The sequence below is a fragment of the Bufo gargarizans genome, chromosome 9, assembly GCF_014858855.1.
Source record: "Bufo gargarizans isolate SCDJY-AF-19 chromosome 9, ASM1485885v1, whole genome shotgun sequence".
NCBI classification, from domain to species: Eukaryota; Metazoa; Chordata; class Amphibia; order Anura; family Bufonidae; genus Bufo; species Bufo gargarizans.
In genome coordinates, this window is record NC_058088.1 from 17193823 (window position 1) to 17322188 (window position 128366).

At 47.4% G+C, this 128366-nt stretch overlaps 1 protein-coding gene across 1 annotated transcript; it reads left to right on the top strand.

The window, feature by feature from the left end:
- The first annotated feature begins 42136 nt into the window (after positions 1–42136).
- PRRC2A (proline rich coiled-coil 2A) lies at positions 42137–93511 on the top strand. The gene is made up of 32 exons (XM_044305223.1): positions 42137–42289; positions 47006–47143; positions 48302–48479; positions 48654–48753; positions 49834–49906; positions 50229–50372; positions 50462–50646; positions 51910–51989; positions 52842–52981; positions 67320–67404; positions 68862–69084; positions 70015–70297; positions 70379–70608; positions 72507–72807; positions 73015–73216; positions 73320–75251; positions 76369–76580; positions 76671–76774; positions 77432–77543; positions 79027–79112; positions 79193–79354; positions 79433–79555; positions 79653–79727; positions 79819–79942; positions 80594–80634; positions 80754–80821; positions 80912–81140; positions 89493–89588; positions 90093–90251; positions 90594–90679; positions 90759–90816; positions 93143–93511. Exons 2-32 carry the CDS (start codon positions 47032–47034, stop codon positions 93251–93253), a joined length of 6114 nt encoding a protein of 2037 aa, XP_044161158.1. The 5' UTR covers positions 42137–42289; positions 47006–47031; the 3' UTR covers positions 93254–93511.
- The last annotated feature ends 34855 nt before the right edge of the window (positions 93512–128366 follow it).

Here is a 128366-nt window from a genome sequence, read left to right on the forward strand (position 1 = left end):
TTGATAAATCCCCCCATGTATGTCGTTAAGTACTTATAACAGGACCCGTATTGTTCCCAGTCCCTTTATCTGCATATAATTCCACTTGAGCAGCAGTTTGTGCTCCAGAGCTGCTCCTCCTACTAAAAACACAGGAAGTTGTGACCACAGTCAGCCATTTTTAAGGTTTACAGAGCACCTTTCTACTAAGAAACACAGACCCTTCTTTTGTCATTCTCGGGTACGCTACACCCATAGTTTCTACCAAAATCACCCAGCTTGTACATACCTCCCGACAGTCCAGGGTTCGTGGGATTGCGCTGCAAAATGGGCCACAAATGGGTGTGTCTTATAGAAGTATACATAAAAGTGGGCGTTCCCTGGACGTTTTATGAGCAGGAAATGGGTGGGACCTCAGTGTCCCGCAAATTGGGGTAAAAATGTTTGGCGCCATGCAGCATGGACAGTAAAATATTCATAGACTAGACGTGACCCCATTTCTAGTTTTGCTATGGGGCCCCATGGTTACTTGTCACACCCATTTCCCTTCCGCCCCACCCCCATAATGCTCTGCAATCTCGGATACTCATATAGTCACAGAGCAGGGGCATAACTATGATTCATGGGGCCCCATAGCGAAATAAAATGGACGCCCCCACCTGCTAGTGTAAGAAAATGAAAACAGCAAAAATTAAAGGTATGTATACCATATATCAGAAAACCCAGATTATAGCAAAAAGACACCATATGGTTATTCCCCATAAAAAGGAACCTCCACAAGCTCTGGACCCCATAGCAAGTGCTATGGCTACAGTTACACCTATGTCACAGAGTCACCCCGGCTTCATAGACATGCACAGGCTCTGCTTTCTCCTAATCTGTCTATGTAGTAAAACCCCACTGTAAAGGGGTTCTCCATTTTGAACAATTTCTTTTTGTTAGAAGAGTCCCCGTCCCCAGAGCAGGGGCGTAACTACCATAGCGGCAGACCATGCCACTGCTATGGGGCCCAGGGCAAGAGGGGGCTTAGTTGGGATTATCTCCTCTTCTTCTGGAGGTAAAACTTGGTCCGAATTTCACCCTCTAAAGCAGGGGTGGGAAAACTGCGGCTCTCCAGCTGTTGTAAAACTACAAATCCCAGGCTGATAGCTGTAGGCAAACTGGGCATACTGGGAGTTGTAGTTTTACAACAGCTGGATTGCCGCAGTTTGCCCATCCCTGCTCTAATGGAACAACTTTTAGCAAATGAGGCCGTGGAAAATGGCCCAAGGGTCATTGAAAAGGGTTTAGGCAGAAACCCATCTGTCCTGTGTGGGGGGCCTGGTTTGATCCTTGCTATCGGGCCCTTACTTCTCTATGTATGCCACTGCCCCAGAGATAAGCTGATCAAAAGGTGCTCTGCTGCTGGGACCCTTAGCTGTAATCTGTGGGGGGTGGAGTTTGGCAGTAAAGGCTCAATTCCCCTGCAGCGCCTCCACAGGGCAAAAGGAGCATTACACAGCACTGATATCAATGTTTTGTTTGTGTAATGGATGGGTGGTGGGGTCTCCACATTGGCTAAATAGGGTCCTGGACAGGGAGGGGTTCAATATAGGGTTTGAAAACTAAACACCTGCTTTAGTTATCATAGCGTGAATCAGTTATAATTCACGGCCTAGTTGTTGGTTTGTGGTCATTGCACCACTTGTACGTCCCTTGTTGTTGCCTTCCTGTTTTTCAGGTCTCTACTCATTTTTCACACCTTTGCAGAGCAGTAGTCCGAGGGCAGGACCACAAGCACCGTCTGCAGCAGCGCTGCCTCACACCACAGACCAGCCCTGTGCTCTGTGGAGGTGACGCGCAGTGCATTGCTATCGAGTAAGTGTCATTTCTTCAAGGGTCACTGAGCTTTCACAAAACTTTTGACACATCATAGAAACATATCAAAGGTGTTGTTCAGTAAGAGTCTAAATGCTGAGCCCCCACCCCCCCTCATTGATAGTTAGATCGAGGAGAGAGGAACGCTTACAGATTAGGAGATGGACTCGATAGAAAGTCTACGGGTCGGTCTTGATTCTGTCTTCTGCAGCGAGGAGAGAGAGAGCACGACACGTGAGCGCTTCTTTATCCTCGCTCTATCGATCCACAGGGGTCTCAGCGCTCAGACCCCCACCGATCAAAGCCTTTGATATGTCTCTATGACATATCAAAAGTTTTGTAAAAGCTCAGTGACCCTTCAAGTCCTTCAAAAGAATGAATCAAAAATGAACCGCCATCTTGATTGAAGATCCCGCTCGAAATCATGTCCCGTCCTCGCGGGCCACACGAGATTTTGTGCTAGATCTTCAAACAAGATGGCTGCGGCCGGCTCTTAGTGATGCCCAGTGACACATTTGAAGCTGTTGCCCTCAGGAGCTTCTACATCGCGCAGGGGCAGGCAGTCTGCGGTACTGCGCCTGCGTGAGATTTCACATAGCGGAGGAGGGCGGTAGCAAAGAGTTCGGGTGTGGGCAGTTACTTATGCTGGAAGAGGCGTGCTTGGGCTCTAAAGGAAGGCGGGATGGGCACTGTACGGGGGAGTTCCTGGGCTCTAGATTAAGATAATAACGCCCCTCTGGGCACCTTGGACACTCATTTGCATAACATATAAAGTTGCTTTTATCGCTAATGAAACCATGAAACTTAAAATGAAGACTACAGCTGGAAATAAGGTATTTTATTGTACATGGCAGTAGTAACACCTTAATATGCTCAAACCAGGTGACAGATTCCCTTTAAAGGAACAATCTGTCATTATTGTGTATATATAATCCAGCGATATTCTAGCAGTGTAATTTTTACACCTGTCAAAAGTTTGCTCTCCTGTGTAGACGGCAGGTCAGTCTCTCCTGTGTAGGTGACTTTCTGTGAACTACAGGATTACCTCATCACCTCTCAAACTCCACCTAGCAGTGCTCAGACACTTCTCAACTCCACGCTCCCTGAGCCTATCTGTATCATGTCTGCCCCATCTAAAAGACCAGGAGAGCAGTGATATAGTAGGTGAGTTCATACAGTGATCAGTTGTACCAGTTCTCTATACTGTCTGTGAGTGCCATGTGCAGAATCTCCGGTGTATCCTACAAAATGCTGTTTCACACTGCTCTCCCTGCCTCCTGCTTGTAAGAGCTGACAGGGAGAAACTTATCAAACTTATCAAAAGCAGGAGGCAGGGGATGCAGGATGAATCTGCAAGCTGCATCACATAGGATACACTGAGACACTGCAGTGTAAGTTAGGGGTCAGCAGTTCTATGTCAATGATCTTTAATTTGCTTCCCTTAGATACGACAAGTGCAGTGCTGATCAAATTCATTGTGATAAGAAAGACAGAAGCATGGAAATGTAGGCTGAATAACAGGATACAAAGTGGCCAAAAAGTCATGCGTACCCCCAAAAGGGCACCAATGAAAACCTCAAAAAAGAAGCCCTCATGCCGCTCTTTTGGCTAAAAATTAAAACATTATGGGTCTTTGAATGCAGTGACGCAAAAGCATTTTTTGCAAAAGTAATAATACCTAACAAAAACTATACAAAAAATATAAAAAAATATATATATACACAAGCCCCTGGTACTGGACCCCTAGAGAAAGGGCCAACAATAAAGAGGGCCCCAGAGCTCAAAAATCTAAACATGCTCTTCATTATGGTGCCCAGTTTTGCCACCAGGAGCCTTCTGTCTCCCCTTCTCATGACCCTTGAGCTACTTCCCTACTTCCCTGATCGCTGGAGGGATTTCTTGCAACCCAGAAGCAAATAATAAGAAATAACTAATCTTTACTGGGCTGCATCTCTTCAGGGGCCCCATAGCAGCTGCATTTTTTAGCAATATACCTCTTGTTACAGACCGAAGTCTTGATGTATATTATTGTACTGGTCACAGATTTAGCATAAACAGGAAACCCTTGATCACTTCCCTCCTGCCACGACCTATGTGGTCACTAAGCTGACCGTTACTGGCCACATGAGGGTAACAGATTTCAGCTTCTCTATAGGTCACCGAGCTATGCTGCCACTGATTCCACGCAGTGGTCACATTTCTGTGTCAGCAGAGACCAGTGAATATTGAGATTGATGGGAAACCCAGAATGAGTTGGGGCAGGGTCAACAAAGGAAGGTGAGTTTTACTTTTATTATTATTTAGTTTTTAATTTATTATTTTATTATGTATTTATTTTATTTTATTTATAATTTTTTTTATTTTACTATTTATTATTTTATGATGCATGTATTATGTTAATAATAATAATAATAATAAAATAAATACTATTATTATTATTATTATTATTATTATTATTTTGTTAGTTAGAGTTAGAGCATTTTTAATTTTTTTTCTCATCAGTGCTGTCTCTAGGGTTGTCTTCTCCCAGACAAGTTGACGTATTCATGTTATTATTTTATTTTTATTTTTTGGGGGAGAAGGTGGGATGAACAATAAAAAAAAGCAATTTAGGCATTGCTTTTTTTTCTTTTATGATGTTCACCTCCTGCCATCACCTAGGTGGTCACCATGCTGTCTGTTACTGGCCACATGGTGGTAAGGGGACCAAATTTCAGGTCACCAAGCTATGCTGCCACTGATTGGACGCTGCGGTCAAGTATTGAGATTGGGATGGGGGACCTATGAAGTGCTGGGACAGGATCAACAAAGAATTAGGGTTTAATTATTATTAGATAATTACTATTTAATTTATTATATTTATTTTAATTATTTTACTTATAATTATTTATTTTATGTATTTATATATTTAATTTATTATGTTATTATATGTCTTTCTTATTTCATCATTCATTTACTATTTTATTATTTATTTATTGTATTATTATTTTATTTATTTTTATTATTATTATTATTATTATTATGTTGGGTTTTTCACAGAGCGATAACCTTTTCAGATTTTTCTATCATCAGAGCCGCCATCATCATGGTTATTATTTTTTTTATTTTTTTGAGGAGGTGGGATGAACAACGAAAAAAATTGTAATTCAGGCATTCCTGTTTTTTTTATTTAAAATTTTTGTTTTTTTATACCATTCACCCAGCAGGATCATGGCTTTTGTAAACCAGATACCACCTTTTAAAGGGATTGTATAGGATTTGAAAAAACATGGCTGCTTACTTCATTTGGACTGTGCAGTCACTTTAGCTAAGTGGAAATACCAGACCCGACCCACGGTCAAATGTGGCGCTGTGTTCTAAGAAAGCGGCCATGTTTTCTTTAATCCTGTACATCATCTTCTAATTCTGCTGAGCACGTTAGACGACAGCATGCTGCCTATCTTGGATTTGTCAGGTCTGATACAGAGCAGATTGCTGTGGAATGTCGTCTATCAGATTAGGTTTGGCTGACGTTCAATCTGATGTTGCAGCATTTTTGTGACCTCTTGCCATTTGGTAAATGCAGGTTTACGTAAAAGACAAGGCCGGGCAGGTTCATGTCAGACGGCTGTAGATTAGACAGGTAGGAAACTGATTGTGGGCAGAAAAGGCAGGATCACTATCTTCATGTAAAGGCTGTTTTCCATGACATGTTGTGAAATTGTAAGGAATATGTTTGCGGGGAACTATTCATAGCACATATATCATAGACAGGCCCCTAACGAGAGGAGACCAGGGTCACGTTGCTCCTGGACCCCTTCCAGAAGTGAACTGTAAAACTGGACGGAGCTTCTGAGCTGCACCAGTCCAGCCCAGTGGCTCCTCTGCCACAAGAACAGGAGGTAGAACCCTGCTTTAAATTACACCTCTCACCGCAAACAAGCTATGGAAATACCAACCCAAGGTCACGCTGCTCCCCAAGGGAGGGCGGTCAGGAAGGTGGATCGAGCCTCTTTTGGGTCCGTTTTTGCCGACACCAATACTGCTCATGGACATTAGATGGTTGCAATATCAAGTCAGTTTTTCAAAAGAAGAGGTAAGGATGCTCTTACACAGGCCGCTGCTGGGCAAAGAATAAGCGCCGAGCGATATCCTTTTAAAGGGCCCAATGCAAAGTGAAGTCAAAGTGAGACAAACGATCGTTATTTTAATCATTCATCCCCCGTTTATGTTGCAAATTGTCATCGGCTCGTTCCCTGTTTACTGCTGACAAATTAGGATTTTGGGTGCCACATGTTCGTCAGGTGAAAGACGACATACCTTCCATGTGCTAATTATTGGGAATGTACAGCAGAGTAGGATTGTTTTCCCCATGACAAGCCCATACTGGAGCCGTCTAATGCCATCCCTCCCACTTGTAATCCTGTATGGCAGGTTTATGGAGACATCTCTCAAATATCTGATGCCCCCAACTAAGAGCTGAAAACGAGATCCATAATCATACCCCCCCCCCCCCCAACTTCTTGGACGGTCAAAGAGGGACACTTATGGTCCATTGCAAGAAAGTCCATCTGCCCTGTATATTTATACACTTCAATAGTTTTCTTAGAGCACAACAGTGCAAAAATTATCGGAATATAGACGTTTCTAAAATCCAAATTGCATCAAATAATAAAAAAAATATACAAGGTGGGGTTTCATAAAAAGAAAGAAAGAAAGATAAAACTTCTATTTAAAACATCTCCAAGGGCAGGATGACAATGGAACATTTCTTTATCAAAGGTCCCCCCTTGGACAACTTTTGTTAGGTACAAACCCCACCCCACCAGACCGGAGACACTTTTGGAGACGCTCTCACCCAGTCTTCTATCCATCACACTGATCAGACTTACTCAGATCCTTTCACTTTCCTGTTTTTCCGGCTTCAGATAAATCAACCTGAAGAACTGACTCTTCACCTGCTGCCTAATATTTCCTTGACATGAATGATTATCTCATTGTCGTGAGATAATCAGTTATTCTCATCACCTGCCGCTGGATTGAATGTAGTCTACCAAAAATATTGGAGCTGATTATTATGACTTGTAATTTACTATGATTACGAGGTGTGTATAGAGCTACCTGGAGATGACCACAGTAATGACCAGCGACCATGAAGTCTCTCATGATCCTTTACCCTTCCCGATCCTGCCCATGGCTTAGGTTATTCGATTTCATTCATCTTCTTTGACCATTTTCTTGGTTTCAATATTTCTATATATATATTTTTTTTTTACTATAATTATTTGTACCTAGATATCATTTATAATTTCTCACTAGATTGAGGCTGCCCTATCAGGCTGAAATGCGGGGTCACTTTGCCTAGTCATTTTCCTAAAATGAGTTTCAGCATGACCTGAGTGCTGGAGTCCTCGCAATGCAAGAGTCCTCAAATTCATGGGATCCCGACTCCTCCTGACGCTTACTGGCAGCTTTCTCCCTATGCACAGTATAGGGAAAAAGCTGTCAATCATCTATGGGAGGGCAGTGGCAGCTGAAGGTCAAGAACATTGGGACTCTATCACTTGCTCAACAGGAATTTTTAGAAAATCACTGGGCAAAAAAAAGGAACTGACCCTGCATTTCAATCAGGCTCTCTTTCATCAGTTTTGTTTGCTGCCCTCAGATAGGGCAACATCTGTCATCGTTTTTTGTTTTTGTTTTTTGCTGCACTCAGATAGGGAGGTATAAAACTGATTCCACTTAACCAAAAATGCTCAACAGCTGTCCCCAAGACACATATTTTTTGAAATTTTAAAAATTGGGAGAAACAATAACTTCAAACCTTGAAGAAAGAAGATCCAGATCACCGCAACGCTGTAGTGAAACATCTCATCAACACTATAGAGAAAAAGACAATAAAAAACAGTAAACAGTAAAGTAAAAACAGTCACATTTTTGGGAAATGGCAAATTAAAAATGTCGAAATTTTCGTCACAACATGTGCCCCCTTAACATTTATATCAGATTTCTATAAAACCATGGAACCCCTTAATCTCCTATCATCTGACACATATAGTGGAGTTTGTTAATCTCTCTCTCACTGCACTTAATTCTTAAAAAAAAAAATTGGGGGAAAAATGTATGAATTAATAAAAAAACTGATTTCAAAATATTTGTCATTCATTTGAATGTGACCTAAGAAATGCAATATGTATATATATACTTGATGCCACTTATGTTTTTTTTCAACCGTATCAACTATGTAATCAACTATGTAATATATATCAGGCTGAGAATGTCAACATATAGACTTTGCATTATTTTATATATTTTAGAAAAATGTTGTATTATTTAGTTTTATTTTATTATTTTCTTTCCAACGGTGCAACTTGATATTTCTATTCCAATTTTTTATGGGCAGGTATTTTTATGTGCCCCAGTAGTAGAAATAAAAGATGGTAAGTGTTAACTCTTCTAACATAGAGATGAAAGAAAAAGAACTTAAAATACCCGATGCCCCTCACCCTATTACATATCTTAGAGGAAGGAGGAGCCCCTCTAGAGGTTATAATGTCCTATTAAAATCGGTAGGATCTGCTAAAGCTATGCATATGGCCAATTTCGCATGGGATTAATAGGATTGTAGTAGAACCCGAGAAGTCCAGTTGTTGCGGGTCTAATACAGAAACAAAAATGCGGTCAGCCTATGCGCAATTTTATTATAATTTTACAACTTTTTGTAGATTTTTTTTTATAAACTCCAGTCAAGGCAACAGTAATAAGGATCCTTAAGGCAAAAGATATACTAATATATAAAAAATACAGAATTACATTAATAATTATATACATATATATTCACATACCGGTACATCCCTACTCATTTCCTAATATTACCTTGGACGTCTTTGTATTGGCCTCAGTCTCCAATAGTCTTGTGCACCTCATGTACATGGAGCGTCCGGCGCTGAGGGCTTCCACTTGTTGACAGAGGATCCCTCTTCTATTCATTGCTCTGAGTGTTCTGGCCGTAATCTTCTCAGATTCGTGTCACCACATCCTTCCTATTGATGCAATAGTCTTCACTCTGGGCCATTCTGTGTTTTTTGCTTAAAATCTACTCACAAAGAATAATTTTGTAACATTTTAGTAAAAAAAACTAAAAAAAACTTGATTATTCTATTATTTTATTTAATCATTTGGTAATAATGATTGTATATTTTACCATTGTTAAAAAATTAGTTGTACAGTCACATTTTAATTTTTTTGCGTTTGTTATACTTTCACACATTTGTAGATTTGTGCTACATTAGTTTCACTGGGTTACTTTTTGTGTTTTGTGTTGTATTTCAACAAATTATGTTCATTAATTTTTTTTATTGCTTTATTTCACTATATTGTGTATATTTTATGTGTTAGGGTACTTTCACACTTGCGGCAGGACGGATCCGACAGGCTGTTCACCATGTCGGATCCGTCCTGCGGCTATTTCGCCGTGCCCGCGGACCGCCGCTCCGTCCCCATTGACTATAATGGGGACGGGGGCGGAGCTCCGGCGCAGCACGGCGCTGCACGGAGAAAGGCCGCCGGACTAAAATTACTGCATGTCAGGCTTTTTAGTCCGGCGGCTTTCTCCGTGCAGCGCCGTGCTGCGCCGGAGCTCCGCCCCCGTCCCCATTGTAGTCAATAGGGACGGAGCGGCGGTCCGCGGGCACGGCGAAATAGCCGCAGGACGGATCCGACATGGTGAACAGCCTGTCGGATCCGTCCTGCCGCTAGTGTGAAACTAGCCTTACATTGCTGGTGTTGTGATCAGCAGCGATTCTCCTGCTGTTTCGTCTTCTCCTGTCTATTAGTTTGTTTGGGGCTGTTGCTATGCGTCCGTCTCAGCAGATCCAATAGTATGGGTCAACTGACGTCTCTGCTGCAGCTTGGATCATTTGGAGAGAAGTTCCTCACAGGTTAACCTAAATTTAAAGGGAGCCTGTCACAAGGAAATGCAGTGCAATAGGTAGGCAGCATGATATAGAGCAGGAGAAGCTGAGCAGAGTTTGCACTACATTTTGGGATGACAGGTTCTCCTTAAAGGGGTATTCCCATCTCAGACAATGGGGGCATATCACTAGGAGGCTGTGGCTGGAGGACCCCAGATTTCCCGGGGTCCGTCCACCACCAAGCGCTGCTCCCATAGAAGTGAATGAGAGCGTACCGCACATGTGCGGCCCAGGCTCCCATTCATTTCTATGGGGCCGACGGAAATAGCTGAGCCAGTGCTCGGCTATTTTCGGCAGCCCTATAGAAATGAATGGAGTGCGGCTGCGCATGCGCAGTGTGCCCTTCTTCACTTGCGGGGCCCCGTTCTCGATTTAGGTGCGGGTCTCAGCGGTGGGACCCACACCTATCAGACAATGGGGGCATATCCTAGCGATATGCCCCCATTGTCTGCGATGGGACAACCCCTTTAATTGTTCCTGACTTCTGCAGTGTGCTGCTGGTTATAGCGTAAACTCTGTACATTTAAATCCAGTAATCCCTTTGTATTTCTAGTATCCTGTTCCTTACCTAGTTGACCTATTGTCAGTATAGGTTTGCTCTTGTGGGCATTCTAGTCCAGTCCTTGCTTCTGAGTCTTCTAGTACATTATGTTGCTGTCTTTCTCATTGTTTAAATATGTCTTGACTTTGCTTCTAGCTTAGCTCTGGTCAGTCTAGGTGTCTTGTCTCTGGGTCACAGTACACTCCTTCGGGTCATTATTGTAGATGACAGTTTTCAATATGGATATATTTATGGAGTTAGGGCCAGTATTGAGGAATAAATCCAGAAAGAGATTCAGGAGGAGGTAGGGTCAGTTGTCTGTTTATTCATCTTTGTTTATCATCATCCATCTGCTCCATTACCTGACTCGCTGTCATGGAACCATGAACCAGACGTACAACAAGAGATGAGTGGAAATAAGAAGGCTTTATTGAAAATAAAGCTGTAAGGCAAAAGTCCAAACGGATGGCTAAACCGAAGCAGGGTCTTGCGAAACCAGAGATCAGGAACCAGAAGGGTAGTCAGATGAAGCCAGGATCAGGAACCAACAGGGTAGTCAGACGAAGCCAGGATCAGGAATCAGCAGGGTAGTCAGACGAAGCCAGGATCAGGAACCAGAAGCAGCAGCAGTCTTAGAAGCATGTGAGCACAGGAGGACCAAGCAGGGAACTGAAGCCTACAGACCTCCTATATATATGAGCTAGGCATCCAGCTCCTCCCAGTGGGAAGGAGGAGCCGCAGGGTGGGAGGCTACAAGAAACCCAGAAACCAAGATGGCCGCCAGCACATGTCAAACGAAGGAGAACAGCAAGGAGGTAAGACCATGACAGTACCTCCCCCTCAAGGGCCCCTCCTCCGCGGAGTAAGGAACGGTTTCTGAGGGAAGCGTGCGTGGAAGGCTCGGAGCAAGGCAGGAGCATGGACATCTGTGGAGGGAACCCAGGAACGCTCCTCTGGACCATAACCACGCCAATGGACCAAAAACTGCACCCGGCCGCGGACCAGGCGTGAGTCCAGGATATTGCTCACCTCATACTCCTCACGATTGCCCTCCTGGACCGGACGAGGCCGAGGAATCGAGGAAGTGAAACGATTACACACCAGTGGCTTCAAGAGGGAGACATGAAACACGTTGGAGATCCGCATGCCAGGAGGAAGCGCAAGGGCATAGGCTACCGGGTTTACCCTGCGAAGCACTCGGAAGGGACCAACAAAGCGAGGCGCCAGCTTGGGAGTGGGCACTCGAAGGTTGAGGTTGCAGGTGGACAACCATACGCGGTCTCCGACCTGGTAGGAGGGAGCGGGCGCTCGTCTGCGATCAGCCTGGAGTCTCTGGCGCTGCGCAGAGACCTCAAGGGACCTCTGGATCTGTACCCAAGAAGCACGTAGGACGGAAAGGTGATCCTCCACAGCCGGAATATCCTGGGGAGAGAATACCTCCGGTAACACGGCAGGTTGGAACCCATAATTGGCCATGAAGGGAGACGTCCCAGAGGAAGAGTTCACCGCCGTGTTCCTGGCAAACTCAGCCCAAGGCAGGAGGTCAACCCAATTGTCTTGGTGATCGGAGACATAGCAACGAAGGAATTGCTCCAAGGCCTGATTGGATCATTCTGCGGCCCCATTGGACTGAGGGTGGTAGGCCGATGAGAAAGAGAGATGAATCCCCAACTGGGAGCAAAAGGCGCGCCAGAACCTGGACACAAACTGACTCCCCCGATCCGACACAATCTCCTTGGGCAAACCGTGCAACCGGAAGACCTCCCTGGCAAAAATCGAGGCCAACTCTTGTGCAGAGGGTAACTTCTTGAGAGGTACACAGTGGCACATTTTGGAAAACCGATCCACTATCATGAGAATGACCGTATGGCCTCGGGATGCAGGGAGGTCCACAATGAAATCCATCCCCAGGTGTGACCATGGACGCTCCCCGGTGGCTATGGGTTGCAAAAGGCCCAACGGAAGGTGCCGAGGGGACTTACTCTGGGCACAAACGGAGCATGCCGCTACATATGCGGCGATGTCGGAACGTAGAGAAGGCCACCAGAACAGACGTGAAACAGCCCAGGACAGCTGATTCTTTCCAGGATGCCCCGCGGCCTTGGAGTTATGGTAGGTTCGCAACAACCGAGTGCGCAACTCCTCAGGCACAAAACACCTGCCGTTGGGTCTCCCAGAGGGAGCACCAGATTGAGCCACCAAAATCTGCTCACCCAGGGGAGAGGTCAGGCTGGTGCGAATGGCGGCCAGGATCTGATTCGGAGGTATGACCGAAGTCGGAATCGACTCCTCCCCGGACAGCTCGGAGTACTGCCGTGATAAGGCATCCGCTCTGATGTTCTTGGAACCGGGTAGGTAGGAGACCACGTAATTAAAACGTGACAAGAACAGAGCCCATCTGGCCTGACGTGGTGTCAATCTCTTGGCCTCAGAGAGGTAGGTCAGATTCTTGTGGTCCGTCAGGATGAGAACCGGAACCACCGAGCCCTCGAGCAAGTGCCTCCATTCTTTAAGGGCCTGCACGATGGCCAATAACTCCCTGTCACCAATCTGATAGTTGCACTCCGCGGAAGACAGTTTCCGGGAGTAAAACCCACAAGGAAGCAGAGGACCCTCTGGTGTTCTACGCTGAGACAGGAGGGCGCCTACTCCCGTCTCAGACGCGTCCACCTCGAGGACAAACGGCAACCCAGGGTTGGGATGCGACAGAATCGGAGCCGACACAAAGGCAGACTTTAGAGCCTCAAAAGCTCGGATGGCCTCGGGCGGCCAGACCTTGGGATTACTGCCCTTCCTGGTCAGATCCGTGAGAGGCTTGGCTAGCATGGAAAAGTCCCTGATGAACTTCCGATAATAATTGGCGAAGCCCAAAAAGCGCTGCAGGGCACGAAGACCACTGGGCTGGGGCCACTGTAAGACAGCCGAAACCTTCTCAGGATCCATGGAGAACCCCTCAGCGGAAATGATGTAACCTAAGAAGGTTACCTGGGATCGGTGAAATTCGCATTTCTCAAGCTTACCGAACAGCTTGTTCTCTCGTAACCGTTGCAACACTCGTCTGACATCCAGAATGTGGGCCTCCATGGATTCAGAATATACCAAGATGTCATCCAAATAGACCACCACACACTGCTGCAACAGGTCACGGAAAACATCGTTGATGAATTCCTGGAAGACTGCGGGCGCATTGCACAACCCAAAGGGCATAACCAAGGATTCATAATGACCGGTCCTGGTGTTAAACGCGGTCTTCCACTCATCGCCCGCCTTGATCCTTACCAGGTTATATGCCGCCCTCAGGTCGAGTTTGGTAAAGACCGTGGCCCCTTTGAGGCGATCGAACAGCTCGGAAATCAAGGGTATCGGGTAAGCGTTCTTGATCGTGATGCGATTGAGACCCCTGTAATCGATGCAAGGCCTCAACTCACCGCCCCTTCTTTTTCACAAAGAAAAATCCAGCCCCTGCCGGGGACGAGGATTTGCGAATGTGTCCGCGTGAAAGCGCCTCCCTCACGTACTCCTCCATGGCCTCATTCTCCGCTACCGACAGTGGATAGACTTTGCCACGAGGAGGAACGGCACCAGATTGTAACTCTATGGCACAATCGTATGGGCGGTGCGGAGGTAGGGCAACCGCACGCACCTTATCGAATACATCCCGGTACTCCTCGTATTCAGGAGGCAACAGAGAATCCGAGGAAGTACACAGCAACTTGACAGGCCCATGGATGCAACTAGCCCCACACTGCGGTGACCACGAGAGGATCTCGGCCGATCTCCAATCGAAAGTCGGATTATGCTTCTGGAGCCAGGGGTACCCCAAGACCACCGAGTAGTGTGGAGACGAAATAACCTGGAGACAGACCGACTCTCTGTGAACGGCACCAATGGCCATCCCTACTGGAAGGGTCTCATGAGTCACGTGTGGCGGCAGAAGGGGTCTGCCGTCTATCGCCTCAAGAGCCAGTGGGGAACCTCGAGGCTGCAGAGGAATGGAATTGGCGGCAGCGAACACACTATCAATGAACAAACCACCAGCACCAGAGTCCACCAACGCCTGGGTCGTCACCGAGCCCCCGACCCAGGAGAGGACAACAGTAATCAGTGGTTTGTCAACACGGGAAACCGGGGACGAGGAGACTCCACCCAAGATCTGCCCCCGACAGGATCTCAGGTGCGAGCGTTTCCCGGACGGTTTGGGCATGCCAACCGAAAATGCCCACCGAGACCACAGTACATGCATCGGCCCTCGCGTCTCCGGAGTACCCTCTCCCCCTCGGACAGGCGAGCAAACCCCAGCTGCATGGGTTCACCCCCAGACAAGTCATCCCCAGGAGGCGTGGGAGGAGAGGGAGGCACGGGTGGGACAGCAAACGTAGGCGCCAATCTGTTAGAAGGCCTCCGCAGGCTCTCCTGAAAGGAAGGTCTCTCCCTGAGTCTGGTGTCAATCAAAATCAGGAAAGAAATAAGAGACTCGAGCTCCACAGGTAGGTCCTTAGCTGCAACCTCATCCTTCAAGGCATCCGAGAGACCATGAGAGAAAGCAGCGACCAGAGCCTCATTATTCCAGCCCACCTCTGCTGCCAGGGTACGAAACTCAATGGCGTATTCAGCTACGGATCGTGAACCCTGTCTGATGGACATAAGGAGCTTCGCAGCAGAGGCAGCACGAGCCGGCACATCGAATACCCTCCGAAGAGAAGCAACAAAACCGGAAAACTCGGCAACCACCGGATTGTTGTTCTCCCATAAAGGGCTGGCCCAGGCCAAGGCCTTGTCCGAGAGCAGCGAGATCAAGAAGCCCACCTTTGATCTCTCAGTAGGAAAGGCATGTGGCAGCAACTCGAAGTAAATGCCCACCTGGTTAAGGAAACCTCGGCACTGAGTTGGCTCTCCCCCAAAGCGCTGTGGAAGGGGGGCAGAACCGGTCATACCCCGAAACACCGCAGGCGCAGCAACAGGTGTCGGGGTAGACTCTGGCGCAACAACCGGAGTGGCAGTAGGAGCGGGCCCAGGAGCGACAACCGACCCATCGGCAACGGAAGCTAAATGAGCCGTGCGTTCAAGCAGGGTTTGCAACGCCACAGCGAACCGACCCAACAGGTGATCCTGCTGATCAAGTCTGGCAACCAGTGTAGGTAGCGAGGATGGCCCTGTACCGTCAGAATTCATGGCTTGGTCCTAATGTCATGGAACCATGAACCAGACGTACAACAAGAGATGAGTGGAAATAAGAAGGCTTTATTGAAAATAAAGCTGTAAGGCAAAAGTCCAAACGGATGGCTAAACCGAAGCAGGGTCTTGCGAAACCAGAGATCAGGAACCAGAAGGGTAGTCAGATGAAGCCAGGATCAGGAACCAACAGGGTAGTCAGACGAAGCCAGGATCAGGAATCAGCAGGGTAGTCAGACGAAGCCAGGATCAGGAACCAGAAGCAGCAGCAGTCTTAGAAGCATGTGAGCACAGGAGGACCAAGCAGGGAACTGAAGCCACAGACCTCCTATATATATGAGCTAGGCATCCAGCTCCTCCCAGTGGGAAGGAGGAGCCGCAGGGTGGGAGGCTACAAGAAACCCAGAAACCAAGATGGCCGCCAGCACATGTCAAACGAAGGAGAACAGCAAGGAGGTAAGACCATGACACTCGCATCATCATTATTTTTTCTGCTTCTTTACCTGACTGTCATTATCATCATCAGACTCTCATCATCTGTCTACTTTATTACCTGACATTATCTGTCTACTTAATTACCTAACTGTGATCATCATCTTGTCTGCTTCATTACCTGACTGCCATCATCTGTCTGCTTCATTACCTGACATTATATGTCTACTTCATTACCTAACTGTGATCATCATCTGTATGCTTCATTACCTGACTCTCATCATCTGTCTGCTTCTTTACCTGACTTTCATTATCATCATCAGACTCTCATCATCTGTCCACTTCATTACCTGACATCATCTGTCTACTTCATTACCTGACATCATCTGTCTGCTTCATTACCTGGCTCTCATTACCTTTTTGCTTCATTACCTGACTCTCATCATCTGTCTGCTTCATTACCTGACTCTCATCATCTGCCTGCTTCATTACCTGACATCATCTGTCTGCTTCATTACCTGACTCTCATCATCTGCTTCATTACCTGACTGCCATCATGTCTGCTTCATTACCTGACTCTCATCATCTGTCTGCTTCTTTACCTGACTGTCATTATCATCATCAGACTCTCATCATCTGTCTACTTCATTACCTGACATCATCTGTCTGCTTCATTACCTGACTGCCATCATTTGTCTGCTTCATTACCTGACTGCCATAATCTGTCTGCTTCATTACCTGACTGCCATAATCTGTCTGCTTCATTACCTGACATCATCTGTCTGCTTCATTACCTGACTCTCATAATGTCTGCTTCATTACCTGGCTCTCATTACCTTCTTGCTTCATTACCTGACTCTCATCATCTGTCTGCTTCATTACCTGACATCATCTGTCTGCTTCATTACCTGACTCTCATCATCTGTCTGCTTCATTACCTGACATCATCTGTCTGCTTCATTACCTGACTCTCATCATCTGTCTGCTTCATTACCTGACTGCCATAATCTGTATGCTTCATTACCTGACATCATCTGTCTGCTTCACTACCTGACTCTCATCATCTGTCTGCTTCATTACATGACTCTCATCATCTGCTTCATTACATGACTCTCATTATCTGTCTGCTTCATTACCTGACTGTGATCATCTGTCTGCTTCATTACATGACTCACATCATCTGTCTGCTTCATTACATGACTCTCATCATCTGTCTGCTTCATTACATGACTCTCATTATTATCTGTCTGCTTCATTACATGACTCTCATCATCTGTCTGCTTCTTTACCTGGCTCTCATCATCTGTCTGCTTCATTACCTGACTCTCATCATCTGCCTGCTTCATTAACTGACTGCCATCATCATCCATCTGCTTCATTACCTGGCTCTCATTACCTTCTTGCTTCATTACCTGACTGCCATCATCTGTCTGCTTTATTACCTGACCCTCATCATCTGTCTGCTTCATTACCTGACTCTCATTATCTGTCTGCTTCATTACCTGACTTTCATCATCTGTCTGCTTCATTACCTGACTTTCATCATCTGTCAGCTTCATTACCTGACCCTCATCATCTGTTTGCTTCATTACCTGACTCTCATCATCTGTCTGCTTCATTACATGACTCTCATGATCTGTCTGCTTCATTACCTGACCCTCATCATCTGTTTGCTTCATTACCTGACCCTCATCATCTGCCTGCTTCATTACCTGACCCTCATCATCTGTTTGCTTCATTACCTGACTCTCATCATCTGTCTGCTTCATTACATGACTCTCATGATCTGTCTGCTTCATTACCTGACCCTCATCATCTGTGTGCTTCATTACCTGACCCTCATCATCTGTCTGCTTCATTACCTGACTCACCATCTGTCTGCTTCATTACCTGACTCTCATCATCTGTCTGCTTCATTACCTGACCCTCATCATCTGTCTGCTTCATTACCTGACTCACCATCTGTCTGCTTCATTACCTGACCCTCATCATGTCTGCTTCATTACCTGACTTCTATCATCATCCATCTGCTTCATTACCTGACCCTCATCATCTGTCTGCTTTATTACTTGACTCTCATCATCTGTCTGTGTCATTACCTGACTGCCATCATTCTTTTAAGCTGTCATTTATTTACCATCAGTATATAGCTCCTACCATCACAACTACTGTAGGTCCTCAGGGTATCTGAATACAAGGAGATGCTTTTAACACCTGGTAAAATCAACTATTATAAGTGAAGTCTAGATCTGACTTGTATTCCAGACAGTTTCTGTTCAGGTGTTTGTTTGTTTGTTTTATTGTTTTGTTTGTCTTTTTTGCACAACTTTATTTGTAATGTGTTTTTGCTATTTAGTTTTGAAACATATATTATCATGGGAGCACTGATAGTCCATGCTGTGTTTTGACAAAAGCACAACTAACACACTGGGGGAGATTTACTACCCATAGTGCACTAGAATTCTGGTGCAATTTGTGCCACCAAATGGCGTACATTCCTTACACCGCATATATTAACTGTTTAAACACTTTTTGTGACTTGCATGACATCAGATACAGCAAAGAATTCAAAGATGTGGCTTCACATGGCTTAGATAAAGCCAACAAATAAGTGGGGTAAAGTTGGACAAAACTATCTAAAGATGCCCCAGACTTATCACCTACAATCAGCCACTGTGATAAATCCGCACAGCGTAAGGATCAGTTCACACGGTTGATTTTTATTTATTTTTTTACTCGTTTTAAGAACGTAAAATGCCTCCAAAAATGCCTATGAACAGGCTATGTGTAAAAAGAATCAGCGCTGATTTTCCCATTCAAATTAATGGGAATCAGGAAAAAAATGCACCATTTGCGATGTGCACATACACACGTTTTTTCCCAAAACACTTGCGGCAAAAGGACCATAGAATTTAATAAAGTTTTGAATAAGTTTTAATTAAAAGTGGAGTGTAGTTTTATTTAATTTTTTTTGAATTTGCAATTCAAATTTGCTGCTCGTGCTGCTGCTTCTCCCCCTGAACTATACTGGCAGAAGAAGAGTTGTCTGGTCTCCTGCTGTGTGCCCTTTCTGCTATCCCTGGACACATTTGGTGCCCTATCTACTACTTCTTATGGTTGGCATGGAAACCAAGCTGTGGAGTCTAAAAAAAAAAAAAGCATCAAAAATCTGCCTGAAAAACGACAATAAGGTGCGCAACAAAAAGTGTACAACTACACTGCACAGATTTCTGCACCAAATCCACGCCACAAACCTTGCAGATTTGAAGCTGTTTTGCAACAGATCTCATCCTTGCATTGAAATGGGTGAAATTTGCACAAAACAACCGCACAAACTGACATTCTAATTAAAAAATTCACATGGCAAGCCGATTTCAGCACAGAATGAAAAAGCAAACTGTACATGAGATCTGTCTAATGTCATGCGCTTTACTGGTACCGTATTACGATGCATTTTTTCCACCTAACAAATTATGCATAATCCACAAAATGTGCAGGCAGCACTATTTGCCGGGAACAATTTATTTTAAAGAAATGTATAGCAATAATTGTTAAAGGGAACCTGTCACCGGGATTTTGTGTATAGAGCTGAGGACAAGGGCTGCTAGATGGCCGCTAGCACATCCGCAATACCCAGTCCCCATAGCTCTGTGTGCTTTGATTGTGTAAAAAAAACAACGATTTGATACATATGCAAATTAACCTGAGATGAGTCCTGTCCCTGACTCATCTCACATACAGGACTCATCTCAGGTTAATTTGCATATGTATCAAATCAATGTTTTTACACAATAAAAGCACACAGAGCTATGGGGACTGGGTATTGCGGATGTGCTAGCGGCCATCTAGCAACCCATGTCCTCAGCTCTATACCCAGGGCTCGAGTCCTGCGGGAACGCGTGGGAGCAGCGTTCCTGCACTTTTTTCATAGCAGGAACACCGTTCCCTTTCAGGGCAAATGGACCAGGAAGCGGTGAAGGCTTTGTACTAACCGCTTCCTGGTCCTCTGTAGGTAACGCTCTTGAAGTTAAAATATACCATCGGATCGGAGAAAACTCAGATCCGATGGTATATTTTCAATCCGAGGCGTTCCCATGGTGATGGGGACGCCCGGACGCTGCATTATTTGTTGGTAGACTTGCGCCCTCCCCCCGCCCTTCCCAGTATAAAAATTATTGGTGGGCAGTGCGCCCTCCCCCCGCCCTTCCCAGTATTAAAAATCATTGGTGAGAAGTGCGCCCCCCAGCCCCCCCCCATCATTGGTGGCAGCGGCAGTTCCGATTGAGTCCTGGCTGCCATGGTCAGTTACTCTGCAGCATACTTACATGCGCTGTGGCCACCCGGTTGCTCCTTCTTCTTGTAACTCACAGGTCTGTGCAGCTCTAAGCATAAGCAATGCGCCGCACAGACTGTGAGTTTTAAGAAGAAGGAGCACCGGGTGGCCACAGTGCATGTATATATGCTGCAGAGTAACTGATCATGGCAGCCAGGACTTCAGCAGCATCCTGGCTGCCATGGTAACCGATCGGAGCCCCAGCATTGCACTGCTGGGACTCCGATCGGAACTGCCGCTGCCACCAATGATGGGGGGGCGGGGGCGCACTGCCCACCAATGATTTTTAATACTGGGAAGGGTGGGTGGAGGGCACACTTCCCACCAATAATTACCGGGGAGGGGGGGAGGGCACACTGCCCACCAATTATTTTTTTAATACTGGGGAGGGGAAGGGGGAGGGCGCACTGCCCACCAATGATTTTAATACCGGGAAGGGGGGACACACCGCCCACCAATGATTTTAATACCTGGGGGGGGTAGGGCACCCTGCCCACCAATGATTTTTTAATACTGGGGAAGGGAAGGGGGAGGACGCACTGCCCACCAATGATTTTAATACCGGGGAGGGGGAGAGGGCGCACTGCCCACCAATGATTTTAATACCGGGGAGGGCACACTAGGGGCTGATGGAAAGGCCCTGGGGGCTGATGGAGAGGCACTGGGGGTTGGTGAGATGCACTGGGGGCCGATGGAGAGCCACTGGGGGGTGGTGAGAGGCACTGGGGGCTGGTGAGAAGCTACTGGGGGCTGCTATGAAGCTACTGGGGGCTGCTATGAGGCTACTGGGGGCTGCTATAAGGCTACTGGGGGCTGCTATAAGGCTACTGGGGGCTGCTATGAGGCATGGGGCTCTTCTCTGAGGTCTGATTTGGGGTCATTCATATTGGGGTCTGAGCTGGGGTGTTATCTGAGGTCTTATTGAGGTCTTATTAACATTGGGGATCTTATTGGGGCTGTTAGCTGAGGTCTGATTAACATTGGTGGTCTGACCTGAGGTATAATGAAAAATATTTTTTTCCCGGAGCAGCTTGGAGACAAAAGGTCTCACAGTCTCCCACACTCCTTCTGCCCGGCCAAGCCTGTCAGCACCCCTGAGGCCAAGCCACCCAGCACCCCTGAGGCCAAAGCCTGTCAGCACCCCTGAGGCCAAGCCTGTCAGCACCCCTGAGGCCAAGCCTGTCAGCACCCCTGAGGCCAAGCCAGCCAGCACCCCTGAGGCCAAGCCAGCCAGCACCCCTGAGGCCAAGCCTGCCAGCAACCCTGAGTCTTCAGAACTGTAAGTAAATTATATATAAGGGGAGCTTATAATATGAAAGAGACAAATTATGTCTGAACAGACATACAGTTGCAAGAAAAAGTATGTGAACCCCTTGGAATGATATGGATTTCTGCACAAATTGGTCATAAAATGTGATCTGATCTTCATCTAAGTCACAACAATAGACAATCACAGTCTGCTCAAACTAATAACACACAAAGAATTACATGTTACCATGTTTTATTGAACACACCATGTAAACATTCACAGTGCAGGTGGAAAAGGTATGTGAACCCTTGGATTTAATAACTGGTTGAACCCAGGGGTCAAGTCCTGGGAAAAAAAGTGTGGGAACTCACCCAAGATCCACTGCAACCCCCCCCCCCCCTCCAAAAAAAAAAAAAAAGCACAGAAAATCTAGCACGCTGTAATTTGTGTAGCTGCGGACTGAGCCAAATATACACATTGTGATCAAAACACAATATCATAGTGCCATCCTCTCCCCCTGTCCCCTAATGTGCCAGTATCAAGTTCCTCTCTCCTACCCCCTTCATGTGCCAGTATCATGGCGCCAATAGCCCGCCTCCCCCGTGGCAGTAAAGTAACAGGCCGGTATTAAAAAAAAAAAAAAAAAAAACACTTTTAGAAAAGTTTGTCATAACCCCTACACATCAGAGGCAAGGCATATGCCCTCACAGCTATGAAAGCTGTCTAGCTAATAACTTAAAAAAAAATATATAAGACTTCTACTGTAGGTAACTTTGCCCACTGTGTATGGATGTAGCAGAGCTGGGTGTGTTGGGGCAGCTGTCATGTGTATGGTTGTACACTAGGTATCAGTACACTAGGTATCAGTAGGAGTCTTAAAAAAAAAAACACTTTTAGAAAAGTTTGTCCTGGGATTCGAACTCATGACCTCTACACATCAGAGGAAAGGCATTTACCCCCACAGCCATGAAAGCTGTGTAGGTAGTTGCTTAGAAAAAATAAAAATAAGACTTCTACTTATACCTAGTGTACTGATACCTAGTGTTCAACCATACACATGACAGCTGCCCCAACACACCCAGCTCTGCTACATCCATACACAGTGGGCAGCTGTCATGTGTATGGTTGTACACTAGGTATCAGTACACTAGGTATAAGTAGAAGTCTTATTTTTTTTTTTTTTTTAAGCAAGTACCTAGACAGCATTCATGGCTGTGAGGGTAAATGCCTTGCCTCTGATGTGTAGAGGTCGTGAGTTCGAATCCCAGGGACAAACTTTTCTTAAAGACATTCTAAATGATCTCAGCTGACTGAACATACTCGCAGCGTATTAGGCCGACAGAAGAAGTGAAGGAGATGATGTCAGTAGGGGGCGGGGCGCCATGAGAGGAGTCACAGACAGCAGCAGCACCGCACAGACAGCTGTGAAGCCGCTTAGCCTGCCCTGCACAGTGCGCTTCACCCCCTGATTTCAGCCGCATTCTCCTGACTTGAGGCTTGAAAGGGAACGGCGTTCCTGCCATGAAAAAAGTGCAGGAACGCCGTTCCCACGCGTTCCCCCTCCACTCGACCCCTGGTTGAACCTCCTTTGGCAGCAATAACTTCAACCAAACGTTCCCTGTAGTTGCAGATCAGACGTGCACAACGGTCAGGAGTAATTCTTGACCATTCCTCTTTACAGAACTGTTTCAGTTCAGCAATATTCTTGGGATGTCTGGTGTGAATCGCTTTCTTGAGGTCATGCCACAGCATCTCAATCGGGTTGAGGTCAGGACTCTGACTGGGCCACTCCAGAAGGCGTATTTTCTTCTGTTTAAGCCATTCTGTTGTTGATTTGCTTTGGATTGTTGTCCTGTTGCAACACCCATCTTCTGTTGAGCTTCAGCTGGTGAACAGATGGCCTTAAGTTCTCCTGCAAAATGTCTTGATAAACTTGGGAATTCATTTTTCCTTCGATGATAGCAATCCGTCCAGGCCCTGACGCAGCAGAGCAGCCCCAAACCATGATGCCTCCACCACCATACTGCACAGTTGGGATGAGGTTTTGATGGTGTGTTGTGCCTCTTTTTCTCCACACATAGTGTTGTGTGTTTCTTCCAAACAACTCAACTTTGGTTTCATCTGTCCACAGAATATTTTGCCAGTACTGCTGTGGAACATCCAGGTGCTCTTGTGCAAACTGTATACATGTAGCAATGTTTTTTTTGGACAGCAGTGGCTTCCTCTGTGGTATCCTCCCATGAAATCCATTCTTGTTTAGTGTTTTACGTATCGTAGATTCGCTAACAGGGATGTTAGCATATGCCAGAAACTTCTGTAAGTCTTTAGCTGACACTCTAGGATTCTTCACCTCATTGAGCAGTCTGCGCTGTGCTCTTGCAGTCATCTTTACAGGATGGCCACTCCTAGGGAGAGTAGCAGCAGTGCTGAACTTTCTCCATTTATAGACAATTTGTCTTACCGTGGACTGATGAACAGCAAGTATTTTGGAGATACTTTTATAACCCTTTCCAGCTTTATGCAAGTCAACAGTTCTTAATCGTAGGTCTTCTGAGAGCTCTTTTGTGCGAGGCATCATTTACATCAGGCGATGCTTCTTGTGAAAAGCAAACCCAGAACTGGTGTGTGTTTTTTATAGGGCAGCTGTAACCAACACCTCCAATCTCATCTCATTGATTGGACTCCAGTTGGCTGACACCTCACTCCAATTAGCTCTTGGAGATGTCATTAGTCTAGGGGTTCAGATACTTTTTCCACCTGCACTGTGAATGTTTACATGGTGTGTTCAATGAAAACATGGTCACATTTAATTATTTGTGTGTTATTAGTTTAAGCAAACTGTGATTGTCACATTTTATGACCAATTTGTGCGGAAATCCATAAAATTCCAAAGGGTTCACATACTTTTTCTTGCAACTGTATAGCGCAAATTCCAGTTTTTGTTTACGTTTTATGTTGCACTGAATTTTTTAGCGAAATATATATATATATAATTTTTTTGGGGGGGAGGGGGGGAGGGGTGGCAGTGGATCTTGTGTAAGTTACCACACTTTTTTTCCCAGGACTTGACCCCTGTCTATACAGGGGGGCACTATCTGCATTGTGCTAGTATTTAGAGGGGGACTATTTCTGTAGTATAGTAATTGTGTTACAAGTTAAAATTAGTTTTTGTGCGGAGGCGCTGAGGTTTTTTGGAAATAAAGGACGTTTTTCCTGGTCCTTTCTCAGCAAACCAGACAGGGACTTTCTTGAGCTAACTGCAAATGTCTGTATATAACATCTGATCGATACTTTTGCTGTAAATAGAAATGTGTCGATAACTGTCACTGCAGGCGAGAAGGTATAAAAGGTATGTATTGTGTCTTACATGTCAGACTTCATTTTGATGACACCTTCATCTATGATGTGTCTTTGCTGCAAGTAAAATGAACTTTCTCAAATTCAGATGACCCTTATTCTGGCTTTATAGAAGAGAAATTTCCGTAACAAGCACACTGAGCACAGTATTGGGGGTGGCAGGATGATGGAAAAGTAGGAAACTAAGATGTCTGTGTGGCAATATTCTGTATGTGAATAATGGAGATATATCGCACTTCCTTTTTTGGAATTGACACAAAGAGAGCATATCATTAATTTATCTTGGTTTAGGCTACTTTCACACTAGTGTTAATATTTTCCGGTATTGAGATCCATCAAAAGGTCTCAATACCGGAAAAAAACACTTCTGTTTTGTCCCTATTCATTGTCAATAGGGACAACACGTAACTGAACAGAACGGAATGCTCCAAAATACATTCCGTTCTGTTCTCATACCGAAGAGCAAACCGCTTCCTGGGATGCGGAGCAAGACAGATCCATCATGGACCACAATGCAAGTCAATGGGGACGGATCAGTTTTCTCTGACACAATAGAAAACGGATCCGTCCTGGTACACAATGCAAGTCAATGGGGACGGATCCGTTTTCCTCTGACACAATAGAAATGGCATCCGTCCCCATTGACTTTCAATGGGCTTCATGACGGATCCGTCTTGGCTATGTTACAGATAGTACAACCGGATCCGTTCATGACGGATGCAGATGGTTGTATTATCAGTAACGGAAGCGTTTTTGCTGAACCTGGGCTGATACAGCAAAAAAAAATCCCTAGTGTGAAAGTAGCCTTAGATATTTACAGTTACGTTCGGCACTTTCCAGTGTAAAGGGGAAATTTTGTTACATATAGATACTTGCACATCTTTTGAATGATTTTATGGGAAATTTGGGGCAGAAGTTTAAAATTTCACAATTATATAAATTGCTTCTGGAAGGACTATTTAACGGTACACGTTCCCCTGAAAAAAGGTTTGGCAATCTGTTTCAAGGATTCGGCCAGTGGATTGGGGGGAAAATAATGATTAATTTAAAGTTTTTAATCATGTTTTGGTTCAATTTAATATTATACATAGATTATATGTTACACCAGCGTGGCTCAATAAATGTGGGTTGAGAATTACGTCTAACTGTCCACGGTGCGAATGCACTTGGGGCCGACTATTTACACATGTTTTGGTTCTGTACACAACTAACAGAATATTTGGAGGCAATAGCTAAACTTATTGCCCAGAAACTGAAAACTGTGATTCCATATATGGTGGAATATTGGATTCTGGGGGATATTGTCTAAATAATTTGTGATACGTTTAAGAGATTCCTTTTGATTAAAATACTCTTCTTGGCAAGACTCTTAATTACTCAAAATACTCCTAGTGTCTATACATGGTTAAAATTGGTCAATAAGACTAAGAAATATGAAAGAATATTATATAGACAAAGAAACCTTGAGGAGAAATGTAATAGGATATGGGGGATTTGGAAGTCTTAAAGGGATATTATCATCTTAATGATCACTGTTAAATCTGTTAATGATTTAACAGTGATCATTTTTCTAAATATATTTAATTAACAAATCCCCACCGATTAGAAAAAAATAAACCTATACTTACCTGACTGTTGTCTTCCGTCTCCTCTGGTTACGGTCACCGCTCTTCACAGGAATCGCGGTGGCCGTGCGTGCGCAGACGTCTTCTTTTCTTCTCCAGGCCGGCCGCGCGCTGTACTGAACGCGCACGTCGAGTCCGCGCATGCGCCCTGGTGACTTCTTCCTGGCAAGTATACTATACTGGCCAGGAAGAAGTCACCAGGGCGCATGCGCGGACTCGGCGTGCGCGTTCAGTACAGCGCGCGGCCCGGCCGGGAGAAGACATCAGTGAAGATGGAGCCCGTCCCCTGCCGAAACCAGGAAGTGGAAGGCGCGCCGGGAGCAGGTAAGTATAAACCTGCGTCTTGAGAAAACCCCTTTAAGTCTTCATGCCCTCACCCCACTGTTATCCTCTTTTTCGTCTTGGTTGACGGAGAGGATAGGAGACTCAACGCAAGGAAGGGGGGAAATTCTGGGGTAAAAATGAGAAATGTAATAATGTTGATGATTAAGTAGTATTGAAAATAATCTTGTATGTTTCTTTTTTGGTGAATAAACAAATTTAAAAAAATAAAAAAAGATGTCGGTGTGGCAAACTTTGCAGAGAAAAGAGAAGGCTGAAAGAAGTCATCATGGCGGTCTGGTTCGAATGGAGAAGAAAAGGAAAGAGAATATCTACATCAGAGGGGACATCAATAAGTGTAACAGGTGTGTAGTGTTGTATTCTCTTGTATGTTTGGTCGCACAAAACGTAATTTAAAAATTAATAGTCATCCATCATGGGTTTTAATGTGGTGTCTGTCATTTTGACAGGTAGATTTGCGCTGCACTAGTCTTTCTAGTGCTGACAGAGGTTTAGTACAGAGCCTGTGATCGTGGCATGAGAATAGCCTTACTTTCCTAAACAGGCATCACTGTTCAATTCCTTGGAGGAACTCAGATTGAAGTTCTTGTCACTAGAGAGTACTTGGCATGAAAAGGTTGAGAACCACAGATCTATATCACACTCCGCTGTCCACATAAATAATATAAAAATGTTAACTCACCTTTGAACACCATTTTAAAGTCTACATAAAAAGGTTAATCCCTGTGTACTGTGGGGACTCGCTCTGGTCGACAGGTTTAGTGGACGCAGTATAGAGGCAACAACAAGTTCTTCGGATCAAACAGTTCAGTGTTTTATTCACACTTTAGGCAAGTGACAAAACAAGCGGTCATAATCAAACCAAAAGTCACCTTGTGGTGTTCGTGGTAATTCACACCATGCGGCAATTCTGCCTCAAAGAGTCCTTGCCTATAACAGCACCAATCTGTTTTCAAACCACAAACAGGTAGCAACCCTTCATCCAGACACAAGGCTCCCAGATCCCAACACAGAGACCTGGCTTCTGAGCCCAGCTGCCTATTTAAGGACAGCCTGGTGCTGCCAAAACCCAGAGCGGCATTTGAAATCCGGTCCGGTATTTCACCTCACCTGGCTGTAAATCAGCCCAGCTGCATATGCTGGGAGGAAAATACCTGTTTTCCCAGACAAAACCTCTCACTGTGTCACAGTACATACATTACTTGTCCATAGTTACATGTTGTATTATACTCCAGAGCTGCACTCACTATTCTTCTGGTGCAGTCACTGTGTACATACATTACTTGTCCTGTATGATCCTGAGTTACATCCTGTATTATACTCCAGAGCTGCACTCACTATTCTGCTGGTGCAGTCACTGTTTACATACATTACATTACTTATCCTGTACTGATCCTGAGTTACATCCTGTATTTTACTCCAGAGCTGCACTCACTATTCTGCTGGTGCAGTCACTGTGTACACACATTACATTACTTATTCTGTACTGATCCTGAGTTACATCCTGTATTATACTCCAGAGCTGCACTCACTATTCAGCTGGTGGAGTCACTGTGTACATACATTACTTATCCTGTACTAATCCTGAGTTAAATCCTATATTATACTCCAGAGCTGCACTCACTATTCTGCTGGTGCAGTCACTGTTTACATACATTAGATTACTTATCCTGTACTGATCCTGAGTTACATCCTGTATTATACTCCAGAGCTGCACTCACTATTCTGCTGGTGCCGTCACTGTGTACATACATTACTTATCCTGTATGATCCTGAGTTACATCCTGTATTATACTCCAGAGCTGCACTCACTATTCTGCTGGTGCAGTCACTGTTTACATACATTACATTACTTATCCTGTACTGATCCTGAGTTACATCCTGTATTTTACTCAAGAGCTGCACTCACTATTCTGCTGGTGCAGTCACTGTGTACACACATTACATTACTTATTCTGTACTGATCCTGAGTTACATCCTGTATTATACTCCAGAGCTGCACTCATTATTCAGCTGGTGGAGTCACTGTGTACATACATTACTTATCCTGTATGATCCTGAGTTACATCCTGTATTATACTCTAGAGCTGCACTCACTATCCTGCTGGTGGAGTTACTGTGCACATACATTACTTATCCTGTACTGATCCTGAGTTACATCCTGTATTTTACCCCAGAGCTGCACTCACTATTCTGCTGGTGCAGTCACTGTGTACACACATTACTTATCCTGTACTGATCCTGAGTTACATCCAGTATTATACTCCAGAGCTGCACTCACTATTCTGCTGGTGGAGTCACTGTGTACATACATTACTTATCCTGTGCTGATCCTGAGTTACATCCTGTATTATACTCCAGAGCTGCACTCACTATTCAGCTGGTGGAGTCACTGTGTACATACATTACTTATCCTGTACTGATCCTGAGTTACATCCTGTATTATACTCCAGAGCTGCACTCACTATTCTGCTGGTGGAGTCACTGTGTACACACATTACTTATCCTGTACTGATCCTGAGTTACATCCAGTATTATACTCCAGAGCTTCACTCACTATTTTGCTGGTGGAGTCACTGTGTACATACATTACATTACTTATCCTGTATGATCCTGAGTTACATCCTGTATTATACTCCAGAGCTGCACTCACTATTCTGCTGGTGCAGTCACTGTGTACATACATTACTCATCCTGTATTTTACCTCCGCCTCTGTGGATATGCAGGGAATTTTGAGCTCAACCCTTATGTTACACACAGCGTCCAAGAAGCTGACCGAGATATTAGCATTCTGTCAGTTTGTGTTTCTTTTTCGTGGTGACCTTTTTGCAGAAGTGCAGCCCTGGTCACGATTCAATTGGCTCTTCAGAAACTGTCAGCATCAACTGCGCTTCCTGAAGGGGTTAATAGACAGGGTCATGGACTGTGTTCCATATAAAAACTGGAGCCAGCGCTGTCTCTCTGCTGCCACCTGGTGGTACAGAGGGGAAGAGCACAGCATACAAAGCTGGGGCTGCTCATTTCTTTTCCTCTCAAGGTCAAACCAAGCAAAATCTTAAATACTCCTGAATGATGAACACGTTCCCTGCGGGCGGTGGTTTTCATGGACACAGGGAATAACTTTGGACGAAAGAATAATTTTTGAAGAAAGAAGGACAGTCAGTGGTCGGTGATTTCTCCTCCGCTCTCATAAAACAGCAGGTCAGAAAACAGGGGGTGCCCCCCCCCCCCCAGAAAAAGCATAACCTTGGGCTAACCTGCAATACCAGACACAGCCTAAGGATAAAGGTGGCGCCGTTCCTATTTTCTTATCTCACTGTGCTCCTTCAAGGAGGCCCTGATCCCTCTCTCTCCTGGCGTTTATGATTTTAGTATACAACTGTATTCCCACAATTCTGCAGCGTTTAGAACTATGTGCTGTGACATTCTTTTGTTACTCCTACTTGAAATGTATTAATAAATTGTCACCTAGGTGTCACCGTGACACTGTCCAATCAATGCTGTCATTTGTAGAACGTACAGGAACACACCCTTTATGACAACTGGAATGTTAAAACCCAGTTGTCAATTTAGTAAGTTATTTCTAGGTGGAATAACTGAGGAACGGCACAGGTTAATCAACAATTTACGTGTACCCGTCGTCAGGTCTTTAAAGCTGGCGCTCGCTCACAGGCCGAACGACGTCATAGCCAGCGGGTGCTTGATGTTTTACACGACAGACATCCACCAGCAGAGTCCATGATCGGAGAGTTTCCAATCGCAGACTCAGATGTCGTGGCCAATGGCGATCACAGCTTCTGAGTAGTGCGCTCTCTGTTCATGCCTATGAGACTCCCAAAAATGGCCAAGAGCACTCACTCGGCTATTTGGGAAATTCCCATAAAAATGAATGGAGAGCATGCAGCGCGGGGGCCTGTTTTAGAGATAGGTGTGGGTCTCAGAGGTGGGACTCACACCCTTCTGACATTGATGGCATATCCTAGTCATATGCCATCAACATCCCAGATGAGACAACCCTTTTAAGTTCCTATAAAGCTCAGCTTCAGGCAGAAACTGTGATTTTATCATAGACTAGCTGATGACCCAGCGTTGCGCGGGTATTCATTTATTGCAATTTTATAATAAATAACAGTGACTTTCACAATGGCCGCCCCTTTAACGGTGACCGCCCCTTTAACAGTGACCACCCCTTTAACAGGGACTTTCACAATGGTGGCCACTTTAATGGTGACCGCCCCTTCAACAATGACCTCTACAGTGACCGCCTCTTTAACAGTGACTTTCACAGTGGCCACCCCTTTCACATTGACCGCCCCTTTAACAGTGACCACCCCTTTAACAGTGACCTCCACTTTAACAGTGACTTCCACAGTGACCGCCCCTTTAAGGCTCCATTCACACGTCTGCAATTCTGTTCCGCATTTTGCGGAACGGAATTGTAGACCCATTCAATTCTATGGGGCTGCACTATGTGCTGCCCGAATCCGCAATTGCGGACAAGATTAGGCATTTTTTATTAAGTGCCGGCGATGTGCGGTCCGCAAAATGCAGAACCCACATTGCCGGTGTCCGTGTTTTGCGGATCCATGGATCCGCAAAACACACACGGATGTGTGAATAGAGCCTAACAGTGACTTTCACCGTGACCACCCCTTTAACAGTGACTTTCACAGTGACCGCCCCTTTAACCTGTTACGGACACAAGGCATACAGGTACGCCCTGATGTCCTGATACTTAAGGACCCCTGGATCTCACAGGCCGGAAGCTCTATGAGTAATACTCACAGTATTACTCATACAGCCAATGCATTCCAATACAGAAGTATTGGAATGCATTGTAAAAGGGATTAGACCCCCAAAAGTTGAAGTCCCAAAGTGGGACAAAAAATTTAGTAAAAAAAAAAGTTGAAAAAAATAAAGTTTTCCCCTAAAAATAAAGTTAAAAAAATTGGTAAGAAATAGGGAAGAAAAAAAGAAGTAGACAGTAACGCCGCGTCCATATCGACCCGCTCTATAAACATATCACATGAACTAACCCCTCAGATGAACACTGTAAAAAATTAAAAATTAAGACTGTGCTAAATAAACCATTTTTTGGTCACCTTACATCACAAAAAGTACAACAATAAGCGATCAAAAAGGCGTATGCCCACCAAAATAGTACCAATCTAACCGTCACCTCATCCCGCAAAAAATGAGCCCCTACCTAAGACAATCGCCCAAAAAATAAAAAAACTATGGCTCAGAATATGGAGACACTAAAACATAATTTTGTTTGTTTTAAAAAAGCTGTTATTCTGTAAAACTTAAGTAAATAAAAAAAAGTAGACATATTAGGTATCGCCGCGTCCGTATTGACCAGCTCTATAAAAATATCACATTACCTAACCCCTCAGGTGAACACCGTAAAAAAAAGGTGCTACATCACAAAAAGTCTAATAGCAAGCAATCAAAAAGTCATATGCACCCCAAAATAGTGCCGATCAAACCATCATCTCATCCCGCAAAAAATGAGACCCTACCTAAGCTAATCGCCCAAAAACTGAAAAAACTATGGCTCTCAGACTATGGAGACACTAAAACATGATATTTTTTTTATTTCAAAAATGATATTATTGTGTAAAACTTACATTAAAAAAAGTATACATATTAGGTATCACCGTGTAATGCAAGGCACCAACAAACAGACCAGTGATGAAAGCAAAAAGGTGTTTATTCACCAGAAACATAAACGTCCAGGACACTTGCTGGTAACAAGGAATAATAACAAAAAAACAGGCAAGGAGATTCCAGGAATAGTCCCAACCAGTGCTGAATGATGCTGTGCACTTGGCAGTCGAGTCACTCCAGATCTTGGGTCCGCTGTAAAGGACAAAGTTCCTGGCAGTCTTTAGTCACTAGGAGTTGTGACCTATACCTGGTTGAGGGAAAATAACAGTGGGCACTGATCACCCTGAGAGACCTCCTTTTAAATGCCTGCTGACCAATCCCAGGGTGCCAAGTGTCCACTACCATAGGTGAACAAATTGCCCTGCACCTGAGGACAAGGCCTAAGGCAATCACAAGTTGATTAACCCATGGCTGGCTCCCTAATCCACTTTGCTCTTGCGAGTCAGTATAATATGCGCCACTGGTCGACGAAGTGCATAAGAAGCGCGTACTCGCGACCGTGTATCCCTTTGCGAACCTGCCCTCGTGCGTACGCACGGACGCATGATTGACTCAGCGCGAGTATGCGAGCGCGTGGACCCAGATGCGGAAACGGAAGTCGCAGGAGACACCGGAGACAACCCTGGCCGCGGCGTCTTGTCACTCGCCTGGCCACTCTGTCCCCGGGACTCCGACGGTCCTCCCCTCCGATGTCCACGTGAACGCATCTCCGCACTGGCTCGCAAAGGGGTCAGCGCTGGTGCATCAGAGACACGCATAACCTGTCCCGCAACTCCACGAGGACCCCTCTTGGTTCCCCTGGAGTGCAAAGCAGGTGAGGATCTTACACACCGCATCCGTAATAACCTGCTCTATAAAAATATCACATGACCTAACCCCTCAGATGAACAGTGTAAGAAAAAAACGGTATAAAAAAGCAATTTTTTGTAACCTTGCATCACAAAAAGTGTAATAGCAATCGATCAAAAAGTCATACGCACCCCAAAATAGTGCCAATCAAACCGTCATCTCATCCAGCAAAAATCATACCCTACTCAAGATATTCGCCCAAAAACTGAAAAAACTATGGCTCTCAGAATATGGAGACACTAAAACATGATTTTTTTTGTTTCAAAAATGAAATCATTTTGTAAAACTTACATAAATAAAAAAAAGTATACATATTATATATCGCCGAGTCCGTATCAACCGACTCACATGACCTAACCCCTCAGATGTACACCGTAAAAAAAAAAAAAAAAAAAGGTGTAAAAAAAGCCATATGCACCCCAAAATAGTGCCAATCAAACCGTCATCTCATCCCGCAAAAAATGAGACACTACCTAAGATAATCTCCCAAAAACTGAAAAAATTATGGCTCTCAAACTATGTAGACACATATCATTGTGAAAATCATTGTGAAATCATTGTGTAAAACTTACATAACTAAAAAAATTGTATACATATTAGGTATCGCCGTGTCCGTGACAACCTGTTCTATAAAAATACCACATGATCTAACCTGTCAGATGAATGTTGTAAATCCCCCCCCCCCAAAAAAAAAAGATTGTGCCAAAACAGCTATTTCTTGTTCCCTTGCCTCACAAAAAGTGTAATATAGAGCAATCAAAAATCATATGTACCCTAAACTAGTACCAACAAAACTTCCACCCTATCCCGTAGTTTCTAAAATGGGGTCACTTTTTTGGAGTTTCTACTCTAGGGGTGCATCAGGGGGGCTTCAAATGGGACATGGTGTCAAAAAACCAGTCCAGCTAAATCTGCCTTCCAAAAACCGTATGGCATTCCTTTTCTTCTGCGCCCTGCCGTGTGCCCGTACAGTGGTTTACGAGCACATATGGGGTGTTTCTGTAAACTACAGAATCAGGGCCATAAATATGGAGTTTTGTTTAGCTGTTAATATATAAATCACAGGAAAAAAAATGCACCAAACGGATATGCCACTGACTATACTAGCTAGTCATACAAGCAGATATTAAAAGCTGAGACTTTTGCCAATATATTCCTGTCAGGAACACATCGGAGCCCATCATGCACCACGTCACAGTCTCTCAGCATGGCAAGGGGTCCTACCATGCTGAGAGACCGTGACGTGGTGCATGAGGGGCTCCGATGTGTTCCTGACAGGAATATATTGGCAAAAGTCTCAGCTTTTAATATCTGCTTGTATGACTAGCTAGTATAGTCAGTGGCATATCCGTTTGGTGCATTTTTTTTCTTTGATTTATATATTTATATATTTTTATCCGCACAATGCTCCGTTTTGTGTAGGATGCCTTTGTGGTGCATGTGGACCGCGCCGGCATCCTCCATTGTACGCACTTATTGCTGGATATGGTCGTTTGCTGCGGTCCACATGTGGTGGACTGCTCCCCCAACGAGAAACACTCTACAGCAGCGGTTCTCAACCTAGGGGTCGATCGTCCCTTTCCGGGGGGTCGCCTGAGGCTTCCTATTATGCCCCCGTTCCCGCCCCCCAAGTGAGCAGCCGCCGCCGCAGTGAAGCACAGGGAGATGAGCGCTTCCATTGCGCTCATCTCCCTTGTAATCTGCCTGAGCTGCGGCGGTGCAGGGGAGGGAGAGGTGTGTCCCCTCCCCTTCCTCTGATAGGCTGCCGGCGCAGGCGGCGCGATGACGTCATCACGCCGCCTGAGCCTTACAGCGTGGGACACAGGCCAGAAGAGGCCTGCATCGCATCGCTGACACTGAGGTAAGTATAAGTGTTTCAATAATTTTTTTATTACAATACTGGCACATGATGATGATGATGGGGGGGACTTAATACTGTCTAGCACAGGATGATAATGGGGGGGGGACTTAATACTGGCTGGCACATGATGATAATGGGGGGGAACTTAATACTGGCTGGCACATGATGATGATGATGGGGGGGACTTAATACTGGCTGGCACATGATGATGATGGGGGGGACTTAATACTGACTGGCACATGATGATGGGCGGGGGGACTTAATACTGGCACATGATGATGATGGGGGGGACGGGGACTTAATACTGGCACATGATGATGATGGGGGACGGGGACTTAATACTGGCACATGATGATGATGGGCGGGGGGCTTTATACTGGCACATGATGATGATTGGGGGGACATATCAGATATTTACATTACAATTCATAACAGTAGCAAAATTTGTTATGACATAGCAAGTAAAAAAATGTAATGGTTGGGGGTCACCACAACATGAGGAACTGTATTAAGGGGTCACGGATTTAGAAAGGTTGAGAACCACTGCTCTACAGTGTTTTGGGTCTGAGCGGTTCCCCCATATTGGCCACTATATTTCTGTGTTTTTGTTTAGCTGTTAACCCTTGCATTGTAACTGGAAAAAAATATTAAAATAGAAAATCTGCTAAAAAAGTGAAATTTTGAAATTGTATCTCTATTTTCCATTCATTCTTGTGGAACACCTAAAGGGTTAACGACGTTGTAAAATCAGTTTTAAATACCTTGAGGGGTGTAGTTTCTAGAATGGGGTGGTTTCTATTATGTAAGCCTCACAAAGGGACTTCAGACCTGAACTGGTCCTTAAAAAGTTGTTTTTTGAAAATTTCTGAGAAATGTTAAGATTTGCTTCTAAACTTCTAAGCCTTGTAACGTCACCCAAGAATAAAATGTCATTCCCAAAATGATCCTAACATGAAGTAGACATATGGGAAGTGTAAAGTAATATTTATTTTTGTAGGTATTCCTATATATTATAGAAGTAGAGAAATTGAAACTTGGAAATTTGCAATTTTTTACAAATTTTTTGCAAATTTGGTCTTTTTTTATAAATAATTTTTTACTTCATTTTACTAGTGTCATGAAGTACAATATGTGACGAAAAAACTATCTCAGAATGGCCTGGATAAGTAAAAGCATTTTAAAGTTATCACCACTTAAAGTGACACTGGTCAGATTTGCAAAAAATGGCCTGGTCCTTAAAGGGGTTCTGCACTTTCATTTAACTGATGATCTATCCTCTGGATAGATCATCAGCTTCTGATCGGCCGGGGTCCGACACCCGGGACCCCCGCCGATCAGCTGTTTGAGAAGGCAGCGGCGCTCCAGCAGCGCCACGGCCTTCTCACTGTTTACCGCCGGGCCGCCCGCCCACTGACGTCACGACTAGTATCAACTAGAGTGGGCGCGGCTAAGCTCTGTTCACTCAAACAGCTGATCGGCGGGGGTCCCGGGTGTCGGACCCCGGCCGCTGCCTTCTCAAACAGCTGATCGGCGGGGGTCCCGGGTGTCGGACCCCGGCCGATCAGAAGCTGATGATCTATCCAGAGGATAGATCATCAGTTAAATGAAAGTGAAGAACCCCTTTAAGGTGAAATAAGACTGTGTTCTTAAGGAGTTAACAGTGACCGCCCCTTTAACAGTGACTTTCACAGTGACCGCCCCTTTAACAGTGACTTTCACAGTGACCGCCCCTTTAACAGTTACTTTCACAGTGACCGCCCCTTTAACAGTGAATGCTACGGTGCCCACCCCTTTAATAGTGAACTCCATAGCGCCCGTCCGTTTAATAGTGGCCCCTGCCCCCATGCATGTAGCAGTGTAGTTGTGCCGTCATACGTCATAGGACCTGTGAACTGCTAAAACCTGTGATCAGTTGTTATGGCAACCTGGAGTAGGACCTGCGAGCTTCTATTGGCTGATAAGGGACATGTGACCGTGTCTATGGCAGTTAGGATTTAAGTGAAAGACTTGCAGGCTTGTATTGGCTAATGCAGGTAATTTTTTGGGAATATCTCGGGAACGGTACGTCCTAGAGAACTGAGACCCCCGCAAGATTTCTTTCCAGGTGGCAAGGGATGTGTATACCGAGTTTCGTTGAAATGGATGGTTGCGTTTTTGAGTTTTCGTGTAACATACACACATACATCCTTTTTTATATATATAGATGGCGATAGTAAACCATTGCAGTCTATGGTAGAAGCGATCTGATGATCACATGTTTAAACCCCCTAAAGGGGCTGTTGTGCAGCCGTTCCATGCAAACTTGAACAGATCAGTGGTATGACATGGGTCATTTTTTTTTTTTTTGCCGTGCGGAACCACAGAAGCACTCCGTAGTGCTTCCGGTGTTCCATTCCGTGACTCCGTTCTGAATCTTTGGACCCATCCATGATGTGGGGTGCACACGGCCGGCGGCCACGGATTGCCGACCCGCTGTTTGCGGGCCGCAATACGGTCGTGTGCATGAGGCCTATCAAAGTAAAAAAAAAATAATAACTGCCCGTCCCAAAAAAGAGTCGCCACCAAAAATATTTAGTTGGACCGCCTTTAGCTTTGATTACGGAACGCATTCGCTGCCATTGTTTCGATAAGCTTCTGCAATGTCACAAGATTTATTTCCATCCAGTGTTGCATTAATTGTTCACCAAGATCTTGCATTGATGATGGCAGAGTCTGACCGCTGCGCCAAGCCTTCTCCAGCACATCCCAAAGATTCTCAATGGGGTTAAGGTCTGGACTCTGTGGTGGCCAATCCATGTGTGACACTGATGTCTCCTGCTCCCTGAACCCGATGAATCCTGGCATTGTCATCTTGGAATATGCCCGTGCCATCAGGGAAGAACAGATCCATTGCTGGAATAACCTGGTCATTCAGTATGTTCAGGTGGTCGCTGACCTCATTACTGGAGCACTTACTGTTGCTGAACCTAGACCTGACCAACTGCAGCAACCCCAGATCCTAGCACTGCCCCCACAGGCTGGTACAGTAGGCACTGGGCATGATGGGGGCATCATTTCATCTGCCTCTCTTCCTACCCTGATGCGCCCATCACTCTGGAACAGGGTAAATCTGGACTCATCAGACCACATCACCTTCTTCCATTGCTGCAGAGTCCAAATTGAAGCCTTTTTTCTGGTTTTCCTCACTGATTAGTGGTTTTCTTACGGCTACACAGCTGTTCAGTCCCAATCCCTTGAGTTCCCTTTGCATTGTGCATGTGGAAATGCTCTTACTTTCACTATTAAACAAAGCCCTGAGTTCTACTGGTGCTTTTCTTCGATTTGATTTCACCAAACGTTTTGATCACCATCATTCAGGATTTTTTCCCGCCACATTTCTTCCTCGAATACGATGGGTCCCCACTATCCTTCCAGTTTTTAATAATGCGTTGGACAGTTCTTAACCCAATTTTAGTAGTTTCTCCTTAGATGTTTTCTCTGATTGATGCCAATGATTTGACCCTTCTCAAACAGACTAACATCTTTTCCACGACCACGAGATGTGTCTTTCGACTTGGTTGTTTAAGAAATGAGAAGCAACTCATGGCACCAGTTGGGGTTAAATAACTTATCGCTGAAAGATAATCGCCCGGCAGTAATTATCCAATAGGAGGCTCAGAACTATCTGCTTAGTTAAATCCAGGCCGTGTACATTAAAAAAAAGATTAAAAATTCTAATCACTCCCCCTTTCACCATTTTACATCTAAACATTACAGACATCACCGCTTTCGAAAACGCCTGAACTATTAAAATATAAAAGTATTTATCCCGTACGGTGAACGACACAACAGAAAAAAAATCACAATGGTCAAATCACGGTAGAACTCACAGTAATTGGCCAAAAAGTGGTGTAAAAGTCATACGTACCGTAAAAATGATATCAATGAGAAATACAGACCGCAAAGTTATGGGGGTTAAAATATGGAGATGCAAAGTAAAAAAGATTTTTTTTTTCAAAGTTTTAGATATTTTTTTTTTTAGGTGTTAAAAACTATACAGATGTGGAATCACTGTAGTCGTACTAACCTGGAGAATGAAAGGAACAGGTCAGTTTTACCGTATAGGGAACGCCGTAAATCCAAATTCCGTAAAACAATGGATAGAATTGTGTGGTTTTTTTTTTTTACCAATTCCACCCCCTTTAATGTTTTTTCTCCCAGCTTCCCACTCGTATGCAATTTTAAATGGTGCCATTAAAAGGTGCAATATATCCCACATAAAAAAAAAAACTCTATAAAAAAGTGATGGCTCTTGGAAGTAAAGATATGAAAATGCAAAGACAGAAAACGGTTGTGCCTGGAAAGGGTTAAAAGGCATCTGTCAGCAGGATCATCCCTATTACACCAGCCATAATGCCTGGTAGGGCCAACCCTGTTAATTGAAAATATACCTTTCTTCCCCGGATGAGTTGCTGCCTTAAGGAGAAATAAGTGTTTATTTTTTTAATATCCAAATTAGGGCTTCAGTGCACTGAGGGCGGGCCCTATGCACTTGGTGCACCTTATATCCTTCGCTCGGCTTCCCTGGACACTCCCCTACGACCTGGGTGCCTGGTCCTGTCAATTAGGTGAATAGTAGGGTGTTTAGGGAATCATAGCGCAGTAACTAAGGTGCACCAAGGACCTAGGGCCCGCCCTCAGTGCACTGAAGCCCTGATTTGCATATTTATTGATTTTAATTTATTTTATATCTGAAAAACAGTATTTCTCCTAAACACAGTCCCTCACAGCTCGAATGTAAAACGTCCTTTCCTGACGGTTTATCTCCCACATCAGTGGGCAGGAATCTGCAGTTTCGGAAAGTGGTCGTGAAGCCCAGTCTGCAATTTCTAGCATCCCCCCCCCCCCCCATAATGTATTATACAGGGAGGAGGGTCCCAGGCATGTTACACGGGGCTGTAATGTAATACATATGGAAGGCAGAATAAAGGGGGGCACCGGCAGATCATGTGATACATAATACAGGGGGCTATAGGTGACTATATAATTAAGGCGAGGAGGGGGGGGGGGCTGGGTGTCGATAATGTAAAACAAGTTTATGACACGCTTTTTATGACGCTGGTCGGAAATCTAAAACCCGGCAACCAGGACATACATCGGTGTAGATACACAGCGACATGTCCTGTGACTCACACAGTCATGAAACCACGCTGGTCTGAGGGGCGACGGGGGAAGTGGTTTGTCCCCAATATATTTCTGAGAATTCCCCCTATAGTCACCATGAGTCACATCTCGCCGAGCAGCGGTGTCTACTGACACTGATACAATCGACGGCGCTGCTGATACCACGTGTTCCAGTGAGGTTCTGGCACGAAGCCTGAAGAAGGATCGTCATGGCAGCGGCGCTGCCTTGGATACACTGCTTGCTGGGTTGGAGTGTATCTTGCTGTTCTGATCTCCTTTAATTTAAAGGGGTATTCCAGAGGAATGAAAAAACCTTTATGATGGGTGCAGCAAATGTTATAATGAAAAAAAACAAAAAAACACAGCTGATACTCACCAATCCGCTGCCGTTCCTGCGGTGCCGGGGCCTCTGCTACACTTCCTGCTACTGACTTGACCTGGCAGGAAATACTGCTCAGCCAATCACTGGCGGAGGCGGGTCATAGCTGCAGCCAGTGATTGGCTAAGGAGCATTTACACCTATGAATATAAACAGTAGTCGCCAGGCCAGCTGGAAATCTAGCGCCGTTCAACAGATTCGCCGCGCCTGCGCACTTCATTCCCCATTATGGGCAGAGGCACAAGAGCATTTAATGCCCATGTACCGGAGCGTACATCCCGACCTTGTGCCGCTGCCCATAATGGGGAATGAAGCGCGCAGGCGCGGCCAATCTGTTGAACGGCGCTGGTGCTGGATTTCTCACTAAGAGGAGGACGTAATCAGAAGAACCTAGGGCGGCCCAGAGGGTGACAGGGGAGGGGTTTCGTATGAAAAGCGCCGAGGGGCCTGGGCACCGGCCACATGAACGCCGCCCCTGGGCACCTTCAGAAGCTAATTAACATATTGGATAAAAGTGTTTTTCTGAGAAAATCGGCGATGGACAGCAATATGGAAGGTAGCATTCTAATATGGCGAATGTACCGTAATGGAGGTCCTGATGTTAGTGTTCTATAATGGTGATTTTAGGTGAAAGACTCCCTTTAAGTTGGATTCTTGAAATAAGCGGCGCCAAAGGAGTGACAACTGCTTATCCTGCTCCAACCATAGGAAACAATAGGGCCATTCCACTAGCCTGATCAAGCAGGTTCATGTGTGGGTTGTCTGCCATTCCTAAATGTATATATTGGCACCGCTTATCTCCCGTATCTGGTGCAAAGGAAAACTGACTTAGTTCCCCGTAGCAACAAATCAGATTCCACCTTTCATTTTCCAAAAGAGCTCTAAAAACTGAAAGGTGGAATCTGATTGGTTGCTATGGGCAACTAAGCCAGTTTTCCTTTCCACCAGTTTTGATAAATCTCTCCTCTTCTGAGGCTTTGGATTGTCACACACATTTCACTTCCTCTTTAAAAAGAGGTTGTGCAGCAGCTGAGGTCATAACAGCCTACTACTTGATGCTCAGGACAAGCCAGCTGCCAGCACTACAGCCCAGCCTCCAACTTCTCTGCAGTGAAGAGTGGGGGAAACACAAACATGGCCGCAACAGCCTCAAGAGCCAAACATCCCATTTGCGTTTCAAACCTCGTTGTGGGGACTACACGTTTAATGACAACAATAGCGTTGATTGGCTGACACGAGCCCCGCCGCTCTGCCATTGGCTTACAGCTCAGTAATGCCCCGCCTTTCTTTTGACATTGTCCAATCCCTGAATCCCGCCCTCCCAATCAGAAGGCCTGGAATGCTGTGACGTGTGGACTGTACGGTGTGCGGGCCTCCATCTTGTCATTAGTCCCCCTCCCCCATCGAGCTACAAGGCAAACAGGGGGGGAAAAAAAGGACAATCCGCTGCCATCCTCTTCCCGGCAGGCTTTCCCCATCCCGAAAACCCGCTCATCGGAACCCCCTCACCCGGCGCGTCGAGCCCAGGTGGGTATGGGGTGCGGGGTAGTAGGCGCGGTGCCATCCATCCGAGCCAGTGCCGCTGTTTGTAGTTGTAGGAGACGTAGTGTCGCCATTTTGTTTTCCGTTCAGTCACCAACATCCCCCCCCTTCCTGACTCCATCCTCACACCCGGCCGTGCACCCCCCCCCCCCCCCCGATTACCGCACTCTGCCGCTGCGTCTTTCGTGCGGCTTCCTGTTCTCTTCCAGCTGCTGCTTCCTCCTCCCCCATCCTCTCCATCACTGGTACCCGCCGTGGTGTAGTGACGCCTCCCCCGGGCCCTCGGCAAAAATACCCTGATGGCGGACACATAACAATAATAATAATTAGACTTAAAAAAAAAATAAAAAATTTTTTATTTCCATCGCCTTCTGTACGTTGCGGTTTCACGTCAGCGTATACGGCTTTCACGAGTCGTGATTCTGACGCATTATTGTACGGTCGCATCGCAGTTTGCAGAGTTAACCCTTTCTGTCTGGTTCCCATCTTCATTAACCGCCGCTTAGCTCTAATTGGAAACGAATGGCTCCGCTCTACGTTTTTATTTTATTTAATTATCCTATTTTTTTGATAGTTTTCGATGGTCGGCGCCGCTGGTTAATATTTTTGCTTCTCTATTGTGGTTGCAGCTAGTGAGGTAGTAATGGCGGATAGCAGTGCTTGCACACCGGTTGGCGGCTGTCGTGGAGCTTGCACTCCAATTGGCGGCTGTCGTGGAGCTTGCACACCGGTTGGCGGCTGTCGTGGCGCTTGCACACCGGTTGGCGGCTGTCGTGGAGCTTGCACACCGGTTGGCGGCTGTCGTGGCGCTTGCACACCGGTTGGCGGCTGTCGTGGAGCTTGCACACCGGTTGGTGGCTGTCGTGGAGCTTGCACACCGGTTGGCGGCTGTCGTGGAGCTTGCACACCGGTTGGCGGCTGTCGTGGAGCTTGCACACCGGTTGGCGGCTGTCGTGGAGCTTGCACACCGGTTGGCGGCTGTCGTGGCGCTTGCACACCGGTTGGCGGCTGTCGTGGCGCTTGCACACCGGTTGCCGGCTGTCGTGGCGCTTGCACACCGGTTGCCGGCTGTCGTGAAGCTTGTTAGGACCTGTTGCCGGCTGTCATGGCGCTTGCACACCGGTTGGCGGCTGTCGTGAAGCTTGTTAGGGCCGGCTGTCGTGGCGCTTGCACACCGGTTGCCGGCTGTCGTGGCGCTTGCACACCGGTTGCCGGCTGTCGTGGCGCTTGCACACCGGTTGCCGGCTGTCGTGGCGCTTGCACACCGGTTGCCGGCTGTTGTGGCGCTTGTGCTGTCATGTGACTAGTTTAATGGTCTGTCTTCGGCTGTCGGTCCCTCGGTCACGTCCGCTGCTGTAGGGCAGGATGCCGTAGCTGTTACGGTTTGTCCGCTCTCCTGCTCCCGGATTGGACGGCGCTTCCCAAGGAGCCGCCTGTCGGTCACCAGCTCCCGTCCAATCGGCATCAGTGCTGGAGGAGGGCCCCGTACTGACAGGGGGTCCTCAGAAAGCACCCCTGAAACGGGATGAGGGGCCATACAGGGCCACGTCCATAAGTATCCATGGGAAGTAATAATTCCGTAGAGCTTTGCGTTCTGCCGTCCCTCTGTTATTCCACCTGAAAGTGTAGGATGAAAACGGTGTGGGCGCATTCCTCCAATGGTCGCGTCCCTACGCTCACCTGGCACTGTTTGGGCAATGTGGTGTAGAGGGGTTGGCAACACCCAGCTGAGAGCTTATTCATACATTTCCAGGGGGAATAACCAGAGTAGCCGCACAGCGCGGAGTTCTGAGGAAAGGTGCTGCCGAATTGTGATTTAGTGGGGAATCCGGGCGTTTACTAGAAGAGACCTTGTGAGATGGTGCAGCCCGGGCATCGATAGGGGGGGAGGGTGGGGGTTCAATTTGGTGCGGAGAGCAGTGCTGTTGCCCATAGCAACCACCAAACAGGTTGCAGCTTTCAGTTACAAAAAAAAAATCCTTGGAAAAAAATTAGAGCTGGGATGTGACTGGTTGCTATGGTGACTGCTCCACCAGTTTTTCTAACTCCTTCCCCATTGTGTGACATGGGGGCCTGCACAGTGCGGCGCGGGGGCATCAGCCAGGGGGCGTGTCCTCCTGCCGGGACCCCAGAGGTCAGCGCTAATCTGTGCTGAAACCTGGCCGTAAGTGTTCAGGCTCCCTGCAGCGCCGCCACAGGGGAAAGGAAGTATTACACTGCGTCCATTCACATCAGCAGAGGACGGGTCCTCCAGAGAGATGAGGATCCTGAACAGAGGACCCCCCCACCCCCATTAAAGGGGTTATCCAGGAGTTTATATCGATATCAGATCAGCGGGGCCCCACACCCTGCACTTTGATCACCTGTGTGAAGGGAACGGGCCCCTGATCTATATTACTGAACTGCATGCGGTGGCTGGTAGCGCCTCTGTGTGGTACAGTGCAGTACTGCAGAGCGGCTCCACTACGGCGGGATCTGCCGCTGGCAAAAGAGCGTCCCATCCCATGGCAGAAACCTATTGGTGCTAACCCGTGAGCAGGCTGCCGCTTTGGGTTTCCGAGCGGTCCGCGCAGTAACCACACCAAGCTTGGTCTGGAAAAACGGCACTAGGAAAATCTTTTGCTGCGCGGCCCCCTTTGAAAAAAATGTGCGAAGCTCCAGTCTCACACCATAGAAATCGGTTTATGTAAGGGCCCGTGCCGAGAGCCTGTGGATGGTATCTCCAGTCAGTGGTGCTCGTTTACTGCCCTCTGGCAGTTTTTAGGGATTTGCATGAGAGACTATGGAGGCTGCCCATAGTGCATGACCAGTCCTGGAGGAAGTTGTCTGGATTATTCCCACCCCCCATTATCTTACCTGTTTTCAATGCAAAAAAAAAAGTCTGTGTTTTTTCAGGGGGCGCCTGTGCAGGATGTTTGCAGCTGTTTGGCACTGCGCTGCGTACGTTGGAGGACCCGTCCCATCCTCAGCGCTCTATACCTCTGCAGCCGCACCATCTTTGTGTCGCGTGCTCGTTTGGGGCCCAGTAGCATTTTTCAGGTGAGGGGTCCCCAGCCATCAGTGGATGAGGGGACGTACCCTAGCGGATGAACAGTGGCGGCTGCAAGAAAGAAGATGGGAGCAGCGCTGCAGGAACCTGGTCCATCCACTAGGGAGCGGTGAAGACTTCCGAACCAATTAAGTATTGATGACCTACTCCAGGATAGACCCTCAATAACAAAACCTGGATTACCCCTTCAAGAACATTTTCCCAGGTAGCGTCGCCTGGTCTATAAGACGGTATTCTGGAGCTTTCCACAAGGAGGAGCGGTGTCCACACCCCCCACCCATAGACCCCTCACTCCTAACTAGAGTCATTTGACAAAAAAAGCCGGAATTGCTGGGTTTTTGTGTGAAGGAGATCAGTGAATCCCAGAGTGGTTCTGTAAGAGAAGCCACCGCTACACCAAGTCAGGACCTGAAATGTCTCCCTCCTCGTCACCAGTGAGCGGTATTATTGTAAAGTGGAAGAAAGCACAGCAACCATGTAAAGTTACAGAGCGAGGACACCAAGTGCGTTCTTTGGCAGAGTCCAGATCTCCTCTGGTATCAACATCAGCACCAAAACTGTGCGGTGCCGGGAGCTTCTTGGCGTGGGACTCCATGGCTGAGCAGCTGCAGGCAGTCCTCACATCACCAAGCACAATGCCCGGCGTCGGATGGGGAGGTGTAAAGCCGTCACCGCTGGACTCGAATCCTGCTTCTCTATCTGGAGTCGGGGGAATTCCAGGAGAACGTTACCTGCCTGCTGTAAGGATGGTGGAGGAGGGGAAGGCTACGGGGTTCAGATTCAGGGGTCGGCTTTGACCCCCTAATCTCAAGGATGGAAAGTCAACAGTTCAGCAGACCACGACATTTTGGGGTCACATTAAAGACGACCCATCACCTCTCCCGACATGTCTGTTCTAGTGAATTATTGTCGTCCACGTGAAATGACAATTCTGGATCACAAATTCTTCATTCTTCATGTTAAAACTATTAGATGGGGGGGGGGGGGTGCAGCCTGACTGCTGGGACCCCCGCTCCATTCATTCTTTTTGGGAGATGGTGGAGTACAAAAACTAAGATGAAGCAACTTTAATCGCCCCCTTATTAAGAATCAACCGCTTTCTGTCTGCAGCTCCTCTGTGGTCTATATGTCTCCATGGTAACAGCCTCATAGTCTCATGTTTTCTTCCATTTGACCCCTACTTTGTGCTGACTTACATTTGGTTGGCTAGCCAGACACAAAGGGCAGGCAGGCGGCGGCATGGACACGGCGGCATGACGGACATGGGGGGCAGGCGGCAGTATGATGGACGCGGCATGACGGACATGGGGGACGGGCGGCGGCATTACGGATGTGGGGGCGGTATGACTGTAGGATTACACTACAGTTGTCTGTCTAGACTTTGATATGATGCCTCCTCCATGTTACTGTTTGTAGTGTTCTGATGGGTTCAGAAGGCAGAGCGTTGGCATGTGGCAGCTGGCATCATATCTGGTCCCAGGCTTTTTGCACAGTGACTATATTCCAGGTTTGCCGCAGCGTGTACTCGTAGCGGTCTACGGGTGATGGGGGGAGATATGATGTTCCCAGGCGTAGGCTTCATCTCATTGTGCTTCATAGATGCTTTTTGCACTTGAATACAATGTGATATTATTCCCTTTTTGGTTTTTTAGATCATACTCAATGAGCCTCCCCCGCAATGTCAGAGCGGCCGGGGCAGACTGCAAAAGGGAAGGATGGCAAGAAGTACTCGTCTCTCAACCTGTTTGATACATACAAGGGCAAGTCCTTAGAGGTGCAGAAACCAGCAGGTAACGGCGCTCATGTCGCTTTCAGTGATGCCAGCAGATGTGCATGCAGTATTTCTGTCCTCCTGCAGTGTAACTTGCTGATCTTCCTTCCAGGGTGGATTTGATTTAAATCACTAGTCAGTAAGGCTTGATTTAAATCATAGTTTTCTACATAAAGACTAATTCTTGCTGGTATAACTTATAATATGCAAGTAGATGAAGATTTTTAGAATACCAACTTTTCATATTAGTTTGATTAGGTTGATTCTCCATTCATAGGTTTGTAGAAGTTAGGATTAAGGTCTTTTTCTCAACTCTGTTCATGTTATAACATTTTAGCTGTGAAGAAGAGGCATGTGATCTCTGCTGAGTCAAATTCAGTTTTGAGAACTGCAAAAGTAAACCAAGCATCTGTGATAATATCTTGTAGTCAGAGAAACTGCCCAATAATCTTAGGCTACTTTCACACTTGGGGCAGTGTTATCCGGCGGGCAGTTCTGTCGTCGGAACTGCCCGCCGATCTGCATGTGACTGAAAGCATTTGTGAGACGGATGCGGATACGTATCGCAAATGCATTGCAAGAACGGAACAGTCTCTCCGCTTGTCATCCGGACAGACGGATCCGTCTTGTATCTTTCTTCACATTTTTACCGGTCTGCGCAGGCCGGAAGGACGGATCTGGCATTCCGGTTATTTTGAATGCCGGATCCGGCATTCAGGCAAGTCTTAAGTTTTTTTTCGCTGGAGATAAAACCGTAGCATGCTGTGGTTTTCTCTTTTGCTTGATCAGTCAAAATGACTGAACTGATGCATCCTGAACAGATTACTCTCCACTCAGAATGCATGGGGATATGCCTGATCAGTTCTTTTCCGGTATTGAGCCCCTGTGACGGAACTCTATGCCGGAAAAGAAAAAAAAAGGAAGTGTGAAAGTAGCCTTACAAAAACCTCTGGAAGAGCATGACATTGTGAATGGATTAATGGAATTTATTTACCAAAATAATTAAACATATACAGCCTTATTCTACATAATTAAAAAACTAATCTTTATTTCATGATGGAATAACTTTTGGATGGTAATATATTTTCCTCAAAAAGCATTTTATATATAAAAAAAATAATCTGATTTAAATAAAATAAAAATCATTGATTTTTATCCACCCTGCTTCCTTCTCTAGTCACAACCCGCCATGGCCTGCAAAGTCTCGGTAAAGTTGCTATTGCCAGGCGCATGCCCCCCCCAGCCAACCTACCAAGCCTGAAAGCGGAAAACAAAGGGAATGACCCAAACGTCTCACTAGTTCCCAAAGACGGATCAGGATGGGCAAGCAAGCAGGAAACACCAGAGCCAAAGAGGTGAGGAAGCAGCCGTGGCACCAGTGTAATGAGGGCTATGCGTGGCAGACGCCTGGATGTAACGGTAGACGGGAGCTCACAAAAGCACATCATGCAGCAGGAGCCATTTTAATTTTTTGCTTCTCTCTCCTTTCTTCCCACCCCATTGTTTGCTCTCTTCCTGTCCAACCTCAGTACCGATGTCTCTCCAGCAGCGCAGCCGGAGTCGCAGCCACCGCTGGCTTCACAGACGCCTGCATCAAACCAGCCGAAACGCCCCCCAGTTCCACAAGAGGTAAAGCGGCCGATGACGTATAAGAATGATTGATTGTTTTTCTTACCCCCTTTTTCCGTTTAGGTTATCAAACCGCCGGGGGTACCTGCCACGTGATGTATGCCACCTTCCTAGCGTCGTGTTGTGGGACTTCCCGGTGTTAGGGAGAATATGTGGAAGCCAAATGAGCATAGAACAATGATAAGAGGATGAGGTTTGTAGTATAGCAATGGGAGACATCACTGGAGGGAGCCCATCAATGAAGTGGGAGAGGGGGGTATTCCTGGCTATGCAGAGCACAGCTCCTTTTCAGACTATGTTGCATAGACTGGCGGGCTGCATAGACTTCCCATCTAGTAAGCGGGCCAGTTTATTTCTATGGACACGACAAAATTGCTTTAGTTCACCTTGCTCTCTATACAGGGCAAACAAGGGCTCACTAGGGGGCTTCCTTACAGCAGGATCAACTGATTACCTGAGCTCACCTTATGGTCGGGGCTCCTTAAAGGGGTCGTCTCACTTCAGCAAATGGCTTTTATTATGTAGAGGAAGTTAATACAAGCCACTTCCTCATGTATTGTGATTGTCCATATTGCCTCCTCTGCTGGCTGGATTCATTTTTCCATCACATTATACACTGCTTGTTTCCATGGTTACGACCACCCTGCAGTCCAGCAGTGGTGGTCGTGCTTGCACACTAAAGGAAAAATCACTGTCCTATGTGCTTTCACTTGGTCCCGGCCACCACTTTTTCCCTATAGTGTGCAAGCACAGCCACCACTGGGTTGCAGGGTGGCCGTAACCATGGAAACGAGAAGTGTAGAATATGATGGAAAAATGAATCCAGCCAGCAAAGGAGGCAATATGGATAATAACAATACATTAGTAAGTGCCTTGTATTAACTTCTTCTACATAATATATTCTATTTGCTGAAGTGAGACGACAAAAACTTTTGGTTTTAGATTTTTTTTTTTTTTTTTTTACGAAAGAGCAACCCTATGGTCAGGTCTGCTGGTGTATAGTCTGACCTGTGCAATCTGCTTCCACTGTACGCAACATTTTGCTCCCGTCCTAATGACTACTCCTTTATTTCTTTTCAGCCCCCCCAACCAGCCGTCGCCGCGGTAAAGACCTGGGCACAGGCCAGTACCACTCATGGAGCACAAGGAGATGGTAAGAGAAGTGCTTAAAAGCTTCATCACGAGCTGCAAACACTAGTATCAATCTTGCGCTAGGCGGCCATTCTGGAGGAGGCGTAGTCCATACCACATGCCTTATTGCATGGCGGTTACTGTGTAATGGAGGGGGGTTCGAGAAAAGAAAAGGCTGTGTTCTATTTTTTTGCGGTGTGCTGTCCGGATTTTATGGGTCCGCATCGAATCCGCAAAAAATGCGCATCGTACGCGGAAGACAAATATGGCTGTGTGCACTGTGACTTAGTCTCCTCTTTTGTTCCCTCTTTGCTGGATGCTTATTTCACTTCATTCATTGATAGGTGGAAAGGTATCAAGCCGACTGTCGCCATTCTCTCGAGAGGAATTTCCAACCCTGCAGGCGGCTGGGGACCAGGACAAAAGTGGGCACGACCAGAGCACCTCCGCTGTGTCGTATGGGCCCGGACCAAGCCTCCGCCCCCAGAGTAAAGGCTTTTGCTTATGTATACGGCTGATTAATTAGATTTGCGGCTTGTATCATTGTTACTTACTGTCCAAACTTTCCATCCTTCAGATGTAACCAGCTGGAGGGACGGGGGTGGGAGGGGGGGGCTTGGTCCAGGCTCCCTGGATGGTGAGAGCCGTGAGCCTCCCTCTGATGCGGCACACACCCCCAGCAGTGAGCCAGCCCTCCGGCCAGGGCTGCCTCCCTCTGCGCCCCAACAGTTCCCTCCATATCGGGGGATGCTTGCACCATTTGTGAGTATCGTGGGATCTTGTGCTTCTCTCTGTCACTACAGATTTCCTCCATCCTGAAGCTTTTCCTTCTTGCAGAGCTTTAACCTGCAGATCTTCAGTATGTTGTGTATTGACATTTTCTGCCTGACCTGCAGCCCCCTGTAAGCAGTTTCCTCCCGTTTGTGGTCCGGGAGTGAAGTCTCGCTCAGGATCGGGCATGTTGTACTGGTACCTTATGTCAGTATGTATTTTTAAGGGTATGTCCACTTTATGAACACCATTTTACAGTTTACATATTAACATTTTTATGTAAAAATGTGATTGTATTTATTTATCGGTACGTGACATTACCGATCCTCCGTTACATCCTGTATTATACTCCAGAGCTGCACTCACAGTTCTGCTGCTTATAGGAGAAAGGTATAAGCTTGTCTTCAGGCTCATCTCTAACCTATTATGCAAGAGAAAGTTAAAGGGGTTGTCTAGTTTCCTTTACTGACGGTTTACCAGTTCGCTGTCGAAATTGCAGAGGCGAGCAGTGTAATTACGACTTTGCCATCCCATTCACTTGAATGAGCAGTGGTAGTTACACTCCGTCCTATTGCAGTGAATGGAACACTGCAATGTCGACAGTGAGCAGGTAAACGGTGAAGAAAAAGAGTCAGACCCCTGCCGATCTGATATTGATGACCTATCAATTTAGGAAACTGGACAACCCCTTTAATTTTCCCCATAATATAAATAATTGTACAGAGTCTGGCTTGAATCTTACACTTCCTGGGTGCTGATCGCCGGAGCCCGCTTTGCATACCGTATATAACTTGTGTATGGCCAGTGGATATATGTCATGCACTATAGTGTGCGGGTTCAGTGTCTATGGACTGACAGGCAAGCACAGCATGCAGCGTTTTTTCTGTCCGGCTCTCCTTGACATCCAGCATTATCAGTGAGGCGCTGGATGTATGAGAACACTGTGGGGTCAGTCCTGGTTTTCTGCTTCATGCCGGAGGGGAACTGAACCGGATGGCCTGATGTATATGAAGGCGCCATAGTAATGTAATGTAGTTTATGTATGTACATTACTCTGTAAAATGGGCTTCAAAGGTGGACCTAGATTTTAACGAAACTGCAGGCAAACTTTCTATCCAGTTATAGAGTTTCTTGCCCCCTAAGTGTCCCGTACCTTGTGGATTGTATGAGAATGAAATGTCTGCTACGTTTTTCACACTCGTGGAAAGTCTTTTGAAGATGCTATTATGACGCCTTTTTGTCCTCCTTACCTAGATGTATCCCCCGTACTTGCCGTTCCCCCCTCCATATGGGCCACAAGGAGCCTTTCGTTTTCATGGCACAGAAGCTCCCAGGTAATGAACCATGTGTATTAGCTTGTGATGGAGGTCTCAGGGTACTTTCACACTAGCGTTTTTTGGTTTTCCGGTATTGAGTTCCGTCACAGGAGCTCAATACCGGACAAAAACTTATCAGTTCTATCCTAATGCATTCTGAATGGAGAGCAGTTCAGTCCCTCTTACGTTTTTTTTGGACGGAGAAAATACCGCAGCATGATGCAGTTTTCTCTCCGGACAAAAATACTGAACACTTGTTGGAATGCCGGATCCGGCATTAATTTACTTTGAAGTGTATTAGTGCCAGATCCGGCATTCAGTGCTCCCGAAAAACGGATCCAGCTTTTTGGTCTGTGCATGCACAGACCTATAAAAATGCAAAAAAATTAATTTAATATCGGATCTGTTTTTCCGGATGACCAATACCATCCGTTTGCATCCAGATTGCTGGATCCGTCAGGCAGTTACAGCGACGGAACTGCCTGCTGGAATCTTCTGCCGCAAGTGTGAAAGTACCCTAAAGCTAAATGCACACCATCAGGATTCGGATTTGCGTGCGGAAAATCCGCACGATAGGTCATGTACATCGTATTCTATGAGAATTTGAAATTCTCAGTGCGCACGATGCAGATTATGAGCTGCGGTGCAGATTTTTAAATCTGCAGCATGTCAATTTATTTTATTTTTCCTGACCGTATTTCCTTCATTCACTTAGTAAAATCCGCACCAATTGATGCGGATTGACCGCACAGATACACCTGCGGATTTCAGTGCGGATTCTCCGCACATGAATCCTGAACGTGTGCATGTACCCTTATTCTGAAGAACTCCCGTCATTTCAGGAAACTAATTGTCTGTCTCCCATTACAGGTTCCCACGCCTGGCTCCTCCACGTGCCTCCCAAAGTGCTCCTAGGATGCCTGAGCCTGTGAGTCGCCCATCTATCCTGAAGCAAGATGATCTTAAAGAATTTGATGAACTAGATCAAGAGGCAGATGATGGATGGGCAGGTGATTGCTTTCCTCTATAGCAGAGGGGGCTTCCTTGTTGCTGATCACCCCCCCCCCCCCCCTCCTTGTACTAGAGTAGTACTTAAAGGGGTATTGCCAGCTTGTGAAGTGATGGCATGCCACTAGGAGATGATCAGCGGTGTTTCTGAGCAATCCTGAGAATGAAGGAGAAGCGGTGTTCATTTTACTGCTGCTTTTCCTTCATTGCTTCCCGGCCACTTCCTGTACAGTTGGATTGTGACGGCTGCAGTTTAGTGCACATAGCAGTGACTGCGGCACTACTGTGTGCGGGGAGAAATTAGAGCGAAGCACTGTGCAACATCGCCATTGCTGTCTCTTCGTTCTCAGAATTGATGGGGACAGCGAAACAGAGTTTGAGGTATTGCAGCACAATAACTGTTTTCCTTTCTTTTTGGATGCATTAACCCCTTAAAGGGGTTCTGCACTTTCAATTAACTGATGATCTATCCTCTGGATAGATCATCAGCTTCTGATCGGCGGGGGTCCAACACCCGGGACCCCCGCCGATCAGCTGTTTGAGAAGGCAGCGGCGCTCCAGCAGCGCCGCGGCCTTCTCACTGTTTACCACCGGGCCGCCTGCCCACTGACGTCACGACTTGTATCAACTAGAGTGGGCACGGCTAAGCTCTGTTCACTTGAATGGAGCTTAGCCGCGCCCACTGTAGTTGATACAAGTCGTGACGTCAGTGGGCGGGCGGCCTGGCGGTAAACAGTGAGAAGGCCGCGGCGCTCCTGGAGCGCCGCTGCCTTCTCAAACAGCTGATCGGCGGGGGTCCCGGGTGTCGGACCTCGGCCGATCAGAAGCTGATGATCTATCCAGAGGATAGATCATCAGTTAATTGAAAGTGCAGAACCCCTTTAAGGACCAAGCCATTTTTAGCAAATCTGACATGTCACTTTATGTGGTAATAACTTTAAAACGCTTTTACATATCCAGGCCATTCTGAGATTGTTTTCTCATCACATATTGTACTTCAAGACAGTGGTAAAATGGAGTAAAAAAAAATTCATTTTTATTTATAAAAACCAATTTACTTTAAAAAAAAAAAGGAAAAATTAGCAAATTTCAATTTCTCTACTTTTATAATAGTAATATCTCCAAAAATAGTTACTACTTTACATTCCCTATATGTCTACTTCATGTTTGGATCATTTTGAAAATGAAATTTTATTTATTTGGGGACGTTAGAAGGCTTAGAAGTTTAGAAGCAAATCTTAAAAGTTTTAGGAACCTTTCCCAAAAAGTTTTTTTCAGGACCAGTTCAGTTATGATGTCACTTTCTGAGGCTTACATATTAGAAACCACCCATAAATCACCCCATTTTAGAAACTACACCCCTCAAAAAACTGATTTTTACAAACTTTGTTAACCCTTTAGGTGCCCCACGAGAATTAAATGAAAATGGGAATGAAATTTCAAAATTTCACTTTTTTTTTTTAGCAGATTTTAAATTTTAATCTATTTTTTTTCTGCAACACATCAAGGGTTAACAGCCAAACAAAACTCAAAATCTATTAACCTGAATCTGGAGTTTACAGAAACACCCCATGTGTGCTCAAAAACTGATGTATGGGCGCACAGCAGGCTTCAGAGTGGAAGGAGCACCATATGACTTTTGGAGAGAGGATTTAGCTGGAATGGTAATTGGGACCTATGTCGCATATGAAGACACCCTGAGGTGGCCCTACAGTGGAAACCCCCAAAAAGTGACCCCATTCCGGAAACTACATCCCTCAAGGAATATTTCAAGGGGTCTACATTTTTTTGCAGAAAAAGTTGCTTTACACCCACTTTTTACACTTTCACAAGGGAAAACAGGACAAAATACACCCAACATTTTGTTCCCTATTTTGCCCCTGAATATGTGCTCAGAAAATGATGTATGGGCGCATGGCAGGGTTTAAAAGGGAAGTAGCGCCATAGGGCTTTTGGAGGACAGATTTTGCAGGATTGGCTTTTCGGAGCTATGTCACATATGAAGACCCCCCCCAAAAGTGACCCCATTCTGGAAACTACACCCCTCAAGGAACATTTCACGATGTGTAGAGATAACTTCGTCCTCAAAGATAATTCATGGAATTGGCTGTGAAAATTAAAAACATTTCCAGAAAAATTGACTTTAGACCCCAATTTCTCACTTTCACAAGGGGGAACTGGAGAAAATGCACCCCCTAATTTATTGCCCATTTTCTCCTGATTACAGCAATACCCCATATGTGCTTGTATACTGCTATATGGGCATACCACAGGGGTCAGAAGGAAAGGAGCACCAAATGGCTTCTGGAAGCCAGATTTCACCGGAATAATTGACAGGCACCATCGTGCAATTGAACACACCCTGAGGTACCCGTAGAGTGGAAACCCCCAAAAAGTAACCCCATTCCGGAAACTACACCCCTCAAGAAATATTTCAAGGTGTGTAGTGATCATTTTGACCCATCAGGCATTTCACAGAATTAGGAAAATAAAAAATGAAAAAAACTTTTTCCAGAAAAGGTTGCTTTACACCCACATTTTTCACTTTCACAAGGGGTAACAGGACAAAATGCACCCCACATTTTGTTCCCCATTTCCCCCCGAATACAGCAATACCCCATATGTTCTCAAAAACTGATGTATGGGCGCACGGCAGGCTTCAGAGTGGAAGGAGCACCATATGGCATTAGGAGAGCGGATTTAGCTGTAATAGTAATTGGGAGCTATGTCGCATATGAAGACACCCTGAGGTGGCCCTACAGTGGAAACCCCCCTAAAAGTGACCCCATTCCAGAAACTAAACCCCTCAAGGAATATTTCAAGGTGTGTAGTGATCATTTGGACCCATCAGGCATTTCACAGAATTAGGAAACGGTTGGCTGTGGCTGTGAAAATAAAAAATGACAATTTTTTTTCCAGAAAAAGTTGCTTTACACCCACATTTTTCACTTTCACAAGGGGAACCAGGACAAAATGCACGCCACATTTTGTTCCCCATTTCCCCCCGAATATGCCAACACCCTGTATGTGCTCAAAAAATGATGTATGGGCGCACGGCAGGGCTCTAGATACAAACAGCTAAATATGGATTTTGCTGACCTGAATTGTCATTTTAGCTGCCATGTCGCATTTAAAAAATTTCTTGAGGTCCCCAGAAATTATAAACCCCAAGGAATGACCCCATTTCGGAAAGAGCACCCCCGTACGAACATTTTAAGTGGCGGAAAGGGTACTTTTTAGCAAACGGGTGTCTCGCAGAAAAGAATAGTGGTTGTTGGAAAGTGGATATGCAAGCAAGGTGGACTAAATCAGATATAAAGTGGAAATATTGCAGGGAGCATAAAGGATGAAATTATTTTAATATTCCATGGAAGAATGGTAGCTTCTGAAGCGCTCCTGCATGCACAGGCCAGGTTTTTGAGGCAGGTTTCGCATTGGTAAATGGTGTCTTTCCTTATCCCTCTTTTGGAACACACCCTGCATCTTTTTGGGGTCCTTCCCTGCCTTGCTGTCTGGAGGACTTGACCTGGAAAATGTTGCCCTGGTATGACACGGGTACCATGACTTCCTGAAGTACTGGGATCCTCCACGGCCTGGGTTTGATAAATTAAGGCCTTGATTACCACCCTCTTGGAACTGAAGGAAAGTTCCTCTGTGGCCTGAAGATTGAAATAAGATGTACGCATTGTGCATTGCCATCTGTACAATGTGTATGGCCAGCTTTTTGTACCACACTTTTGTTTTTCGTGTGGCACTGTAGGGCTTCATAAGTTAATCTGCAAGATCTGCCCTTCCCATGTGCCTGTTGTAATCAAGGATGCAGTCTGGTCTGGGGACAGTGGTAGTGGTACCTCGTACAGTGAAAGGGGAGCTGGCGTTAGTGTGAATGGTGGTTGGTAAAAAGACGTCCCTCTTGTATTGAACCACCAGCATGTTATGGAGGAGAGCCCAACTTTCGCCCATTCTCAGTGGTTGCACTACCAAGGATATAGGGAGGCCACTCTGATTTTTGCGTACTGTGACGCAAGCCAGAGTACCCCTGGCAGTTAAGGTACTTTCACACTTGCGGCAGGACGAATCCGGCAGGCTGTTCACCCTGTCGGATCTGTCCTTCCACTGTTTCGCCGGACCACCGCTCCGTCCCCATTGACTATAATGGGGACGAGGGCGGCGCTCCGGCGCAGTACGGCAGTGCACGGCGATAGGCTGCCGGACTAAAAGTCCTGCATGTCCGACTTTTTAGTCCGTCTGCCTCTGACCGCGAACTGCCGTGCTGCGCCAGAGCTCCACCCCCGTCCCCATTATATAGTCAATGGGGACGGAGCAGCGGCACGGCAAACAGTAGAAGGACTAATCCGACAGGGTGAACAGCCTGCCGGATCCGTCCTGCCGCAAGTGTGAAAGTACCCTTAGGGACCTGAATTGGGGTATGCTGGTGTAGTAATTATCCACATAGAGCTGGTAACCCTTATCCAGCAGTGGGTGCAGTAAATCCCACACAATCTTCCCACTAACTCCTAGGATGGGGGGGCATTCTGCGGGTTCTATCCTGGAATCTTTCCCTTCGTAAATGTGGAACTTGTGGGTGTACCTGGAGCTACTCTTATTTTTATGCCATACCTTGCCCATTTGCTAGGCAGGTATTGGCGGAATCTAATCCTCCCTTTGAACAATAATAGGGACTCCTACACTGCCATTTTTCTTTGGGTTGTACAGCTCAGCAAACTTGTTGAAGTGGCCAATGACAGGCCTAACCTTGAACAGTCGGTCAAATGTTGGGTCGTTTTGGGGTGGGCGCTGTGCATTGTTCTTGTAGTGTATGAATTTTAGGATTAATTCAAAACTCTTCCGGGCCATGGTCTGACTGTAAATTGGAGTCTGGTAGAAAATGTCAGAACTCCAATATTGCCTAACGTTTGGCTTCTTTACTACGCCCATATGCAGCACGAGTCCCCAAAACTCCATAATCTCTGCTGCACTTACTGGGCTCCAACCTAGGGGTCTAGCGTATGGCGAACTAGGGTTCTGAGCATTAAATTGTTGGGTGTACAAATTGGTTTGGGCCACCATTAAATTTACTAAATCTTCAGAGACGATGATTTTGAAATAAATCTAGCTCGGTGAAGTCCGCACAATCTATCAGAATTTCTGAGTTGCCCACAAACGCAGGGATTTGGGACTCATAATCGTCAGGGGGTGGCGTCCATGTGGGCTCACTCTGGGGGGCTGCCTCCTCTGCTACCCTAGGGCGCCTTCTAGAGGGTCCCTCATCAGCGGATGATGATAATGAGGGGGTAGAGGAAAGTGGCATCCTCTTCTCCCTCACTGGCAGACTCCGTATCGGAGACAAGCATGGCGTATGCCTCTTCAGCTGAGTATAGTCGTTGGGATGGAAGGGCCATTTTTATTTTACTGGGGTGTGAAATGCGGAAACCTTTTATTTAGTGTGAGCGGTATGTATGTAGTGTGTTCACACGTGAAGGGGCTTGTAGAAAATTTTAAATTTACATTTAGAAGAAAAGTTGTAATAAAGTTTTCTGCAAAAAAAAAAATTCTGCACAGAAAAAGTATTTCTCGCCCATTTTCCTTGGGGGACACAGACCTTGGGTATAGCTCAGCTCCCTAGGAGGCGTGACACTAAGTAAAACTGTTAAGCCCCTCCTCCATCAGCTATACCCTCAGCCTGGAGATAGAGGCTCCCAGTTTTAGCTTAGTGTCCAAGGAGGCAAGACACTCCCTGCTACTGCAGGGCTGTTTTCTCCTTGTTGTAATTTTATTTTATTTTTGTTTTTCCTAGAGATACCAGAGACGCATTGGGCCTCTCTGCTCTCCCGGGGTGAGCTGCGCCAGTGCCAACTTATCTGCACTGCTGCCTCCCCCACAGAAGCAATAGGAGGATCTGGGCAGCAATGGCTCCCCTACATCCCGCCAGCTAGGGGGTCGCCCGCACGCAAAGCCCCTCTCCCAGCTTCCTGCCACTGCGGTGCCAGTAGCTGAAGGGGCGACCCTGCTGGAAGGAACTGAGGGTGAAGACAGGTGAGATGGCTTTTCCAGCCCATACCCTGTCCCTATCGGCAAGCATGTACCCCTCTGGGTTTGAAGGGGGGCACCCGTGGTCGCTCATTCTGAGCGCTCCAGCAGACCCTCCCCAGCTCTCCTCCGTGTATCCTGCACCCCCACGCCGTTTTCCCCCATTTTCAGGCTACTCTTCAAGTCGGCTGATCTCTCCCTCTCTCCCTCCCGCCGCCGGCCGCTCCGTTCCGAACGGGGGGCGGGGCTTATGCCCGACATGACCATATCGGCATCGGCGGGGCAGGGGACAATGGTGGCAGAAGGTCACCCACCTGGGAATAATCGCCGCACTCTTGGGGCCTGCGGGCCCTTTATTTCATGGCACCCTGCTTCTTCTTAGCCCTGCGAGGTTTTTCGGCAGCAGGGGGCGTGGCTTACGCGCGCGCGCGCCATTTTGGGGGCGGAGTTAGGTTCTCCTTCACAGGAGACATTTCGAGCGCTGGAGGGGGCGGAGCTTGTTCCCCGCGCTTCTGCTGAATTCTTCCCGCGTTTCCTCACTCCTAGACAGGAAGCTGGGACACGTGGGGGACTCTGAGCACCTGGTGTATCGCTCGGCTTCTGTGGGCGCTATCTGCAGGCTCTCTGCTGTTTGCTGCTCCCTGCTGCTGCTGCTGCTGCTGCTGCAGCTGCTGCTGATCCTCTCTACTCCTGACGTTCTTCTGAGGCACTGGTAGGACAGTTAACCCTCTCCTAACCCTCCTGGTCATAGCTGCTATATCCCTTGTGGTCTCTGTATTGGGGTACGACCACTTTTTCAGCATGTCAGATCCCACGGGTGCCCCCAAACCCTGGTACCATGCCTGTACCGCCTGTAAGGAACTTTTTCCGCGGGGGCAATCTGAGCCGCATTGCCTTGCATGTCAGGCCCCGGTGCAGGGCCCGCTTCCCGCTGCGCCCCCCGGTGCCTCTGAACCCCCTGACTGGGCTAGGTCTCTGTCTCAGGCGGTGGAAAGTCTTACACACGTAGTGGGCCGTCTCGTGGATAGACCGCCTCTCCCGCAGGCTGCCACAATCCCTGTCGCACCCGCTGGGACTACCGTTTCTGCCGCCCCCACTGATTCCCTGCCTCCCAGCGAATCTTCCAGGGCCCGGCATATTCAGAAACGTTCAAGGGTTGAGCGCACATCTTCTCCAGATGCTTCGCTCTCTCCGCCATGCGTGCGAGCTCAGTCAAGTCTATCCTCTCAAAGGGATACGCTTTCTGAGGGAGAACTGGCGGATTCGGACGTGGACATGGACTCAGAGCTTCCGTCCAAATTGGCGTCCGCGGTGGGGCATCTTATCACTAGCATCCGTGATACCTTTCATCGCTCTCTAATGGACAAGGGTGTCGTCGCCCCCGTGCCTCCGACGGAAAGGTTCAGGGGGTTCTACTCGAACCTCTTTGTGGTTCCCAAGAAGGAAGGCTCAGTGCGACCGATCTTGGACCTAAAGCGCCTGAACCGTTTTCTCCGACTGCAGAGATTCCGGATGGAGTCTCTCAGGTCCGCAGTGGCCTCCCTGGAAAGAGGGGATTTCATGGCCTCAATCGACGTTCAGGATGCATACCTCCACGTTCCGGTTGCTCCATGTCATCACCGCTTCCTGCGCTTCGCGGTGGGGGACGATCACTTCCAATTCGTCGCCCTTCCCTTTGGTCTGGCGACGGCTCCTCGAGTATTCACCAAGGTCCTGGCCCCTGTCTTGGCCCTTCTGCGTTCAAGAAGTGTTTTTCTTCTCCCTTACTTGGACGACATCTTGGTCAAGGCACCCTCCTTCTCTCAGGCATCCGGCAGTGTGGGACTCACTCTGGAGACCCTGACGCGGTTCGGTTGGATCATCAACCACCCCAAGTCTTCTCTTACCCCCTCCAGACGGCTGATCTTCCTGGGGATGCTCCTGGATACGGAGTTGGCGGAGGTCCGCCTCCCGTCGGACAAGCGTCTGGCCCTTTGCGGGTCTGTTCGCGGTCTCCTCCGTCATCACCGCCCTTCCCTCAGATCCAGCATGCGGTTGTTGGGGAAGATGGTTGCCTGTTTCGAAGCGGTGCCGTTCGCACAATTCCGATCCCGCACCTTTCAGAGGGCAATTCTGTCGGCCTGGGACAAATCACCGAGGAGTCTGGACAGGACCTTTCTTCTGCCTCCCCTGGCTCGGGCTTCCCTCAGCTGGTGGTTGCATATCCCTCTACGGGGGAGGTCCTTCCTCCCACTGAACTGGCTGGTGATTACCACCGATGCCAGCTTACGGGGGTGGGGGGGGGTTTTCCCTCCCCGGTCCGTCCAGGGCGTTTGGTCTCTATCGGAGTCCAGACTTCCAATCAATATTCTGGAACTGAGGGCGATTCTTCTGTCCCTCAGACACTGGACCCATCTACTGAGGGGCCACCCTGTTCGGATCCAATCGGACAATGCCACGGCTGTGGCATACATAAACCATCAGGGAGGCACTCGCAGCGCTGCAGCGATGCAAGAGGTGACCCTCATTCTCCTCTGGGCGGAGGCGCATGTGCCGGCCTTATCCGCAATTTACATCCCGGGGGTGGACAACTGGGCGGCGGATTTCCTGAGCCGGTCCACCATCGACCCGGGAGAATGGTCCCTGCACCCAGAGGTGTTCGAAGCCCTTTGTCTTCGCTGGGGTCGCCCCGACGTGGACCTCATGGCTTCCAAATTCAACCACAAGGTCCCCCGATACCTGGCCAGGGCACGGGACCCGAAGGCGTACGGCGCCGACGCGCTCGTCCTTCCGTGGCGCGAATTCTCCCTTCTGTACGTCTTTCCTCCTTTCCCCCTCCTGCCACGGGTTCTTCGGAGGATCGCGGCAGAGGGCGTTCCCGCGATTCTGATCGCCCCGGATTGGCCCCGCCGGTCTTGGTACGCCGACCTAATGTTGCTGTTGGCAGACGCACCGTGGCCACTGCCCTCCAGGGAAGACCTTCTCTCTCAGGGACCGATCTTCCACGAGCATTTAGGCTCGCTACGTTTGACGGCGTGGCTATTGAGACCGCCGTCTTAACGCGACGGGGTTTCTCCGCGGACGTAGTCCGCACCATGATCCGTGCTCGTAAGCCCGTGTCCTCTAGGATCTACTATCGGGTTTGGAGGTCCTATCTGGGGTTCTGTGAGTCCCGGAGCATCCCACCTCTCCGGTTTTCTCTTCCCACGATCCTGTCCTTCCTCCAGTCGGGTCTGGACCTGGGGCTGAGCCTCAGTTCTCTGAAGGGACAGATTTCGGCGCTGTCTATTCTTCTCCAGCGTCCCCTGGCCCCTCTGGGGCCAATTAAGACCTTCTTACAAGGGGTGGCTCACTCTGTTCCGCCGTACCGCCCTCCAGTTCCATCCTGGGACCTGAATGTGGTGCTCTCGGCGCTCCAATCAGCCCCCTTCGAGCCTTTACGGGAGGTCTCCCTTCGCCTTCTGTCCTGCAAGGTCATTTTTCTTGTGGCCATCACATCTCTCCGACGGGTGTCGGAGTTAGCGGCTCTTTCTTGCTCCGAACCTTTCCTGATCTTCCACCAGGATAAGGTTGTGCTTCGGCCTGTCCCGTCCTTCCTGCCAAAGGTGGTCTCCGCCTTTCACATCAATGAGGACATCGTCCTTCCGTCGCTCTGTCCCTCTCCTTCCCACCCCAGAGAACGGGAACTGCACCGTCTGGATGTGGTCAGGGCGTTGAAGATTTATCTGGAGGTCACCGGATCCTTTCGGCGCACGGACTCCCTGTTTGTGGTTCCGGAGGGTTCGCGCAAGGGTTTGGCGGTCTCCAAGGTGGCTATTGCCCGTTTCATTAAACTGGCGGTGTCTGAGGCTTATCGAGCCAAGGGTAGAGCTCCGCCTTTCAGCGTCACTGCTCATTCCACCAGAGCAGTCGGAGCTTCCTGGGCGCAGAGGCATCGGGCCTCGGCTGAACAGTTGTGCAAAGCAGCCACTTGGTCCTCTCTGCACACTTTCACAAGGTTCTATAGAGTGCATACGCATGCATCAGCGGATGCTGCTTTGGGCCGCCTGGTTTTGCAGGCAGCGGTTTCCTGATGCTCCGGTGGTGGTCCGCCTTGGGTTTGTGGTCCCTCCCTTCTTGGACTGCTCTTGAACGTCCCAAGGTCTGTGTCCCCCAAGGAAAATGGGCGAGAAAAGGAGATTTTTGTATAACTTACCAGTTAAATCTCTTTCTCGCTCTTCCTTGGGGGACACAGCACCCACCCTTCTGTGTTTTGTTACAGGGTTATGGTCTGGCGCCCCGTTGGGTTGCTGGCTGGTTGTTTCCGTTATTGGTTGTTATCCTTTCACTACTTGGACACGCAACTGGTAGCCTCTATCTCCAGGCTGAGGGTATAGCTGATGGAGGAGGGGCTTAACAGTTTTACTTAGTGTCACGCCTCCTAGGGAGCTGAGCTATACCCAAGGTCTGTGTCCCCCAAGGAAGAGCGAGAAAGAGATTTAACTGGTAAGTTATACAAAAATCTCCTTTTTCTGCACACAAAAAGAAAGTATTTTCTGCAGGCAAAAAAACTTGCGGCGCAAACTGAGCAGACCCGATCAGTAATGGACACTACAGATCGGTTCTCAGTGGTTGCAAAATGCACGTACGCTGATGGTGCGTTCGTGCGAAAATCTAAACTGACACTAACTGAAATTGATATATACAGGTGAAACTCGAAAAATTAGAATATCGTGCAAAGTTAATTTATTTCAGTAATGCAACTTAAAAGGTGAAACTAACATATGAGACTCATTACAGGCAGAGCGAGATATTTTAAGCCTTTATTTGTTATAATTTGGATGATTATGGCTTACAGCTTAGGAAACCCCAAAGTCACAATTTTGAGGTTCCCTTTGCTCAGGGGGTATGGACTAATTATCTGACTAGAGTGCGACACTGTGAGCCTAGAATATGGAACCTTTTCACAAAATTCTAATTTCTCGCCCATTTTCCTTGGGGGACACAGACCTTGGGTATAGCTCAGCTCCCTAGGAGGCGTGACACTAAGTAAAACTGTTAAGCCCCTCCTCCATCAGCTATACCCTCAGCCTGGAGATAGAGGCTACCAGTTTTAGCTTAGTGTCCAAGGAGGCAAGACATCCCGCAGTGTGGAACTCACTCTGGAGACCCTGAGTAAGGGGGGCACCCGTGGTCGCTCATTCTGAGCGCTCATCTGCAGGACAATGCAGCACAGCAGCATCCTCAGCACCCCCACGCCGTTCCCCCCCCCCCCACGCTGCTATCTTTCTCCCCCCCCACGCTGCTATCTTTCTCCGGTTTTCTCTTCCCACAATCCTGTCCTTCCTCCAGTCGGGTCTGGACCTGGGGCTGTGCCTCAGTTCTCTGAAGGGTCAGATTTCGGCGCTGTCTATTCTTCTCCAGCGTCCCCTGGCCCTCTAGGGCCAATTAAGACCTTTTTACAAGGGGTGGCTCACTCTGTTCCGCCGTACCGCCCTCCAGTTCCTTCCTGGGACCTGAATGTGGTGCTCTCGGCGCTCCAATCAGCCCCCTTCGAGCCTTTACGGGAGGTCTCCCTTCGCCTTCTGTCCTGCAAGGTCATCTTTCTTGTGGCCGTCACGTCTCTCCGACGGGTGTCGGAGTTAGCGGCTCTTTCTTGCTCCGAACCTTTCCTGATCTTCCACCAGGATAAGGTTGTGCTTCGGCCTGTCCCGACTTTCCTGCCAAAGGTGGTCTCCGCCTTTCACATCAATGAGGACATCGTCCTTCCGTCGCTCTGTCCCTCTCCTTCCCACCCCAGAGAACGGGAACTGCACCGTCTGGATGTGGTCAGGGCGTTGAGGATTTACTTGGAGGTCACCGGGTCCTTTCGGCGCACGGACTCCCTGTTTGTGGTTCCGGAGGGTTCGCGCAAAGGGTTGGCGGTCTCCAAGGTGGCTATTGCCCGTTTCATTAAACTGGCGGTGTCTGAGGCTTATCGAGCCAAGGGCAGACCTCCGCCTTTCGGCGTCACTGCTCATTCCACCAGAGCAGTCGGAGCTTCCTGGGCGCAGAGGCATCGGGCCTCGGCTGAACAGTTGTGCAAAGCAGCCACTTGGTCCTCTCTGCACACTTTCACAAAGTTCTATAGGGTGCATACGCATGCATCAGCGGATGCTGCTTTGGGCCGCCTGGTTTTGCAGGCAGCGGTTTCCTGATGCTCTGGTGGTGTTCCGCCTTGGGTTTGTGGTCCCTCCCTTCTTGGACTGCTCTTGAACGTCCCAAGGTCTGTGTCCCCCAAGGAAAATGGGCGAGAAAAGGAGATTTTTGTATAACTTACCAGTTAAATCTCTTTCTCGCTCTTCCTTGGGGGACACAGCACCCACCCTTCTGTGTTTGGTTACAGGGTTATGGTCTGGCGCCCCGTTGGGTTGCTGGCTGGTTGTTTCCGTTATTGGTTGTTATCCTTTCACTACTTGGACACGCAACTGGTAGCCTCTATCTCCAGGCTGAGGGTATAGCTGATGGAGGAGGGGCTTAACAGTTTTACTTAGTGTCACGCCTCCTAGGGAGCTGAGCTATACCCAAGGTCTGTGTCCCCCAAGGAAGAGCGAGAAAGAGATTTAACTGGTAAGTTATACAAAAATCTCCTTTTTAATTTGCATTACTGAAATAAATGGACTTTTGAACGATATTCAAATTTTTCGAGTTTCCCCTGTATATCTAACTACCACTAGCTGCAGTTATTTTTTTCACACACAAAAAAAGTGAAAAAATAAAATAAAAAAAATTTGCAGATGCTACTGAGCACACTACTGATCGGTGCTCTGCAGTACACACACAAATCGTGTGTGCGTGCAAAAACTGTAGTATAAAACTTTACTACAGTGAACACAGGCTAAAAATGTAATATATATATATATATATATATATATATATATATATATATATATCCCTAACTACCAGTTCTTCTTTTTATAAAAATAAAAAATCTGCACAAATAATCACATGTGCTGATTAGGCAGGTACGCACTGAAAAGCACTTGGCGGTCACAGCTCGCACGCAGGAAAAGTGATGCAGAGCTGGAAAATGTAAAAAAAATATATATAAAAAGACCCAAAAAAGTGCATGGACCAAATGGTGTCTGTAAAAAAAGGATGAGGTGGGTGGGAAGGGACAGGGATGGAGGGATCTGGAACGGCTGCTAATGGGGAAAAAAAATATTTGTGCAGCTATTCCAGATCTTCTAATTCTTTCTTTTCGGCATTACAGGGGTTAAATTCGCAGTGGTTGTACACCACAAGTCCCAGCAATCCACAGCAGTACAGAGGAGCACAAAACCTCTCAGCATGCAGTAACGAGCTAGAATGGCTGCATGCAGGGAAGTTCAGCCTCTTCCTGTGCAGCTATAGCGCTGCCATTGGCTGGAGCGTTGTTCCAGCCAATCGCAGTGCTGGCAGGAGACCCAAAACACTGGTGTCCCCTGCCCCACCTCGGATGTGGCCAGTGCTGGCCAGTTCAGCACCGTCCCCTGACCCACCCCGCAGCTTCTGACAACTTCCTGCACTGCGATGTGCCGGTCTCATTGATCTGCAAATCGCAGCGTTTGGAGCTGCAGGAAGGCGGATCGGCACCATGCTGCCTGCCGGTAAGAACAGCCATGGTGCCGCGATTCCACCCCGATCTTCCCCCAGAGCCCCGCAGACCTCATGAAGTACATGTATGTCATGGGTCTTTAAGTCCCGTCCAGATATGATGTACATGTACGTCATGGTTCCTTAAGGGGTTAAAGTTGTTCACTTCTGTGGGCCTTTTCTGCAGACCCTTTCCCTCCAGCGTGGTCTGATCTGTGCCACTGTCTTCTGGCTCAATCGCCCCCCCCCCCCCTTGGGCACGGTGTGATGTGGGTCACATGGTCGCTGCAGCCAATAACTGGCCTCACTGGTGACGTGTCACCCATGCTTAACGTGACCCAGTGACATGAAGCAGGGTGATGTCCGCACTGGGGCCAGATATTGGCTGCAGCAGCCAAGCGACCTGCATCAAACCAGGTGTTGACCCTGGAAGACCTTAGGCCTGTGACGACTAAGGGGGAGGGATCCACTAAGTATGATTCTCACTGCAGGACTAGCCACAGTAGGGGGTTGTGCGGAAACGTTCCCCAAGGGTGAACAACCCCTTTATGCCGTTCACAATTTCTGCACGTGTCCTTTGTCTCCCCCTCCTAACATGACATGGTCTTTACTCACAGGCTGCAAGGATGTTCATCCACTCTAACACTTTATGCTGCTCCTATCATTTCTTTCATGCGGCACGTCAGTCTTCCTTTGTTTCATCCCTCTCCATTCTAAAATAGTCGCTTTCCCCCCTAGGAGCTCATGAAGAGGTGGATTACACTGAAAAACTGAAGTTCAGTGATGACGAGGACGGGAAAGACACAGACAATGAAGATAAAAGGTGTGTTTGTCTAGTTTAATGGAAGAGTTAAAGGCTATGTACACCTTCGGAGGCATGTTACATGTTACTCATTTTTTGGCTAAAAAATATTGAGCTGTTCTGTCACAGAAGGTTAACAGTTTTTCTAACTGTGTGACTGGTACTTTCACTGTCACTTTGTGCTGGTCATATAATAACCCTTATCTCTAAACTTCTGATAGGTCATAAACACTTATTTAAGCCACATTCTTATCAGGAAGAGAAGAGCTGAGCTATAATAAGTGTTTACTATGTGAAACTACAACTCCCAGCATGCACACTTGCTGGGAGTTGGAGTTGCTGACCCCCTGCCCTAGGGCAATGCACAGGTACCTGAACACATGCTCAGAGCTTCAGATCATCATGTCTACCTTCCAGTCTGTGTAGAAGATGTGGTATCAGTGCAGTGGGGATGGGGTCTTCACTCCTCTAGAAGTATGCACAGTACACTGCATGTCTGCCTGGACGGAGTGAGTCAGCGGTCACGCATGTAGCCACTTTGTTACGGTCTAGATACACAGTCCCTAGTGACTGCAGCATCTAGGGAGTTTATCGGCTGGCATCAGAAGTAACTCACAACGGGAGCCAGTGCTGGGCTCCTGCAGTGATCTATAGCGCTGTATCAGTGTAGCATGTGCAGGTCTTTTTTTTTTTTTTTTTTTTTTTTAAACCTAATTTTTATTTTGTTTTCAGAAGAAAAAGAACATGTAAGTGTTACATACAGAGTACAAAATGTATGTTTTGTCTGTAGTATTAACAATCATTATAAATCTTATTATATACTCTGCATGGTGTCATCATTTTCAACATAGTAATTAACAGAGCAGGTTATATAAACATTACTATAAGTAACATTGGCAGAATAAAGGGAAGGAAATAGAGATAAAGGAGGAGTAAGTGACAAGGAGTGTTAAGTACATCTGGGTCTTTCCTATCTGTTAGAACTGTTAAATTTGGAATGAAGCCAACAATCCCATGCAAGTTTAAACTTGGCTCGTTTGTTGGATATGGAAGCATTGAACATTTCACATAGACAGTTGTTATTCACAGCATTTGTAATTTTCGTCAGTGGAGGAGGGTTTGGATTATTCCAATAGGAGGCAGTTTTCATTCTAGCAGCCACTATTACGTGAGTGACAACTACTCTAATAGTTTGAGGAAATAAGTCTAAATCAACAGAGATTGCTGCCCACTCCAGGATTAATGAGGCAGGGACTGAAAAGACCCGCACATGCTTCACTGATACAGCTCTACAGAAGAAAGAAAATTGAAATTACAGTTTTAAAAAATAAAAATCAATATCGTCAGGCATTAAAAGGGCAAGTTAGTCTAATTAATTTAATTAATTGTCCAGTCCTAGATAAATGACTGTGGTCTTATGAGGCGGTAGGTTTCTTCACCCAATCTATAGATTCCTTTACCATCTGCTATGTTTGCAGGGAGAATGAGAATCCTAGCGCTGAAAAGACGCCTCTTCCTCAGAATGCCACTGAGACCACTGATTCTAGGAAGGTCTCCCCTACAGAAGAGAAGCCCCCTCAAGTCAAGGTGGCATGGCAAGAGGGAGCTCGCACTTCAGAACCGCAGGAGGCACCTGCTGCCAGTGTTGCAACTTCTCAGAGGGGACAGACTGCACATCGGGGACCCACACCTGAAAACAAGGTAGAGGAAAGTTTTTGCCTGTCTTGAAAGCTGGGACTGGTAGCACTTTAGGTTTCTTAATAAAGAAGAACTGCTCTGTGTTTAGGCCGGGCAGCTGTCCTCTTAAGGGTATGTTCACATGACGTTTTTTGACTCTCAAAATCCACTGCGTATACCGCAGCAGAAACCACCGCAGTTGTTCACTTTGGATGCCACGGACCAGTTTGGTGCTTAGTTACCCTAAATAGAGCTAAAGTGCGAGCGGACACCCACCATGGCTTCAGTTAGTATCTGGAACATGGAGCATGTCCCTTCTTGGAGCGGTTGTGGATTTAAAGGGAACCTGTCACCGGGATTTTGTATATAGAGCTGAGGACATGGGTTGCTAGATGGCCGCTAGCACATCCGCAATACCCAGTCCCCATAGCTCTGTGTGCTTTTATTGTGCAAAAAAAACGATTTGATACATATGCAAATAAACCTGAGATGAGTCCTGTACGTGAGATGAGTCAGGGACAGGACTCATCTCAGGTTAATTTGCATATGTATCAAATAGGTTTTTTTGCACAATAAAAGCACACAGAGCTATGGGGACTGGGTATTGCGGATGTGCTAGCCGCCATCTAGCAACCCATGTCCTCAGCTCTATACACAAAATCCCAGTGACAGGTTCCCTTTAAGCTGCCAATCATGCAAAATGAAGCGCTGCCTCCCCTTAAAAACAGTGGGAGGTGGACACCATGCGGTGCCGAACCGCTGTGTGAACAGGCCCCAAAGGGTGAATCTACATATGGCAGACTTATTGCAGAAATTTCTGTAACCTTTCCACTCATCTGGAGACATCCAGGTGCTTGCCAATGAAACTATTCTATTTGGATGCTTTTGCAACAGATCGGCCGGGTAGGAATATATCCTAAGTACTTTACAGTTTAATTAAATCCTTCTGTTTAGGAAAAACCGGTGGCCCCTTTAGCAGTTGCACCCATGGAAGATGAGGATGAGGCATGGCGTCAGCGCAGAAAACAGTCGTCCTCTGAAATCTCCCAAGCTGTGGAGCGTGCCCGGAGAAGAAGAGAAGAGGAGGAACGCAGGATGGAAGAGGAGAGAAGAGCCGCATGCGCGGAGAAGCTCAAGCGTCTGGATATGAAGCGCCGGCCTGCTCCAGAAGAGGCAGAGCAGCCTGCAGCCAGGAGTGGGACTGACGAGGGGCCAGATCCTTCAGCCCATTCTCCTGGTATGATACAGTGTACACTGACCTCATTGCACATTTCTGTGTTATGTTATATATCCTCATATTCTGTTTCTCCGACTGTAGTGGTGGAACCAGCTCCACCTGTTGAAGCTCCCCCACCGCCTGCTGTAGCTCCCCCTCCAGCTCCTCCTGAAGTTCCTCAAGTTAAAGGGGAACCAAGCCCACCTCCCAGACAAGAGCCCAAACAAGAGCCGGTGCCAGCTGTGAGCCGGCCACCTGCTACAGGCCCCTCTCAGGGAGGATATAGCAAATTTCAGAAAAGTCTGCCACCCCGTTTCCAGCGTCAGCAGCAGGTAAGAAGTGTGAGCAGTTTTACTGAGTATGTCTGCATTGTGTCTGTCCTCTTTGAACTAAAAGGGGTTGTGCCCCCTTCCCCTCCAGAGCAGACCTGCAAAGAGAAGCCTGCTTTCTGGCTGCATGGCCTTGGCTACTTCTTCACTGGGCTCCCTGAATGTAAACTTTCTGCAGTCACTGGTCGCAGTGGTGACCTGCTCCTTTTGCATCATGACAAATGGTCATGTGATGCCAGGGGAACAGGTCACCACTGTGGAAGCGTCAAACTGGAAGCTTATATACGTGGAGCAGCCAAGGCCGTGGTGCAAAGTAGGGATCGGCCGATATTCAGTATTTTGACCGTTATCGGTATCGGCATCTATTTTGCCGATATTCCGATAAAGTATGGGGAACACAGATCGCGCTGCTGACAGCGCTCTCCGTGTTCCCTCAGCAGCACAGGGGAGAAGGAAGCAGTGTTTCCCTCCCCCCTGTGATGCCGCTGCCGCCAATGAGAGGAAGGAGGACAAGAGGAGGGGAGGGGCTGTGGCCACTGCGCCACCAATAAAGATAACTCATTCATTAATTCATATACAGGAGGCGGGAGCTGGCTGCAGAATCACATAGCCGGCTCCCTACCTCTATGAGCAATAGCTACGATCTGCGGTAGTTAACCCCTCAGGTGCCGCAGATCGCAGATACCGCTCATAGAGGTCGTGAGTCGGCTATGTGATTCCGCAGCCAGCTCCCGCCTCCTGTATATCAATTGAGAGATTTCTCTTCATTGGTGGCGCAGTGCGCCCCAAGCCCCCCCAGTATTAACCATTGGTGGCGCAGTGCGCCCCCCACCCAAGCCCTTCCTTCCCCAGTATTAATCATTGGTGGCAGTGGCCACAGGATCCCCTCTCCCGTTCTTCTCCGATCGGAGCCCCAGCTGTGTAATCCTGGGGCTCCGATCGGTTACCATGGCAGCCAGGACGATATTGAAGGCCTGGCTGCCATGGTAAGCTCCCTGCTGCTGTGTGCACAAAGCACAGGACAGTGTGAGCTCCTATTCACCCTGATAGAGATCTATCAGGGTGAATAGGACAAGGGTTCTAGTCCCTAAGGGGGCTAATAGTTAGTAAAAAAAAAAACACCAAAATATTAAGTATAAATGAAAAAGAAAGATTTAAAAAAAAAATCCACGTTAACAATAAACATATTCATTTTCAGTAGATTTGTGTAGGATTTTTAAAAAAAAAAAATGAAAATTCCCAGAATATGGGTGTAAATTATCGGCTATCGGCCTGAAAGTTCACAATTATCGGTATCTGCCCTAAAAAATCTATATCGGTCGATCCCTAGTGCAAAGGAGCCAGCATCGGGAAGCGGGTAAGTATGCTTCTCTTTGCAGGTCTGCTCAGGAGGTGGACATGCCCTTTATTTCCAATGCATACTGCCATGGCCAGAGAAATGTAGTATTACATGGCAGCCATACGTTTGAACGGGAGGTGGATTTTGCATTCTTCTTCATAGGGGAGAGGGGCAGGACTCCCAACCCCTCTGACATCCATATGCACAAATAGGGAGTACTGGCACAGATTGCCTCTTTATGAGACAGTCACTTTAAGGCAGGGTTCCCCAACTCCAGTCCTCAGGGCCCACTTGCCATTCAGGATTTAGGAGTATCCCACAGAATGAATACCTGTGGTAAATCCTGATGGATTTACACTAATTATATCAGCTGCTGAATACTAAGGAAATCCTGAAAACGTGACTGGTAGGTGGGCCCTGAGGACTGGAGTTGAGGAACACTGCTTTAAGGTGTCAGATGGTATAGCCACTGCAGAATGCTACATATATTACATGTCATACCTTTGTCACAATAACACCTGACCAGGTTGTAAGAATTTGGTTTACTTTTATTTTGCTGCAGGAGCAGTTAATGAAACAGTGGCAACAGAACAGAACGCCCACTCCTCCTTCCCCGGGTGGACCACCTCCTTCACAGGCTCTTGCAGCACCTACAGCTCAGCCACCTCAAAAAGCGCTCTATGGAGGAGGATCAATGGGACGGACAACACCTGTCCCTACACAACCACCGCCTGCTGCCCTGCCATCACCTCACGTTAGCTATGATCCTCGTTGGGTGATGGTGCCACCTTTTATAGATCCACGAATCATGCAAGGGAGGCCTTTGGATTATTACCCACCCACTGCAGGTGTTCACCCTACAGGTAGGTGGTGACAGGTGTTTGTGGTGTTACTGGTTCTCAACAATATTCTAGTTGAATAGACAGGCGATCCTTACCCTGTGCGTTCCTGACATCCCTCTTTTCTTGTTACATCTTCCCTCTTGCCTTAAATGTTACTTCATTTCCTTTTGTATAGTATGCGCAGCTATGGCTTTATTTTTTTTTAATCTTAATGTGTGCTCTACTAAGGACTGATGTCTCGAGAGCGATCAGATAGTGGTGGATCAGGGTCTGATGGATATGAGCGGCATGCACCACTGATAAGAGACCGAGGGACTCCTCCAGCCGACCCCAAATTAATGTGGGCTGGTGAGATGTACAATCCTCCTGATGCCCGGCCCATGGCATCCCCTATGAGACAGAATACAGAAGAGGAGGACCGGGATCTGAGGTCAGTAGCACCATTGTCCTGGTCGCCCTTTAGTTTCCAGTGTTATGCCTATGACGCTGATGTGCCTCACTTTTTGTCTTTGTTCTTTTTTTTTTACTCTCAGAAGTGACACACCGCCTGTTCGTCCACTTGCTTCCCAGCAGACTCAGCCTTACTTGGGCAATTTTACTACATATCAAGAAAATGCTGTTGGGCACCGATATCCAGTAGATGAGCAGCGTTCTTGGCACCAGCAGCGGAACCACACAGCCTCCCAGCAGCCGCAGCCGCAGCCTACTCCATCCATGGAGCCAAGATGTTCAGAACCTGCCCCGGTTCAACCGACTCTGGCTGCTGCTCCTTCCACACAGCCTCGTCGAGCAGATGACGAACCAGTCATACTCCGGAGAGAAGCTGCTGTTCCTCCTCAAAATCCTCCTTCCCAGCCAGATGCTGCTTCCAAACCGGAAATCAATAGTGGACGCCACAAGGAGGACAGGAAAGAAATGACCAAAGAGGAGATGAAGCCTGAAAGACAAAGCATTAAGAATGAGTATCACAGACCGCCTCGTCGCGAGTCAAAGACTGAGACGCGCTGGGGTCCTAGGCCTGGAGGAGGAGGCGGCCGGAGACAGGAGGAAACTCCAATTACAGGTGGCGCTTACTCTCAGGCATCTGGCCACAGACGTGCGGGTCCTATCAAGCGGACTGTAAGAAAAGAGGAGTCTGGATCCAGAGAGCAGCAGGATAGTAAGCCAGTAAGTCAGACCACGCTAACGGCACCAGAGCCGCCAAAGTCAAGACAGACAAATCATTCTAATAGAGAGGGGGAGCAGCCAGCTGAATCTCCTTCACACAGAAGAAAAGAAACTGTCATTGGCAATGCTCGAGGTTCCCCCGCACTTGTCTCTTCATCTCGTGGCCGCGGCAGAGGAGAGTACTTTGCCAGAGGACGAGGCTTTCGTGGGGCATATCGTGGACGTGGTGGCAGAGGCAGGAGTCGTGAGTTTCGTGGTGGATACAGGAGAGAGGGCCTTTTCTACAGAGAGGATGGCGATTCTTTGGGCAAGCCAGCGTTAAGTGCTGGTGAACGAGAACGTAATGCTAGCGAGACAAGAAGCGAGGGGTCAGAGTACGAAGAAGTTCCCAAAAGACGGCGGCAACGTGGTTCCGAAACTGGGAGCGAAACGGAGCCACTCAATTCTGAAAAAGAGGCTGGAAAGAATGGATTTCCCTTGCAGCAAACACACCCTGAATCTGTTACTATTAATCCTCGACAACAAGACAAGGGTCGGGACCCTGGTAGAGGGGGTCGTACCTTCACACCCAGGGGCGTCCCTTCTAGAAGGGGAAGGGGAGGATCATCGAGCGTCCCGGTGAACTGGAGCCCACTCCCCAGGCAACAACCAAGTGCAACCCAAGGTCCATCTGCACAGCCACCAACTCAGCCGAACAAACCTGAGAGGAGAAACGAAAGGGTGGTCATGCCAATGAGTCCACCAGCACTCAACGACGAAAGAGTTCCTCCTCCACCCAGGAGAAGGAGGCATGGCCGATCGCAGCAGCAAGACAAGCCTCCCCGCTTCCGAAGACTGAAGCAGGAGAGAGAGAATGCTGCCCGAGCGGGGAATGGGCCTGGCCCGCTGCCACCACAGCAGCAGGTGACTGTAATGCAGGAGCAGCACCATCGTCCAGCTCAGCCAGAGGAGGAGCGCCATGGACCCAGACGAGGACACAAGTCACCAGAGCCTTGCAATGCCAACTCTGACCAGGCAAATGAGGAATGGGAGACTGCATCAGAAAGCAGCGACTTCACTGAGAAAAAAGAAAAGGGTGACATTCCTGTCCAGAATGGGGGGTTAGTAGTTGGCCCCGCTTCTTCTGCGGGAGTCAGAGACCAAAGAAAAGATCTGTCAAAGAGAAGCTTCTCCAGCCAAAGGCCAGTCATGGAGAGACAGAACCGTCGACCTATGCATCCTGGTGGACAGAGATCTGGGCGAGGTGGAGGTGGCAAGTCTGGAGAGAAAAGAAGCTGGCCCTCGCCCAGAAATCGAGGGTGAGTCAAGATAGCTTCAGCAGATGAGTTTCAATCACTCAGTTATTTTGAATTAAAGGGGCAGCCCCATGACATATGCCCATATATAATTTCCTGATCGGCAGGGGTCCTCTTCTAGGACGGCATTGCATGTTCTACTGTTTGAATGGAGCGGCAGTCACACATGCCTCTATAGAGGCAGCATAACGTTTGTACTCTGCTCTCTTTGTCGTGGGAGAACCCCTTAAAGGGATTCTGTCACCTCCCCTCAGCCAAAAAACGATTTAAAAGCAGCCATGCAGCACAGCTTACCTGGATTAAGCTGTGCTGTTTAATCTTGAAATCCGTCCAGCAGTTACTTTAAAAAACGACTTTGATCAATAAGGAAATGCGTCCTGAAGGTGCCCAGAGGGGCGTTTTTTTCTTCCTAGTGAGCCCAGTACCGCCCCTCTTTCAGTGCCCAGCCCGCCTTCCTTGTATTTTCTAACTGCCGCCCCCAGCCTGCCACAGCCTCTCCTGCCTCTCCTCCCCCTCCCTCACGCCGAACGAAGTCTCGCACAGGCGCAGTACCCACTGAGGGCTGCGCCTGTGCGATCATCAGGAGACTGAGGGCGGCAGCTTCATCTTCGTCACTGGGCATGCGCCGAGCCCAGTGACGTCCGATGCTCTCTCTTCCCTGCTGACTGAGGGAAGAGAGAGCATCGGACGTCACTGGGCTCGGCGCATGCCCAGTGACGAAGATGAAGCTGCCGCCCTCAGTCTCCTGATGATCGCACAGGCGCAGCCCTCAGTGGGTACTGCGCCTGTGCGAGACTTCGTTCGGCGTGAGGGAGGGGGAGGAGAGGCAGGAGAGGCTGTGGCAGGCTGGGGGCGGCAGTTAGAAAATACAAGGAAGGCGGGCTGGGCACTGAAAGAGGGGCGGTACTGGGCTCACTAGGAAGAAAAAAACGCCCCTCTGGGCACCTTCAGGACGCATTTCCTTATTGATCAAAGTCGTTTTTTAAAGTAACTGCTGGACGGATTTCAAGATTAAACAGCACAGCTTAATCCAGGTAAGCTGTGCTGCATGGCTGCTTTTAAATCGTTTTTTGGCTGAGGGGAGGTGACAGAATCCCTTTAATATTTTTTTCCCTCACAGTGGTAGAACGAATGACGACCGCCCTCCTACATCTGTTCATCTTCCTCATCCACCTCCCAACACAAGCGCAGTCTATCGGGTGGACCGGGTGATTCACAGTAATCCTGCGGGCATACAGCAGGCACTGAGCGAACTAGGGCAAAGACATGGCAAAGTGATAGCCGTCAAACAAAGCTTGGAACTTCCTAGTGGGCGCTGTGAGCCAAGGGCAGGTTAGTGGACGCTCTGCTTCATGCCAGTATCGGGCATGTCTCATGAGCTGATCTTGTCTGCATTATTAACTGGTCGTATTCCTCCGGCAGATTCTCTCCATGACAGCGGTGCTGACTCAGTTAGTGAAAGCTTTGCGGTTCCAGTACAAAAGCGAAATATGCGGCCTCGACGAGCTCGAGAGATTTCACAAGAGGTATAGCAAGACAAGTATATGATGAGACAGTTGTACTGTAAGATATAACTTTATCCTCTATAGAATCTGATCGGTGGGGTCCAACTGCTGGGAGCCCCACCAGTCACGAGAACGCAGGCCCCCAGATGAATGGAGGAGCATGCTAGACTGTCGGGGACAACACTGCTCTCTTGATTGGTGGGGGGTCCCAGCGGTTGGACTCGACTGATCAGATACTTATCACCTATCCTATGGATAGGGCATGCATTTATACTTTGAAGACACCCTTTAAAAGGGGTTGTGTCATCTCGGACAATGGGGGCACACCTCTGAGACCTGCACCTATCTCTTAAACGGAGCCGGCAAAGTCCCAAGGGACGCTGAAAATAGCAAAGCACTGGCTCAGCTATTTCTGTTGGCCCCAAAGAAATGAATGGGAGCGGTGGCCATGCCAGCGCGGGATGCTCCCATTAATTTCTGTGGGGATTCACTCGGCTAATTTTTTTACTGGCCAATAGAAAGGCTTGGTGATACCCGGACCTGGACTCCTGTTAGGCTTCATTTTAGACAAAGGTGCGGCTCCCACCTCTGTCTGAGATGCGAATACCCCTTTAATTACCAGGCCTGCAGCCTGGATTCTTTGCTTTGCAGTTTGTGATTTATTTTTTATTTTTGTAGAATGTTCCTCATGAAGGAATGTCTGCTTCTGCAAAGGCATGGGCACAGCGCTTCTCTCAAGGTCATCACCTGGAGTCTCTCGGGTCAGGTCTCTGGAACAGAGGACAGAGCAGTAAGTTAGCAGTAAAAAGTTAAAACTACAGTAGAGCATTAGAATCTGTCATAGCTGCTCCTAGCTCATCCAGCCTTGTCTACAGAGGAGTCAAAGACACACCGAAAGAAGAAACACACGAGTAGACTTGCTAGTACAGTCTAAAGCTGTGCCAAATTTCTCGCTGTGGCCCAGGCTTGATGATGATTCTGGTGCTCGGCTAGGCACGTTTTTCTAACTTTACACCACCTACTGGTTGGCTTACTTTGTGCCAGGAATTCTTGTCGCATTGTTGAATCTTAACACAACGTCCTGTTGCACAAAGTCACCCCCTTTTTGCCCTCTTAACTTCCCCACCTTCCTAATTTTACTCCAGACTTACTCGCACCTAACCACTCCCCTTTGTATCCTCCGACCAGCCCTGTAGGCTTGTGACACCATTCCATTTCTGCAGTCGAAATCCGGCACCTGCGTGCATCACCTACAGGCCTGGAGGTTACTTAACTGGCGCCTGCGCACTGCATATCACTATGCCTCTGTACTGTGCATCGAATTTCAGCTGCTTCAAAAGAATGAAGTCACAAGCATACAGGTCTGGCTGGAGGATACACAGGGGAGAAGTAAGGCCGGGGGGGGGCCTGGGCACTTGCAGCAAACGTGCCGTCCCTGGGCACTTGCGGTGACTCATTTGCGTATCTTTAAAACTTTTTTGTACTTTGGAGACTCTCACAAATGAGACAAAGGTAACATTAGCGTCATGTACTTGTCTCCCACACAATCGTAGGTGACAGGCTATGGATGTGATTATGGCTGTAAAGTGTTTTCTGGTATTTTCCTTTTGACTAAAAATGACTAACGGGCACCTGCTCCCCCCACACTGACAGATCCATTTTTCCCAGTTCGGCCACCATTAAGGAGGCATTTGATCAATCTGCCCGGTTTGAGGTTTACTTTTGGTCTATTTGAGAGAATAGAATTCATTCTTGTACTCTTGCTTTTTTAAACCGTGAGCCCTCACAGTTCAAAAGTAATGGTTGTCGTTGCCTTGAGTGCTTACCCACTTTTTGTTACCAGTAGGTTCATTTTCAGGGTAATCCGATTCACTTGGCCATGCTCGGTCCGGGAAACACTGTCTGACGAATCTCCCGAACCAACCGCTGCTCCCCTGACCTGAATGACAGTCAGCTCATCATCATGTGAGCACAGTACAATAGACCTGCGATCAGATAGGAGCTGACTATATCATAAAACACTACGATGCAGTCAGTTTGGGGTCTGGGAAGTTGCAGTCGACACATGGAGGGGGCCGAGCACAGTCATGTGAATCACACCTTAGAGTTGTCTTTTTTATCTTTGTTTCCAGACTGTTTTTTAGATTATTGTGAGCATTGATGTTAAACCTTCCTCTCCAAAGGTCTTCTAATGTCTTTATTCTCATCTGTTCTTTGGTGGCCCTGTTTGTGTATCACCATTTTCTTCCCTCTGGTATAATACCTAACATCAGATGACCGGGGAAAGTTTTGCTCTTCTTATCCCATGAATCCCTGGATGGACCCTCTGAATTCTTATGAGGACACCATTAATACTGAGGCAAGTAGAAGCGAGTACGTCGTGTTGTAGTCTGTGTCCACTGGGCGTAAATTAGTTCTCATTCTTTCTTTGAATCCCAGATGAGTCAGTCGGATAGCGGGGTGGATCTGAGCAGCGATTCCCAGCTCTCCTCCAGCAGTTGTAGTCAGCGTAGTTCCCCTGATGGAGGTATGAAGCCTGAAGGAGGCAAGAGATCGGGAAGGCCGGGGGCCAAAGGTCAACCACAGCGTGGACGCAATCCGGTAACGGAGATCTGGGCTCTTTTCTTGTCCGATATGTTTCCTTGCTGCACTTTTCTTACATCTTCATGTCTTTTACAGTTAGTGGGACTTCCTCCTGATCCAATAGGAATGGAGCGGGCCCAGAAGTCCTCATCCGAATGTTCAGGTGTGGCCAGCACCCCTGCTCGCCTTTTATCGCCTCCTCCATCCTCAAGTGCTAAGGTAAGTGTTCATGTCTTCCATATAGTACTGGCTCGCTTCTCACTTACCCCACTGTTTGTGCTCGGTTCTTTCATTTTCCGCTTTGTATTCTGTATAGGAGGCCTGCGTTTCCTCTGGCACCAAGCAGGGCGGCAGAGATGCACAAGGCACTGTAAGCCAGCCACCCTGCATGGTAAGAACCCTTTGCTGCCTCTTTTGCACTTTGCATTTCTCACCATATTCTGTTGTATTTTCCTCCATTCACATGCACTATTCACTTTCAGACAGGCTCCTCCGCACAGTCCTGGGAGATTTCTCCCAATTCGGATGCTGTTGAAGCACAGATGGACCCTCGACAGCTCACTTTATCATCGACCCACCCAGGGGGGACCAGATCACAACATTCAGGTATAAGACTTAAGTCTTGATATAGTTATATATTATATGTTATATAGATATATTTTTGTTTTTGTTTGGTTTTTGGGGTGCTGCCACTCTGCAGGTCCTCCACCCACAGCTGAGCCTTGACAACCTGACCACATAGACATGCATCATGGAAAATTCCATGAGGCACTACAGTCGATACTTGTGGCGTTTCTTATGTTTATCAGCTTGGCCTTTATCTGTGGTGTTCTGGAGGATGATGGAATATCTGTAGAATGGATTGGCCTTCATCTCTGTTCTGGAGGATGATGGAGTATCTCCAGAATGGCACAGCCTTCATCTGTGGTGTTCTGGAGGATGATGGAGTATCTCCAGAATGGCACAGCCTTCATCTGTGGTGTTCTGGAGGATGATGGAGTAACTCTAGAATGGCACAGCCTTCATCTGTGGTGTTCTGGAGGATGATGGAGTATCTCCAGAATGGCACAGCCTTCATCTGTGGTGTTCTGGAGGATGATGGAGTATCTCCAGAATGGCACAGACTTGATCTGTGGAGGAAAACTTCAGTTACAGGTAAAAATCTGAATTCAGCTTTTACTGTAAATTGTGGCTGGTTTGGCTGTACTGTGGAATATTTTCATCTTTTTATTAGTATTTTTTTTTTCCTCTTTACAGATGAGCGAGGTCAGAGGGTGTATCCAAACCAGTACTATCGGGTAGGAAAACACTGGCTGCACGCTGTACGCCATTAAGAGCGCGATGGTCAGAGCTGCATATTTTGGTTTTTGTTTCTCTGAATGGATTTATAATTTCCATTGCTTGCATTCTGTGGCAGGTGGATGTCCATGTCACAGGCACGGGCAGTGGGTACAGACCTGGAACCCCCTCTCTGCAGCCCTACAGGTCAGAGAATTTCGTGACCCCTCTCTACCTTTCTTCTACCTCTTTCCTCTATTATCTCTACGTCATACTTTTTGTCTTGCTTTGTGACAGATCCCAGCCTCTGTACCTGCATCCTGCTCAGTCACCAGGTGGAGCGCCTGCCCTGCTGCCGACATCTGCACTTCTCTCCGGCATTGCCCTGAAAGGCCAGTATCTAGAGTTCAGTGACTTGAGCAAAATGCCTGCAGGCAGCTTGTTATACCAGGCTCCAGCCTTCCTCTACAGCGGTCATTACTGCCCAGCACAAGTCAGCACTGACCAGCAGCAGCAGATGTTGCAGGTATGATTCATTTCATCCTTGGGGGTCGTATCAAACAGGGTTTTCCCATGAACAATATTTATCACCTATGCCCGGAATGGATGATAAAGATGTGATACCTTCATCTGTGGTCTCTGGGATCTGTATCATATGTTATATGGAGGTGGTGGATTACCACGGAACTAATAAGATGTCCTGCTCTGTATGTTTCCGCTAGAACGCCCCACCAATTAGAAGAACGGTGGTCCACAGTCCCCTGAGTGAATTCAGCAGTAGTGTGACCATGCTGCTCCTTTTACTGTTTATGTGAATAGGATCTCACTTGTATCATCGGGGGACCATGGGGTATGGCTGCAGCCACAAGGAGGCGACACTAAGCTGAGAAAAAAAAAAAAGTTTTAGCTCCTCGGCTATGCTAGTTATTCAGGCACCAAGCTAATCAGCTAAATAAATGTAGTTTGGGGGGGGGGGGGGGGAAATCCCTCAAAAAATCATGGCCAGCCCATTTACTAAAAGCAGTCATGTAATGGTAAATCCCTGGAGGCTCCAGTGGTCAGCCCTTCTACCACTGAGGACAGTAATTGGCTGCAGCAGTACTAACGCGTCGCCACTGCAGCTTGTAAAATAAATCAGCGGTACAAGAGAGTGAATTTAAGGCAATTGGGCGCATGTCCGAGATTTTAAACGTCTCACCCCCTACCCCTTTAAAATACGATTAGGCGACGTGCCAATCCAAGAACATTTAGGGCCTGTTCTCAAAGCCACCTTTTACCGCTGGAATTTTGGAGTAGATCCGGGATTGCGGGATGAGATGACTGTTTTATTGGCACTATTTTGGGGTGCGTGTGACTTTTTTTTTGATCGCTTGATATTACACTTTCTCGCCCATTTTCCTTGGGGGACACAGACCTTGGGTATAGCTCAGCTCCCTAGGAGGCGTGACACTAAGTAAAACTGTTAAGCCCCTCCTCCATCAGCTATACCCTCAGCCTGGAGATAGAGGCTACCAGTTTTAGCTTAGTGTCCAAGGAGGCAAGACACTCCCTGCTACTGCAGGGCTGTTTTCTCCTTGTTATTTTTACTTTTTCTTCTAATTTTGTTATTTTATTTTTTCTTAGGGATACCAGAGACGCATTAGACCTCTCTGCTCTCCCGGGGTTGAGCTGCGCCAGTGCCAACTTATCTGCACTGCTGCCTCCCCCACAGAAGCAATAGGAGGATCTGGGCAGCAATGGCTCCCCTACATCCCGCCAGCTAGGGGGTCGCCCGCACGCCAAGCCCCTCTTCCAGCTTCCTGCCACTGCGGTGCCAGTGGCTGAAGGGGCGACCCTGCTGGAAAGGACTGAGGGTGAAGACGTCGGACGGTGAGATGGCTATTCCAGCCCATACCCCGTCCCTATCTGCAGCATCTACCCCTCTGGGTAAGGGGGGCACCCGTGGTCGCTCATTCTGAGCGCTCATCTGCAGGACAATGCAGCACAGCAGCATCCTCAGCACCCCCACGCCGTTCCCCCCCACGCTGCTATCTTTCTCCCCCTCATTCGGGGCTGACTCCATTTTTCTCTTCTCTCCCCCTTCCCGCCGAGAACGGGGGGCGGGGCTTAGCGGTCCCGGCAGGGGGCGGGGCTTACGCGCGCGTCATTTTGGGGGCGGAGCTACGTTCTCCTTCACAGGAGACATTTCAAGCGCTGGAGGGGGCGGAGCTTGTTCCCCGTGCTTTCTGCTGAGGTTTCCCGCGCTTCCTCACTCCTGACAGGAAGCTGGGACACGGTGGGGGACTCTAACCTCCTGTGTACATCGCTCGGCTTCTGTGGGCGCTCTCTGCTGCTCACTGCTGTTCACTGCTTCTCTGCTGCTGCTGATCTGGGCCATCTCCTGACGTTCTTCTGAGGCACTGGTAGGACAGTTAACCCTCTCCTAACCCTCCTGGTCATAGCTGCTATAACCCTTTGTGGTCTCTATATTAGAGTACAACCACACTTCAGCATGTCAGATCCCACAGGTGCCCCCAAACCCTGGTACCATGCCTGTACCGCCTGTAAGGAACTTTTTCCGCGTGGGCAATCTGAGCCGCATTGCCTTGCATGTCAGGCCCCGGTGCAGGGCCCGCTTCCCGCTACGCCCCCCGGTGCCTCTGAACCCCCTGACTGGGCTAGGTCTCTGTCTCAGGCGGTGGAAAGCCTTACACACGTAGTGGGCCGTCTCGTGGATAGACCGCCTCTCCCGCAGGCTGCCACAATCCCTGTCGCACCCGCTGGGACTACCGTTTCTGCCGCCCCCACTGGTTCCCTGCCTCCCAGCGAATCTTCCAGGGCCCGGCATACTCAGAAACGTTCAAGGGTTGAGCGCACATCTTCTCCAGATGCTTCGCTCTCTCCGCCATGCGTGCGAGCTCAGTCAAGTCTATCCTCTCAAAGGGATACGCTTTCTGAGGGAGAACTGGCGGATTCGGACGTGGACATGGACTCAGAGCTTCCGTCCAAATTGGCGTCCGCGGTGGGGCATCTTGTCACTAGCATCCGTGATACCTTTCAGCTACACGATGACCCCCCCAGCTCTGAACAGGCCGGCGTGTCCTTTCTCCGCCCCAAACAGGCCTCCAAGGTTTTTCCCATACACGCTGATTTTTCTTCTGTGGTATCCAAGGCTTGGACTCGGCCTAACGTCCGCTTTATTACACCCAAAAAGCTGGACATTTGTTATCCCTTTCCAGCGGATTCTGTGACCACGTGGACATCCCCGCCTAAGGTTGATCCTCCCGTGGCTCGCCTGTCCAAAAGCACTACTATTCCTGTACAGGACGGATCTTCCCTCCAGTCTGTTGAGGACCGTCGTACGGAATCCCTCTCCAAGGCCATATTTACTGCCTCTGGTTCGGCCCTTAGACCGGTCTTTGCCTCCGCCTGGGTTGGCAAAGCGGTCTCTGAATGGGGTTTGCAACTGGAACGGGAGTTAGGGTCGGACGTCCCTGTTCAGGACCTCCGTTCCTTAGCCCAACTAATTGTTCAGGCCGGAAAATTCGTCTGTGAGGCCTCCCTTGATGCGGGTGCCCTCATTGCCCGTTCCTCTGCCCTGGCAGTTTCTGTCAGGAGGGAACTCTGGCTGAAGGTTTGGGCGGCGGACGCCGCTTCCAAACGCTCTTTGGCCGGCCTACCATTCACGGGTTCCCGCCTGTTCGGAACCCGTCTGGACGAACTTATATCAGAGGCCACGGGTGGGAAGAGTACTCACCTCCCCCAGTCCAGGCCAATGGGCGCCCCCCGTGGTCGCGCTGGTTCGTCCCGTTTTTCGGTCCTTTCGCAAGCCCACCGGGTCTAGACCCGCGGCCAGTTCTTCTTCCTCTGGCCCAGCCCAGGATAGACGCAAGAAGCCGTTTTTTTCGGACGCAAACTACCTGGCGCAAGTCCCAGCCTGCACGGGCTCCCACAGGCCAGCAGCCCTCTGCCTGAAGGTGCGCCCCCACCCACCCGGGTGGGGGGCCGCCTTCTCCTATTCAGGAACGTATGGCGGGCCCACATCTCAGACGCATGGGCGCTCGAGATTGTATCTTGCGGATACAAAATCGAATTTGCGTCCATTCCGCCAGACCGTTTCTTCCGATCCCGTCCTCCGCGAGATCCCGTACGAGTGGCCGCCTTCTTCGCGGCCATTCACTCTCTAATGGACAAGGGTGTCGTCGCCCCCGTGCCTCCGACGGAAAGGTTCAGGGGGTTCTACTCGAACCTCTTTGTGGTTCCCAAGAAGGAAGGCTCAGTGCGTCCGATCTTGGACCTAAAACGCCTGAACCGTTTTCTCCGACTGCAGGGATTCCGGATGGAGTCTCTCAGGTCCGCAGTGGCCTCCCTGGAAAGAGGGGATTTCATGGCCTCAATCGACATTCAGGATGCATACCTCCACGTTCCGGTTGCTCCATGTCATCACCGCTTCCTGCGCTTTGCGGTGGGGGACGATCACTTCCAATTCGTCGCCCTTCCCTTTGGTCTGGCGACGGCTCCTCGAGTGTTCACCAAGGTCCTGGCCCCTGTCTTGGCCCTTCTACGTTCAAGAAGTGTTTTTCTTCTCCCATACTTGGACGACATCCTGGTCAAGGCACCCTCCTTCTCTCAGACATCCCGCAGTGTGGAACTCACTCTGGAGACCCTGACGCGGTTCGGTTGGATTATCAACCACCCCAAATCTTCCCTTACCCCCTCCAGACGGCTGATCTTCCTGGGGATGCTCCTGGATACAGAGTTGGCGGAGGTCCGCCTTCCGTCGGACAAGCGTCTGGCCCTTCGCGGGTCGGTTCGCAGTCTCCTCCGTCATCACCGCCCTTCCCTCAGATCCAGCATGCGGTTGTTGGGAAAGATGGTTGCCTGTTTCGAAGCGGTGCCGTTCGCACAATTCCGATCCCGCACCTTTCAGAGGGCAATTCTGTCGGCCTGGGACAAATCACCGAGGAGTCTGGACAGGACCTTTCTTCTGCCTCCCCTGGCTCGGGCTTCCCTCGGCTGGTGGTTGCATATCCCTCTAAGGGGGAAGTCCTTCCTTCCACTGAACTGGCTGGTGATTACCACAGATGCCAGCTTACGGGGGTGGGGGGGGGGGGTTTTCCCTCCCCGGTCCGTCCAGGGCGTTTGGTCTCTATCGGAGTCCAGACTTCCAATCAATATTCTGGAACTGAGGGCGATTCTTCTGTCCCTCAGACACTAGACCCATCTGCTGAGGGGCCACCCTGTTCGGATCCAATCGGACAATGCCACGGCTGTGGCATACATAAACCATCAGGGAGGCACTCGCAGCGATGCAAGAGGTGACCCTCATTCTCCTCTGGGCGGAGACGCACGTGCCGGCCTTATCTGCGATTTACATCCCGGGGGTGGACAACTGGGCGGCGGATTTCCTCAGCCGGTCCACCATCGACCCGGGAGAATGGTCCCTGCACCCAGAGGTGTTCGAAGCCCTTTGTCTTCGCTGGGGTCGCCCCGACGTGGACCTCATGGCCTCCAAATTCAACCACAAGGTCCCCCTATACCTGGCCAGGGCACGGGACCCGAAGGCATACGGTGCCGACGCGCTCGTCCTTCCGTGGCGCGAATTCTCCCTTCTGTACGTCTTTCCTCCTTTACCCCTCCTGCCACGGGTTCATCGGAGGATCGCGGCAGAGGGCGTCCCCGCGATTCTAATCGCCCCGGATTGGCCCCGTCGGTCTTGGTACGCCGACCTAATGTTGCTGTTGGCAGACGCACCGTGGCCACTGCCCTCCAGGGAAGACCTTCTCTCTCAGGGACCGATCTTCCACGAGCATTTAGGCTCGCTACGTTTGACGGCGTGGCTATTGAGACCGCCGTCTTAACGCGACGGGGTTTCTCCGCGGACGTAGTCCGCACCATGATCCGGGCTCGTAAGCCCGTATCCTCTAGGATCTACTATCGGGTTTGGAGGTCCTATCTGGGGTTCTGTGAGTCCCGGAGCATCCCACCTCTCCGGTTTTCTCTTCCCACAATCCTGTCCTTCCTCCAGTCGGGTCTGGACCTGGGGCTGTGCCTCAGTTCTCTGAAGGGTCAGATTTCGGCGCTGTCTAATCTTCTCCAGCGTCCCCTGGCCCCTCTAGGGCCAATTAAGACCTTTTTACAAGGGGTGGCTCACTCTGTTCCGCCGTACCGCCCTCCAGTTCCTTCCTGGGACCTGAATGTGGTGCTCTCGTCGCTCCAATCAGCCCCCTTCGAGCCTTTACGGGAGGTCTCCCTTCGCCTTCTGTCCTGCAAGGTCATCTTTCTTGTGGCCGTCACGTCTCTCCGACGGGTGTCGGAGTTAGCGGCTCTTTCTTGCTCCGAACCTTTCCTGATCTTCCACCAGGATAAGGTTGTGCTTCGGCCTGTCCCGACTTTCCTGCCAAAGGTGGTCTCCGCCTTTCACATCAATGAGGACATCGTCCTTCCGTCGCTCTGTCCCTCTCCTTCCCACCCCAGAGAACGGGAACTGCACCGTCTGGATGTGGTCAGGGCGTTGAGGATTTATTTGGAGGTCACCGGGTCCTTTCGGCGCACGGACTCCCTGTTTGTGGTTCCGGAGGGTTCGCGCAAAGGGTTGGCGGTCTCCAAGGTGGCTATTGCCCGTTTCATTAAACTGGCGGTGTCTGAGGCTTATCGAGCCAAGGGCAGACCTCCGCCTTTCGGCGTCACTGCTCATTCCACCAGAGCAGTCGGAGCTTCCTGGGCGCAGAGGCATCGGGCCTCGGCTGAACAGTTGTGCAAAGCAGCCACTTGGTCCTCTCTGCACACTTTCACAAAGTTCTATAGGGTGCATACGCATGCATCAGCGGATGCTGCTTTGGGCCGCCTGGTTTTGCAGGCAGCGGTTTCCTGATGCTCTGGTGGTGTTCCGCCTTGGGTTTGTGGTCCCTCCCTTCTTGGACTGCTCTTGAACGTCCCAAGGTCTGTGTCCCCCAAGGAAAATGGGCGAGAAAAGGAGATTTTTGTATAACTTACCAGTTAAATCTCTTTCTCGCTCTTCCTTGGGGGACACAGCACCCACCCTTCTGTGTTTGGTTACAGGGTTATGGTCTGGCGCCCCGTTGGGTTGCTGGCTGGTTGTTTCCGTTATTGGTTGTTATCCTTTCACTACTTGGACACGCAACTGGTAGCCTCTATCTCCAGGCTGAGGGTATAGCTGATGGAGGAGGGGCTTAACAGTTTTACTTAGTGTCACGCCTCCTAGGGAGCTGAGCTATACCCAAGGTCTGTGTCCCCAAAGGAAGAGCGAGAAAGAGATTTAACTGGTAAGTTATACAAAAATCTCCTTTTTTGTGATGTAAGGTGACAAAAAATGGTTTATTTATCACAGTTTTTATTATTTTTTACGGTATTCATCTGAGGGGTTAGGTCATGTGATATGTTTATAGAGCCGGTCGATACGGACGCGGCGATACCTAATATGTCTACTTTTTTTTTATTTATGTAAGTTTTACACAATAATATAATTTTTGAAACTAAAAAAATCATGTTTTAGTGTCTCCATATTCTGGGAGCCGTATTTTTATTTTTAGTTTTTGGGCGATTATCTTAGGTAGGGTCTCATTTTTTGCGAGATGAGATGACGGTTTGATTGGCACTATTTTGGGGTGCATATGACTTTTTGATGGCTTGCTATTACACTTTTTGTAATGTAAGGTGACAAAAAATGGTTTATTTAGCACAGTTTTTATTTTTTACCATGTGATATTTTTATAGAGCCGGTCGATACGGACGTGGCGATACCAAATATGTATACTTTTTATTTTATTTATGTAAGTTTTACACAATAACAGCTTTTTTCAAACAAAAAAAATTATGTTTTAGTGTCTCCATATTCTGAGCCATATTTTTTTTTTTTTTTTTGGGCGATTGTCTCAGGTAGGGGCTCATTTTTTGCGGGATGAGGGGACTGTTAGATTGGTACTATTTTGGTGGCCAAATGCCTTTTTGATAGCTTGCTGTTGTACTTTTTGTGATGTAAGGTGACAAAAAAAGTTTATTTATCACAGTTTTTATTATTTTGTACGGTATTCATCTGAGGGGTTAGGTCATGTGATATGTTTATAGAGCAGATCGATACGGACGCGGCGTTACCTAATATGTATACCCCCCCTATTTTTTACCAATTTTTTTTTTTACTTTATTTGGGGAAAATTACGTTTTAGTTTATTTTTACTTGAAACTTTTAATTTTTCTGGAGGAAAACTTTTTATTTTCACTTTATTTTTTGTCCCACTTTGGGACTTGAGCTTTTGGGGGTATATTCCTTTACAATGCATATGCAGTGCAATACTTCTGTATTGGAATGCATTGGCTGTATGAGTAATACTGTGTACTAATTCAGCTTCCGGGGCCTGTGAGATCCAGGGGGCTGGATCTCACAGGCTCTTCACCGGAAGGCAGCGCAGATGCCTCAGGAAGGCATTGCGCTTCCTTCCATGACATCGGGTCCCCCCCCCCCCCACAGCCCCATGGGGACTTGATGGCACCGCCGCCGCACTATAGAAAGCCGCAAACTGCAGGTCTGAATTGACCCCACCCCCGCGTATTTAGCCTAGGTGCCTGCTCAATGATTTGAGCAGGCAGCAGGTTCCGATCACCGCCTGCCAGGTGGCGGTGATCGGAACTATACATGACGTACCGGTACGTCATGGGTCCTTAAGGACTTGGGATCCATGCCATACCGGTACGTCATGGGTCCCTTCTTTGCACAGAGTCCGGACAGACACCATTGAAAGCCGCAGCAGGTGTCTGCTCTTGGTTTTGCTCTACTCAGTGTGGCTAAAGTGCAAGTGTGTAAACTGACCCCGGATTTGACAGAGACAGAATACGCCGTTTGAACATCTCCTTTAATGTTAATATGCTGTTTCGCTCTCAGGTCAGACAGGACATGGCATCTGCATCTGATTACTACTCTGCTTCTCTTCATCATGCTGGACAGAGCGGGTACCTCACTGCAGCTCCCACCCAGCAGGTAAGTACACACGTAGACCTGCACTGTGCACAGTATCGTATATGTGAGGAGCAGGCGACAAGCAGTGTAGATATAAATTGTCCACCTTGCCAACCGGTTTTATTTTTTGGGCATCTGAAGTGACGCCTGAAGCAGCTTCGCAAATGATATTGATGTCAGATTTCCCATTGTTTTGTGTCCACAGCTCCCAAGCAAACCTCTGCCTCTCCATGTGTAGTTTGGTCCTGCACCTCCGTACGTTTTCATTTGCGCCCTGCTTCTTGCAAATCTCCTGATGGTATGCTAGCAAAATATAGGGGACTGATGAGGAGTAGTGCATGACCACATTACAGAGTGTAACCATGGAGACGCATAGGCCTTCAGAAGAGCTGCAGACACAAAAGTGTAGGAAACCTTTAACTAAGGCTATTAGCCGAGCTGTTGTATTCTAGATACAATGGGACAATAACAGTGAGTTGTGCAGGTGGACGTGTCCTTTAATTCTTGCCACTTTTTCCATGTCAGGTTCTCTTTCCAATGGTGGATAGCCAGCTCCCAGTAATGGGGTTTGGATCTCTGTCATCTGCAGCTCAGCCTCCACTTGTCCCTGTAGGTCAAGCACTGCAGCCGCTTCATCAGCTCTCTGCCACGGGCCGTACACATGCACACAATGTCAGACATGAGGCAAGTACTATGTAGAAATTGGTGGTTTCCAAACCCGTTATTGCTGGGTAGGGGCGGGTAAAGCATTCTGTAATGTAGCTGTGACACCTGTGACCTTATAGTCTTTGTAATGTACAGATAACAATTATGGATCCCTTTGCTAAGAGCTGGAGAGTGGGGGCTCCTCTCTGCCTAATGATGTATTATATGTAATACCACATTTCCCCTGCAGAGGTCTCTGTCTGCAGCTTCCTGATCACCAGAGGATAGAGCGGCTGGGGCTGTCTCTGGGATCTGTATCATATGTTATATGGAGGTGGTGGATTACCACAGACTAAGATGCCCTGCTTTGTATGTTTCCAGTATTCCACACATTCAACTGACGTGAAGCCATCTGAAGATCAGAGGAGGCATGGAGCAGGAGCATCTGTCCCAGTGTTAGGAGGGAGGTAAGCTGAAGGAAAGCGGAAGAAGCAGCGATGGGGCACCGTGTTCTGTTACTATTCCTAATGGTCATCTTCTTTTCAGGCTAAAACCTTCAAGTTATGAAGCTGCCCGAATCCAGCGCCTTGAGGTTTATCAGCAGGTATTTCCCCAGGGTCTTGTGTTTGTCCTCTGCTCCTTCCTGTTGTGTTCAGTCTTCAGGTCCCTCCATTCTGGATAATCTGTACGGTCCTGATAATCCACCTCACTATGGGTGACTGTGATCTGATCGTCATTTCCCAGTCATCCCGTGTCCGGATACAAATGACGGCCATTACGACAGAACTCCTTAGTGCCTCTCCGGCTACTTTCACACTAGCATTTTCAATTCCGCTATTAAGATCCATCATAGGATCTGAGTAGCGGATGAAAACGCTTCAGTTTTGTCCCCATTCATTGTCAAAATGGACCCCATCGCGGACAGAATAACACCGCAAGCAGCATTTTTCTGTCTGTGATGTGGTGCGGAGTAAGACGGATCCGTCCTGACACACAATGTAAGTCCATGGGGACGGATTCTCTGACATAATAGAAAACTGATCCGTCCCCCATTCATTTTCAATAGTGTTCATGACTGATCTGTCATGACTATATCAGACATAATACAACCGGATCCATTCATGACGGATGCATGCGGTTGTATTATGGTAACGGAAATGTTTTTGCAGATCCATGACGGATCCGCAAAAAACGCTAGTATCAAAGTAGCCTCCGTAGGGGTGCAGTGCACCAACTCCCCGGCAGAAGCTCTTCCCTGGTGATGGCCGCTGACGTCTCCGGCCTTATTTCATTGCTTACTTTCCCAAGCTGGAATCTTTATTACTGGGAAAGTAGCAGCCAATGAAACCGGTGTGATAGGTGGATCTGCTGCGTCCTCCAGCGGTAGAGCTCTTTATGCTGATCATGGGGACTTCTAACTCAGATTCCACCTGTCCGAGGCCCACACATCCCCATTTAGTGGTGGGAACTGGAGAAGGGCTATGGTTTAATCCTTTACACGCTATAATCCACATAGGATTAAATAGTGGATGATATTAGTATCCCTGAGTTGTCTGTCCATATTTTTTTCGTTTTTGATGAACAGCGCCACCTCTGGTTGCACCAGGCATCGAAATGTTGATACTTTTTTTACCCAGATCGATATGATACCGCCTTGTCATAGAGGACGGGTGCCGGGCACCCGCCGCCTATATTTGTAATAAAAGGTTATTTATCTTCATTGGTGGCGCAGTGCGCCCCCCTCCAACCCCAGTATTGTACATTTTATAATCGTGACGCAGTGCGCTCCCCCCTACCCCCCAGTATTATAGTCATTGGTGGTAGTATCCACAGGTCCCCTCCTCATTGGTGGCAGTGGCAGCTTCTGATCAGAGCCCCAGCAGTGAAATCGGTTATCATGGCAGCCAGGACGCTACTGAAGCCCTGGCTGCCATGGTAACCTCCCTGCTGCTGTGTGCACAGAGCAGCAGGGAGAGTGTGAGGTCCTATTCACCCTGATAGAGCTCTATTAGGGTTCTAGCCTCTAAGGGGGGAAATGGCTATTAAATAAAAAGTAAAAAAAATAATATTAAGTATAAATCACCCCCTTTAACAACTTTACATATAAAATATATAAACAATAAATATATTACATATCACCACGTCCGAAAAGTCCAAACTATTAAAATATTAAAAAATATCTGCTATTTTTTAAAATATTAAAAAATATCTGCTAGGAAAAATAAATAAATAAGAACTGCGGGATTCACCATTTTTTTTTGTCACCTTGTCCCCCCACAAAATAGGATCAGACTGTTCTATTATGAGCCGGACGTTCCATAAAATGCAGAATGCATACAGCCTTTCTGTTTTATTTTTTTTCGCACGGTATCGAGTATCGCAATGCTTTATTATGGTATCGAAATCGAATCAACATTTTGGTATTGTGACAACCCTAGCGCTTCCTGTGCCTATGGGTTGTGTCTGATATTGCAGTCCAGTCCCATTTACCTGCATGGCAGACACAGCCTGTGGCTCTGAGTGACACGGTTCCTGTAAAGAAAGCTGCCATATTCTCTCATACAAAGTACTACACAAGTATGGCTGTCTTCTTCTAAAACAGCACCACCTCTGTCCATAGGTTATGTGTGGTATTGCAGCCAAGCCCCATTCATTTCACTGAAGCTGAGATGCAATACTAGACACAACCTGTGAACAGAATATGCAATGCTATTTCTGGACGAAAGCGACCATGTTTTTTTAATCCCGGACAACGCCTTTCAAATATCAGCTTGTGCACGACATCGCCGTATCTTCATTTAGACATTTTTTTTTTTTCCTACCTTCCTTTGCTGAAATATCTTCTCGGTTTTGATTGATTCAATCTCTGATTGAAAGCCGCACGCTCTTAAAGGAACAAGACACTGAACTCTTGTTGTATGTCTCCTCAGGGGGTGAATGCTGACTCTTCACACTGGACTCCAAGCTCCTGGGACAGACCACAGACTCGAGATGGTGACCACAGACACAGTGAGGGGCGCACGGCATCTCGGACCCCCTGATTCCTTTCTATTTATGACTCACAGCCCAGTATATGAAAATTACAGTATATGTCCCTGTCCCTAAATAACGAGGCGGCAACTGAGCAGCTAACAATTGTTGGCGAATTAAGGATTCCTATATCCGATTATTCCTCGTCTTTGTTACAAAACAATTATGTCCCTCTTCTTTTTTTTTTTTTTTTTTTTTTTGCCCCAAAACCTCAAGCAACTTATTTTGTTTTGCCCTTTTTTCTGAAAAATAAAGAGTATTTTCTCCCATGATGTGGTGATGGATATGGTAATTAATGCACTGTTTTTGTAGGGTAGCAGCTCACATAGATTCATTCTTTAAAACATCAGCCACTGCCTCGCCCTTTATTTTGCGTGCCTGCTGATTGGATTTGGTCTATTGTAGGACCTAACCTAAGATCTTCCATCCTAAACCCAAGACCACCGGAGTTTGCATACCACAAAATTGACGCGGTCATGTGCATGAGGCCTTAGTGTGGTCAGAAACCCCTCTTTATGGACTGATCTCTTCTGTAACATACGGGCCTCAGTTCCTAAGTGACTGCATCGTTGTGGGGGGGCTTATCGCACTACGTTTGGTTAAAGGCGTTATCTTGGAGTCAAACATCGATAGCTTAAGCTGGTCATACTCAATAACTGACCATGGATCAAGCGACCATCTAAGGCTGGGTTCATGTCATGGTTTTGTCTTACATTTAACGTATATGTAAATGGTTACCTCATATGGATGCGATATAGCGGCATCCTTCACTATAACTTCATTGTAAAAAAAAAAATACGCATAAGTAAACATACGTTTTTTGTTTTTTTGGCCCCTGCAGGTTGGAAAAGCGTAGTGTGGAGGCAGACACTTAAAGATGTTGTCTCGTCTCAGACAATGAGGGCATATCGCTAGTACATGCCTTCATTGTCTGACCCGCACCTATATCGAGAATGGATCCCCGAAAGTGGTGGAGGGCACACTGTGCATGCCCTCTATTCATTTTCTATGGGGCTTGCTCTGTTATTTCCGTCGGGCCCGTAAAAGTGTCCGGTCATGCGATCAGAGTCCTCCAGCCACCACTTTACGGGGCTCCGTTCCTGATATAGGTGCAGGTCCCAGCGGTGGGACCCACCCCTGTAAGACAATGATAACGATATGCCACCATTGTCTAAGCATAAACGTGTTTAGTCCTCAAAGCAGCTCCTTCTTTCCACTCTCGCTGCTTGTGGTTCGGCAGGACGTGAATCGCCACTTTAGTAGACTGGGTAAGTCCTGCCCTTACTGCAGGGATGGGCCATATTTTAGCCATGTCAGAGTCCAGAACAGAGCCCCTTAAACTGACTCTGCCATTTCACATGTCGCTCTTGCCACACTAAATTTCAGTGCGGTCAGTCGGAGCCCCTTTGCTCAGCCTGTTAAAAAATATCCTGAGCCTTCAGCAGCTAACATAGTGTTAACAACCTCGGTGAAATCCTAGGTATAACGGGTTGTCCTTGCCAACTTCCACACTATGAGAGGCGACCTGTGTAGATGAAGAAGACGCCCCTTCTGGAAGATAAGGTCCGAAATGTCTGACCACAGACTTTTATTCATATGTAAATTAGGGCTCGCAAGTGCCCAGGGAGGGGTTCACCTCGTTGGTGCCCAGGCTGTTCTGCCTCTTTTCGTCATATCGTCATATCCCAGCCTCTTCCTCTGCCCGCCCCGCTCTTCCTTTGCGTCCTCCTTCTCTGCAGCGAGATCCCGCGCCTGCGCTATCCATTGCTTGGCCGGGGCATGTGCACTGCGATGTCCATTGTGGGTGTCTCTGGTCCGCCTCCTCGCCGTTGGCCGGCGCATGCGTAGTAGCTACTGCGATGCCGTGCCCACAATGGGCATCGCAGTGTGCATGCCCCGGCCAAGCAATGGATAGCGCAGGCGCGGGATCTCGCTGCAGAGAAGGAGGACGCAAAGGAAGAGCGGGGCGGGCAGAGGAAGAGGCTGGGGCGGGGATATGACGAAAAGAGGCAGAACAGCCTGGGCACCAACGAGGTGAACCCCTCCCTGGGCACTTGCGAGCCCTAATTTACATATGAATAAAAGTCAGTTTTTGCCTTGGGGAACTTCACAAGTAAACATCAAAGGTACCATTAGAATCATAGACTGCTATGCTAGAGCGCTATGTAAGCGGTCTATTAGGTCACAATCTGGTGACAGACTCCCTTTAATTTCTCGTGAATGGCATTGGGGGACACAGCACTATGGGTATATGCCCAGCTGACACTAGAAAGGAAAAGTGTTGGCTCCACCCAGATGGGCTCTACCCTCTGCACAGACACTACACTAACCAGTTTTCGTCTAGTGTCTGTAGGAGGCAGACATAACCTGCTCTGTTTTTTTTGCAGGTCTTGCTGCTTTTTTTATGTTGTCTTTATTTATCTTTCTTCTGCAGACCTCTGCCTGCTGCAGGGTGGGGCTTCATCGTGGACTCCACTTTATTAGTACCCCCTGCAGGCGCGTACTATTGTACCTCGCCTGTCACCCAGTCCCCCATTACTGCATTTGCAGTGGCATGCCGGCAATCCCACATAAGTGCGAGTTTCCCGAAGGGGTGACCCTGCAGCGCCTGAAGATGTCAGATGGTAAGTACTCTCCCCCTGCGTCCCTGCTCTATGGGGTCTCCTGGGTTAGTTCCCCTCTTTTGACCAGGGGGTGGGATTCACTTTATTCGGGGGGGAAGGCCTGGGGAGGTTCCCCTTTCCCCCTGTTTTTCCAGTGGGGGGGGGGGGGGGGGGATTTTCTCCACAGTTGTTGGGGGGGCCTTTTTCTTCCCTCTCTTGGGTACCCTTCTCCTTCCTGGCCACCCATACCTCTCCCCGGCCTTCCCTCCTACTTTAGTCCCCAGCTTCTGCTGGGACTAGGCCGCATATTTTCTGGCCTGTCCTCGGGTGCCAGGTCCATCTTTTGCTCTGTTTTTCCCCTCCCTGGGCGTCACTTCCTCCTCAGGAGCCCCCACCAGTTTTTTCTTTTCTGGAGGGCCCGCGGTTTCTACCCGCCGAGGGCGCACCTTTTCCAGCCGCTTCATTAATCGAGGCCCCTGCTTTTTCCTTGCCTAGGCCCATCCTCTCCTGCCCCCCTCCCTTGCTTCCCGAGCTTTTTTTCTTAGCCCCTCCCTGCTCTTCTCAGCTCTTGGGAAGGGTCTCCTCCCCTGCTATCCCAGTCCTGTGTCCACTTAGCTTCTGCTTCTAGGCCTCCATCTTGCCAGCACCCATGGATCTCTCCTGCAGCCTTCCTGCACACTTCTGCGGGCGCTGCAGCACCTCTTCGGGGACGCAGCACCTGGGGTCTCTGGCTGGCTGCTTTTCAGTTTTTTCAGGCTTTCACTCAGCCATCATGTCCTCTTCCAGAGAAGACTCCCATTCACTTACTTTACGCGCGCCCATTGCAATAAAAAGTTGCCATGCGGTCAGCCTGACCTGGTTTGTGCTTGACCCTCTCTTTTTTTTTTAAATCCTGTATGATAATTCTGTCCAGGATCAGCACTCCTCTCATTCAGCACAGGGGCTTTTGACTAGCAGTAGCCTGAATATGTGTGAATTGACCTACCAGCCCTCAGTCTGAGTCTCTGAGAGCAGGTAACAATGTGAGCTTTGACAACTGTTCACGCGGTGCTGGTTGGCGGCCGTTGTTGCTGTGGCGCTGCACTGGTGGGACCCGGTGCCAGGGTGGCATTGCCAGACAGCAGGGGTGCTGTTTGGTGGCTGCTGTTGCGGAGCTGTGGCACAGGTGGTTGCCAGGCAGTGCCGCGCCACATTTAGAGTAGGTCCCACTCTAAGAGACAACCTTGACGTAGTGAGTGGGCTTAAGCCTTTTGATCAAAATGTACACTAGTGCCTCTTATATAGCATGCAGTATAGGGGGCCGTACACTAAATATTGCGAAGCGATGTTAATTTTTCGCTCGTATCATTGGGGGGGGGGGGGGGGGACAGGACCGTGGGTATAGCTGTTTGCTGCCACTATGAGGCGACACTAGGCTGAAAACTGTTAGCTCCTCCTCTGCCAGCTATACCCCCTCCAGCCTGGAGAGAGCATATCAGTTTTTAGCTTAGTGTCGTAGGAGGCAGACCTCCCTGCTTAGCAGGTTGGCTTGCTTTGATTTATTTATACATTTATTTTTATTTTTTTCATCCAATTTCATCTGGATGGGGAACAGAGTTGCATTGCCTCTCTGTCTACCTGGGGAGGCTGGCCGGTGTCGGTTGTCCCACTGCCCTGCCTCCCCCAAGAAGAAAAGGTGGACCAGGGCAGCCTCGCTCCCCTGCTTCCTGCTAGTGCAAGGGCCACCTGTTCTCCAAGCCCTTCCTTCACCAGTCCCCTGCCACTTTGTGCCAGCGACTGTAGAGGTGGCCCTGCTGGTCTATGATGGAAGGGCGAAGAACACAGACAAAGGCAGGTGAGTATATCCCATCTCCCGTTCCTCCCTCTCCAGTCTCAACCCTCTGCCTAGCCCCAGACATGGACCGTAGGTATCGCGGGAGGTTATAAGGAGGGGGTTAGTGATTGTCACTATTTCAGGCGGACGCCATTCACACCGCTGCTGGCCATGCAGGGGTTAATTATTTTCACGGGTCCGGCCTTAGTTGGCGCCCAGCTGCCTGTCGGCTCCACTATTAAGGGCTCCGGGGGCGCTGCTGTTCTTCCCAGCGCATCATGATCTGCCCTCGCCTTCCCCGCCGCTGGGGGGGATGCGTTCTTCTGGGAGTCCCGACCGTCCTGTCAGAATCCCTATGCACCACAGAGTGCGTGGAGAAACAAGGCAGGGGGAGAGTGTGGTTAGATGGCAGCGCGCTACCCTCGTCAGTTCCGCGGAGCTCTCTGTCAGGGAACACAGGACCTGGGTTCGCCGGCCATACTGGTAGGAATATCGCTACCCCCTCCAGCATTGAGCGCTATCGCAGCACACAATGTCTGACCCAGTTAGTGCTTCCCCTCAGGCCACCCACTATGCATGCACTACTTGCAAAGTAAAACTCCCTCGTGGACAGGCTGACTGCTTGGCATGCCATGCGCCCAGGCAGGTCCACCCCCCCCTCTCCAGCCCACAGAAGTGCAGGATCAATCTGTCAGTGTGGAACCAGACTGCTGGGCACGGGCACAGGCACAGGCCCTGTCCCGGGCAGTGGAGGACCTATCTAAGATATCCCAATCCACCCTTTCTCTCATGGGTCGTTTGGTTGATAAACCGCCACCTGCGCAGTCCGCACCGTCTCAGGGCGTCCACTCCAGGGGCAGGCCTCCTAACAAGCGTCCCAGAGCAGGAAACCATTCCTCCTCGGACACCTCAGCATCCCCTCCCGGTTCCCAATCAGTCTTCCTCCCTCCTGGGAGACACAATGTCGGAGGGGAAGATTGCTGATTCTCTTGCTGAGTCTCTCGCCAAGTCAGTCTTCGCGGCCAGCACTATGGCCCATTTTCGCTTCTGCCTGGGCGTCCAAGGCGGTCTCGGAGTGGGCTCTCCGTTTGAACCTGGGCTCTCCGTTTGAACCAGGACTTGGCGGCGGATATTCCCCCAGCTGAGCTCCTATCCTTGGCGGTTCAAATCTCTCAGGCAGGGAAGTATCTTTCAGAGGCGGCCCTGGAGGCTGGGGCTATGGTTGCGCGCTTCTCAGCCCTCGCGGTGTCTCTCTGCCGAGAACTCTAGCTTAAAGTTTGGGCGGCAGATTCCTCCTCTAAGCGCTGACTTACGGGCCTGCCTTTTGCTGGGTCCCGACTTATCGGTACCTGACTAGACAAAATAATTTCGGAAACGACGGAATCCCTCTCCCAACCACCCCAAGAAATCAAGTTCGGGCTGCGGCATTCTTCCAGGCGGTTCAATCCCTCCCCGCACGGGGTGTGATAACTACGGTTCCTCTGGAGGAACGATTTATATATATTCAGGATGCCTACTTGCACATCCCCATCGCAGAAGCCCACCAACTCTTTCTTCGTTTCGCTATTCAGCTTGCTGGCTGGGGAACTATGCACTGAAGAGGGCAGGGAGGATTCTGAGCGTGCACGCCATCTCTCTTGGCGCTTCTGTGCTGTGAACTGCAGGCGCCATCTTGGATTTTGCTGGGGGCCAGAACGAAGACCTCTATCTTGCTGGGTGCTGCTTCCTTCCGTTTAGTGCGGCCAATATTGTGGAGGTGAGCGTGTGGGGCAGCTGTGGGCTGTATTATGGGGCTGCTCAGGGGGTTCTGGAGTGCTGTGTGCAGCTTATTTGTGCGGTACCTGCCGGAGCTGGTGCGATGCGCGGCCTCTTAGCTCCGCATCCGGCCACGTCCCCAAAAATATATAAATATATAACGTAACATTAATATTAAGACACAGGTGTAATGTATTGCAAAATTGTAATGTAACGTATATACACGTATTTTTATAAACGTTCTAAATATTTAGTTTCCCTTTTAATTTTTCTACATTATACTATTTTGTGTGTTGGAATAGAGGTATCTATTATTTTATTTTTATTATTTTTATTGTAGTTTTCAATTATCAGAACATTTGATTTCTGATAACATTAGAATCGCAGTCCTTTGTTCTTTTTTGTAGAATACATACAGTACATATAAATAAAATAAAAAATATATACAGTGGGGCAAAAAAGTATTTAGTCAGCCACCAATTGTGCAAGTTCTCCCACTTAAAAGGATGAGAGAGGCCTGTAATTTTCATCATAGGTACACTTCAACTATGAGAGACAGAATGGGGGGGAAAGAATACAGGAAATAACATTGTAGGATTTCTAATGAATTAATTGGTAAATTCCTCGGTAAAATAAGTATTTGGTCACCTACAAACAAGCAAGATTTCTGTCTCTCACAGACCTGTAACTTCTTCTTTAACCTCTTCCGGACATAGGGCCAACAGGTACGCCCTGATGTTCTGGTACTTAAGGACACAGGGCGTACCCGTACGCCCTGTGTATTTTCGATCACCGTCGTGCGGCGATCGGAACCCCGTGCCTGCTCAAATCATTGAGCAGGCACCTGGGGCAAATGTGCCGGGGGGTCCTGTGACCCCCCCCCCCCCCCATGTATGTGATCGCAGAAAACTGCAGGTCAATTCAGACCTGCGGTTTTCTGCGTTTCCGGGATATTCGGGTCTCTGAAGACCCGATAACCCGGAACAGGATGGTGATGTGATTTCACCCCACCAATCACCATCCAGCGATCCTGAGAGGTGATGGTGACATCACCTCTCAGAATCGCCTCTGATTGGTTGGTGGGCGGAATGGCGCGAAATTCAAATGATGCAGGCGCTCCTCTCCTCCTCCTTTTGTGTTCCAGAGCCGGAGGAGAGAGGAGCTGCCTGCACCCGTCTCGTGGATCACTTCCAGCAGCACCCAATCTGTGCCCCCAGGACCCGATCTGTGCCCCAGCACCCCCCCATCAGGTACATAGGGAAAGCAAAGGGAAAGTTTGGGTTAGGCAAGGAAAGTTAGTTTGGTTAACTTTTATTGCATCACCCTAAGTTAGGGTGTCTGGGGTCCACCCACTGGTAAATCGGATGGTAGAGCAGACGAACCTGTACGCCCAACAGTTCGTCGCTCAACATCCGGGCTCCTTTTTGACCAGGCCCGGTGGCTGGACGCCGGTCAGTGCAGCTGAAATGAGGACATTTTGGGGCCTCGTGCTGCATATGGGCCTGGTCAAGAAACCCAGTGCCAGGCTGTACTGGAGCGGGGACGTCCTATACCAGACCACACTTTACAGTACGGCCATGACACGCTCCCGGTTGGAGGCCTATGTACCTGGAAGGGAGGTCGCGGTTGATGAGTCTCTCATTGCGTTCAAGGGGAGACTCATTTTCCGCCAGTATGTGCCCTCCAAGCGGGCGAGGTATGGCGTGAAGCTATACAAAATTTGTGAGTGTACCTCAGGGTACACTTACAAATTTTGTGTATACGAAGGGCGAGATTCTCGGATTCAACCCCCAGAATGTCCCCCCCACTCTGGGTGTTACCGGGAAACTTGTGTGGGACCTTATGTACCCACTGCTGGATAAGGGTTACCACCTGTACGTGGATAACATTTATACCAGTATCCCCTTGTTCCAGTCCCTTGCCGCCAGATCCACGTCCGCTTGTGGGACCGTGCGGAAAAATCAACGCGGCCTCCCTGCCCACTGGAAACCTGTTGCTGGTCAGGTATAAGGACAAGAGGGATGTCCTTGTACTGTCCACAATTCATGGTATCGGCATCACCCCTGTCCCTGTGCGAGGTACCGCGGCAGCGGTCCTCAAACCCGATTGTATCGTCGACTACAATCGGTATATGGGAGGAGTTGATCTCTCTGATCAAGTCCTCAAGCCATATAACACCATGCGCAAAACCCGGGCATGGTACAAAAAAGTTGCGGTCTACTTGGTGCAGGTTGCCATGTACAACTCTTTTGTGCTGACCCGGAGCGGTGGCAACACAGGGACATTCCTCCAGTTCTAGGAGGCAGTCCTCAAGGACCTGATCTTTTCTGACCGGGAAAGAGCAGGCCTGAGTACCTCGGGAACTGGAGGCGCCCAGGTCGTCCCTGGCCAACACTTTCCAGGTGTGGTCCCCCATACTGGAAAGAAGGGACGAACCCAAAAAAAAGTGCAGAGTGTGTCGCAGGAGGGGGATACGGAAGGACACCACTACTCAGTGCGACACGTGCCCCGATCATCCGGGCCTCTGCATTGACGGTTGCTTCAGGGAGTATCACACTTCCATGGAGTACTAAATTTATATCCCAATTCAGCACTGACATCGGATAAAAAAAAATGGTTCTCAGACTTGAGACACCCAAAAAAACTTAAATAATGTATTAAAAGTAGACATATTAGGTATCGCCGCGTCGGTAATAACCTCCTCTATAAAAATCCCCCATGACCTAACCCCCACGATTAACACGGTCCAGGGAAAAAAAAAAGAAGGTGCAAAAAAAGATTTTTGTCACCTTACATAATAAAAAGTTTAATAGCAAGCGATCAAAAAGTCATGTAGCCCCCAAAATAGTGCCCAAAAAAACGTCCTCTCATCCCGCAAAAAATGAGCCCCCACATAAGATAATCTGATAAAAAACTAAAAAAAACTGACTCTTAGACTTTAGAGATACAAAAAAACTTTTGGGGTATCAAAAAGTATAATATAGTCTAAAACCTAAATAAATGTAAAAAAGTAGACTTATTAGGTATCGCCGCGTCCGTAAGAATCTCCTCTATAAAATATCCCATGACCTAACCCCCCAGATTAATACGGTCAAAAAAAAAAAAAAAACGGTGCCAAAAACTGTATTTTGGGCACTTTTCCATTTCAATCCGTTTTTTCCGGTAACAAAACAAGGGTTAACAACCAAACAAAAGTTAATATTTATTAACTTACAAAATGCCACAATTGTGGTCGTAAACTGCTGTATCAGTAAAAGGGAGGCCGCAAAAGGAAAAGGACCGACATGGTTTTTGGAAGGCCGATTTGATGGCCTTTTTTATTGACACCATGTCCCTTTTGAAGCCCCCCTGATGCCCCCTAGAGTAAAAACTCCCTAAAAGTGACCCCATCTAAAAAACTACACCCCTCAAGGTATTTAAAACTGATTATACAAACCTTATTAACCCTTTAGGTGTTCCTCAACAGTTAATGGCAAATGGCAAGTTTGTTAACCTTGCCTCACAAAAATGTAATAAAGAGCAACCAAAAATCATATGTACCCTAAAAATAGTCCCCAAAAAAATGGCACCTTATCCCGTCGTTTCCAAAATGGGGTCACTTTTAGGGAGTTTCTACTCCAGGGGTGCATCAGGGGGGTTGAAACAGGACACGGTGTAAATAAACCGGTCCATAAAAATCTGCCTTCCAAAAACCAAACGGCGCACCTTTTCCTCAACGCCCCGCTGTGTGGCCGTACATTAGTTTACGGCCATATAATGGGTGTTTCTGTAAACTGCAGAGTCGGGGCAATAAAGATACAGTCTTGTTTGGCTGTTAACCCTTGCTTTGTTAGTGGAAAAAATGGGTTAAAATGGAAAATTAGACAAAAAAACATTAAATTCTCAAATTTCATCCCCATTTGCCAATAACTCTTGTACAACACCTAAAGGGTTAACAACGTATGTAAAATCAGGTTTGAATACCTTGAGGGGTGTAGTTTCTCAGATGGGGTCATTTTTGGGTGGTTTCTATTATGTAAACAAAAAAATCACAGAAAAAAACTAAGATAAAAACATCCTGCACGATATGATACAAATTTGCGGATGTCCCTGGCCATATTATTGAAGAAAACCACAGAAATAAGATAATAATGCACTTATTAAAGCAGATGCAAGCACTATATATGGACTAAGTCCCCACTCTGATATGATAATGTCTGAGACACTTAGTCAATATATTTTGATCAAAACACATCTAAGCCCGCCTACCGAAGCGTCAAGGTGGTCTCAGGTCAGGCGGGTCCTACGCTAAACCTACCTAAGCCGTTGCGCTTCTATGTTCAGGAGCGCAGACGCCGCACATATGGTGTGCTGCTCCTAGTAACCTCCATGTGCATCAGGTGGTACATATGGCTGTGCTTGCTCCTCCTCCCACTGGTTGCTTGATGCACATGGAGGTTACTAGGAGCAGCACACCATATGTGCGGCGTCTGCGCTCCTGAACATAGAAGCCCAACGGCTTAGGTAGGTTTAGGTAGGACGCAGTGAAACGGCGAAACATGTCGGGGGGCAGCGTGAGGCTTGAATTTTAATACAGTTATCACTGAAACCAGAGTGTAGAGGAAAACATTGGACACAATGCCATTACAAATCTGGGCAAGCGCGCAGCTCAGCATGGCAATAGAGTGTCAAATCTAAGTAGGAGGCTTAATAAGTCAGCAAAGAGTACTGACAATAAGCTCTAAAAGACAAAAAAGGCCAGTGAAACTGAAAATTTTAAATCACTAAATATGTGTCGGAGCACAAATAAAAAAGTTTATTTATGACTATTAAAAGTTAAGTTTTAGGAAATTGGTAGGTGCAAGGGAAAAAAAGGTGTTAATAAGTCCAAAAGGACATTAGTAGTAGATAGATGTTATATAACACACCTTATCCCTGCACTTAAAGGGAAAACCTAATGAGTTGATGCTTGAGGGAGTGGCACCTTCAAGTGTGAATGCGCACCTAGTATCTTGGGAGTAGCATTCCTCTGCACTTTTGCCCCCCTCCCCTATCCAATGAGCGCCTTAATTAGGTGGTACATATGGCTGTGCTTGCTCCTCCTCCCACTGGTTGCTTGATGCACATGGAGGTTACTAGGAGCAGCACACCATATGTGCGGCGTCTGCGCTCCTGAACATAGAAGCCCAACGGCTTAGGTAGGTTTAGCGTAGGACCCGCCTGACCTGAGACCACCTTGACGCTTGGTGGCGGGCTTAGATGTGTTTTGATCAAAATATATTGACTAAGTGTCTCAGACATTATCATATCAGAGTGGGGACTTAGTCCATATATAGTGCTTGCATCTGCTTTAATAAGTGCATTATTATCTTATTTCTGTGGTTTTCTTTCTATTATGTAAGCCTCGCAAAGTGACTTCAGACCTGTAGTGGTCCCTAAAAATTGGGTTTTTGTAAATTTCGGAAAATTTCAAGATTTGCTTTTAAACTTCTAAGCCTTGTAACATCCCCAAAAAATAAAATATCATTCCCAAAATAATTCAAACATGAAGTAGACATATGGGGAATGTAAAGTCATCAAAATTTTTGGGGGTATTACTATGTATTACAGAAGTAGAGAAATTGAAACGTGGAAATTTTTCAAAATTTTGGGTAAATTAGGTATTTTTTTATGCAGAAAAAATATTTTTTTTTACTTCATTTTACCAGTGTCATGAAGTACAATATGTGACGAAAAAACAATCTCAGAATGGCCTGGATAAGTCAAAGCGTTTTAAAGTTATCAGCACTTAAAGTGACACTGGTCAGATTTGCAAAAAAATGACCTGGTCCTTAAGGTGAAATAAGGCTATGTCCCTAAGGGGTTAAGAGGCTCCTCTGTCCTCCACTCATTACCTGTATTAATGGCACCTGTTTGAACCTGTTATCAGTATAAAAGACACCTGTCCACAACCTCAAAGAATCATACTCCAAACTCCACTATGGCCGAGACCAAAAAGCTGTTGAAGGACACCAGAAACAAAATTGTAGACCTGCCCCAGACTGGGAGGACTGAATCTGCAATAGGCCAGCAGCTTGGTGTGAAGAAATCAACTGTGGGAGCAATTAGAAAATGGAAGACATACAAGACCACTGATAATCTCCCTTGATCTGGAGCTCCACGCAAGATCTCACCCCATGGGGTCAAAATGATCACAAAAGGGTGAGCAAAAATCCCAGAACCACACGGGGGACCTAGTGAATGACCTACAGAGAGCTGGGACCAAAGTAACAAAGGCTACCACCAGTAACACACTACTCCGCCAGGGACTCAAATCCTGCAGTGTCCCCCTGCTTAAAGCCAGTACATGTCTGGGCCCGTCTGAAGTTTGCTAGAGAGCATTTGAATGACCCAGAAGAGGATTGAGAGAATGTCATATGGTCAGATGAAACCAAAGTAGAACTTTTTGGTAAAAACTCAACTTGTCGTGTTTGGAGGAGAAAGAATGCCGAGTTGCATCCAAAGAACACCATACCTACTGTGAAGCATGGGGGTGGAAACATTATGCTTTGAGGGTGTTTTTCTGCAAAGGGACCAGGACCACTCATCAGTGTAAAGGAAAGAATGAATGAGGCCATGTATCGTGACATTTTGAGTGAAAACCTCCTTCCATCAGCAAGGGCATTGAAGATGAAACGTGGCTGGGTCTTTCAGCATGACAATGATCCCAAACACACCGCCCGGGCAACGAAGGAGTGGCTTCGTAAGAAGCATTTCAAGGTCCTGGAGTGGCCTAGCCAGTCTCCAGATCTCCACCCCATAGAAAACCTTTGGAAGGAGTTTAAAGTCCATGTTGCCCAGCGACAGCCCCAAAACATCACTGCTCTAGAGATCTGCATGGAGGAATGGGCCGAAATACCAGCAACAGTGTGCGAAAACCTAGTGAAGACTTACAGAAAACGTTTGACCCCTGTCATTGCCAACAAAGGGTATATAACAAAGTATTGAGAGGAACTTTTATTGACCAAATACTTATTTTCCACCATAATTTGCAAATAAATTCTTTAAAAAAATCTGACAATGTGATTTTCTGGATTTTTTTTCCTCATTATGTCTCTCATAGTTGAGGTATACCGATAATGAAAATTACAGGCCTCTCATCTTATTAACCGCCTCCGGATCGCCTAACGCAGGATCGCGGTCCGGAGGCGGCTGTTCCAGGCACAGTCACACATCGGCGCGTCATCTCGCGAGACTTCCTGTGAACGCGCGCACGTTCACAGGATCGGAAGGTAAGAGAGTGGATCTCCAGCCTGCCAGCGGCGATCGTTCGCTGGCAGGCTGTAGATGCGATTTTTTTAACCCCTAACAGGTATATTAGACGCTGTTTTGATAACAGCGTCTAATATACCTGCTACCTGGTCCTCTGGTGGTCCCTTTTGTTTGGATCGACCACCAGAGGACACAGGCAGCTCTGTAAAGTAGCACCAAGCACCACACTACACTACACCCCCCCATCACTTATTAACCCCTGATCACCCCCCTGTCATTGATCACCCCCCCTGTTAGGCTCCATTCAGACGTCCGTATGTGTTTATCGGATCCATGGATCGGATCCACAAAACACATACGGACATCTGAATGGAGCCTTACAGGGGGGTGATCACCCCATATACACTCCCTGATCACCCCCCTGTCATTGATTCAGACGTCCGTGTATGTGTTTTACGGATCCATGGATCGGATCCGCAAAACACATACGGACGTCTGAATGGAGCCTTACAGGGGGGTGATCACCCCATATAGACTCCCTGATCACCCCCCCTGTCATTGATCACCCCCCTGTAAGGCTCGATTTAGACATTTTTTTGGCACAAGTTAGCGGAATTAGATTTTTTTTTTGTTTTTTTTTGTTTTTTCTTACAAAGTCTCATATTCCACTAACTTGTGTCAAAAAATAAAATCTCACATGAACTCACCATACCCCTCACGGAATCCAAATGTGTAAAATTTTTTAGACATTTATATTCCAGACTTCTTCTCACGCTTTAGGGCCCCTAAAATGCCAGGGCAGTATAAATACCCCACATGTGACCCCATTTCAGAAAGAAGACACCCCAAGGTATTCGCTGAGGGGCATATTGAGTCCATGAAAGATTTAACTTTTTGTCCCAAGTTAGCGGAAAGGGAGACTTTGTGAGAAAAAAAAATAAAAAAAATCAATTTCCGCTAACTTGTGCCCAAAAAAAAAAATCTTCTATGAACTCGCCATGCCCCTCATTGAATACCTTGGGGTGTCTTCTTTCCAAAATGGGGTCACATGTGGGGTATTTATACTGCCCTGGCATTTTAGGGGCCCTAAAGCGTGAGAAGAAGTCTGGAATCCAAATGTCTAAAAATGCCCTCCTAAAAGGAATTTGGGCCCCTTTGCGCATGTAGGCTGCAAAAAAGTGTCACACATGTGGTATCACCATACTCAGGAGAAGTTGGGCAATGTGTTTTGGGGTGTCTTTTTACATATACCCATGCTGGGTGAGATAAATATCTTGGTCAAATGCCAACTTTGTATAAAAAAAATGGGAAAAGTTGTCTTTTGCAAAGATATTTATCTCACCCAGCATGGTATATGTAAAATGACACCCCAAAACACATTCCCCAACTTCTCCTGAGTACGGCGATACCACATGTGTGACACTTTTTTGCAGCCTAGGTAGGCAAAGGGGCCCACATTCCAAAGAGCACCTTTAGGATTTCACAGGGCATTTTTTACACATTTTGATTTCAAACTGCTTCTCACGCATTAGGGCCCCTAAAATGCCAGGGCAGTATAACTACCCCACAAGTGACCCCATTTTGGAAAGAAGACACCCCAAGGTATTCCGTGAGGGGCATGGCAAGTTCCTCGAATTTTTTATTTTTGGTCACAAGTTAGCGGAAAATGATGATTTTTTTTTCTTTTTTTTTTTTCTTACAAAGTATCATATTCCACCAACTTTTGACAAAAAATAAAAAAATTCTATGAACTCGCTATGCCCCTCACGGAATATCTTGGGGTGTCTTCTTTCCAAAATGGGGTCACTTGTGGGGTAGTTATACTGCCCTGGCATTTTAGGGGCCCTAATGCGTGAGAAGCAGTTTGAAATCAAAATGTGTAAAAAATGCCCTGTGAAATCCTAAAGGTGCTCTTTGGAATGTGGGCCCCTTTGCCCACCTAGGCTTCAAAAAAGTGTCACACGTGTTATCGCCGTACTCAGGAGAAGTTGGGCAATGTGTTTTGGGGTGTCATTTTACATATACCCATGCTGGGTGAGAGAAATATCTCGGCAAAAGACAACTTTTCCCATTTTTTTATACAAACAGATAGAACATAAATCACGGAACAAAAGTTTAAACTGAGAAAATGGACCATTTTAAAGGGAAAAATATGTTGAATCAGAATTTCATGGTGTCAACAAATCCCCAAATCCTCCAGTGGGGACAAGGCCATTTTCACCACTGTGTGGCATCTCCCCTTCTTCTTACAACACTCAGACGTCTGGGGGCCGAGGAGACCAGTTTCTCAAGTTTAGAAATAGGAATGCTCTCCCATTCTTGTCTAATACAGGCCTCTAACTGTTCAACCGTCTTGGGCCTTCTTTGTTGCACCTTCCTCTTTATGATGCGCCAAATGTTCTCTATAGGTGAAAGATCTGGACTGCAGACCGGCCATTTCAGTACCCGGATCCTTCTCCTACGCAGCCATGATGTTGTGATTGATGCAGAATGTGGTCTGGCATTATCTTGTTGAAAAATGCAGGGTCTTCCCTGAAAGAGATGACGTCTGGATGGGAGCATATGTTGTTCTAGAACCTGAATATATTTTTCTGCATTGATGGTGCCTTTCCAGACATGCAAGCTGCCCATGCCACACGCACTCATGCAACCCCATACCATCAGAGATGCAGGCTTCTGAACTGAGCGTTGATAACAACTTGGGTTGTCCTTGTCCTCCTTGGTCCGGATGACATGGCGTCCCAGATTTCCAAAAAGAACTTCGAATCGTGACTCGTCTGACCACAGAACAGTCTTCCATTTTGCCACACTCCATTTTAAATGATCCCTGGCCCAGTGAAAACGCCTGAGCTTGTGGATCTTGCTTAGAAATGGCTTCTTCTTTGCGCTGTAGAGTTTCAGCTGGCAACGGTGGATGGCACGGTGGATTGTGTTCACTGACAATGGTTTCTGGAAGTATTCCTGAGCCCATTCTGTGATTTCCTTTACAGTAGCATTCCTGTTTGTGGTGCAGGGTCGTTTAAGGGCCCGGAGATCACGGGCATCCAGTATGGTTTTACGGCCTTGACCCTTACGCACAGAGATTGTTCCAGATTCTCTGAATCTTCGGATGATGTTATGCACAGTTGATGATGATAGATGCAAAGTCTTTGCAATTTTTCGCTGGGTAACACCTTTCTGATATTGCTCCACTATCTTTATGCGCAACATTGTGGGAATTGGTGATCCTCTACCCATCTTGGCTTCTGAGAGCCACTGCCACTCTGAGAAGCTCTTTTTATACCCAATCATGTTGCCAATTGACCTAATTAGTGTTAATTGGTCTTCCAGCTCTTCGTTATGCTCAAATTTACTTTTTCCAGCCTCTTATTGCTACTTGTCCCAACTTTTTGGGGATTTGTTGACACCGTGAAAATTTGAATCAACGTATTTTTCCTTTAAAATGATACATTTACTCGGATTAAACGTTTGATCTGTCATCTACGTTCTATTACAAATAAAATATTGACATTTGCCATCTCCACATCATTGCATTCAGTTTTTATTCACAATTTGTTTAGTGTCCCAACTTTTTTGGAATCCGGTTTGTACAAAGTTGGCATTTGACCGACATATTTCTCTCACCCAGCATGGGTATATGTAAAATGACACCCCAAAACACATTGCCCAACTTCTCCTGAGTACGGCGATACCACATGTGTGACACTTTTTTGCAGCCAAGGTGGGCAAAGGGGCCCACATTCCAAAGAGCACCTTTAGGATTTCACAGGGCATTTTTTACACATTTTGATTTCAAACTACTTCTCACACATTAGGGCCCCTAAAATGCCAGGGCAGTATAACTACCCCACAAGTGACCCCATTTTGGAAAGAAGACACCCCAAGATATTTTGTGATGGGCATAGTGAGTTCATGGAAGTTTTTATTTTTTGTCACAAGTTAGTGGAATATGAGACTTTGTAAGGGAAAAAAAAATAAAAAATAATAATAATTTTCCGCTAACTTGTGACAAAAAATAAAAAGTGCTATCAACTCACTATGCCCATCAGCGAATACCTTAGGGTGTCTACTTTCCGAAATGGGGTCATTTGTGGGGGTTTTCTACTGTCTGGGCATTGTAGAACCGCAGGAAACATGACAGGTGCTCAGAAATTGAGAGCTGCTTCAAAAAGTGGAAATTCACATTTTTGTACCATAGTTTGTAAACGCTATAACTTTTACCCAAACCATTTTTTTTTACCCAAACATTTTTTTTTATCAAAGACATGTAGAACAATAAATTTATAGAAAAATTTATATATGGATGTCGTTTTTTTTAAAAGATTTTACAACTGTATGTGAAAAATGTCATTTTTTTGCAAAAATTTCATTGAATTTTGATTAATAACAAAAAATGTCAGCAGCAATGAAATACCACCAAATGAAAGTTCTATTAGTGAGAAGAAAAGGAGGTAAAATTCATTTGGGTGGTAAGTTGTATGACCGAGCAATAAGCCGTGAAAGTAGTGTAGTGCAGAAGTGTAAAAAGTGGCCTGGTCATGAAGGGGGTTTAAGCTAGGGGGGCTGAAGTGGGAGAACTTGCACAATTGGTGGCTGACTAAATACTTTTTGCCCCACTGTAACTTGACATTAATATTGAGACACCGATATAATGTCTTGTAATATACACACATATATACGTATTTTATAAATATTCAAAATATTTTGTTTCCCTACGGTACCTATTAATTTTTCTACCTTGTACCATTCTGTGTGTTGGAATGGACTTGCAGGTGTTTCAATAAAAGTTTTTTTACATTTTTTAAAGAAATGGTATTGTTTTTTCTTTATTTAGTGTATCTATTCTCTCCATACACATCATGTATTTCATTTGGGATATTACTTTCGTAGTTGTGGGGGTAGACTGGTATATCCAGGAGTTCATGATACATCGGCATAGTATGGCATGGATTTTTTGTGGAATTTGTGATGTTTTATTTTTTTCTGTCTTGTTCTATATCGGTTCCAGTGTGCTTCTATATATATTGTTGGATGTTTTTCCAGAAGTTTTGAACGTTGTTACACGTCCATAATCTGTGCCATAAATCTATGTTTGATGAGTTAAATTTAGGACAGTTTGGATTTTTTTTTTTAATCATTTTTTGGGTATGCTTTATGTATTTTGAAGAAAGTTTCTTTCCATCTTTCGTTATATGTGCATTTTTAGACTTTTGACCATCCTTCAAATTGATTTTTTTTTTTTTGTATATTTTGATCTGGAAGCTGAAGGGTCCATGTCCTAAAAAGTTTTTGGAAATGTGCAGGTTTATAGAAATTTTGTACATTTTTAGATAGGTTTGAAATAGATGATTTTGGGGTGTTTTCCATAAAAGATCAAATGTTTCTGTAGCTTCTTTACCTAAATTATTTAATCTAGATTGGAGAAAAGAGGATATTTGTGCGTAGATGAGGAACTAGAGGCTCCACTCTTCTGGATAAAGCTCCTTGTGTTTATTGACGTAAACCATTAGGTAAAGTAGTCGGAATGAACAAGCATCTGGTGGTTATGAGGGTAAGGATGGAAGTGAGCCAGTCTGACCACCCCAAAATCTTTCTGGTTGAATGACTACCTCAGTCGCAGGCGGAGGAAGCCGTAGTGAGGACTAGAGGGGGAATCAGGAAGTTGCCACGTAGCAGATGCCTGGGTTTTAGCCACGACTTCAGCCTTTGGGTGAATTGAAGGATACACCTAAAAGTATATTCTCTAGGCTTTTGTGATATCTGTTCCAAGGAGTGTATATTCCCTTGGGGTAAGTGGACGTGAGGCACAGCCTCCTAGAATTACATCTATGATGAAGATAGGAGATTCAACAGACATACCAAATGGACACTTTGGGGTGAGGAAAGAGGTGACTTAGCCGCTTCGTGCTTGCGTCTCTCTTCTCTGAAGACAAGCCTATCATTTGCTGATGAGAGTTTACGATGAAACCAGATATTTCAGCTCCTGAGTTGGGGTTAGCTGTGACTCCCTGTAATTGATCAGCGAGCCCTTATCTCATAACCGCTGCATCAGAAGATGATGTTTGGTTGATACCTTTACTAGTGATGGACGAACATCTGCCGTGGCGGTGCGCAAATGCGATCAAATGTTCGCGAACCGCAAGTTCACGGCGGGTCCCATTCATTTTAATGGTAGGTGAACCTGAAAAACCTTCAGCTCATATTTGCAGCCAAGAAATAATTACTAGAAGTGCACAAATAGTCCTACAACATGGACAGTGACCGACCAGATGTATTATTCGAATTTGCGATCTCCATTCATTTTTGTTTTCAATGCGAAATATTGGAAATATAATTTTCGCGTACACGCATGCGCAAATGCACTATACAGCACCCAAATGCACTATAAAGAAAGTATATTGGTATATAACACCCCGCTTCAATCTGTTTTTTTGGGGGGTGACTGGTATATCGCACCAGTAGAAATTATTTGTTCCAATAACGCTTGTCCCTCTATATACCTGCAGTATCGCAGCAGAACCGCACACAACTGCCGCACAATACAAATGCACTATAATATAGTGTCTAACATAGAAAGTATATTATAACATTGTACAAGGAAGGCAATCCATTAGAATATACATAAAGATAAACCGTAACCTTTAATAATGTTAATATGAGGGTCCATTCACACGTCCGTAAGTGTTTTGTGGATCCGCAAAACACGGACACCGGCAATGTGCATTCCGCAATTTGCGGCACTATAATAGAAAATGCCTAATCTTGTCTGCAATTGTGGACAAGAATAGGACATGTTCTATTTTTTTGCAGAAACGGAAGCACAGATGCGGAAGTGCGGATCCGCGGATGCGGACAGCACATTCCGGCCCCATTGAAAATAAATGGGTCTGCACCCGTTCTGCAAAATTGCGGATGCGGACCCATTTTGCGGATGTGTGAATGGAAAAGATATCCCTCAAAATGAAAATAAATTTAATTATTAAAGTTAACCAAAAAGCATAGATGTAGTAGGTAATAACAAGTGCTCAGCGGCATCAAATCAGAAACCATATGTCCTACCACAATCCGGGGGATTCCAGTGCACATCCATAAATCCCAGAGGGAAAGCAAAAAAACATCCATCCCTGGGCTAGATGATTATGTGGTATTGAAGGACAGGGTGGGCAAAGAACTGTCCCTGATATTGCCTTACAGGGGGTGCTATTCTGGCCCTGATAGCCTAACCACAGACCACCCGCCCTGATAAGAGCGACCCGTCCAGAACCTTACCCAATATAAAAATGGCCCTGGTAAGCCCCTAGGCCCCTGACTTCCAGGTGATCACTATATAGATCTATATGTTTTTGACTCATTATAAAAGTATATACCGGTAAGTATATCGCACCCCTCTGTGTATCACACATATTGACAGCACACCTATACCAATGCTTAAAATGACTTTTGTAGACCTATTAGCTAGCGTTTGGTGTCCCTAACAGTCTGTCCCTGTGCTAATCACTGAGCCACTGTGTAGCATACGAAACTCAAGTCACCATCACTAGGTAGCCCACAGAACATGTGAACCAACATGAACCTGAACCCTTGTCCCTCACAACAGTCAGATGCTCTTATGGCTGAGCTATCCAGGCTCGTTCACAGTAAAGACAGTTTTGAGGAGTGCACGGACCTGGCGCTCAGTTCTTTCTCCCTGCCTGGAGGTGAAGGAACCATGGCCAGCTTAGAGAATTGCAAGGCTTCCCAACCTACCACCTGAGGTCAAGCGGTACCCGGATCGGTTGGTGTAGTAGGTGTAGTGTCATCTCATTCCACATCATCCCCATAGGGTTAAGGCCAGCAAGGGGCAATTTGCTGGATGAAATGCAAGCCATATTATTGTCACAAACACCAGCATCCTATTGATAAATGCACTGACATGAAGTTCCTTACCTCAATAAAGAGAGGGCACTCCAGTCACGTGTAGACACTCTCCACGGATGCACCACCCATGCAGTCCCCCTCAGCCGGGCAGGGGACGCACAAGAGACAGGTGCTGCATACACAACCGCGGGGAGGAGCAGCCAATCACGGCAGGAGACTAAACCAAAGGTAAATGTTCACCTTGCAATCAAGAGGTGCAGTGGCTGGACCACTTAAAGTGGAAGACACTGTCTTGAATTGCTTTCAGGCAGAGGAACTGAGACACAGCACAGTAGGCAGCCTGGGCACCAGCAAGGTACTCCACACAACTCGCACTACTGCACCTAACTCTCAGAGAAGGTAGGCGATATACAGACAGGGAGCCCAGGAAGGCTTTGAGAGCGCTTGAGAAGTGTCTGTAAAAGGTACAATGTAGTAAGACCTTGTCTCCATAATGACTTAGAGAGAAATAAAAACACACTAGCACCTTCCTCCTACTCAGCTTTCTAGGGGCCATGGTGATTGGTTAATTGATCATTACTGCTTATTAACTTGTCTCTGTTTAGTTGTACCTAACCCATTTGTGACTGTCCTGCCATATGACACCCAGGAAACCACCATTCTCAAAGTGGACATAACCTCCTCCTCCGACCAAAACGATATGAAGCAAGAGTCTTTCTCCAAATCCACATTCAAGGCAATAGGGTCAGCACTCCACCCAGTATTTGCTTCCACCTGGGTTAGCAAGGTCATGGTTGTGTGGGCCTCATGCTAATGCATGGGTATCAGCAGAGGAATCTCTGGAGGAATTAGCAGATATCACCCTGCAGATTTTCAGGCCAGTTGTTAGATGCCTCTCTGGAGGTCGCAAGATTAATGGTACGTTCCTCAGCACTTCTGGTATCCATCCATAGGATGGATCCAGTGGCTTTAGTGTTGGGCAGCAGACAATGCTTCCAAAAAAGCCCTCACAACCCTCCTTTCCTCTGGTTCCAGTCTCTTTGGCAAGAAGCTGGACAAGATGATTTTGGCCACAAACCTCTGTAAGAGAACCAGACCATTCTTTTGCTCCTTTCGACTCTATCCAAGCCCATGGGTGGCAGAGTGTAAGGTCTCTCAGGATCAAAAAAGAAAAACATTTTTTAAGCCTCATTTCTCATGGTGGCCATGGCCAGCTCCTCAAAGCTCTCTTCATCCAAGGCTGCCTCTGCATGAATAGAGGCACTTATCAGAACCCGTTCGGGTAGGGGGTGGTTACATCCATTTTGAAAGACCTGACTGTCCTGTGTTTCAAACTGTCATACCAGATACAAAATAGAATTTTTCTCCGCCCACCCTCAGGTTTTTCCAGACAACCATTCTGACCCCTATTGCAAATGCCGCTGAATTTTTCCAAGCCATCAGTTTCCTATTTGTCCAAGGAGTAATTGTCCTGGACCCCCTTTATGAGAAGTTCCTATTCTATTCAAACATGGTTGTTCCCAAAAAGGACTCGTCCATCTGTCCTGTGTTGGATCTCAAGACTTTCAACTAGAGTGTCTGAGCAAAACATTTTCACATGGAATCTCCCAAATGGGGGCATAAGCTCAACATCCCAATTTGTGTATCACTCCAGCATTACCTGAAGTTGGCTGTGGGATCCCTTCACTGTCAGTTTGTGGCCCTGCCATTCGGAGTAGCAGTGGCGCCAAGGAAATTTGCCAAAAGTGTTCACCTCGCTCATGACTCCAGAGGAATAGTCGCAATCCCATATTTGGACGACATCCTGTTCAAAGTTCTGCCCCGAGCATCAAACCTGGCAAGTCTGATAAATGTCTTGGACAACCTTCACTGTTTCGGGTAGTTGATCAACGTCCAGAAATCGAACCTGGTACCCTCCAAACGAATTATCTTCCTCAGGATGTTCTTGAAAACACCTGCCTGTCCACTGTCATCCATCCAGAAACGAAAACCTGCCTAAGCAGCAATGTCCAAGTTTCCAACCTCTCCAGAAGGCTCTAGGCCAATCTGTCATCCATTGGGTAGTGAATACAACGTATGCTAGCCTACATGGTTTTGGAGCAGTGTTCCAGTCCCTCACTGTTCAAGGGGAGTGGTCTCTGGAGGAGTTATCCCTCCCCATCAACATATTGGAACTGCAGGCCATAAGGTAATCCTTAAAATGCTGGACCAATCAGCTTGCTGGCCACCAAATCGGCATACATACAACTCAACGGCAGTGGCGTACCTCAAAACCCCAGCTATAAAGGAGACATCTGTGATATTCGAATGGGCAGTAATTCACGTTGTTGTGCCTTTTCATAGGTGTATAAAATTAATATAAAAATATCCTAATTATAGTGGATTTGATATATAATAGGCCATGTGTGTTATATTCACCATTGTGTATGTATTTTAAAGTAGGCCGAAAGAGGTTCGTGGAAAGGATACAGTTTATGTAGTTTTTTCCTCTGTAGATGTACCAGTCTGAGAAGAGTCATACTTGTTTCCTAGATTTATGACTGAGATAAGGATAGACGCATCTGGTGCTAATTACCCCTATGGTTTAATGTCTATTGATAAAGCAGAAAATCTGTGATATATGTATAATGAACATTATGTTTTTTTGAGTATAAGATAATCAATAGGACATATGTATCGTTTTATATTGTTGAATATTATGAAGGACGTCAATGCATCTATTATCTTATATATTTCTCACTAGGATTGCATAGACTCCTAAAGCATTGGTAGAAGAATTTAAAGTTTAGACTGTGTTAGTCCTTGTTCAGGGAAGATGGTGTTATTTTAACTAACAATCAATCAACCGTTGGAGTAAGAGAGGAGACACACATAACTGTGAAAGTACAAGGTCCATTATATTCTTATCGGTACATAAATCTGAGAGTATGGCAAAAGTCTAAATGGTACCACGAAGTCTGTGCCTTAATTGGTTTTCATGTCAAAATTAATCCCTTAGCTCTGATTTAGGATTCCATATATTATATATATAGAATGTAAGAGAAATCAGACCTGGACAGTTAACCCTTAATAGTGATGATGCTTGTAGCTTATGCAATAGTGCCACCTAGGTATGAATAGGTAACATTGCACCAACAGTTGAAATGCATTCTGGGTGATATAGTGACATCACAGTCATTATCATATGTACACGCCTAACCGACAGTGATTTGAAAACTCCAAGTTAGGAAGGTGTGTCTAACTGATATGTTTGTGATCATAAACCACACACACATGAGGGGGAGTAAAGGAACAACAGGGAGCAACAGAGAACATAGGAAACACAGAGAAACAAAGAAAGAAAGGAGAAACTTCAGGAGAAAAATCCGAATGATCAGAACGGACCTTAGAGCCGACTCTGCATATCAACTGCACTATTGAGTAACATATAAATGTATTATGTGTAGTATTGATTGAGTTAATTGGCTTGATATTTAGGAAAATCCCCGCTTTATTGCGGATGTGTAATGTTAGATGTACTACATCAATATTATCACTACTAAATAAAGATGCATATTACTGAGTAAAAGATCTAATATTGATATCAAATAAAATCTCTGATTGGAATATTCATTCCATAGTCATATCAGGCTTGATCATTTATAACTTATATAGCAATACTACCCGATATCCGAGATTGGTTTGGTTTGAGCAGTGCAAGAGTTCATATCTGTCCTTATAATTATTGTGCATATCTCATAATTGTCATCGAGACGCTTGTATTAAATTTTTAAGTTTCAGATGTGTTATGGAATGCTGGTAGTCATATTAGAGCCATCTAGTGGCTAATTTTGGGTACTGCATATCACTGTATTATTGCATATTATTGACTTTTATATTCATTAGGCTTTGATTGTATCAAGTTATTGTATAATAAATCATTTATATTTTTGCATAGACGCTTGTACCTATTGCACAATATAATTAAATTAACGAAAATCTCTTTTTGAGGTGTTTTATATGTCCACCTCTAGGATCAATTCCCTTAGAAATTTTTCCTTTGATCCTTTCTTTTATATAAAGCATTTGCTTTATATCCCCGACAACGTACCTGCCCTGTTGGCCATTCACATACCAGGCATGGACAATTGGATTGCAGATTTTCTAAGCAAGGAGCACATAGATCCAGGAGGATGGACACTTCATCCTCAGATGTTTCAGGAGCTATGCCATTGTTGGGGACCTCCAAAAGTGGATCCTTTGGCATCATGCCTCAACTTTAAAATGCCCACCTTTGTCACTCAGTCTGACTATCCTCTTACTACGGAGGTGGACACTTTAGTCATTCTGAGGGGCCAGTTCTTGTTCCCTTACATGTTTTATCCGGTCTTGTTACTGCCTCATCTTCTCAGAAAGTTTTGGCCCAAAGGTCTACCAGTCATCCGAATCGTCCCCCAGACTGGCTTTGGCGGGAGGGATCTTCTCTTCCAAGGTCCTTTATTCCATCCATATTTACCTTCACTGTGTAACAGCGTGGCTGGTGAAACTGCCATTCTTAGAGCCCAAAGTTTCTCAGACCATTATCCACGGTAGAAAACCAGCCTCCTCTCGGATCTGCCATAGGACTTGAAAGTACTTTTTTTTTGTTGACGTGAATAGTCGCACCCTCCTCCCTTCCATGCATTTTTCTCTCCAGTACATCCTTTTTTTTTTTCCTCCAGGCAGAATTAGGTCTGGGTTTAGGACTTACTTCCCTCAAGAGTAAGGTTTCTGCGCTGTCTATCCTATTGCAGTGTTGTCCTCTGGCCAACAACTTGGCCATCCGCACTTTCCTTCAGGGTGTGACCCATCCAGTGCCTCCTCATCGCTCCCCACTACCTCAACCTTGTTCTAGCAGTTCTTCAACAGCCCTCTTTTGAACCTTTATAGAACATTTTCTTTTCTTCAAGTTTACTTTCCTGGTCATGGTCACCTCTAGTATCGGAGCTTGTGGCTTTGTCATGCAAATCTCACCTCTTAGTACTCCATCAGGGTTGTTCTCCGACTAGTGTTCTCTTTCCCGCCCAAGATTGTGTCCATATTTCACATTAACAAAGACATAATTTGATCACAAGACACGGAGGCTCCTATTGCATTAACTTCCTTTACTGTTACCATAGAAGCAAAGAAATGAACATGTCAATCACAAGGAAACACCCTAGAGACCGACTCCTCCCCCTTATCCCAGTATATAAGGACTTCCACATCCTGGGATCATCCTCTTTCTTTGCTGCTGCCATGGCAGATAAGTATCCTCTTTGTTAATGGAAGTTTGTTTGTCATATTTTGCTTAGGTGTGCTTTTTTATCGCTCTGGGGTTTCTTCTGTGGGAGTTTGTGCCTCCCTCCTTATCTACTTATTGTGGATAGCTAGTGTTTTTACTCCGTTTTTTGTCCTCTCTTCTTTGGGGGCTTCTGGCCCTCCTCTCTGTCATTTACCTCTCCTGCCCGGTGTCTCCTCACCTCTTGCCCTGTTCCGGTTGTTCCCCGGCTCTCCGCCTGCCGGTTCGTGTCCCGGCCATAATCGCGCGCTGCGCAGGATTTTCTCCCGTCCCCTGGTTTCACCCGGGCGCTTGCGGTGACGGCCGAAGTCTCGCGATTCGCGAGATTTCGGCTTTCAGCGCTCACTGCATCCGCGCTCCTGTCCTGTGCCTCGGCAGTTGGAGATCTCGCGAGATCTCGGCTTCTCACCACAGGTTCGCGCCGTTTCTCTCCCGCTCCGGCTACTACCTTTGTCCTGTGCCGGTGTTTTCCTCAGGTGAGGGGGTGTCCTTGCGACCTGCAATATTCTGGTGGTTTGTTTCTGGCCCTCATTGCCTTTTTTCTCTCTTTTCCCTCTAGGTCTTCTGTCACTTGTGGTCTGGGGTGACTAACTCCTTCCACTTGCTCACATGTCTCGCCGTAGTAGTTCCTCTTCTGCTAGGCAGGACCCTGCTGCTAGACCCTTAAGCCCTGCTAATGCCCCCAACCTCATTAATGAATCCTCTCAGGAGAGACATAATGCTGCGCTGCAGCAATCTATCTCTGAGGCGATCAGGGTAGCTATGGGCTCCATGTCCTCAGCGTTATCGCAATCCATATCCCAGGCCTTATGTGCTCAGCCCCCTAGGGCCACGCAGGATCCTATAGTGGACGCTGAAAGGCCATCTGCCTCCAGAACATTTAGAACTGATGGTAATCCATCACAGGACCACGCGGTTGTCCCGCGGAAAAGAGCCTGCGCACGACAGGCAGAACGCTCTCATGCATGGAAATCAGCCAGGACTCTGCCTGAGCCATTGTCTGATTCCGATAGAGAATCTATTGAGGAGGTTCAGAACGAGCCCCATTTTGACTCTGGGGAGGAGCTTGAGGATGTGGAGATTGATCCTCTAGGTTTACTACCAGTTCCTATCCCACCAGCGTCCTCGGTGACCTTACAAGAAGGTCAACCTTTACCAGACGACCTGATGGTGGACCCGTTGGGGGCCCCCCTCTTTAATCCGGATGAGTTACATCATCCCAGGTCAGCAGAGTGGCTTCCCGCTACTCATGTAGCACAGTATTTGGAGGAGAAGATCCGTACTCCATTAATCAAGGAGTCCCGCAGCAAGTTGCGGGCGGAATGCCCCCGCCCTTTGATCCCCAATAAGGTGTGCGAAACACCTGTCGTGGACCCGAAGATGGTTCAATTCCTCACAAAAACGAAGTTTAATGATTCAGCCCTGAGGGCGGTTCAGGATAAGCTTCTGGACATCACGGGCCCTCTTGCAAAAATGTTCGACATGGCCGAGTCCGCCAAGGCGGAGGGTAGACTGGTAGACCCCGTCGAGTTAGGAGGCTGGGCCCAGAGGGCCATTTGCATTGCGGGCAATGTCAATACCTCCTTAGCCATTGAACGGCGTAAAGCCATCTTGATGAAGGTGGAGCCTAAACTCTCCAACCTTGCTTTGTCTGAGGCGGGCAAGAATGCTCAGGGCCTCCTATTCGGAGATTCATTTATTAAGGAGCTGGGCAGATATGTCGGGGCCTTTACGGCTTTGGACAAAGCCCAGACATCGATGAAAAGGGTTTTTAACACCCGTTTTTCCTACAGGGCCGGCAGCTCTAGGGGCCGCCTGTCCGGCCGGTCCGATTTTCATTCCTGTGGAATGGGCAGAGGCTCCTTCAACTATAGGTCCTCCCTGCAGGATACCAGACATCAACCCTCCTTCTTCCCTTCCAGAGGTTTTTCGGGACGGTCCAGAAGTTCCCGTGGTGCCCCATCATATCGACGACCAGTTGGTAAGTGTCCTTCCCGCCCTTCCGTTGTTTTCTTCGACAGGATGTGTAGGGGGCAGACTCCGTCACTTTTCCAATGCCTGGTCCGAGATCACCTCAGACCGGTGGGTCTTAGATACCATCAAGGGTTTCACTATAGATCTAGTAGCTCCTCCAAACCTACTACCAGTCCCCAGGCACATTCGTTTTGCCGAGTCGGTACAACGACATTTACACAGAGAACTGAAGGAACTCGTCCTCAAGCGGGCGATAGAACGCACCTCACCCCATTCAGCTGTGGTAATCAGCAGTATGTTTCTGGTGCAGAAAAAGGGCGGCCAATCGCGCCCAGTCATCAACCTACGGTCCCTCAATTCCATAGTCCAATATCGCCATTTCAAAATGGAAGGCATCCACCTTCTAAGGGACATGCTCCTTCCAGGCGATTGGATGGTCAAACTGGACCTCAGGGACGCCTATCTTACGGTCCCGGTGGCTCCGGCCTCCAGGAGCCTGCTCTGCTTTCCTTGGGGAGACCAGCTTTGGCGTTTCACTTGCCTACCTTTCGGTCTGTCTTCCGCCCCTTGGTGCTTCACCAAGGTGATGAAGCCTGTGGTGTCTTGGCTCCGCAGCAGAGGTGTACGCATGATAATATACTTAGACGACATTCTTATAATGGCACGCAGCCCGTCCCTTCTTCGCGTACACCTCTCCATGACCACCAACCTTTTATCCAGGTTGGGTTTCATCATAAACCAGGAGAAGTCATGCCTCAATCCACCGACTTCTATGGAGTTCCTGGGCTTCAGGATAGATTCCTCCTCCCTGACACTTCACCTTCCTCTAGCCAAGGTCCGCGCTATTCGCAAGGAATTGCGACATGCACTACTACGACCCCAGCTATCGCTGCGACACTTGGCTCGCCTTATAGGTCTCCTGGCATCGTCCATACATTCCATTTTTCCGGCTCCCTTGCACTACCGAGCTCTCCAGAGACTCAAAATTGCGCACCTCCGGACAGGTGCAGCATACTCGGACATGGTCACGCTCGATTCGGAGACGAGAGACGAACTTCAATGGTGGATCCAGAACCTATCAGTCTGGAATGGCAAAGCCCTGTTTGGTCCCCTTCCGGATTTAATTATCGAATCCGACGCCAGCTTACACGGCTGGGGGGCTCATTGCAATGGGATATCCACCGGGGGTCCCTGGTCCCCAGAGGAGTCCCGCCTCCATATAAATGGCCTGGAATTATTGGCAGGGTCTTTGGCGATTCGCAGTTTCGCCAACGGCACCGTCACTACCTGTATCAGACTAAGGATGGACAATGTCTCCGCGGTTCGATACGTGAACAGGATGGGCGGTACTCGTTCCTCGGTCCTGACTTACCTAGCTCAGGATTTCTGGGAGTTTTGCCTAACCAAGGGTATAGTAGTTATAGCGGAACACCTTCCGGGGCTCCGCAACGTGGTAGCGGACTGGAATTCACGTTATATTTTGGATTCCAGCGACTGGAAGTTAGACGAGGGGGTATTCCTAACTTTATCTTCTCGCTGGGGTCCTCCATCGATAGACCTTTTTGCGAGCCGTTTGAACGCCCAGACCTCCAGGTTCTTCAGCTGGCGACCGGATCCACTGGTGGAGGCGGTAGATGCATTTCTGCAGCAATGGGGAGGGGCTCTGATGTATGCGTTTCCGCCGTTTGCGTTGATTCCCCGGGTTCTCCTTCAAGTTCAGCTCCAGTCGGCGGATCTGATTCTGATCATTCCGTTGTGGAGGTCGCAACCTTGGTTTCCGCTGCTTCTGGACTTGTTGGTGGATTATCCAATCCTCCTCCCAGACCTTCCCTGGCTCTTGCGGGATCCGTTGGGGGAACAACATCCCCTCATTCTTTCGGGGGGGCTTCGTCTTCTCGCTTGCAGGATCTCGGGTTCCCCAGCTCACTGTCAGGTGTTTCGGACACAACTCTTTTCTTATTGGAGAGCGCATGGGCTCCAGGAACTAGACGGGCTTATCGCTCCGCCTGGGACTCTTGGGCTCGCTGGTGCGGGGAGAGGGACCTGGATCCCTTTCGGGCCCCTGTAACGTCGGTCTTGTCCTTTTTGTCTTCTTTGTTTGACTCCGGCAAGGCCTATCGCACTATTAATCTGTACAGATCGGCCATTTCTTCCCGTCATGAGGGTTTTGAGGGTTCTCCTGCGGGTCAACATCCGTGGGTGTGTCGCCTGCTGAAGGGCTCTCGATTATCTCGCCCTCCCAGGCCTCGTTTCTCGGCTACTTGGGATGTGGGAATGGTCTTGAATTTTCTGGTGGCTTGGTCTTCCAATGACCAATTGTCACTGTGCCAGTGATCTGCTAAGTTGGTCACGCTGTTTTGCTTAATTTCTTGTAAGCGTGTGTCTGATGTCCGGGCTTTGGACCACAACGCGAGGTCTTTTACGCCTGAAGGGGTTCTATTTAACATTTCCAGGCGCACTAAGACGAACATTCGTTCCGTTTCTTACCCAGCTTTTCCGCAGTCCCCACGCCTATGCCCGGTGGCGTGCCTGCGGGAGTACGAGTCTCGTACGGCGTCTTTACGTGTCTCTCATTTTCCCAATCTGTTTATTTCTTTTCGTAAACCCTATACTCCTGTTACTAGTGTGACCCTGTCTCGCTGGGTGAAGGAGGTCATGGGTCAGGCCGGTATTGACACCTCTATTTTTACGGCTCATTCCGTCCGCAGTGCTTCGGCTACTTCTATGTCGGTCTCGGGAGCCCGTCTGGAGGATGTTATGCGCTTAGCGGATTGGTCTAGGGTTTCCACCTTCCGCAAGTTTTACTTTCGCCCGGAGTCTCATGCTTTTAACTCTGTCATATCTCAGCTTTAAACTTGCAATAGGAGCCTCCGTGTCTTGTGATAAAATTTCATGATTTTCCTATTTTATGACGTAAAGTCATGATTTTATTAAAGACACGGAGGCGAGTATTGCCCTCCCTTAACCCACCCTCTTGGGATTTTCAGTGGGATCTATTACAAGCTAGATGTTGTTTATGAATTGTCTGATATTCAATATTTTTTGAGTACTTTGTATGTTTCTTATGTTTTTCATGCCGTGTCTTTGTAGTACTACCTGTTTTTTTGTGTTCTCGTTCCGCAGGTTGATGTTTCTCCTCCTCTGTGTTTTTGGTCTCAATGCAGTCGTTGGCGTTCTCGAGGTTTCTGATGTTCGTTGTTCCAGTCGGTAGTCTGGTTGGTCCCACGTTTCGGGGCCATGGTTTTCGGTTCAGGAAGATCCAGTTTCCGGAAGAGTCGATGGTTATAGTGGCTGTTCAAAGAAAGAGGATGATCCCAGGATGTGGAAGTCCTTATATACTGGGATAAGGGGGAGGAGTCGGTCTCTAGGGTGTTTCCTTGTGATTGACATGTTCATTTCTTTGCTGCTATGGTAACAGTAAAGGAAGTTAATGCAATACTCGCCTCCGTGTCTTTAATAAAATCATGACTTTACGTCATAAAATAGGAAAATCATGAAATTTTACCCTCCTTTTGTGCCCTACCAACTCAAGCCCTACATCCTCTGGTTGTGAAGCCGGCAGTCCGCACTTACCTCACTTCTTGTCCCCAATGGTTCTAGGAAGGATCTCTCGGCATCTAAATCCACCATCTCCTGTTGGATCAATTTTGCAATTTCTGAGATTTTCTGTTTTATGGACCAGGAACCCCCCCCCCCCCCCCCCACTGTGTTACTGCGCATTCCATCCGCTCTGTGGGGAACCCATGGGCGGAGCACCAGGCACCTGCACTACAGTTGTGTATGCTCGCTACCTGGTCATCTCTGCATAACTTTACGAAATTCTACAGGGTGTACACTTTTCATCCACTTTTGGACTGGTGGGACACAAGGCCTTGCAGGCAGCCTTCCACTGATGTCTTGTTCCCACCCTAGGGACTGCTCTGGAATGTCCCATAGCCTCTCCTGTGTCCCCCAATGACACTAATGAAAAAAAAATAGGAATTTGACTTACCGGTAATTCAGTTTCCAGATATTCCCTCATGACAGCACCACAGGAGGTGTTCCCCTTTGACCTTCTTGGGACAGGAAACAGAGGTTAAAAAGTCCCTCCCATCTCCACCCACCAGTGTTTTTCCAGATTACTACACCAGGATGGATGCAACAGATTAATTAAAATCATCAGAAAATCTTATATGCAATATTTACATAGTAGTTAGTAAGGGAGGGTATGCACAGGTGCTGTCATCTCTGGAAACCGAATTACCGGTAAGTCTAACTCCTATTTTCCAGGTCATCCCTCTTGACAGCACCACAGGAGACGTACCAAATTATAATTTAGGGGGGGGGGACCAAGTCTCAGATCTTTATCATTAGATAATATACCATTCCATAGGATCGGGAATAAACCTGAGACAGAAACTTTTTGATTCTGCCAGAAAATGAAATCTTGATGACAGAAATTGTGAATCCAGTCGTAAACTCTGAAATGTCTCTTTATCTGCATCCTTGATCAACAGTTCTACCTCTGTTTATAGACTTAAATATTTAATTAGAGGAAGAATAATCATCTTATTAGACATCGGCCATAAAAAGGATGCCCTTTACCTGTAAGCCTATATGGTAAGTATCAATGTGTAAAAGCGTCTCGCTCTAAAACCAGATAAAATATTGTAACATCATATATAACCACTGCACCGAGTAATAGTTTACTGTAGACCCCCCATTACTGTAGACCCCCATTGCAGTTCATTCCCAAGAGCTTAATCGTTAAAAAATGATAAACGGCTAACTCCGGAAAGTCTACAAGGTATATGTAAGAAAACCGAGCCGAGCTGACCGCACTGGCACATTGCAGCATGGAGATCAACGATGAGGTAACCAAACTGTACCGTTAACTTCCTACCGGTCCAGGACAAGCTTGGGATCTCGAACCAGGAGGTGTTGGTATGAATTCAAGGGATAAGAAAGAATCCTCCCGAAGAAACCAGGCCAACCAAGAACCCACCTGCCCGCATAGCTTCAAGGTCAAAGGCAGTCTTAAGGGGTTTCACAAGATCTTTACATGGCACTAGCCAGGAGACACAGGCACTGAGGAGTGGCAAACTGTTACAGGACCTGAGCAGCGTACATAGCCGCAGCGTATACGTGTGAGCATGGCTATAAGTGTGAATGTGGACAGAGGAATGCACAGTCTCTATTGCCATTTCATGGCTCCCTGGGTTGGCGTGCAGTGAGGGGAGTCTCCTTCCCGGAGGTGACAGAGGTGCCCTTGAGGTTATGGGTATTAGGTGCAATGAAGGCAGGGTCCCTAATGTTCATGACATCAGCACCATTAGGTGTAAATAGTATAATATAGAGAAGAGTTTAGTTGGGCAAAGGTTGACATTTACTGAAATCACTTGTCCTGAGGTAGATATACCAAATTTATTGCCATAGAAGGGATAGCTGTAATCCATACAAGAAGACTTCCCAGCCAGGATGGTGCTACCTTCCATTATAACAGATCTGGGTAGGATCTTTACTACATTTCAGTGCTCTGGTCACACTAATGTTCCTTAACTTCAGGCTGACCCATACTATCTCCAGGTGTAGCGTATACTATACCCTATAACTCACATGTACACGTATATGTCTTGTACACCTTGAATTACATACAATTTCTATTAATATTGTCCGCATTGTCCCTGGAGGAATGTGGCTCCAATACAGCTTTGCGGTAAACTGTATATCGTAAATAGGCACTGTAGGCTACTCCTGTCACACTAGGTCCTTACCTGAGGTCTTCACCATAGGACCCCTTTGTTACTTTTATGTCATAACACCAGGAGGAGGCAAATGTCAGCCGACCCTGCACGGAGGCAGCAAGTGTCAGCAAGACCTGCACGGAGGAAGTCCTCATTAAAGAAACAGGTGATGCTACTATCATCTGAGCTCCCATTTAGAGCCACACACAGATTCTCGATTAAAGTAATTAGAACTGTTGAGACAATCCAGCTGGTCAAACACATGCATGATTTACTTACCTGACAAATAGTTTGCATGGTTTACTTACCAGTCTTTGGAGTATGTGCTGCCAAAGCAAGCACCAATATTGTCATGCAGCATCTGTCAACACCTGCCTATGGTTCATTGGTAAGGAGACAAGGCCCCATCCAGCTGCTGACTGTTTCAGGCGCACTGAGGCGCGATCCTGCTGAACTCCATTAAGGAACAACAGATCTAAGCTCCATAAACCCATAGTGAGGTAACCACCAGCTGCATTACCCACTCATCAGGGTTAGGAGCAAGCCAGAGGGACCCACATAAGGGGTTTACTGGAACAGCCACTTTATAGGAAGGATGAGTATGAATCCATCGATCGCACCCAGACCATCAGAGAACCCACCCTAAAGGCTCAGACTCCGCCAGGTGGGTTCCGGGCTGCTGAGGGACATCTTCCCCAAAATATGTTAGCAAGGCTTTACAAGGTCTGAAAGGAGCGGCTGGACACCACAATCCTAGTCCCAGCCTTAGGCCCTAAAAGTTCTTGTAGAATCTCTTCAACCCTAGAGCAGGGAACCTCTCAGCGTCTATCCCCTGTAGGGACAGGAAGAACACTGGTGGGTGGAGGTGGG

Coding starts and splice junctions, on each gene's coding strand:
- PRRC2A (XM_044305223.1), top strand. CDS start 47,032: ATGTCAGAGCGGCCGGGGCAGACTGCAAAAGGGAAGGATGGCAAGAAG. Junction 79,113..79,192: donor AGGACACCATTAATACTGAG/GCAAGTAGAAGC, acceptor TTTGAATCCCAG/ATGAGTCAGTCGGATAGCGG. Junction 90,680..90,758: donor GTCCCAGTGTTAGGAGGGAG/GTAAGCTGAAGG, acceptor TCTTCTTTTCAG/GCTAAAACCTTCAAGTTATG.